Source organism: Dendropsophus ebraccatus, chromosome 13 (assembly GCF_027789765.1).
Source record: "Dendropsophus ebraccatus isolate aDenEbr1 chromosome 13, aDenEbr1.pat, whole genome shotgun sequence".
Taxonomy (NCBI): domain Eukaryota; kingdom Metazoa; phylum Chordata; class Amphibia; order Anura; family Hylidae; genus Dendropsophus; species Dendropsophus ebraccatus.
In genome coordinates, this window is record NC_091466.1 from 5,923,590 (window position 1) to 6,067,768 (window position 144,179).

The following is a 144,179-nucleotide window of genomic DNA, read 5'->3' on the forward strand; positions in this document are numbered from 1 at the left end:
CTGTATACTGTTTTCCTCTGTGTGTGTGTGTGTATATATATTTCTGGCCTGTATACTGTTTTCCTCTGTGTGTGTATATATATTTCTGGCCTGTATACTGTTTTCCTCTGTGTGTGTGTGTGTATATTTCTGGCCTATATACTGTTTTCCTCTGTGTGTATATATATTTCTGGCCTGTATACTGTTTTCCTGTGTGTGTGTGTGTGTGTATTTTATATTATGGTCTCAGGCTGGGAGTATTAGGCTATGTTCACACTACGTATATTTGAGGCTGTATATTTGAGGCTGTATAGCAACCAAAACCAGGAGTGGATTGAAAACACAGGCTCTGTTCACACAATGTTGAAATTGAGTGGATGGCCGTCATATAACAGTAAATAACTTCCATTATTTCAATACAACAGTCGTTGTTTTAAAATAACAGCAAATATTTGCCATTAAATGACGGCCATCCACTCAATTACAACATTATGTGAACAGAGCCTTTCTGTGTTTTCAATCCACTGCTGGTTTTGGTTGCTATACAGCCTCAAATATACAGCCTCAAATATACGTAGTGTGAACATAGCCTTATATTGTATATTGGGGCAGATGTATTACATGAGGCCACTGAATCATAGGCGGAGGATGCGCCATTGTTTTTGTAGTGCCACACACGCTGTGACGGATCTGGCGCCCCTCGGTGGACACATTACACTTGTCTTGGCACTCACTGTAGTGCAGCAATTTTGCGTCATAATATTTGCGCAGTTTAGCTCCACCCCTTTTATTGATGCACGTCACGATTCATATTCACATGTGGCGTTCAGAATGCGGTTATTTTCTGACTGACCAATCTTTGTTGAGTGGTATATAGGGCGCCCCCGGTGGCCATGTGATGAGGGCGGGCGCTGTCTGCAGGTGGAGGTGGGTAATATGTAGTGTTGAGCTGATCTGTCCAAAGTGTTTGATTGCATGCGGCCCTAGGGTGCCAGGAAAACATGGACATGGCCCTAGGTTGTATCCATGTTTTCCGGGCAGCCCTAGGGCGGCATGCAGTCTCTGCAGCTACCGGTAATCTAATGCTGAGTCTTTTAGTTGCCGACTCGATCACTTTTGACAGATCAGCTCAACACTGGTAATATGTGATATCGGAGCGGCCATCCTTCACCCGTCTGTAAGTCATTTTATTGTTGTATGTGCACAGGCTGGGGGGTGCGCAGTGTGGCCGCCATTATACTATGTCCCTGCACTGTACAGCATGGAAGTCATTGTAGCTCACTGCTCACACTCAGCCCATACCACCACACTGCTCACTCACACGTGTGTAGTGTGAGCAGTGTCATCAGTGTGTAGTGTGATCAGTGTGTAGTGTGATCAGTGTGTAGTGTGATCAGTGTGTAGTGTGATCAGTGTGTAGTGTGATCAGTGTGTAGTGTGATCAGTGTGTAGTGTGATCAGTGTGTAGTGTGATCAGTGTGTAGTGTAACCCGTGTGAGCAGTGTGTAGTGTGAGCAGTGTGTAGTGTGAGCAGTGTGTAGTGTGAGCAGTGTGTAGTGTAACCCGTGTGTAGTGTAACCCGTGTGTAGTGTAACCCGTGTGTAGTGTAACCCGTGTGTAGTGTAACCCGTGTGTAGTGTAACCCGTGTGTAGTGTAACCCGTGTGTAGTGTAACCCGTGTGTAGTGTGATCAGTGTGTAGTGTGATCAGTGTGTAGTGTAACCCGTGTGTAGTATGATCAGTGTGTAGTGTAACCCGTGTGTAGTGTGATCAGTGTGTAGTGTAACCCGTGTGTAGTGTGATCAGTGTGTAGTGTAACCCGTGTGATCAGTGTGTAGTGTGATCAGTGTGTAGTGTGATCAGTGTGTAGTGTGATCAGTGTGTAGTGTGATCAGTGTGTAGTGTGATCAGTGTGTAGTGTGAGCAGTGTGTAGTGTGAGCAGTGTGTAGTGTAACCCGTGTGAGCAGTGTGTAGTGTGAGCAGTGTGAGCAGTGTGTAGTGTGAGCAGTGTGTAGTGTGAGCAGTGTGTAGTGTGAGCAGTGTGTAGTGTGAGCAGTGTGTAGTGTGAGCAGTGTGTAGTGTGAGCAGTGTGTAGTGTGAGCAGTGTGTAGTGTGAGCAGTGTGTAGTGTGTGCAGTGTGTAGTGTGATCAGTGTGTAGTGTGTAGTGTAACCCGTGTGCAGTGTGTAGTGTAACCCGTGTGCAGTGTGAGCAGTGTGTAGTGTAACCCGTGTGTAGTGTAACCCGTGTGTAGTGTAACCCGTGTGTAGTGTGATCAGTGTGTAGTGTGATCAGTGTGTAGTGTGATCAGTGTGAGCAGTGTGTAGTGTAACCCGTGTGCAGTGTGTAGTGTGAGCAGTGTGTAGTGTGAGCAGTGTGTAGTGTGAGCAGTGTGTAGTGTGAGCAGTGTGTAGTGTGAGCAGTGTGTAGTGTGAGCAGTGTGTAGTGTGAGCAGTGTGTAGTGTGTAGTGTAACCCGTGTGTAGTGTAACCCGTGTGTAGTGTAACCCGTGTGTAGTGTAACCCGTGTGTAGTGTGAGCAGTGTGTAGTGTGAGCAGTGTGTAGTGTGATCAGTGTGTAGTGTAACCCGTGTGCAGTGTGAGTGTGGTGATCCGGGGGCAGCGGCTGGAGTCTGGGCTGGCTCTGTCTCCTCGGCTCCTCCCCGGGAATGTTATTAGAGTGTCTGAGAGTGAGACAGCCAGAAGGAGAGTCAGGAGAGCGCCGCACACATCCTCACCCTCTCTCCTTCATTCTGCACCAGCCAAAGCTGCAATGGAAACGCCAGGGAACCGGAGGACCACCAGGGGCCACTCATCCACCCCGCTGTCCCCCACCCGCATAACCCGGCTGCAGGAGAAGGAGGACCTGCAGGAGCTCAATGACCGGCTGGCCGTCTACATTGACAAGGTGCGCTCCCTGGAGTCCGAGAATGCCGGGCTGCGGCTGAGGATCACCGAGTCCGAGGAGGTTGTGAGCCGCGAGGTGTCCAGCATCAAGTCTGCGTATGAAACCGAGCTCGCCGACGCACGCAAGACCCTGGATTCTGTGGCCAAGGAGAGGGCGCGACTCCAGCTGGAACTGAGCAAGATCCGGGAGGAGCACAACGAGCTGAAGGCACGGTAAGGAGCCGGCGGCATGAACCCGACATACCGGGTGTATACAGGACGTACGGGCGATACCGGGGTATATACAGGACATACCGGGGTGTATACAGGACGTACGGGTGATACCGGGCTATATAAAGGGCATACCGGGGTGTATACAGGACGTACAGGAGATCCCAGAGTATATATACAGGACATACCGGGTATATACAGGACATACCGGGGTGTATACAGGACGTACGGGTGATACCGGGTATATACAGGACATACCGGGTGTATACAGGACGTACGGGCGATACCGGGTATATACAGGACATACCGGGGTGTATACAGGACGTACGGGTGATACCGGGCTATATAAAGGGCATACAGGGGTATACTCAGGACATACCGGGGTGTATACAGGACGTACAGGAGATCCCAGAGTATATATACAGGACATACCGGGGTATATACAGGAGATACTGGGGTATATACAGGACATACCAGGGTGTATACAAGATGTACAGGAGATACCAGAGTATATATATACAGGACATACCGGGGTATATACACGACATACGGGAGATACAGGGCATACTGGGGTATATACAGGAGATGTGGGACGTGCCGGGGTATATACAGGAGATGTGGGACGTGCCGGGGTATATACAGGAGATGTGGGACGTGCCGGGGTATATACAGGAGATGTGGGACGTGCCGGGGTATATACAGGAGATGCGGGACTTGCCGGGGTATATACAGGAGATGTGGGACGTGCCGGGATATGAATGGGGTAACGGTGCGCGGCTCCACTTTCACTTTCTCCGGGGGCAGATGAGGGGCGCTGCCATTCCATGAGATTCCCGTCCTCCCTGCTCTCCGATGTGACGGCCATTTATAGACTTTGCTGCAGACGTAAAGAATCTCCTGGGATTTCTTTTTTTGGGAATGACTCATAGTGTCAGTGTGCCCGCTGTGCCCAGTATTGTGCCGCCTACAGTGGGTGTTCACTATTATACCCCCCACATCTGCCTGGCATGAAGCCGCATACTTGCCGAAAGTCACAGTTATCTATTCAACTTTACTGGCTCCTCCAGTTCTGATCCTTGTGTTGTATTTGGAAGCACAGAGTATTTAAGCATCCCTCTGCACATGGTATCAGGCTCCTATCTGTCTGTCACTGTTTCAGGGGGCATGGAGACTGGCAGCTGCTTCGTTTGCAGCTGTCATCTTTATCTCCGGTTGAGCCTATTGTGCCCGCCTGCCCTGGCACTGACGTCCTCCAGGCTTAGCCTCTGCCAAGCTCTAGACGGTGAGGATGCCATGCCGTGTTCTCAGCCATGTGTTGTGTCTACGCTGATGTGGGCACACCCATCGCCAGAGAGAACCTGAGCAGTATGCAGGGCCGAGGGCGGGCGCACTCCGGGACCCTATAAGGCTTCACCACAAACGCCAGGGATGGTGTCCTGCCAACGTCCCACTCTGCTTCTCTAGACCGTCCTCCGCATTCCACCCAAAGCCCTTTATCCCTGCCGCGTTCTACCCCCCAATTACGTAAATATGTGGGTCCGGGGCGTCCGGGTGCTTGTCGGATTTTTCCATAGAACATCAGCGTCTTTAGTGATACAGGGAATCCATAAAAACATGGCCGCCCGCTCCACAGCTAATGAAGTGTGAGGAATCGTCGCTGCTCCCAGAACCGGTTGTATCAGAGAGTCGGGGAGGATCACAGGGAACGAGTGAGTCAGCGTAGCAGAGCCGAACCGCGCAACACGAGCCCTGCCTATAGGAGGCACCCCGCTCGGCTATATCGGGAACATCGCTCGCCCCAGATCCTCCACGTTACACCCAAAAATCTGGGAAATTCTCAGAAGATTTCAATCATTTTTTTTTGGTAAATTTTTAATTGTCGATAAAATTTGATTATTAACGATTCGGAGACGACTTCCCGCTCGTTAGTAATCCAATTTATCTCAATGAATTTAATTCAGTGCAGGAAGGAGGGTGGCGGATGGGCAGCAGCAGCAGGCGGGTGGCAGCGGCGGATGGGCAGCAGCAGCGGGCAGGTGGTAGCAGCGGATGGGTAAATGGGCAGCAGCAAGCAGGCGGGTGGCAGCAGCGAATGGCAGGTGGGCAGCAGGCGGGCGGCAGCAGCAGCGGACTGGTAAATGGGCGGCAGCAGCGAATGGCAGGTGGGCAGCAGCAGCGGACGGGCGGCTCTCCATAGAACCAGGGATCTGATCTCCCACAAGATGATATTGATGTAATATAATGTAGTAAAAATGTTTGGAGGCCATGTCAGGGTTACTATAAAAACATAAACTTTTTATTTTTTATATTAAAACAAAATTTGTATATTTGGTCTTATAATGTGATATAAATGGTCGGGTGCAGACGCCGCTCGGGATATAAAGGAGGGAATTAGCGCTCACCACAGAGGGGATAATGATGGGACTGATGTTCCCTCAGGGATGGTGACAACACAGGCAAGATGGCCGCCGCACTGTAGCTATAATTACCCTATTAAATATCTACACATTATGGATGTAATGAAGGGCGGGATGGGCCCACGTGGATAGTTACGAGCATCCCTCCTGAGTGAACACGTGGGAACCAATATGGCCGCCACACTGAGGTAAATTTGTCAGCAGTTTAGAAGAAGTTTCCCAGGGCTTCCCCGGCTGCTGACGTAACCTGCATAGCTCCGACACATCCCATAACATTGCCTACCTGCAGGGGATAATAATGGCCGCCTGTCAGCAGAGTCAATGGCCGTGTCAGGATTAGCCGCCACATGTGATCTGCACATTCCTATAGTGTACAGTGCCTCATCACCTCCGGGGGGGGCGTATGACTGAGATCTGTCACCCGTCCTCTGGGGGGCGTATGACTGAGATCTGTCACCCGTCCTCTGGGGGGCGTATGACTGGGATCTGTCACCCGTCCTCTGGGGGGCGTATGACTGAGATCTGTCACCCGTCCTCTGGGGGGCGTATGACTGAGGTCTGTCACCCTGCCTCTGGGGGGCGTATGACTGAGGTCTGTCACCCTGCCTCTGGGGGGCGTATGACTGAGATCTGTCACCCGGCCTCTGGGGGGCGTATGACTGAGATCTGTCACCCGGCCTCTGGGGGGCGTATGACTGAGATCTGTCACCCGTCCTCTGGGGGGCGTATGACTGAGATCTGTCACCCGGCCTCTGGGGGGCGTATGACTGAGATCTATCACCCGTCCTCTGGGGGGCGTATGACTGGGATCTGTCACCTGGCCACTGGAGGGCGTATGACTGAGATCTGTCACCCTTCCTCTGGGCGGCGTATGACTGGGATCTGTCACCTGGCCTCTGGGGGGCGTATGACTGAGATCTGTCACCTGGCCACCGGAGGGCGTATGACTTGGATCTGTCACCCTTCCTCTGGGCGGCGTATGACTGGGATCTGTCACCTGGCCTCTGGGGGGCGTATGACTGGGATCTGTCACCCTTCCTCTGGGCGGCGTATGACTGGGATCTATCACCCGTCCTCTGGGGGGCGTATGACTGGGATCTATCACCCGTCCTCTGGGGGGCGTATGACTGGGATCTGTCACCCGTCCTCTGGTGGGCGTATGACTGGGATCTGTCACCTGGCCTCTGGGGGGCGTATGACTGGGATCTGTCACCCTTCCTCTGGGCGGCGTATGACTGGGATCTATCACCCGTCCTCTGGGGGGCGTATGACTGGGATCTGTCACCTGGCCACTGGAGGGCGTATGACTGAGATCTGTCACCTGGCCTCTGGGGGGCGTATGACTGGGATCTGTCACCCGTCCTCTGGGGGGCGTATGACTGAGATCTGTCACCTGGCCACCTGAGGGCGTATGACTGAGATCTGTCACCCTTCCTCTGGGCGGCGTATGACTGGGATCTATCACCCGTCCTCTGGGGGGCGTATGACTGGGATCTGTCACCTGGCCACTGGAGGGCGTATGACTGAGATCTGTCACCCGGCCTCTGGGGGGCGTATGACTGGGATCTGTCACCCGTCCTCTGGGGGGCGTATGACTGGGATCTGTCACCCGTCCTCTGGGGGGCGTATGACTGGGATCTGTCACCTGGCCACCGGAGGGCGTATGACTGAGATCTGTCACCCGGCCTCTGGGGGGCGTATGACTGGGATCTGTCACCTGGCCACCGGAGGGCGTATGACTGAGATCTGTCACCCGGCCTCTGGGGGGCGTATGACTGGGATCTGTCACCTGGCCACCGGAGGGCGTATGACTGAGATCTGTCACCCGGCCTCTGGGGGGCGTATGACTGGGATCTGTCACCTGGCCACCGGAGGGCGTATGACTGAGATCTGTCACCCGGCCTCTGGGGGGCGTATGACTGGGATCTGTCACCCGGCCTCTGGGGGGCGTATGACTGGGATCTGTCACCTGGCCACCGGAGGGCGTATGACTGAGATATGTCACCCGGCCTCTGGGGGGCGTATGACTGGGATCTGTCACCCGGCCTCTGGGCGGCGTATGACTGAGATCTGTCACCCGGCCTCTGGGGGGCGTATGACTGGGATCTGTCACCCTTCCTCTGGGCGGCGTATGACTGGGATCTATCACCCGTCCTCTGGGGGGCGTATGACTGGGATCTGTCACCTGGCCACTGGAGGGCGTATGACTGAGATCTGTCACCCGGCCTCTGGGCGGCGTATGACTGAGATCTGTCACCCGGCCTCTGGGCGGCGTATGACTGAGATCTGTCACCCGGCCTCTGGGGGGCGTATGACTGGGATCTATCACCCGTTCTCTGGGCGGCGTATGACTGGGATCTGTCACCCGTCCTCTGGCCTACGCCCGCTCAGGATGTTTACCCGCGGTTTCCATGGTGACCCATAGGCTCATAACATAGCAATGTGTGGCTCATCTCTTGCACAATGCTCACTGGGTAAATGGTGTCGCACACCTGGGCAGCACCTTATGTCTCTGCCACACCCGTATCCTAATCACAGCTAATTGTGCTGGGGGAGGGGGGGATAAAGAACGCCATTGTGCTGGGACACATCTGGCAGAAGCAGACTAAACGGATGCCTGTCATCTGGTCAGCAGCACAGAGTATTTCAGGAGGGGTGTGCTGATGTTTTGGAAGGAGTGGGATCCCTCAGTAGCACAGAGTATTTCAGCAGGGGAGATGCCCTGGAATGGTCAATGTGAGTGCTCCACATCCTCCGGCGCCCTGCCAGCTGCGTCCTCCTCACCGGTGTCAGACGTCTGGGATTCCACATGTCGTTCACATTGCTCCTTCCGCAGCCGCTCCCATAACCTTGATAAAAGTCTCTTTGTCCACAAACAGCGAGGCTGCTGGATACTATGGCCGCCTGCCCCTCAGTCCTGTGCCCATTAACCAGCGCTGTGCCAACCGTACAAAAGAGCTAGTGACTGGCAAGGCCGGCGTGGGCGTCTCCAGGGAAAGGTCAGCAGTGTGGCGAGACACCAGTATTTTCACCAATGCTGGGGGCGGCCATATTACACTATACGGCTCCAGTGCTGGGGGGGGGCATATTACACTATACAGCTCCAGTGCTGGGGCGGCCATATTACACTATACAGCTCCAGTGCTGGGGGCAGCCATATTACACTATACGGCTCCAGTGCTGGGGGCGGCCATATTACACTATACGGCTCCAGTGCTGGGGGCGGCCATATTACACTATACAGCTCCAGTGCTGGGGGCGGCCATATTACACTATACAGCTCCAGTGCTGGGGGCAGCCATATTACACTATACGGCTCCAGTGCTGGGGACGGCCATATTACACTATACAGCTTCGGGGCTGGGGGGCGGCCATATTACACTATACAGCTCCAGTGCTGGGGGCGGCCATATTACACTATACAGCTTTGGTGCTGGGGGGCGGGCATGTTACACTATACAGCTCCAGTGCTGGGGACGGCCATATTACACTATACAGCTCCAGTGCTGGGGGCGGCCATATTACACTATACAGCTTCGGTGCTGGGGGGCGGCCATATTACACTATACAGCTCCGGTGCTGGGGGGCGGCCATATTACACTATACAGCTTCGGTGCTGGGGGGTGGGCATGTTACACTATACAGCTCCAGTGCTGGGGGCGGCCATATTACACTATACAGCTCCAGTGCTGGGGGGCGGCCATATTACACTATACGGCTCCAGTGCTGGGGGGGCGGCCATATTACACTATACAGCTTCGGTGCTGGGGGGCAGCCATATTACACTATACGGCTCCAGTGCTGGGGGGGCGGCCATATTACACTATACAGCTCCAGTGCTGGGGGGCGGCCATATTACACTATACAGCTCCAGTGCTGGGGGCGGCCATATTACACTATACAGCTTCGGTGCTGGGGGGCGGCCATGTTACACTATACAGCTTCGTGCTGGGGGGCGGGCATGTTACACTATACAGCTTCGGTGCTGGGGGGCGGCCATGTTACAACATACAGCTCGGGCTATCGCTGAGGTACTGTGGGGAATCCAGCTATAAATGTTTGTAGTTCAGTGCTATAGGAAACTACAACTCCCAGCCAGCCCTAGAGCAGACAGATCAGGCACTGACATTGCCCATAGCAACCAAAGTAAAGGTGGAATTTTTGCCTTAGCAACCAGTAATTTAGCAATTCTAAAGGAATAACAATGGAGTAAACATTTTAGCATAGGAACCAATGAGATCACTGCTTTCATTTTCTAATCTGTTGTAAAACCTGGTTACTAAGAGCAACTCCTCTTATTGGTTGCTATGTGAAACACATTTACAATCCCATTGATTGCTATAGGCGCCACCTCCGGTACGGTTCCGGCCCTCGTCCCTGGTCTGCGGCCGCTCCCTTCTGGACAAGGGTCACACATTTTCTTCCCCTCTCTGGAAATTCCTGACATTTTTTGTAAAGTGAAAGTAGTTTGTGTAGTAGTGAGTGAGGTGCGTGGTAAAATGGCGGCACAGCGGGGGAGGGAGAGATCCTCACACATAACATTGTCAGTGCTTGTTTCCTCAGGATTTAGTGGTCAGTGATTGGCTGTTGTGGTGGACCGGCGCCAGCCTCACGGTTATGGCGTTCCTCCAGAGCTGTGATTTATCGGGAGGCTCGGTGCTGTATTGCAGCCGCCCAGGGTCTTCACTTTACTTGTTAATGACCTATATATATCGCTGCCATCTTATATACTTCTATTACGATGTGACACGATCTTTGTGGCGTTTTTTTGGCAAACATTCCGCCATTTTAAAAAAGCATCATTACGAACGTATATCCCTTCCACGAATGGCGAGCTTATCACTCAGTCGCTCTGTTTTGCGTTTCCTTCTCTGTGGTCAGATCCCCCCATCATATTGTCGTGCAGATAACAGGACTGAGCAAATACAGGAACCGGCTCCCGGCCTCCAGCAAATACAGAAGGGCTATTGCTTCCTGAATTGTACCCTGGGCCCCTGGGGAGCACAGACACATGGCAGTGAAGAGGTTAATGGCTGTATAACATCACGTGCCCCCCCATAGTCTGATCCTGTCATTTATATTAGTGGTGTAGTTGAGCGCTGTTTCGGCACGCTTCCACTACTCCCCCCATTCTCATCCCGGGTGGGACAATCCTCTCACACACCAGCTCTATGAATGGAAAAAAGTTAAATAGAAATAAAATATAGTAAAAATCTTATTTTAGTTGTTTTGCAATGGCGTCCGTAGTGTTTATACTGCCATGCAGACCTCGCTAACAAAGAGCAGCTTGTGTGCAGACCGTGCGGCCCCTGAAATTTCTTTTTCCCTTTTTATTTTTTGTCATAAAGGGAGGGGGGGGGGATACGGGGAGAAGTTTCCACTGCGGTTATAATTATATTATTATTACGCTCTGGGTTGCCGCGCAGCTCATGACTCATCACCAGACAACATCTCCTCACGTCTCTGTTTGCGGTTTGTAGATCAGGAATTTTTTTGGGGGGGTAATTTCTAGAAAGCCTTTGTTCTTGTCACGGATCCTGGCGGTACTGTTTGGATTTTGCTGGTTTTGCTGGGATTGGTTTCTGCAGCGTTGGGCTCTCCCCACAGCTGCTGCGGCGCCTGCGCTGGATTCTGGGCAGATGTCTGGGGGGGTGACAGCCGCTGTCCCAGGGTACAGACCCTCAAAGATGACAGGTGGGAGAGATGTCTCAGCTGTCGTTTGTCTATACTGGGGGAGGCTTGTGTATACCGGGGAGGGATGGCAGGTGCTCTCTGACTCCCAGAATGCCATAGTCCAGTGTACTCTATAAGATGTGTGGACCCTTCCAGAACCCAACAGTATTGGGGGGGAGAAAATGCTATGTGGATGCTTGTATGGATGATTAGCATCACACTTCAGGACCATGTAATGCGTGAAGTGTCGCCCCACACCCTATATAATCAGGCTATAAAGGCCATAGTCTGGGATATAGACCGAATCTATTAGATAAATGACACGGACCGATAATTCCAGCCATGTTGATTAAACAGGAGACCTAATCTCCGCTCGTCTTCCAGGAGGCGGATGATGTGGGATACAATAACCTCTTGCTGTGGATGATGGCAGTAAGGATAGATGACATCCGGGTCTCACCCTGTACGCGGCAGACTTCCTTCCTACCCTAGGACTGAGTGACGAATCCTCCGCTCTTCTCCCCTCATCAGTGTAAACCCGTAGGGGCGGCTATGGGTCCTAGGACGGCTGCCAACCCCATGGCAGGTCCTAAAGAATATGTGACACGTAATGTAGCATTGTGATCGTGGGATGGCTTACCGCTTATTCCAGGTCATGTGACAATTTAACAGAAATGTTACACAGTCATTATGGTTACGGCGAATTCTGCTGAATTGTGAGTGTTCTGCCGCTGCGTGACGTGAAGTCACATTGAGTCTCTGGTCTGTGGAGTGACCCATTCCCCTAGCTGGGAAATCCTCCAAAGAGTCAGCTGGAAGCTCACTTCGGTTTAGTGAATGACCCCCACAATCACTACAGTAAAGATATCTGAACTTGTAGCTATAGATTAAGATGGTGTGGACTTTACCCAAATGCTACACAGAGAGCTTATCCTGAGGGATGGGCAGGGGGAGCAGTCCAGGGGCCTAGAGGACACCCTCCACTAGGGCTGGGCGATTAATCGAATTAATTCGATTAATCGCCCAGACAGTTAGAATCGATTTGATTTTTTGTGAAAATCGTAAATTCGATTTTCACAAAAAATCATTGCGGGCGGCGCGGTAAAGTGTCGGGTCCGGAGAGAGTTGCAGGACTGCGCGGTGAGGTGCAGGGCCGGCGGTCAGGAGAGATGTGGTACCGGCGGCTCCAGCCTCTTCACAGAGCCGCGGCTGACCTCTCCCGCCCCTTACACGTTAGTGCCGCGCTGAGCTGCGTCCCGCTCTCTTCCTGTCACACGTGCAGGTCCCGTTCTGTGGAGGAGGCGGCAGGGATCGCAGCAGAAGGAGAGAACGTCGCTGCCCGCTGTACAGCTCCAGGACCCGCAGCGACGTTCTCTCCTTCTGCTGCGATCCCTGCCGCCTCCTCCACAGAACAGGACCTGCACGTGTGACAGTAAGAGAGCGGGACGCAGCTCAGCGCGGCACTAACGTGTAAGGGGCGGGAGAGGTCAGCCGCGGCTCTGTGAAGAGGCTGGAGCCGCCGGTACCACATCTCTCCTGACTGCCGGCCCTGCACCTCACCGCGCAGTCCTGACACTTTACCACGCCTGCCTAGTCCCCCTCAGCTGCCCCATACCCCCTCAGTGTCCCCTCAGCTGCCCCATACCCCCTCAGTGTCCCCTCAGCTGCCCCATACCCCTGAGTGACCCCCAGCCGGCTTCATACCCCTCAGTGACCCCCAGCCTGCCCCATACCCCTCAGTGTCCCCTCAGCTGCCCCATACCCCTCAGTGACCCCCAGCCTGCCCCATACCCCTCAGTGACCCCCAGCCTGCCTCATACCCCTCAGTGACCCCCAGCCTGCCTCATACCCCTCAGTGACCCCCAGCCTGCCCCATACCCCTCAGTGACCCTTAGCCTGCCCCATACCCCTCAGTGACCCCCAGCCTGCCTCATACCCCTCAGTGACCCCCAGCCTGCCCCATACCCCTCAGTGACCCCCAGCCTGCCTCATACCCCTCAGTGACCCCCAGCCGGCCGCATACCCCACAGTGACCCCCAGCCTGCCCCATACCCCTCAGTGACCCTTAGCCTGCTTCATACCCCTCAGTGACCCCCAGCCTGCCTCATACCCCTCAGTGACCCCCAGCCTGCCCCATACCCACTCAGTGACCCCCAGTCCACCCCATACCCCCTCAGTAGTACTACTACACCCATCATCTATACCTGTACTACTACCACACTCCTCATCTTTACCTGTACTATTACACCCCTTATCCACTATACCCTCACTACTACTCCCTACCTAGATGAAGGCACAAAGAAGATCGCCTATACTATATGGGGGCACAGAGTACATAGGGCACATATTTGGGAAAACTACTTATATGGGGCACACAATGTGTTTGTCTACTACATGGGGGCACAGGAGGAGCACTGTTACACTGGGAAACAATATAGTTGTCTCAAACGTCAATAAAATCGTATCTGATGCTGCAGGGAGAAAAATGTCCTATTTATTTAGCAAAAACAAAAAAATCGAGATTTAAATCGAGAATCGTCCAAAAAATTTTAAAAATCGAGATTTTATTTTTTGGCCATATCGCCCAGCCCTACCCTCCACCCTCTCGTGTGTGTGTGTGTGTGTGTGTGTATCGTCATATGTCAGGGTGCTGGGGGACTCCTCGCCATGTTGCAGGCAGTCAAGACGTCTTTGGCAGCAGCTTCTACTATCAGCCATGCCATATGACTACGTGGTCATCTATGTTGGCACGGCTTTCTGCACGGCTCAGATAAATAATACGGGGTGGCCACGCCAGAGATGTTACATCATCCATTGCAGCACTCTGATAGTGTTTGCGTCTTAATCTGAGATGGCGGCCATTTTATATAATACATTATTTCAGGGACCAGTCTGGCTGCTCAGGTCTTAGGTTTCAGTTTCCATCCATGAGGACTAGATTCGGGTTGCTTCATTTTTAATTTAAGAAATTGCCGAAATTGACTTAAAACAAGCAAATTCTCTGAGGGACTTTGTGTAATATACTTTTTGCCTCGTGTGGTGGCCATCTTGTGTGTATTGACTGAAAACTGTGGACAATACGGTTTCTCTTTGGTAATGACTTTCCTCACCTAAGGCAGATTGGCGGCCATTTTGTATAATATAGCTGGAATATATTGGGCTAGTGACACCACTGAGGCACTGAGCGGGTATGGCGAGCAGTGGCATCACGTAGGTGATGCCCCCTACTCATGATGTCAGTGCGCCAGCTTGGGTACTGTACAGAGGTTGCCGCGTGCTTATCCGATAATCTCGGCCTCTGTTTGCGTACAGTAGGATCTCACAGGGAAAGTATTGGGAAACAGGGCGCGGTGCTATTGTGTCAACACGTACCAGACGCGCCTTCTGCCAAATACCAAAAATATTTTAATATGGGACAGTGGTGGCCGCCACCCGCTTCCTGCAGCAGAGCGCCTCTGCATCCTCCGACATGTCCGACTGCTGCACTGCACCTGGCATTTCCTGTGGCGGGCTCTGTTATGGGGGTCCCGTGGCGGGCTCTGTTATGGGGGTCCCGTGGCGGGCTCTGTTATGGGGGTCCCGTGGCGGGCTCTGTTATGGGGGTCCCGTGGCGGCCTCTGTTATGGGGGCAGTGTGTTATGGGGGCAGTGTGTTGGGATTTGGTGGGCTCTGTTATGGGGGCACTGTGGCGGGCTCTGTTATGGGGGCAGTGTGTTGGGATTTGGTGGGCTCTGTTATGGGGGCACTGTGTTGGGATGTGTTATGGGGCACTGTAATGGGCTCTGTTATAGAGGCACTGTGGTTGGATGTGGTTTGCACTGTTATAGAGACACTGTGTTTCAGGCGATGTGGTGAGCTCTGTTATCGGGCACTATGGTGGGATGTGGTGGGCTGTGTAATGGGGCACTGTGGTGGGATGTGGGCACTGTTACAGGGGCGATGTGGTGGGCTGTGTTACGGGGGCACTGTGGTAGGCTCTGTTATGGGGCACTGTGGTGAGATGTGGTGGGCTATGTTATGGGGGCACTGTGGCGGGCTCTGTTAAAGGGCACTGTGGTGGGATGTGTTTTGGGGCACTGTGGTGGGATGAGATGGGCTCTGTTATGGGGGCACTGTGGCGGGCTCTGTTAAAGGGCACTGTGGTGGGATGTGTTTTGGGGCACTGTGGTGGGATGAGATGGGCTCTGTTATGGGGGCACTGTGGCGGGCTCTGTTATGGGGGCACTGTGGCGGGCTCTGTTATGGGGGCACTGTGGCGGGCTCTGTTATGGGGGCACTGTGGCGGGCTCTGTTATGGGGGCACTGTGGTGGGCTCTGTTATGGGGGCACTGTGGCGGGCTCTGTTATGGGGGCACTGTGGCGGGCTCTGTTATGGGGGCACTGTGGCGGGCTCTGTTATGGGGCACTGTGGTGAGATGTGGTGGGCTCTGTTATAGGGCACTGTGGTGGGCTGTGTAATGGGGCACTGTGGTGGGATGTGGGCACTGTTACAGGGGCGATGTGGTGGGCTGTGTTACGGGGGCACTGTGGCAGGCTCTGTTATAGGGCACTGTGGTGGGATGTGTTTTGGGGCACTTTGGTGGGATGAGATGGGCTCTGTTATGGGGGCACTTTGGCAGGCTCTGTTATGGGGGCACTGTGGTGGGATGAGATGGGCTGTTATGGGGGCACTGTGGTGAGATGTGGCAGGCTCTGTTATAGGGCACTGTGGTGGGATGTGATGGGCTCTGTTATGGGGGCACTTTGGCAGGCTCTGTTATGGGGGCACTTTGGCAGGCTCTGTTATGGGGGCACTGTGGCAGGCTCTGTTATGGGGGCACTGTGGCAGGCTCTGTTATGGGGGCACTTTGGCGGGCTCTGTTATGGGGGCACTTTGGCGGGCTCTGTTATGGGGGCACTTTGGCGGGCTCTGTTATGGGGGCACTGGCGGGATGAGATGGGCTCTGTTATGGGGCATTGTGGTATGATGTGTTATGGGGCACTGTGGTGGGATGAGATGGGCTCTGTTATGGGGGCACTGTGGTGGGATGAGATGGGCTCTGTTATGGGGGCACTGTGGCAGGCTCTGTTATGGGGGCACTGTGGTATGATGTGTTATGGGGCACTGTGGTGGGATGAGATGGGCTCTGTTATGGGGGCACTGTGGCAGGCTCTGTTATGGGGCACTGTGGTGGGATGTGTTATGGGGCACTGTGGTGGGATGAGATGGGCTCTGTTATGGGGGCACTGTGACAGGCTCTGTTATGGGGCACTGTGGTGAGATGTGGTGGGCTATGTTACGGGGGCACTGTGGTGGGATGAGATGGGCTCTGTTATGGGGCACTGTGGTGGGATGTGGTGGGCTCTGTTATGGGGGCACTGTGGCAGTCTCTGTTTTAGGGCGATGTTGTGGGATGTGTTATGGGGCACTGTGCTGGGATGAGATGGGCTCTATTATGGGGCACTGTGACAGGCTCTGTTATGGGGCACTGTGGTGAGATGTGGTGGGCTATGTTACTGGGGCACTGTGGTGGGATGAGATGGGCTCTATTATGGGGCACTGTGGTGAGATGTGGTGGGCTCTGTTATGGGGGCACTGTGGTGGGATGAGATGGGCTCTATTATGGGGCACTGTGACAGGCTCTGTTATGGGGCACTGTGGTGAGATGCGGTGGGCTATGTTACTGGGGCACTGTGGTGGGATGAGATGGGCTCTATTATGGGGCACTGTGGTGAGATGTGGTGGGCTATGTTACTGGGGCACTGTGGTGGGATGAGATGGGCTCTGTTATGGGGCACTGTGGTGGGATGAGATGGGCTCTATTATGGGGCACTGTGGTGAGATGTGGTGGGCTATGTTACTGGGGCACTGTGGTGGGATGAGATGGGCTCTGTTATGGGGCACTGTGGTGAGATGTGGTGGGCTATGTTACGGGGGCACTGGTGGGATGAGATGGGCTCTATTATGGGGCACTGGTGGGATGTGGTGGGCTCTGTTATGGGGGCACTGTGGCAGTCTGTTTTAGGGCGATGTGGTGGGATGTGTTATGGGGCACTGTGGTGGGATGAGATGGGCTCTGTTATGGGGCACTGTGGTGAGATGTGGTGGGCTATGTTACGGGGGCACTGTGGTGGGATGAGATGGGCTCTGTTATGGGGCACTGTGGTGGGATGTGGTGGGCTCTGTTATGGGGGCACTGTGGCAGTCTCTGTTTTAGGGCGATGTGGTGGGATGTGTTATGGGGCACTGTGGTGGGATGAGATGGGCTCTGTTATGGGGGCACTGTGACAGGCTCTGTTATGGGGCACTGTGGTGAGATGTGGTGGGCTATGTTACGGGGGCATTGTGGTGGGATGAGATGGGCTCTGTTATGGGGCACTGTGGTGAGATGTGGTGGGCTATGTTACGGGGCATTGTGGTGGGATGAGATGGGCTCTGTTATGGGGCACTGTGGTAAGATATGGTGGGCTATGTTACGGGGCATTATGGTGGGATGAGATGGGCTTTATTATGGGGGCACTGTGACAGGCTCTATTACGGGGGCACTGTGGTGGGATGTGATGGGCTCTGTTATGGGGCATTGTGTTTCGCTCTGTTATGGGGGCATGGCGTTGCGTTTAGGGGCACTTGAGGACACAGGAGCGGCCACTGTCAGTCACATGGGGTCACATGCTTGTGGGGTTTCCAGAGATTTTGGGTGTAGTGTCCCTTTAAGCCCCTGAGCCATGTGACGCATACTCCGGGTGTCACATACGCTGCCCTGCCACCCTGTTACACCCGTCGCAGCCCTGTGTCTATTGTTTAGAGGAAATAACGGGACAGAACAGAGCCCCTGCCTGTTACCATAGTAACAGCGACACAAACTGTTCCCCCCCACCCCTCCCGCCCCTGTGTGTTTCCATATTGGTGACGGCTCCTGGAGCGATGACTCACGGGATGCGGCCGCAGCAGCTCAAGTGTCCGCCATTAACCCTGTCCACACCAGACTACAGGCACACTCCGCTGTCACATCTACATCTCTCCCCTCAGCATTAGCCATTCAGGACCACAGGAAAGTCCTGGAATTGTCTATGTGGCCATTTATTCTGCATCTGGGAGGTGACGTTATCGCCACTCATTGTCTCCCAGGTCTCCAGAAAAGCTGTGACGTACTGTAATGGCGGCCATGTTGGTTATCACTCAGCTTTCCCAGGATAAAACAGACCTGTCCCAAGTGGACAGTAGGGGTGGGGTGGTCCGGGGTGCTTAGACACGAGACGGCAGACGCGCTGCACATAGTCCTGTCCGCTCATCACCAAGGCGGAAATCTGGCTTGTAGGTAAATTAAATATTGGCGAATGTACAGTACGGAAGAAAGGGATGAAACAGGCGGCAACGTGGCAGCTCGTACTTCACATGTCAGCCCTCCCTTATAATGTGCCAAGTGTCTACACCCTGCGTCTGCACAGCCAGAGCGCACAGTGAGCTCTGCTCAGTGACTGAACTAGTGAAAGCTGCGAGGCGTGAGGCGCTGTGTGCCTCCCAGGTGTCGGCAGGTAATGACTCCTTTCACTAGCCCGCCCCGAGACCATGTCTTTTCCTGTCTGGTCTGACAAGTCCCGGCGTGGCCCCCGTGCTCCCCAGATCTGTTGCGCCCTCAGGCGACATTTGTCAGTATTTGTTACTTCTACCTGACACCTGGGCGTTCCCCTCATCTGGTAAAGCAAACAATGGCGGGCGGACGATGCCGGGGGGCGTCCTAGTTAGAGTCCAGACCTAGGATAACTCCACACACCACATTACACCTCGCACTGAGACATGGCGGTGCTATTCTGCCAGCTTTTCCCACTCAGGTCGGTTATAATCTAAAGCATCATGGGAAAAAACGGTATCTGAAATTAACAATTCTAATAAATTTTAAAATTGAGTAAGTTTTTTGGGTTCCCTCCCGGCAGCGCTGACGTCAGGCGCCTCCCCCGCCCGGGGCGTCCTGTATAAACACTGCACTCGGCTCCCATTAAGTAACTGGAAACTTGGAGCGATCGTCCGTGGAAGCGGCTGCTGCTCCTGGAGCGCCGCCATCAAGCGCATTACTGGAATCAACTTTTTTTTTTTTTTTTATTCTCCTGTGCTAAAAATACCAAGAATGTTCTGTAAAGACGACGTCCGCCCCCCTGCCCCCGGGATTGGGATTTATACAGAGACCCCGGTGTTTATAGTAGATTCTGCCAGAAGTTCGGCTGCTGTTTTGATCCGTATCTGGGAAAGCTGGGTGATGACCAGTATGGCTGCCATTGTTTATAACTAAGTGCGAGCGTGACCAATATGGCCACCAGGAAGGCGGATACCCAGCTTTCCCTGACTACTGAATGGCAATAAATGATGAGGTAACTAGGCTGCAGGAGCAGCAATGGCGGCCATGGTTGCGCCCAGATTCCCCATGAAAAGATATGACTTATGTGACTGGGAAACTGCAGCTCTTGACTGGGCATGCTGGGAGTTGTAGTTTCCCAGTCGTGGACAGCAGCAGGTTTGTTCCTTCTGCCTCATACAGATACATGGCTGACATTGTTACTGGTGGAGCGATCTTCTTTATACCCTGCACCTGTCCGGTGAACGCCATGCTGCCCCTGCTAAACTCATCAATGAAGTCTGCTCCGTCTGTGTTTGAGCAGCTGCCATGTTTACAGAGTCAATCACTTCCCACCCGGCAGCTGCCACTCCTACAGGACGTTATATAATCGTCCAGCGCCTTATCGGAGGTGTGAACCCTGCCCCGGTGGAGCGCGCCGCTTTACAACCTTATCAGACATCAGGGGTTGTCCTTCAGCTTTCCCAGAGTCCTGAATAGCAATAGGGGCCCTCTGGGGTAGGAAATGTGTCACTAGGCTAGCACTAGGGTGAGAGACTACAACTGTGGGAACCGTAATGGCAGCCATATTGATTGTCACAGATGACTCTCTATTCATTGACTGCTAGCAGTTTATAGTTGACTGGTTGTGTGTACTCCCTCCACAAGATGGCGCCACATCTAACCTTCTGTCAGCTAAGCTGAGACGTCTGGGTCCTTTTCTTCAGTGCAGGTTAGATCATGAAGATGAGCAGTGATTGGTTGTAGAGGAGGTGGCTGATAGGTCTCTAACACCCTGACATCCACCATTTTGATGCGTCAAGCCTCTGAATGAAGTTATAATTGGGGGGTCTTGGTGTTGTGCACATGATTGCAGCCCACAAGATGTCCGCCAGCGAGTCCTGACCCCATGTTGTGGTTTATTTTTCCAGAAACAAGAAGAAGGAGGCCGATCTACTGGCAGCTCAGTCTCGGCTGAAGGATTTGGAGGCGCTGCTGAACTCCAAGGATGCAGCGTTGTCCACCGCTCTGGGGGAGAAGAGGAACCTGGAGGCCGAATTGCGGGACCTCAAGGGCCAATTGGCCAAGGTGAGACATTGGCCAAGGTGAGACATCGACAATGGTGGCTGACAGTACTGATACTGTTATATAGCCTCATGGCGGCCATATTACTGAATACCAGGGCCAGAGCCTTAGGGCAGCTATTTTACTGTATACAGGGCCACAGGGTGGCCATATTGCTGTATACCAGGGCCACAGCCTCATGGTGGCCATATCACTGTGTATCAGGGCCACAGCCTCACAGAGGCCATATTGCTGTTCTGGGGCCACAGCCTCAGGACAGCCATTTTGCTGTATTCTGGGGCCACAGACTCAGGGCGGCCGTGTTACTGTATACCAAAGTACAGCCACAGAACGGCCATATTACTGTATACCAGGCCACAACCTTACCTGATCACTTTCTCTGCAGCTGGAGGGAAGCCTTGCCGACGCCAAGAAGCAGCTTCAGGATGAGATGCTTCGTCGTGTTGACGCCGAGAACCGTAACCAGACCCTTAGAGAAGAGCTGGAATTTCAGAAGAACATCTACAGCGAGGTTGGTGCATGACCACGGCTTACCTGTATACCAGCAGGATGTGTCGTCAAGATGGGGCCATTTTAGATTTGAATGTAACCGCGTGTTCATGCTTTGTACAGGAACTGCGAGAGACCAAGAGGCGTCACGAAACGCGTCTGGTGGAGATAGACAGTGGCCGCCAGCGTGAGTTTGAGAGTAAACTGGCCGATGCTCTGCAAGACCTGCGTGGCCAACATGAGGGGCAGATTTCCCTGTACAAAGAGGAGCTGGAGAAGACGTACAATGCTAAGGTAAGGTGGGCGACTGCCAGAGGGTCATAGCTGTCTTCTGTATTAAGGAAAGAAAAGAGTTAAAGGGGTAATCCAGGATTCGAAAGAAAACATGGCTGCTTGCATCCAAATAGAGCTCCTATCTTTTCCTCAGTTTGTGTCTGGTATTCCAGCTCAGTTGTCTTAAAATTAATAGAGATGAGATGTAATATCCAGCACAACCTGAGGTTTCCTACTATAATACTGACCCCCTATGTATAAGATTATAACTACTATAATACTGTCCCCTATATACAGGAATATAACTACTATAATAGTGTCCCCTATATACAAGAAGATACTACTATAATACTGCTCCTATATACAGGAATATAACTACTATAATACTGCTCCTATATACAGGAATATAACTACTATAATACTACCCCCTATATACAGGAATATAACTACTATAATACTGCTCCTATATACAGGAATATAACTACTATAATGCTGCCCCTATATACAGGAATATAACTACTATAATGCTGCTCCTATATACAGGAATATAACTACTATAATACTGCTCCTATATACAGGGATATAACTACTATAATACTGCTCCTATATACAGGAATATACTACTATAATACTGCTCCTATATACAGGAATATAACTACTATAATACTGCTCCTATATACAGGAATATACTACTATAATACTGCTCCTATATACAGGAATATTATTACTATAATACTGATCCTATATACAGGAATAATACTGCTCCTATATACAGGAATATAAGTGATATACTGCCCCCGGTGGAGCTGAATGTCGGTATAATGTTATGTTTGGTGTCTGTAGTTGGAGAATGCCAAGTTATCGGCAGAGCGGAATAGTTCGATGGTGGGTGAAGCCCATGAGGAGATCCAGCAGAGCCGGATCCGTATAGACAGCCTCAGCGCTCAGCTCAGTCAGCTGCAGAAGCAGGTGAGCGGTCATTCTGATGGGCCGGGTGGCGGTGGTATCAGGTGGTGAGGTTCAGCCTCTGGCATTGTGCTGTGTTTCCTGCAGCTGTCCGCTAAGGAGGCCAAGCTTCGGGACCTGGAGGAGGCCCTGAGCCGCGAGAGAGACTCCAACCGGCGGGCGCTGACGGAGAGGGACCGGGAGATGGCCGAGATGAGGGCTCGTATGCAGCAGCAGCTGGACGAGTACCAGGAGCTGCTGGACATCAAGCTGGCCCTGGACATGGAGATCCATGCCTACCGCAAGCTCCTGGAGGGCGAGGAGGAGAGGTGGGTGTTATACGGCCATAGAGATGCAGGGTATATATCTATATCTCACTGTATCCTGGGGGCATCCTCACCCAGCCTTACAACCAAGGCACCTTCTTACTGTAGTGGCGGCCATGTTTGCTGCCCCCTAAAGGCTGTGATGATTGAGAGGTCTTGTTCCCGCAGGCTTCGTCTGTCACCCAGCCCATCTGGGCAGAAGAGGGTCTCACGGACAGCACAGTCCGGGGCGCACGTCTCCTCTACATCCAAGAAGAGGAAGCTGGAGGGTGAAAGCCGCGTCACCAGCTACAACCAGCACGCCAGGACCAGTGGGAAAGTCGCCGTGGAGGAGGTCGACCTGGAGGGGAAGTTTGTTCGTCTGAAGAACAAGTCCAACGAGGTGAGGATGAGAGCGCCCCCTATATGGGAGGGACCCCTTTAAGATTTGGGGTCCGCTAGATGGTGATGTAGTGTGTCCTCCAGTGTGGTGTGTTGTCCTCCTATAGTACTCCGCAGGGTCCTAACGTCTCTCTCATCTCCTTTCAGGATCAGTCACTGGGGAACTGGCAGATTAAGCGTCAGATCGGAGAGGACAAACCCATAATCTACCGCTTCCCCCCCAGGACCCTGCTGAAGGCGGGACAGACGCTGACGGTGGGTAACGGGACTATACTGTGTAATGCTGGAGCTGTGCTGCTGTGTGGAGCGTCAGCGCCCCCTGCTGTCTAGACTGCAGAACTCCTGCTCAGCGCTGATGCACAGATGATTTACTGGGTATCCATCTTTTTTTGTCAGGTTTGGGCTTCCGGAGCCGGTGTTCCTCACAACCCCCCCACTGATTTTGTGCTGAAGTCGCACACCTCCTGGGGGACAGGGGACAGTATCCGCACCGCGCTCCTGACCTCCAGCAACGAGGTGAGTGCCCACAGGGGGGTGGGGGGGGGGGCATGTGAGTACAGGGGTTTGAGTGGAGTTTTATGGGGTAGAGTATGGTGCAGAAATTAGCACTACGGGGGGGGGGGGGGGCGGGGCGGGGCACTATCATGGGGGTGTATGAGGGCAGGAATTTGTGGGGGGCACTATTGGGGGGGGGCAGGATTTGGTGGGGGGCACTATTATGGGGGTGTGGATACAGGATTTGGTGGAGGCACTATTATGGGGGTGTGGATACAGGATTTGGTGGAGGCACTAATATGGGGGTGTGGATACAGGATTTGGTGGGGGCACTATTTTGGGGGGGCAGGATTTGGTGGGGGGCACTATCATAGGGGTCTACGGGTACAGGATTTTGTGGGAGCACTATCATAGGGGTGTGGTGGGACAGGATTTTGTGGGAGCACTATCATAGGGGTGTGGTGGGACAGGATATGGTGGGGGGCACTATCATAGATGTGTGCGGTCACAATATTTGGTGGGGGGGCACTATTAAAGGTGCACGGGTACAGAATTTTGTGGGGGCACTATTATAGGGGTGTACAGGATTTGGTGGGGGGTACTATTATAGGGGTGTACAGTCACAGGATTTGGTGGGGGGCAGAATTTGGTAGGAGGCACTTTTATAGGGGTTCTATCATGGGGGGGCACTATTATGGGGGTGTATGGGGCATTATTATGGGGGTGTTCTCACCTCGCATACTATCCTTACAGGAAGTGGCCATGCGTAAGCTAGTCCGGGCTGTAGTGAATGATGAGGATGAGGATGAAGATGACGAGGAGGGCGAGCACCATCACCATCACCACCACCACCATGTAAGTACATGTCTGATATACAGTGTACTATCTGCCGCATCCCCTATGGAGGACTGACCCCCCCCCCCCCCCTTCCCTATTCCTCCCTGCAGGATGGGCAGAACTCCACCGGAGACCCCAGTGAGTACAACCTGCGCTCCCGCAACATCACCTGCACCACCTGCGGGCAGCCGGCTGACAAGGGGCTCGGGGGCGGCGCAGGCACCTCCTCCTCCTCCAGCTCTTACACTACCGTCACCCGTACCTACCGCAGTACAGGGGGCACCGGCGGGGGCAGCTCCCTGGGCGAGAGCCTGACACCCCGATCCTTCATTGTGGGGAACAACCAGCGTACAAAGGTGAGAGGCCCCCCTGTTTACCCGCAGAAGCCTGCCGTAGACTCCGCCCACCATCTTCCTGACTCCGCCTCTTCTTCTCTCTCCTCACAGATGTCCCCGGAGAGCTGCGGGATCATGTAAGGACGCCACCGCCGCGCTCTTCATCCTCAGAAGACACATTGGATTTTCCTGTGGGATTTTTCATTTGTTACATTTGTTTTATTTTCTACATCAGGTGTTTTATATAGGAGATTTTTTTTTTTCTCTTAAGGCAGACTTTTTTTTTTTTTTTTATTGTTAAAATGAAACCAAAGCTGAATCCTCCGTAGACGCGCCATCGGCTCCCACCAGCACCGGGCCCCTGCTGAAGCTCCTCCTTCTTGTCGCAGATCCCCCAACGGTTCTAGGTTTTGTTATATTTTTGTTAACAATTAACCACAGTGATCTCACCAGGAGAACGGGTGACAAGATGGCGGCCACGTAACCGTAGTCATCCCTTCTCCTTACTCATACATATCTATGAGTACACAACGGGTGACAAGATGGCGGCCACGTAACCGTAGTCATCCCTTCTCCTTACTCATACATATCTATGAGTACACAACGGGTGACAAGATGGCGGCCACGTAACCGTAGTCATCCCTTCTCCTTACTCATACATATCTATGAGTACACAACGGGTCACAAGATGGCGGCCACGTAACCGCAGTGATCTCTTCTCCTTACTCATACATATCTATGGGTACATGGTGTGGTGCTCACATGGAGAACGGGTCACAAGATGGCGGCCATGTAACTGCAGTGATCTCTTCTCCTTACTCATACATATCTGTGAGTACACAACGTGGCGCTCACATGGAGAACAGGTGACAAGATAGCGGCTGCTTGACGGCAGTGATCTCTTCTCCTTGCTCACACATATCTATGGGTACACGGTGTGGTGCTCACATGGAGAATGGGTCACAAGATGGCCCCCTCCATAAATAACCAAAGAGAAGGCGCTTTGTGTAGTGCTGTGTTTACAATAGAGGGGAACCACTACGTGATAATTCTCACCCCTGCCTGTCCATTAATAATAATAATGTAGGCAGACGCCATTTTGTTGTAGTCTGCCCCCGGAATAATTGCACTCAGTCTACCATAGTACTGGTAGCGTTTAATGGGCGGAGCCTGTTTTTTATGCCAAATCTATTTTCAGCAAGCATGGGGGCGGTGCAGTTTTATAGGGAGGTGGGGGACCCCCACAGTTTAACACTATTACATTACTTTTTTTTTTTTTTCCTTGGGGTCCTAACTCAGGGGTCATGGTCAGGGGCCACTAGTTCTGCCTCATAGGATAGTAATGCGGAGAGCGTCTCTCCGACATCTTGCTTCTTTTTTTATACCGCTTGTATTCCACTTACCATGTAGCCGTATCCATAGCCATGCATGTCGCTCTATCTTTATATATTGTACGCTTACTTCGTTATTTTGGGGCGGCCTTGACATTATTTTTTTATTTACTCCATTTTTTTTCTTAAAAAAAACGAACCGCCAATTTACCGTAAAACCGTGTATATATATGAAGCTCCGCCCCGGTGGCCTTTTATAACCTGCTTTACCTGTTGCTTCATTTCCCTGAGGTCTCTTGTGTCCCGCTGAGGGGCCATAAAGCACAAGGGTGAAACGCGTGGGCAGCCATGACTGATGATATAGAATATATATATAGTGGTATAAGAAGAGTTACTCCCTGCTCTGGGGTATATAATGGAGCCCGTATGTAATTCTGGATTAGAGGGGGGCGCAGGTTTGGGATTTTGCCTCGATAAAACGTGTTGGAAATGGCGACATTGTATGTTGTGATCAGGAGACCTGGTGTTCCTCCAGCGCAGTAACACATGGACCAGAGAGTCCGCACACTGAGAATTATGTCCAGGTTGTTGTCCAAGTGCCTTATAAAAGCCCCCAAAGCTTGAAGTGCCTTCCCCCCCGTCCCTGCCTCCAGTTTCTGTGCAATTTTGAAATAAAAGTCAATGATCCAGATGTTTTTGAGTGTTTTGGTTTCTTTGAAAATCACGATTACATACTATTGTGATGACCACCAGAGGGCGATGCTGTACTGAATACCACCAGAGAATGATAGAGCTCTGAAGCCCAGATGGTCATACTATTCTGATATATAAGAGAAACATATCGCTGATATCAGGGAGACCAGCCAAACGATAACACTGCCGGCTGCTAGTGAAAGCGCTCAATGCAGTGAAATCCTAGGTGCATTGTCCCCTGGGAAACATTGAATATGCAAAAGAAGAGCCTGTGGAGCTCTATCGAAGAGTCTTAAAACACAGGACTAGCCAGATATCCCTCCGGGAAGGACCCAGCCAAGGAGCGGCTCCTGTAGGGAAACCACCATATTAAGTGGCCCTAGAAGTCAATGTAATGACAAGGGAAAAACCAAGGCCAGGTGTCCATCCACTGACAGCTGTTTCAGGGTGTTGCTCCTCATCAGTGTGTTCCTCCTCATCCCGTCCCTGCCTCCAGTTTCTGTGCAATTTTGAAACAAAAGTCAATGATCCAGATGTTTTTGAGTGTTTTGGTTTCTTTAAAAATAATGATTACATACTATTCTGATTACCACCAGAGGGCGCTGCTGTACTGAATACCAAGAGAAGATGACAGAGCTCTGAAGCCCAGATGGTCATACTATTCTGATGACCACCAGAGGGCGCTGCTGTACTGAATACCAAGAGAAGATGACAGAGCTCTGAAGCCCAGATGGTCATACTACTCTGATGACCACCAGAGGCCGCTGCTGTACTGAATACCAAGAGAAGATGACAGAGCTCTGAAGCCCAGATGGTCATACTATTCTGATGACCACCAGAGGGCGCTGCTGTACTGAATACCAAGAGAAGATGACAGAGCTCTGAAGCCCAGATGGTCATACTATTCTGATGACCACCAGAGGGCGCTGCTGTACTGAATACTATCAGAGGATGACCTTTTTACACCAGAAGGCACTATAGGGGGATACTGCTTCAGCAGCCACTAAAGGGCAATGTTACACTCTTGTTTCTCAATTGGTCATTGAGTAATTATTCTGAGATGTTAGAGGGTGGTGCTGCTTCGATGATCACCAGAGTGTCTAATGACCACTAGATGGCAATACTACTCGGAGTACCACTTGAGGGCAATATGGCTCTCTCAACTGCCAAAGGATGATGATTTTGATGACCACAAGGTGATGCTGCTCTGATGGCCTTCAGAGGGTGGTACTGCTCAGGGCAGTTTCTAGGTCATTTTGGCAAGAGGGCGAATCTTGATAAAAGTGCCCCCCTTTTATTAAGATTCGGGTTACTGGGAAGCCGTGTGAGAATTACGGCATAGAGCGGTGCAGCGTCCCTACCAAATAATGTTCTTCTGAATACAAAAACATCATTCAGTGACTCACAGGTGACGTCTTCTTTGATCTGAGGCGTCACTTTCCTTTTCCTCTCCATCCGGTCCAGGCTTCCATGACCTTTTCTTGCAGCTACAATTCATCTCTTCTGAACCTGCCAGACAAACATGTCAGGCTCCACACTTATCCAGCAACTTCCTTCCCCTTTCCCACCTATAAGGTCCCAAAATGTAGGAATTCTGCTGCTTGGTGCAGTAAAGTCTGCATGGTGTGACCTCCATTACTTTGACATACAGGATGCTGGGAAACCTGTGTGACCTCCATTATACACTGACATACAGGATGCTGGGAGAGCTGGGTGACCTCCATTATACACTGACATACAGGATACCGGGAGAGCTGTGTGACCTCCATTACACTGACATACAGGATGCTGGGTAAGCTGTGTGACCTCCATTACACTGCCATACAGGATCCTGGGAAAGCTGAGTCACCTCCATTACACTGCCATAGAGGATGCTGGGAAAGCTGAGTCACCTCCATTACACTGCCATACAGGATGCTGGGAAAGCTGGGTCACCTCCATTACACTACCATAGAGGATGCTGGGAAAGCTGGGTCACCTCCATTATACTGACATACAGGATGCTGAGAAATCTGGGTCACCTCCATTATACTGACATACAGGATGCTGGAAAAGCTGGGTGACCTGTGGCGCCGGGGGCGGGGCTTATCTGGACATATCGGGCTCCCTCTGGGCAGGATTCCTCCCACCTCCTCCTCATAAGCCCCCATCAGCAACTCACCCTGCTCTTCACCGCTCCTCTTCTTGGTGAGTCCGTCCTCTTCTGGCTTCCGGTGCAGGCAGCCACCCTGTAATACAGAGGCCGCCTGCACAGGAAGCTTCAATGTCTGTGCCCTGTTCCCTTTAGCAGTGCGTGCGTCTTAAAGACGAACGCACAGCTAAAGGTTTGCCAGGGGATCTGGAACTTAGATTCCAGATCCCCGGGCAAGCCCTGTTGTTGCCCTAGAAACGGCCCTGGTACTGCTCTATGACCACCAGAGGATGATGTTGCTGGACTGACCACCAGAAGGTGTCACACTTTGGCTCCTGGTTAGCCGTCTGCTCCTGGGTCCCTCTTTGGCCCATGGTTGGCTGTGTGCTCCTGGGTCCCTCTTTGGCCCATGGTTGGCTGTGTGCTCCTGGGTCCCTCTTCGGCCCCTGAATGGCCTTGTTCTCCTGAGTCAGTCTTTGGCCCCTGGTTAGCCGTACGCTCCTGGGTCAGTCTTTGGCCCCTGGTTAGCCGTACGCTCCTGGGTCAGTCTTTGGCCCCTGGTTGGCCATACGCTCCTGGGTGAGTCTTTGGCCCCTGGTTGGCCGTGTGCTCCTGGGTGAGTCTTTGGCCCCTGGTTGGCCTACGCTCCTGGGTCAGTCTTTGGCCCCTGGTTGGCCTACGCTCCTGGGTCAGTCTTTGGCCCCTGGTTGGCTGTACGCTCCTGGGTCAGTCTTTGGCCTCTGGTTGGCCGTACGCTCCTGGGTGAGTCTTTGGCCCCTGGTTGGCTGTACGCTCCTGGGTCACTCTTTGGCCCCTGGTTGGCTGTGTGCTCCTGGGTCACCCTTTGGCCCCTGGTTGGCCGTATGCTCCTGGGTGAGTCTTTGGCCCCTTGTTGGCCTATGCTCCTGGGTCACTCATTGGCCTCTGGTTGGCCGTACGCTCCTGGTTCAGTCTTTGGCCCCTGGTTGGCCGTGTGCTCCCGGGTCACTCTTTGGCCCTGGTTGGCTTTGTGCTCCTTGGTCACTCTTTGGCCCCTGGTTGGCTGTACGCTCCTGGGTCACTCTTTGGCCCCTGGTTGGCTGTGTGCTCCTGATTCAGTCTTTGGCCCTGGTTGGCCGAACACTCCTGGGTGAGTTGTTGGCCGTACACTCCTAGGTGAGTCTTTGGCCCCTGGTTGGCTGTGTGCTCCTTGGTCACTCTTTGGCCCCTGGTTGGCCGTGTGCTCCTGGGTCCCTCTTTGGCCCCTGGTTGGCCTTGTTCTCCTGAGTCAGTCTTTGGCCCCTGGTTAGCCGTACGCTCCTGTGTCAGTCTTTGGCCCTGGTTGGCCGTACGCTCCTGGGTCAGTCTTTGGCCCCTGGTTGGCCGTGTGCTCCTGGGTCCCTCTTTGGCCCATGGTTGGTCGTGTGCTCCTGGGTCACTCTTTGGCCCCTGGTTGGCTGTACGCTCCTGGGTCACTCTTTGGCCCCTGGTTGGCTGTGTGCTCCTGATTCAGTCTTTGGCCCTGGTTGGCCGGACACTCCTGGGTGAGTTGTTGGCCGTACACTCCTAGGTGAGTCTTTGGCCCCTGGTTAGCCGTACACTCCTGGGTGAGTCTTTGGCCCCTGGTTGGCTGTGTGCTCCTTGGTCACTCTTTGGCCCCTGGTTGGCCGTGTGCTCCTGGGTCCCTCTTTGGCCCCTGGTTGGCCTTGTTCTCCTGAGTCAGTCTTTGGCCCCTGGTTAGCCGTACGCTCCTGGGTCAGTCTTTGGCCCTGGTTGGCCGTACGCTCCTGGGTCAGTCTTTGGCCCCTGGTTGGCCGTGTGCTCCTGGGTCCCTCTTTGGCCCATGGTTGGTCGTGTGCTCCTGGGTCCCTCTTTGGCCCATGGTTGGCCGTGTGCTCCTGGGTCAGTCTTTGGCCCCTGGTTGGCCATACGCTCCTGGGTCAGTCTTTGGCCCCTTGTTGGCCGTGTGCTCCTGGGTCAGTCTTTGGCCCCTTGTTGGCCGTACACTCCTTGGTGAATCTTTGGCCCCTGGTTGGCCGTGTGCTCCTGGGTCCCTCTTTGGCCCATGGTTGGCTGTGTGCCCCTGGGTCAGTCTTTGGCCCCTGGTTGGCCGTACACTCCTTGGTGAATCTTTGGCCCCTGGTTGGCCGTGTGCTCCTGGGTCCCTCTTTGGCCCCTGGTCGGCCGTGTGCTCCTGGGTCATTCTTTGGCCCCTGGTCGGCCGTGTGCTCCTGGGTCATTCTTTGGCCCCTGGTTGGCCGTGTGCTCCTGGGTGAGTCTTTGGCCCATGGTTGGCCGTGTGCTCCTGGGTCCCTCTTTGGCCCATGGTTGGCTGTGTGCCCCTGGGTCAGTCTTTGGCCCCTGGTTGACTGTACGCTACTGGGTCAGTCTTTGGCCCTGGTTGGCCGTACACTCCTGGGTCAGTCTTTGGCCCCTGGTTGGCCGTGTGCTCCTAGGTCCCTCTTTGGCCCATGGTTGGCTGTGTGCTCCTGCTGCAGCCACTGCTCCAAGACACACACTCAGCGTGCACACCTGCATGGAGTGTATTACGGTTTTTGCTTGCCACTGCAGCAGCCGTTAAAGAGAACCAATCACCTAAAATTTACTATCCCTATTATCAAAGATTCTCTCTCCCTAAGTCTATCTATGAAGATACAGACTGCCTTTGCAGTCTGTATCTTATTCTTTACCTAATTCCTCTTCCTCTGTGCAGTAATGCTGGGCGCCGCCATCTTGATGACGTCACGCTGGAACGCACCGCTGGAACGCACGTGACGTCATCAAGATGGCGGCGGCCGGCATTAATGCACCGGAACAAAGGAGCAGGTAAAGTATAAGATACAGACTGCAAATGCAGTCTGTATCTTCATAAATAGACTTCAGAAAGATACAGACTGCCTTTACAGTCTGTATCTTATACTTTACCTGATCCTCTGGTCCGCTACAGCAAGGCCGGCGCTGCCATCTTGATTTTGCTACTTGCGTTCCACCGCTGGAACGCAAAGTGACGTATTCAAGATGGCGGCGCGCGGCCTTCCTGCACCGAACAAGAGGATCAGGTAAAGTATAAGATACAGACTGCAAAGGCAGTCTGTATCTTAATAAATAGACAGAATGAAGATACAGACTGCCTTTGCAGTCTGTATCTTATACTTTACCTGATCCTCTGGTCCGCTACAGCAAGACCGGCGCCGCCATCTTGATTTAGTCTTTTGCGTTCCAGCGGTGGAACGCAAGTGACGTCATCAAGATGGCGGCGCCCGGCCTTGCCGCTTTGCATGACGGGAGCTTCCTGTCTCGCGCCGGCTCTTTTGAAAAGAGCCGGCGCGAGATAGGAAAGTAAAAAGTAAATATTTTAAAAACAAAGCCAAAAAAGTAATAAATTATATTTACAAATATTAATAAAATAAGTAAATACATCTAATTAGGGAAAAAAAATTTTTTATTTTCATTGATGATTGGTTCTCTTTAAGCCCCAGCTATAACTATTCCCTGCATTGTACCTTGCCTCCTTGAGAAATCCGGCTATCTGGAGGAAACGCGTCGGAGTGTAAGGGACCAGCGTTACTGCTTTTAGGGCATAACAGGGTGTTGATTCACCAAGGGGTAGACCAGGGTAGGGGTCGCCCTTGTTAGGGCGAGTGCCCCGTTCCCCCCTGTGCGAGTAGGGGTAGTATCTACATACCACTCGGTTAGGGCATAATAGAGTTATATGGTTCCTACTCCGAGTGTATCCTTCTACCCTGGTGTTATTAGTAACCTATGACCATGGCTGAAGCAGCACACTGAGACAACAGTTTATGGTTCTAGGTGTATACTATTGAGAACAGTGATTGCAGATTTACCTTTTGTTTCGTGTTGTGTGTTGGTCCGTTTACGTGGGGTATAATTTTATTTGTATTTAATAAACGTTAGGTTTTATATATTATTTGTGCACCCCCTTCTGTGAATTCTACGATATAATAATGGGGTGCAGCTGAACACACTCCCCGAGTGGATACGTGTACTGTGTTTGTGCTCCTGAGTCAGTCTTTGGCCCCTGGTTGGCTGTGCGCTCCTGGGTCATTTTGGCCCCTGGTTGGCCGTGTGCTCCTGGGTGAGTCTTTGGCCCCTGGTTGGCCGTGTGCTCCTGGGTCACTCTTTGGCCCCTGGTTGGCTGTACACTCCTGGGTGAGTCTTTGGCCCCTGGTTGGCTGTACACTCCTGGGTGAGTCTTTGGCCCCTGGTTGGCCGTGTGCTCCTGGGTCACTCTTTGGCCCCTGGTTGACCGTGTGCTCCTGGGTCACTCTTTGGCCCCTGGTTGGCCGTGTGCTCCTGGGTCACTCTTTGGCCCCTGGTTGGCCGTGTGCTCCTGGGTCACTCTTTGGCCCCTGGTTGGCCTTGTGCTCCTGGGTCACTCTTTGGCCCCTGGTTGGCCGTGTGCTCCTGGGTCACTCTTTGGCCCCTGGTTGGCCGTACACTCCTGGGTGAGTCTTTGGCCCCTGGTTGGCGGTACACTCCTGGGGGAGTCTTTGGCCCCCGGTTGGCCGTGTGCTCCTGGGTCACTCTTTGGCCCCTGGTTGGCTGTACACTCCTGGGTGAGTCTTTGGCCCCTGGTTGGCTGTACACTCCTGGGTGAGTCTTTGGCCCCCGGTTGGCCGTGTGCTCCTGGGTCACTCTTTGGCCCCTGGTTGGCCGTACACTCCTGGGTGAGTCTTTGGCCCCTGGTTGGCCGTGCACTCCTGGGTGAGTCTTTGGCCCCTGGTTGGCTGTACACTCCTGGGTGAGTCTTTGGCCCCTGGTTGGCTGTGTGCTCCTGGGGCCGGGGCTGATAGGGTTACTGCAGAGGGTGGAGTGAGAAGCTGCGTCTTAAATCTCCTGTAATCTGCTTTCCTGGAGCTCTCGGTAACCCTGACACCAGCTGAGCACAGCCGCTGCTGAGGGACACGGAGATGCCAGCTAGCCACAGGGCCACCCCGGCCGGGCACAGTAAGTCTGATAGCTGTCAGGGGGGCTGCAGCCTTGTGTTATGGGGGTAACACTTTCATGCTGTTAAGCTGCTCTTTACAACTTGACCAGAGTGTGGGGTCCTTGTCTGTTCCATCCGCTTCTGGAAAAGCTGGGTGACAACCAATATGACATGACACAATAGCCCCATCCTAGAGGTCACCATCCCAGGGTCCTGACTGGCTGGAAGTGCAACGATTTTGACATGATTGTCATGTGATCAACATGTGACCTGGATCCTGGCCAAGCTGGGTGACACCCACTGGTCTCAGGAGCGGAAAAAAACATGAATTGACTATAATGGTCCAGATGGTTGTCACCTAGATCAGTGATTTTCAACCAGTGTGCCGCGACACATGGTCGGGTGTGCCGCAGGGAAAGTTCCCCAAACTATGGTGCCCCTGTGTTCTGTTCCCCGGCAATGCGCAGCGATCAGTGGCGGATTATAATGTGGGCGGTTGCGTGGTGCGCTGCGGAGGGCCGTGATGCACACATCCAATCAACGTGTGCACTACGGCCCGCCGCAGCGCACCACGCTTTTGGTGAGAGAAACAGTGGAGAGAAGCAGGGGGGAGAGAAGTTTGGTGGAGAGAAGTATGGGGGAGAGAAGCACAGGAGAGAAGTTTGGTGGAGAGAAGCATGGTGGAGAGAAGCAGGGGGGAGAAGCACAGGAGAGAAGCAAGGGGGAGAAGTATGGTGGAGAGAAGCACAGGGGAGAGAAGCACAGGAGAGAAGCAGGGGGGAGAGAAGCAGGGGGGAGAGAAGCACAGGAGAGAAGCAGGGGGGGGAGAAGTATGGTGGAGAGAAGCACAGGGGAGAAGTATGGTGGAGAGAAGCATGGGGCAGAGAAGCAAGGGGGAGAAGTATGGTGGAGAGAAGCAGGGGGGAGAAGCATGGGGGAGAGAAGCACAGGAGAGTAGCAGGGGGGAGAAGTATGGTGGAGAGAAGCACAGGAGAGAAGCATGGGGGGGAGAGAAGCACAGGAGAAAAGCATGGGGGGGAGAGAAGCACAGGAGAAAAGCATGGGGGGGAGAGAAGCACAGGAGAAAAGCATGGGGGGGAGAGAAGCACAGGAGAAAAGCATGGGGGGGAGAGAAGCACAGGAGAAAAGCATGGGGGGGAGAGAAGCACAGGAGAAAAGCATGGGGGGGAGAGAAGCACAGGAGAAAAGCATGGGGGGGAGAGAAGCACAGGAGAAAAGCATGGGGGGGAGAGAAGCACAGGAGAAAAGCATGGGGGGGAGAGAAGCACAGGAGAAAAGCATGGGGGGGAGAGAAGCACAGGAGAAAAGCATGGGGGGGAGAGAAGCACAGGAGAAAAGCATGGGGGGGAGAGAAGCACAGGAGAAAAGCATGGGGGGGAGAGAAGCACAGGAGAAAAGCATGGGGGGGAGAGAAGCACAGGAGAAAAGCATGGGGGGGAGAGAAGCACAGGAGAAAAAGCATGGGGGGGAGAGAAGCACAGGAGAAAAGCATGGGGGGGAGAGAAGCACAGGAGAAAAGCATGGGGGGGAGAGAAGCACAGGAGAAAAGCATGGGGGGAGAGAAGCACAGGAGAAAAGCATGGGGGGGAGAGAAGCACAGGAGAAAAGCATGGGGGGGAGAGAAGCACAGGAGAAAAGCATGGGGGGGAGAGAAGCACAGGAGAAAAGCATGGGGGGGAGAGAAGCACAGGAGAAAAGCATGGGGGGGAGAGAAGCACAGGAGAAAAGCATGGGGGGGAGAGAAGCACAGGAGAAAAGCATGGGGGGGGAGAGAAGCACAGGAGAAAAGCATGGGGGGGAGAGAAGCACAGGAGAAAAGCATGGGGGGGAGAGAAGCACAGGAGAAAAGCATGGGGGGGAGAGAAGCACAGGAGAAAAGCATGGGGGGGAGAGAAGCACAGGAGAAAAGCATGGGGGGGAGAGAAGCACAGGAGAAAAGCATGGGGGGGAGAGAAGCACAGGAGAAAAGCATGGGGGGGAGAGAAGCACAGGAGAAAAGCATGGGGGGGAGAGAAGCACAGGAGAAAAGCATGGGGGGGAGAGAAGCACAGGAGAGAAGCAGGGGGAGAAGTATGGTGGAGAGAAGCACAACAGAGAAGCTGGGGGGAGAAGTACGGTGGAGAGAAGCACGGGGAAAGAAGCACAGGAGAGAAGCATGAGGGAGAGAAGCACAGGAGAAAAGCATGGGGGGGGAGAGAAGCACAGGAGAAAAGCATGGGGGGGGGAGAGAAGCACAGGAGAAAAGCATGGGGGGGGGGGAGAGAAGCACAGGAGAAAAGCATGGGGGGGGGGAGAGAAGCACAGGAGAAAAGCATGGGGGGGGGGAGAGAAGCACAGGAGAAAAGCAGGGGGGGGGGGGAGAGAAGCACAGGAGAAAAGCATGGGGGGGGGGGAGAGAAGCACAGGAGAAAAGCATGGGGGGGGGAGAGAAGCACAGGAGAAAAGCATGGGGGGGGAGAGAAGCACAGGAGAGAAGCAGGGGGAGAAGTATGGTGGAGAGAAGCACAACAGAGAAGCTGGGGGGAGAAGTATGGTGGAGAGAAGCACGGGGAAAGAAGCACAGGAGAGAAGCATGAGGGAGAGAAGCACAGGAGAGAAGCATGGGGGAGAGAAGCACAGGAGAGAAGCATGGGGGAGAGAGAAGCACAGGAGAGAAGCATGGGGGAGAGAAGCACAGAAGAGAAGCACAGGGGGGAGAAGAAAACAGGCCCAGGTTTCACACTGAGTGAGTATAAATACATTTAGAATCTATATTATTAACTATATGTATAATATGTACTGTTTTAGTGTCATTTTGGTTGGTGGTGTGCCCCGGGATTTTTTTAAGTATAAAAAGTGTGCCGCGGCTCAAAAAAGGTTGAAAATCACTGACCTAGATAACATAGAGACCTCCCAGCTTTCTTACCCCCCTGAATGCCAAAGCTACTTTAGGGGTGAACTGTCCCTTTAAGAGTCAGCTTGGTTGACAATGGTTACTATCCTAGCTTTTGAGGGTCTAAGTGTCCCAGAGGAATTTGGAGAATGAGAGTTTAAAGGATTTCCTAATAGATCCGGGCGCCCGGCCGGCCGAGGAAACACATTTCTCACAGATTCTGTGGCCTGGGGCGATCCTTAGTGTAAGGGCCTGTCCCGACCTGAAGACAATCACAGGGCAGAAAGAGGAGAGCCAATCAGAACTCGCCATTCACAGAGGAGGCGTGGCCAGTACTCATCATGGCTGCCCCCACACAGGACAGAGGTACAAGGTGTGTTACCTGTAACCTTATCCGTTCCCAGCATCAGCAACAGTCAGGGATGCCAAGAGGGTATGAGCAGGATTGGTCACCTCAGTTATAGATTAAAGGGGATCTCCACTCAAATTACAGAATACACTGACGTCACTGATATAATAGTAATAAAATGATGTGATCAGATGTCTACGCACCCTATACTACAGGAACAGCTACTCATCTATTACTGCTGACACCAGCCAGTATATCCTGTGTATAGAGAGGTAGTCACAGCCCCGCCCCCTGTATATCATGTGTATAGAGAGGTAGTCACAGCCCCCCCCCCCCTGTATATAGAGAGGTGGTCAAAACCCCGCCCCTTGTATATCATGTGTATAGAGAGGTAGTCACAGCCCCCCCCCTGTATACCATGTATATAGAGAGGTAGTCACAGCCCCGCCCCCTGTATATCATGTGTATAGAGGTAGTCACAGCCCCGCCCCCTGTATATCATGTGTATAGAGAGGGAGTCACAGCCCGCCCCCTGTATATAGAGGTAGTCACAGCCCCGCCCCCTGTATATCATGTAGATAGAGTAGTCACAGCCCCACCCCCTGTATATCATGTGTATAGAGAGGTAGTCACAGCCCCCCCCTGTATACCATGTATATAGAGAGGTAGTCACAGCCCCGCCCCCTGTATATCATGTGTATAGAGGTAGTCACAGCCCCGCCCCCTGTATATCATGTGTATAGAGAGGGAGTCACAGCCCGCCCCCTGTATATAGAGGTAGTCACAGCCCCGCCCCCTGTATATCATGTAGATAGAGTAGTCACAGCCCCACCCCCTGTATATCATGTGTATAGAGAGGTAGTCACAGCCCCCCCCCTGTATACCATGTATATAGAGAGGTAGTCACAGCCCCGCCCCCTGTATATCATGTGTATAGAGAGGTAGTCACAGCCCCGCCCCCTGTATATCATGTGTATAGAGAGGGAGTCACAGCCCGCCCCCTGTATATCCTGTATATAGAGGTAGTCACAGCCCCGCCCCCTGTATATCATGTAGATAGAGAAGTAGTCACAGCCCCACCTCCTGTATATCATGTGTATAGAGAGGTAGTCACAGCCCCGCCCCCTGTATATCATGTGTATAGAGAGGTAGTCACAGCCCCACCCCTGTATATTATGTGTGTATAGAGGTAGTCACAGCCCCGCCCCCTGTATATCATGTGTATAGAGAGGTAGTCACAGCCCCGCCCCCTGTATATCCTGTGTATAGAGAGGTAGTCACAGCCCCGCCCCCTGGATGACATCACTAACTATAGTGTTAACTAATTGCAATCATGTTCTCGGAGAGCAGGGGGCCCAGACAGACGCAAAATGCTATCGGCCAATGATATTAGGATGATGCAGTGAATGGCTCTTTAAGATGCGACCCCCAAAGGGTCATTAGTGAGTTAAAAATAAAAAGCCTAAATTGGGGGTGATTTCCTGGCCCTGACTACAAAGCCTCTTTCATTGTGTAGATGATTCCCCCTCCCCCGGCCGCGCAGCTTCCTGTGTGACATACGTGTGTCTAGTATGTACGCAATCACATAGAACATGAGGAAATGGCTCTGGCCTCAGCGCAAGAGGAAGCAGTAACTCTATAGAGCCCTACCGCAAGATTGTCTCAAATCCTCTATTTAAAGGGGAACTCCACCCGGGGCCTAAGTGCACATTCTGGGTCTAGTCATCCCTGATCTCCACTAAGTTTTATCATACTGGGGGCCATATCCCTGGGATTACCTCACACCTCAATAGACTGATCACAGCTTTTATATGCTCCACCCCCAATTAGACTAGGCCACGCCCCCAGAGTGGAGGTCAGCGTTGGGGATTTATAAATGTGATCATAGCAACCAATCACTGCTCAGCTTTCACTTTGAATGCCGTGAACACTGGGGTCTGATCGGTTGCTATGGGCAACAAGGACAGCTCTATTAGTGCTCAGAACTCGGCCTCATTGGGCAGCAGCATGTGGAGCTGGAGGCGGGGCTTCTGGCACTTATTACCGCGACGTTACCATAGTCACCAGGTAGGAGGCTGCCGCCTGTGTGATGTCATCACCATAAAATATTCAGTATTTACTGTCCACACCTGGAGGCCACAGTCTCCATAACGACAGAAACGTCGCCCACAGCAAACACCATGTGACAACCCTCACCGGCGACCATATATGGGAGAAGGGGCGGAGCACAAATAACACCTGATCATAATAGCACTCCTGAGGGGAGTATCACACATGGGAGGCTTAGATACAGCAGAAAAACAACTGGAGGCATAGGCAGAGATATATCCTGCAGATTATTACACCCCTGACCCCTCTACAGATCTGCAGAACATCGCTCTGTCCTCTGCTCCTGATACATAGTGATATATCCTGCAGATTATTACACCCCTGACCTCTCTACAGATCTGCAGAACATCACTCTGTCCTCTCCTCCTGATACACAGTGATATATCCTGCAAATTATTACACCCCTGACCTCTCTGCAGAACATTGCTCTGTCCTCTCCTCCTGATACACAGTGATATATCCTGCAGATTATTACACCCCTGACCTCTTTACAGATCTGCAGAACATCGCTCTGTCCTCTCCTCCTGATACATAGTGATATATCCTGGAGATTATTACACCCCTGACCTCTCTACAGATCTGCAGAACATCGCTCTCTCCTCTCTCCTCCTGATACATAGTGATATATCCTGCAGATTATTACACCTCCTACAGATCTGCAGAATATCGCTCTGTCCTCTCCTCCTGATAAATATTGATACATCCTGCAGATTATTACACCCCTGACCCCTCTACAGATCTGCAGAACATCGCTCTGTCCTCTCCTCCTGATACATAGTGATATATCCTGCAGATTATTACACCCCTGACCTCTTTACAGATCTGCAGAACATCGCTGTCCTCTCCTCCTGATACATAGTGATATATCCTGCAGATTATTACACCCCTGACCTCTCTACAGATCTGCAGAACATCGCTCTCTCCTCTCTCCTCCTGATACATAGTGATATATCCTGCAGATTATTACACCTCCTACAGATCTGCAGAATATCGCTCTGTCCTCTCCTCCTGATAAATAGTGATATATCCTGCAGATTATTACACCCCTGTCCTCCCTACAGATCTGCAGAATATCGCTCTGTCCTCTCCTCCTGATACATAGTGATATATCCTGCAGATTATTACACCCCTGTCCTCCCTACAGATCTGCAGAATATCGCTCTGTCCTCTCCTCCTGATACATAGCGATATATCCTGCAGATTATTACACCCCTGACCTCTCTGAAGAACATCGCTCTGTCCTCTCTCTCTCTCCTGACACATAGTGATATATCCTGCAGATTATTACACCCCTGACCTCCCTACAGATCTGCAGAACATCGCTCTGTCCTCTCCTCCTGATACACAGTGATATATCCTGCAAATACACCCCTGACCTCTCTGCAGAACATCGCTCTGTCCTCTCCTCCTGATACACAGTGATATATCCTGCAAATACACCCCTGACCTCTCTGCAGAACATTGCTCTGTCCTCTCCTCCTGATACACAGTGATATATCCTGCAAATACACCCCTGACCTCTCTGCAGAACATCGCTCTGTCCTCTCCTCCTGATACACAGTGATATATCCTGCAAATACACCCCTGACCTCTCTGCAGAACATTGCTCTGTCCTCTCCTCCTGATACACAGTGATATATCCTGCAGATTATTACACCCCAGTAGTATACTCTGCAGTGGTGCCATCCCAGTCCCTATAAGGCTCTGCAGAGCGTTGCTCCCTGGTGGGGAGGGGTCGGGCACAGCTGTCATCCTCGCACACACAATAGGTGGGATCTCCTCGCCCTCCCGGCCCCTTCCTCTCCGTCTTTCATGTGAACATCTGGAGGTTCCCTCCTCCCCCTCCTCCTCCTCCTCCTCCTCCTCCTCCTCTCTCTTACAACCACAGGACCACCGCCCGCCCCGGGGATTAAATGGTGTGAGGTTGCCATGGTAACCGCGGGATGTGGCATCCACCGTTAACGACTCTTTTCAGTGAGTGACAATAGCCGGTTGGCGCACAGCGGGCTCACCGTACAGGAGACCCTCAGGCGGTACCCGTGCCTAGACTGCCCCCCACCCACAGGTAAGTGCCCCGCTGCATGTACCCAGTGATGTAATAGTAAGAGGCTCCGCCCACCGCCAGGCTTCTTCCCATGTCAGGTGACCATGCTCACCCCCTCACCCTGCAGACCACCACCCCTTTATATCACTACTATATGGCGTCTCCACACAGGTGAGGACCCCCAGCACCTGCAGACCACCACCCCTTTATATCACTACTATATGGCGTCTCCACACAGGTGAGGACCCCCAGCACCTTGCAGACCACCACCTCTTTATATCACTACTATATGGCGTCACACAAGTGAGGACCCCCTCACCCTGCAGACCACCACCCCTTTATATCACTACTATATGGCGTCTCCACACAGGTGAGGACCCCCAGCACCTGCAGACCACCACCCCTTTATATCACTACTATATGGCGTCTCCACACAGGTGAGGACCCCCAGCACCTGCAGACCACCACCCCTTTATATCACTACTATATGGCGTCACACAGGTGAGGACCCCCAGCACCTGCAGACCACCACCCCTTTATATCACTACTATATGGCGTCACACAGGTGAGGACCCCCAGCACCTGCAGACCACCACCCCTTTATATCACTACTATATGGCGTCACACAGGTGAGGACCCCCAGCACCTGCAGACCACCACCCCTTTATATCACTACTATATGGCGTCTCCACACAGGTGAGGACCCCAGCACCTGCAGGACCACCACCCCTTTATATCACTACTATATGGCGTCTCCACACAGGTGAGGACCCCCAGCACCTGCAGACCACCACCCCTTTATATCACTACTATATGGCGTCTCCACACAGGTGAGGACCCCCAGCACCTGCAGACCACCACCCCTTTATATCACTACTATATGGCGTCACACAGGTGAGGACCCCCAGCACCTGCAGACCACCACCCCTTTATATCACTACTATATGGCGTCTCCACACAGGTGAGGACCCCCAGCACCTGCAGACCACCACCCCTTTATATCACTACTATATGGCGTCTCCACACAGGTGAGGACACCCTCACCCCGCAGACCACCACCCTTTATATCACTACTATATGGCGTCACACAGGTGAGGACCCCCAGCACCTGCAGACCACCACCCCTTTATATCACTACCATATGGCGTCACACAGGTGAGGACCCCCAGCACCTGCAGACCACCACCCCTTTATATCACTACTATATGGTGTCACACAGGTGAGGACCCCCAGCATTGCCTGACCTAATCAATAATCATTATACATGGAGGGCGGTGAGGAACCATAACTCCCAGCATCTTCATTCTAAAGACATACACTGGTTGTTGTTTATATTGTTATACATCAAGAGTAAGACAAGTCTGTGTAATATAGAGAGACAGTCTCCTATACAGCATGAGAAAAAGTCTGTGTAATATAGAGGCAGTCTCCTATACAGCACAGGAACAAGTCTGTGTAATATAGAGAGACAGTCTCCTATACAGCACAGGAACAAGTCTGTGTAATATAGAGAGACAGTCTCCTATACAGCACAGGAACAAGTCTGTGTAATATATAGAGAGACAGTCTCCTATACAGCACAGGAACAAGTCTGTGTAATATAGAGAGACAGTCTCCTATACAGCATGAGAAAAAGTCTGTGTAATATAGAGAGACAGTCTCCTATACAGCATGAGAAAAAGTCTGTGTAATATAGAGAGACAGTCTCCTATACAACATGAGAGAGAAAAAGTCTGTGTAATATAGAGAGACAGTCTCCTATACAGCACAGGAACAAGTCTGTGTAATATAGAGACAGTCTCCTATACAGCACTGGAACAAGTCTGTGTAATATAGAGACAGTCTCCTATACAGCATGAGAAAAAGTCTGTGTAATATAGAGAGACAGTCTCCTATACAGCATGAGAAAAAGTCTGTGTAATATAGAGAGACAGTCTCCTATACAACATGAGAGAGAAAAAGTCTGTGTAATATAGAGAGACAGTCTCCTATACAGCACAGGAACAAGTCTGTGTAATATAGAGACAGTCTCCTATACAGCATGAGAAAAAGTCTGTGTAATATAGAGACAGTCTCCTATACAGCACAGGAACAAGTCTGTGTAATATAGAGACAGTCTCCTATACAGCATGAGAAAAAGTCTGTGTAATATAGAGAGACAGTCTCCTATACAACATGAGAGAGAAAAAGTCTGTGTAATATAGAGAGACAGTCTCCTATACAGCATGAGAAAAAGTCTGTGTAATATAGAGACAGTCTCCTATACAGCATGAGAAAAAGTCTGTGTAATATAGAGAGACAGTCTCCTATACAACATGAGAGAGAAAAAGTCTGTGTAATATAGAGAGACAGTCTCCTATACAGCATGAGAAAAAGTCTGTGTAATATAGAGAGACAGTCTCCTATACAGCACAGGAACAAGTCTGTGTAATATAGAGAGACAGTCTCCTACACAGCATGAGAAAAAGTCTGTGTAATATAGAGAGACAGTCTCCTATACAGCATGAGAAAAAGTCTGTGTAATATAGAGAGACAGTCTCCTATACAGCATGAGAAAAAGTCTGTGTAATATAGAGACAGTCTCCTATACAGCATGAGAAAAAGTCTGTGTAATATAGAGAGACAGTCTCCTATACAGCATGAGAAAAAGTCTGTGTAATATAGAGGCAGTCTCCTATACAGCATGAGAGAGAAAAAGTCTGTGTAATATAGAGAGACAGTCTCCTATACAGCACAGGAACAAGTCTGTGTAATATAGAGAGACAGTCTCCTATACAGCATGAGAAAAAGTCTGTGTAATATAGAGAGACAGTCTCCTATACAGCATGAGAAAAAGTCTGTGTAATATAGAGAGACAGTCTCCTATACAGCACAGGAACAAGTCTGTGTAATATAGAGAGACAGTCTCCTACACAGCATGAGAAAAAGTCTGTGTAATATAGAGACAGTCTCCTATACAGCACAGGAACAAGTCTGTGTAATATAGAGACAGTCTCCTATACAGCACTAGAACCAGTCTGTGTAATATAGAGACAGTCTCCTATACAGTATGAGAAAAAGTCTGTGTAATATAGAGGCAGTCTCCTATACAGCATGAGAAAAAGTCTGTGTAATATAGAGAGACAGTCTCCTATACAACATGAGAGAGAAAAAGTCTGTGTAATATAGAGAGACAGTCTCCTATATAGCATGAGAAAAAGTCTGTGTAATATAGAGAGACAGTCTCCTATACAGCACTAGAACCAGTCTGTGTAATATAGAGACAGTCTCCTATACAGCACTAGAACCAGTCTGTGTAATATAGAGACAGTCTCCTATACAGCATGAGAAAAAGTCTGTGTAATATAGAGAGACAGTCTCCTATACAGCATAAGAAAAAGTCTGTGTAATATAGAGAGACAGTCTCCTATACAGCATAAGAAAAAGTCTGTGTAATATAGAGACAGTCTCCTATACAGCACGAGAGAGAAAAAGTCTGTGTAATATAGAGACAGTCTCCTATACAGCACAGGAACAAGTCTGTGTAATATAGAGACAGTCTCCTATACAGCACGAGAGAGAAAAAGTCTGTGTAATATAGAGACAGTCTCCTATACAGCACTAGAACCAGTCTGTGTAATATAGAGAGACAGTCTCCTATACAGCATGAGAAAAAGTCTGTGTAATATAGAGACAGTCTCCTATACAGCATGAGAAAAAGTCTGTGTAATATAGAGACAGTCTCCTATACAGCATGAGAAAAAGTCTGTGTAATATAGAGAGACAGTCTCCTATACAACATGAGAGAGAAAAAGTCTGTGTAATATAGAGAGACAGTCTCCTATACAGCACTAGAACCAGTCTGTAAGATGTGGAGGCAGTCTTCTATACAACATGAAAGCCAGTATATATAATATAGAGAGACAGTCTTCTATACAACATGAAAGCCAGTATATATAATATAGAGAGGCAGTCTTCTATACAACATGAAAGCCAGTATATATAATATAGAGAGGCAGTCTTCTATACAACATGAAAGCCAGTATATATAATATAGATAAAGTCCCCTATACAGCATGAGAAAAGAGTCAAAATAATGTAGAAAGATGGCGTCCTATACAGCAAAAGAACAATTCTATGAAATACAGAGACAGTCCCTTATACAGCACATCGAAAAATTCTTTTGGTTATCCAGCGCTCCAAAAACATGGCCACTCTCCCCTACTGTTGTCTCCAGTTTGGGTGCAGGTTGTGAAACTCCGTTCCATTGAAGTAAATGGAGCTTAATTGCAAACTGCACCTGAACTGGAGACAACAGTAGGAGGAAAAGCGGCCATGTTTTTGGAGTGCTGGAGAACCCCTTTAAAATTAACTGGTGCAAGAAAGTGCCAGAGATGTGTAATTTACTTCTATGCTGCTCCTATCTATGCTCCAGTATTATAGTATAGTATAGTAGTTACTTCTATGCTGCTCCTATCTATGTTCCAGTATTATAGTATAGTATAGTAGTTACTTCTATGCTGCTCCTATCTATGCTCCAGTATTATAGTATAGTATAGTATAGTAGTTACTTCTATGCTGCTCCTATCTATGCTCCAGTATTATAGTATAGTATAGTAGTTACTTCTATGCTGCTCCTATCTATGCTCCAGTATTATAGTATAGTATAGTATAGTAGTTACTTCTATGCTGCTCCTATCTATGCTCCAGTATTATAGTATAGTATAATAGTTACTTCTATGCTGCTCCTATCTATGCTCCAGTATTATAGTATAGTATAATAGTTACTTCTAAGCTGCTCCTATCTATGCTCCAGTATTATAGTATAGTATAGTAGTTACTTCTATGCTGCTCCTATCTATGCTCCAGTATTATAGTATAGTATAGTATAGTAGTTACTTCTATGCTGCTCCTATCTATGCTCCAGTATTATAGTATAGTATAGTATAGTAGTTACTTCTATGCTGCTCCTATCTATGCTCCTGTATTATAGTATAGTATAGTATAGTAGTTACTTCTATGCTGCTCCTATCTATGCTCCAGTATTATAGTATAGTATAGTAGTTACTTCTATGCTGCTCCTATCTATGCTCCTGTATTATAGTATAGTATAGTAGTTACTTCTATGCTGCTCCTATCTATGCTCCTGTATTATAGTATAGTATAGTATAATAGTTACTTCTATGCTGCTCCTATCTATGCTCCAGTATTATAGTATAGTATAATAGTTACTTCTAAGCTGCTCCTATCTATGCTCCAGTATTATAGTATAGTATAGTAGTTACTTCTATGCTGCTCCTATCTATGCTCCAGTATTATAGTATAGTATAGTATAGTAGTTACTTCTATGCTGCTCCTATCTATGCTCCAGTATTATAGTATAGTATAGTAGTTACTTCTATGCTGCTCCTATCTATGCTCCTGTATTATAGTATAGTATAGTATAGTAGTTACTTCTATGCTGCTCCTATCTATGCTCCAGTATTATAGTATAGTATAGTAGTTACTTCTATGCTGCTCCTATCTATGCTCCAGTATTATAGTATAGTATAGTATATTAGTTACTTCTATGCTGCTCCTATCTATGCTCCAGTATTATAGTATAGTATAGTATATTAGTTACTTCTATGCTGCTCCTATCTATGCTCCAGTATTATAGTATAGTATAGTATAGTAGTTACTTCTATGCTGCTCCTATCTATGCTCCAGTATTATAGTATAGTATAGTAGTTACTTCTATGCTGCTCCTATCTATGCTCCAGTATTATAGTATAGTATAATAGTTACTTCTATGCTGCTCCTATCTATGCTCCTGTATTATAGTATAGTATAGTAGTTACTTCTATGCTGCTCCTATCTATGCTCCAGTATTATAGTATAGTATAGTATAGTAGTTACTTCTATGCTGCTCCTATCTATGCTCCTGTATTATAGTATAGTATAGTAGTTACTTCTATGCTGCTCCTATCTATGCTCCAGTATTATAGTATAGTATAGTATAATAGTTACTTCTATGCTGCTCCTATCTATGTTCCAGTATTATAGTACAGTATAGTAGTTACTTCTATGCTGCTCCTATCTATGCTCCTGTATTATAGTATAGTATAGTATATTAGTTACTTCTATGCTGCTCCTATCTATGCTCCAGTATTATAGTATAGTATAGTATAATAGTTACTTCTATGCTGCTCCTATCTATGTTCCAGTATTATAGTATAGTATAATAGTTACTTCTATGCTGCTCCTATCTATGCTCCAGTTTTATAGTATAGTATAGTATAATAGTTACTTCTATGCTGCTCCTATCTATGCTCCAGTATTATAGTATAGTATAGTAGTTACTTCTATGCTGCTCCTATCTATGCTCCAGTATTATAGTATAGTATAGTAGTTACTTCTATGCTGCTCCTATCTATGCTCCTGTATTATAGTATAGTATAGTAGTTACTTCTATGCTGCTCCTATCTATGCTCCAGTATTATAGTATAGTATAGTATAATAGTTACTTCTATGCTGCTCCTATCTATGCTCCAGTATTATAGTATAGTATAGTAGTTACTTCTATGCTGCTCCTATCTATGCTCCAGTATTATAGTATAGTATAATAGTTACTTCTATGCTGCTCCTATCTATGCTCCAGTATTATAGTATAGTATAGTAGTTACTTCTATGCTGCTCCTATCTATGCTCCAGTATTATAGTATAGTATAATAGTTACTTCTATGCTGCTCCTATCTATGCTCCTGTATTATAGTATAGTATAATAGTTACTTCTATGCTGCTCCTATCTATGCTCCTGTATTATAGTATAGTATAGTAGTTACTTCTATGCTGCTCCTATCTATGTTCCAGTATTATAGTATAGTATAGTAGTTACTTCTTTGCTGCTCCTATCTATGTTCCAGTATTATAGTATAGTAGTTACTTCTATGCTGCTCCTATCTATGTTCCAGTATTATAGTATAGTATAGTAGTTACTTCTATGCTGCTCCTATCTATGTTCCAGTATTATAGTATAGTATAGTGTAGTAGTTACTTCTATGCTGCTCCTATCTATGCTCCTGTATTATAGTACAGTATAGTAGTTACTTCTATGCTGCTCCTATCTATGTTCCAGTATTATAGTATAGTATAGTAGTTACTTCTATGCTGCTCCTATCTATGTTCCAGTATTATAGTATAGTATAGTAGTTACTTCTATGCTGCTCCTATCTATGCTCCTGTATTATAGTATAGTAGTTACTTCTATGCTGCTCCTATCTATGCTCCAGTATTATAGTATAGTATAGTAGTTACTTCTATGCTGCTCCTATCTATGTTCCAGTATTATAGTATAGTATAGTATAGTAGTTACTTCTATGCTGCTCCTATCTATGCTCCAGTATTATAGTATAGTATAGTAGTTACTTCTATGCTGCTCCTATCTATGCTCCTGTATTATAGTATAGTATAGTATAGTAGTTACTTCTATGCTGCTCCTATCTATGTTCCAGTATTATAGTATAGTATAGTATAGTAGTTACTTCTATGCTGCTCCTATCTATGTTCCAGTATTATAGTATAGTATAGTATAGTAGTTACTTCTATGCTGCTCCTATCTATGCTCCAGTATTATAGTATAGTATAGTATAGTAGTTACTTCTATGCTGCTCCTATCTATGCTCCAGTATTATAGTATAGTATAGTATAGTAGTTACTTCTATGCTGCTCCTATCTATGCTCCAGTATTATAGTATAGTATAGTAGTTACTTCTATGCTGCTCCTATCTATGCTCCAGTATTATAGTATAGTATAGTATAGTAGTTACTTCTATGCTGCTCCTATCTATGTTCCAGTATTATAGTATAGTAGAGTAGTTACTTCTATGCTGCTCCTATCTATGTTCCAGTATTATAGTATAGTATAGTAGTTACTTCTATGCTGCTCCTATCTATGTTCCAGTATTATACTATAGTATAGTAGTTACTTCTATGCTGCTCCTATCTATGTTCCAGTATTATAGTATAGTATAGTAGTTACTTCTATGCTGCTCCTATCTATGCTCCAGTATTATAGTATAGTATAATAGTTACTTCTATGCTGCTCCTATCTATGCTCCAGTATTATAGTATAGTATAGTAGTTACTTCTATGCTGCTACTATCTATGCTCCAGTATTATAGTATAGTATAATAGTTACTTCTATGCTGCTCCTATCTATGCTCCAGTATTATAGTATAGTATAGTATAGTAGTTACTTCTATGCTGCTCCTATCTATGCTCCAGTATTATAGTATAATAGTTACTTCTATGCTGCTCCTATCTATGCTCCAGTATTATAGTATAGTATAGTAGTTACTTCTATGCTGCTCCTATCTATGCTCCAGTATTATAGTATAGTATAGTAGTTACTTCTATGCTGCTCCTATCTATGCTCCAGTATTATAGTATAGTATAGTAGTTACTTCTATGCTGCTCCTATCAATGTTCCAGTATTATAGTATAGTATAGTATAGTAGTTACTTCTATGCTGCTCCTATCTATGTTCCAGTATTATAGTATAGTATAGTATAATAGTTACTTCTATGCTGCTCCTATCTATGCTCCAGTATTATAGTATAGTATAGTAGTTACTTCTATGCTGCTCCTATCTATGCTCCAGTATTATAGTATAGTATAGTATAGTAGTTACTTCTATGCTGCTCCTATTAATGCTCCAGTATTATAGTATAGTATAGTATAGTAGTTACTTCTATGCTGCTCCTATCTATGCTCCTGTATTATAGTATAGTATAGTAGTTACTTCTATGCTGCTCCTATCTATGCTCCTGTATTATAGTATAGTATAGTAGTTACTTCTATGCTGCTCCTATCTATGTTCCAGTATTATAGTATAGTATAGTATAATAGTTACTTCTATGCTGCTCCTATCTATGATCCAGTATTATAGTATAGTATAGTAGTTACTTCTATGCTGCTCCTATCTATGCTCCTGTATTATAGTATAGTATAGTAGTTACTTCTATGCTGCTCCTATCTATGCTCCAGTATTATAGTATAGTATAGTAGTTACTTCTATGCTGCTACTATCTATGCTCCAGTATTATAGTATAGTATAATAGTTACTTCTATGCTGCTCCTATCTATGCTCCAGTATTATAGTATAGTATAGTAGTTACTTCTATGCTGCTACTATCTATGCTCCAGTATTATAGTATAGTATAATAGTTACTTCTATGCTGCTCCTATCTATGCTCCAGTATTATAGTATAGTATAGTATAGTAGTTACTTCTATGCTGCTCCTATCTATGCTCCAGTATTATAGTATACTAGTTACTTCTATGCTGCTCCTATCTATGCTCCAGTATTATAGTATAGTATAGTAGTTACTTCTATGCTGCTCTATCTATGCTCCAGTATTATAGTATAGTATAATAGTTACTTCTAGCTGCTCCTATCTATGCTCCAGTATTATAGTATAGGATAGTAGTTACTTCTATGCTGCTCCTATCTATGCTCCAGTATTATAGTATAGTATAGTAGTTACTTCTATGCTGCTGCCTATCTATGCTCCAGTATTTAGTATAGTAGTATAAGTAGTTACTTCTATGCTGCTCCTATCTATGCTCCAGTATTATAGTATAGTATAGTAGTTACTTCTATGCTGCTCCTATCAATGTTCCAGTATTATAGTATAGTATAGTATAGTAGTTACTTCTATGCTGCTCCTATCTATGTTCCATATTAAGTATAGTATAGTATAATAGTTACTTCTATGCTGCTCCTATCTATGCTCCAGTATTATAGTATAGTATAGTAGTTACTTCTATGCTGCTCCTATCTATGCTCCAGTATTATAGTATAGTATAGTATAGTAGTTACTTCTATGCTGCTCCTATTAATGCTCCAGTATTATAGTATAGTATAGTAGTTACTTCTATGCTGCTCCTATCTATGCTCCTGTATTATAGTATAGTATAGTAGTTACTTCTATGCTGCTCCTATCTATGTTCCAGTATTATAGTATAGTATAGTATAGTAGTTACTTCTATGCTGCTCCTATCTATGCTCCAGTATTATAGTATAGTATAGTATAGTAGTTACTTCTATGCTGCTCCTATCTATGCTCCTGTATTATAGTATAGTATAGTATAGTAGTTACTTCTATGCTGCTCCTATCTATGTTCCAGTATTATAGTATAGTATAGTATAGTAGTTACTTCTATGCTGCTCCTATCTATGTTCCAGTATTATAGTATAGTATAGTATAGTAGTTACTTCTATGCTGCTCCTATCTATGCTCCAGTATTATAGTATAGTATAGTATAGTAGTTACTTCTATGCTGCTCCTATCTATGCTCCAGTATTATAGTATAGTATAGTATAGTAGTTACTTCTATGCTGCTCCTATCTATGCTCCAGTATTATAGTATAGTATAGTAGTTACTTCTATGCTGCTCCTATCTATGCTCCAGTATTATAGTATTAGTATAGTAGTTACTTCTATGCTGCTCCTATCTATGTTCCAGTATTATAGTATAGTATAGTAGTTACTTCTATGCTGCTCCTATCTATGTTCCAGTATTATAGTATAGTATAGTAGTTACTTCTATGCTGCTCCTATCTAGTTCCAGTATTATACTATAGTATAGTAGTTACTTCTATGCTGCTCCTATCTATGTTCCAGTATTATAGTATAGTATAGTAGTTACTTCTATGCTGCTCCTATCTATGCTCCAGTATTATAGTATAGTATAATAGTTACTTCTATGCTGCTCCTATCTATGCTCCAGTATTATAGTATAGTATAGTAGTTACTTCTATGCTGCTACTATCTATGCTCCAGTATTATAGTATAGTATACTAGTTACTTCTATGCTGCTCCTATCTATGCTCCAGTATTATAGTATAGTATAGTATAGTAGTTACTTCTATGCTGCTCCTATCTATGCTCCAGTATTATAGTATAATAGTTACTTCTATGCTGCTCCTATCTATGCTCCGTATTATAGTATAGTATAGTAGTTACTTCTATGCTGCTCCTATCTATGCTCCAGTATTATAGTATAGTATAGTAGTTACTTCTATGGCTGCTCCTATCTATGCTCCAGTATTATAGTATAGTATAGTAGTTACTTCTATGCTGCTCCTATCTAATGTTCCAGTATTATAGTATAGTATAGTATAGTAGTTACTTCTATGCTGCTCCTATCTATGTTCCAGTATTATAGTATAGTATAAGTATAATAGTTACTTCTATGCTGCTCCTATCTATGCTCCAGTATTATAGTATAGTATAGTAGTTACTTCTATGCTGCTCCTATCTATGCTCCAGTATTATAGTATAGTATAGTATAGTAGTTACTTCTATGCTGCTCCTATTAATGCTCCAGTATTATAGTATAGTATAGTATAGTAGTTACTTCTATGCTGCTCCTATCTATGCTCCTGTATTATAGTATAGTATAGTAGTTACTTCTATGCTGCTCCTATCTATGTTCCAGTATTATAGTACAGTATAGTAGTTACTTCTATGCTGCTCCTATCTATGTTCCAGTATTATAGTATAGTATAGTATAATAGTTACTTCTATGCTGCTCCTATCTATGATCCAGTATTATAGTATAGTATAGTAGTTACTTCTATGCTGCTCCTATCTATGCTCCTGTATTATAGTATAGTATAGTAGTTACTTCTATGCTGCTCCTATCTATGCTCCAGTATTATAGTATAGTATAGTAGTTACTTCTATGCTGCTACTATCTATGCTCCAGTATTATAGTATAGTATAATAGTTACTTCTATGCTGCTCCTATCTATGCTCCAGTATTATAGTATAGTATAGTATAGTAGTTACTTCTATGCTGCTCCTATCTATGCTCCAGTATTATAGTATAATAGTTACTTCTATGCTGCTCCTATCTATGCTCCAGTATTATAGTATAGTATAGTAGTTACTTCTATGCTGCTCCTATCTATGCTCCAGTATTATAGTATAGTATAATAGTTACTTCTATGCTGCTCCTATCTATGCTCCAGTATTATAGTATAGTATAGTAGTTACTTCTATGCTGCTCCTATCTATGCTCCAGTATTATAGTATAGTATAGTAGTTACTTCTATGCTGCTCCTATCTATGCTCCAGTATTATAGTATAGTATAGTAGTTACTTCTATGCTGCTCCTATCAATGTTCCAGTATTATAGTATAGTATAGTATAGTAGTTACTTCTATGCTGCTCCTATCTATGTTCCAGTATTATAGTATAGTATAGTATAATAGTTACTTCTATGCTGCTCCTATCTATGCTCCAGTATTATAGTATAGTATAGTAGTTACTTCTATGCTGCTCCTATCTATGCTCCAGTATTATAGTATAGTATAGTATAGTAGTTACTTCTATGCTGCTCCTATTAATGCTCCAGTATTATAGTATAGTATAGTAGTTACTTCTATGCTGCTCCTATCTATGCTCCTGTATTATAGTATAGTATAGTAGTTACTTCTATGCTGCTCCTATCTATGTTCCAGTATTATAGTATAGTATAGTATAATAGTTACTTCTATGCTGCTCCTATCTATGATCCAGTATTATAGTATAGTATAGTAGTTACTTCTATGCTGCTCCTATCTATGCTCCAGTATTATAGTATAGTATAGTATAATAGTTACTTCTATGCTGCTCCTATCTATGTTCCAGTATTATAGTATAGTATAGTAGTTACTTCTATGCTGCTCCTATCTATGCTCCAGTATTATAGTATAGTATAGTAGTTACTTCTATGCTGCTCCTATCTATGCTCCAGTATTATAGTATAGTATAGTATAATAGTTACTTCTATGCTGCTCCTATCTATGCTCCTGTATTATAGTATAGTATAGTATAGTAGTTACTTCTATGCTGCTCCTATCTATGCTCCAGTATTATAGTATAGTATAGTAGTTACTTCTATGTTGCTCCTATCTATGCTCCAGTATTATAGTATAGTATAGTAGTTACTTCTATGCTGCTCCTATCTATGCTCCAGTATTATAGTATAGTATAGTAGTTACTTCTATGCTGCTACTATCTATGCTCCAGTATTATAGTATAGTATAGTATAGTAGTTACTTCTATGCTGCTCCTATCAATGTTCCAGTATTATAGTATAGTATAGTAGTTACTTCTATGCTGCTCCTATGTTCCAGTATTATAGTATAGTATAGTATAATAGTTACTTCTATGCTGCTCCTATCTATGCTCCAGTATTATAGTATAGTATAGTATAGTAGTTACTTCTATGCTGCTCCTATCTATGCTCCAGTATTATAGTATAGTATAGTAGTTACTTCTATGCTGCTCCTATCTATGCTCCAGTATTATAGTATAGTATAGTAGTTACTTCTATGCTGCTCCTATCTATGCTCCAGTATTATAGTATAGTATAGTATAGTAGTTACTTCTATGCTGCTCCTATGTTCCAGTATTATAGTATAGTATAGTATAATAGTTACTTCTATGCTGCTCCTATCTATGCTCCAGTATTATAGTATAGTATAGTAGTTACTTCTATGCTGCTCCTATGTTCCAGTATTATAGTATAGTATAGTATAGTAGTTACTTCTATGCTGCTCCTATGTTCCAGTATTATAGTATAGTATAGTATAATAGTTACTTCTATGCTGCTCCTATCTATGCTCCAGTATTATAGTATAGTATAGTATAGTAGTTACTTCTATGCTGCTCCTATGTTCCAGTATTATAGTATAGTATAGTATAGTAGTTACTTCTATGCTGCTCCTATGTTCCAGTATTATAGTATAGTATAGTATAATAGTTACTTCTATGCTGCTCCTATCTATGCTCCTGTATTATAGTATAGTATAGTAGTTACTTCTATGCTGCTCCTATGTTCCAGTATTATAGTATAGTATAGTATAATAGTTACTTCTATGCTGCTCCTATCTATGTTCCAGTATTATAGTATAGTATAGTAGTTACTTCTATGCTGCTCCTATCTATGCTCCAGTATTATAGTATAGTATAGTAGTTACTTCTATGCTGCTCCTATCTATGCTCCTGTATTATAGTATAGTATAGTAGTTACTTCTATGCTGCTCCTATCTATGCTCCTGTATTATAGTATAGTATAGTATAGTAGTTACTTTTATGCTGCTCCTTTCTATGCTCCTGTATTATAGTCGTTCTATCAGAACACCTAACACCTTAAAATATAAACAAACTTTTAAATTGAATTAAATATCCGTTATTAATGCATTATCCAAAGTTAAAATACACCCATAGAAACCCAATAAGATGAGCAGGGTATATGTCCCGTAATACACGTAGTGTCAGGAGAATAAAGAATATATAACAACAGAAATAACAGGATTCTAGGCAATAATATGAACTGAACACTAATATATCTCATAAATAATACTAATATAGGAAATTGTCTTGAGTATTTATGTGTATTGTGGGTAACTGGCCTAGGGTTGTTATATCATCTATCCTGGCTATCCTGGAGCGGCACTGGATCCGGCCAGGGATAGTGCGCATGCGCCAACCATAAATAGTATGGCAGGCCTAGAAGCGGCTGCAGCATTTAGGCGGACTCCAGTATGATGCCCGGGTAATGTAGGTTGCGCTGCTGCACTCGCAGGGTTACTGATATAACTTTGAGTTGCTTTATTGTGCAATCGATTTACTATTATAGTATTGTATTACGGTCTGCACATGCACGTTAGCGACCTGTGTATTCCTGCCCCACACCCTATACTGATTTCCTATATTAGTATTATTTATGAGATATATTAGTGTTCAGTTCATATTATTGCCTAGAATCCTGTTATTTCTATTGTTATATATTCTTCATTCTCCTGACTCTACGTGTATTATGGGACATATACCCTGCTCATCTTATTGTGCCCCCCCCCCATGTTTTTACGGGTGTATTTTAGTATTAGCAGTATTATAGTAGTTATATTCCTGTATATAGAAGGCAGTATTATAGTAGTTATATTCTTGTATATAGGAGCAGTATTATAGTAGTTATATTCTTGTATATAGGTAGCAGTATTATAGTAGTTATATTCCTGTATATAGGAGCAGTATTATAGTAGTTATATTCTTGTATATAGGAGCAGTGTTATAGTAGTTATATTCTTGTATAGAGGAGCAGTATTATAGTAGTTATATTCCTGTATATAGGGGCAGTATTATAGTAGTTATATTCCTGTATATAGGAGCAGTATTATAGTAGTTATATTCCTGTATATAGGGGCAGTATTATAGTAGTTATATTCCTGTATATAGGGGGCATTATTATAGTAGTTATATTCCTGTATATAGGAGCAGTATTATAGTAGTTATATTCCTGTATATAGGAGCAGTATTATAGAGCAGTATTATAGTAGTTATATTCCTGTATATAGGAGCAGTATTATAGTAGTTATATTCCTGTATATAGGAGCAGTATTATAGTAGTTATATTCTTGTATATAGGAGCAGTATTATAGTAGTTATATTCCTGTATTTAGAAGGCAGTATTATAGTAGTTATATTCCTGTATATAGGGAGCAGTATTATAGTAGTTATATTCCTGTATATAGGAGCAGTATTATAGTAGTTATATTCCTGTATATAGGGAGCAGTATTATAGTAGTTATATTCCTGTATATAGGAGCAGTATTATAGTAGTTATATTCCTGTATAGAGGAGCAGTATTATAGTAGTTATATTCCTGTATATAGGGGGCAGTATTATAGTAGTTATATTCCTGTATATAGGGGGCAGTATTATAGTAGTTATAATATGGGTGAGAGCGATTAGCCGGCACCAGCCGATGACAACACTGGTATTGGACCGAGGGCTGGGAAATATACAGCAAAATTCAGTGCAGGTAAACCAAAAATGATCCGGGTGCAGGAAACAAATGAGACAAATGGGATATGCAGTGGAGAAAAAGGAATCCGCACTCACCGGTCAGCAGAAAGAGGGGTTTATTGATCCATACACTGGAGGCTGGAGCTGGGAGGGGGAAGATGTTAAGCAGGTGTGCTCTTAGCAGCATTATAGTAGTTATATTCTTGTATATAGGTAGCAGTATTATAGTAGTTATATTCCTGTATATAGGAGCAGTATTATAGAGCAGTATTATAGTAGTTATATTTCTGTATATAGGAGCAGTATTAATAGTAGTTATATTTCTGTATATAGGAGCAGTATTATAGTAGTTATATTCTTGTATATAGGAGCAGTATTATAGTAGTTATATTCCTGTATATAGGGGCAGTATTATAGTAGTTATATTCCTGTATATATGAGATTCAGCCTGTGCACCACATTTACTACTCCTTTATAGTCCGCACTTACTATCATGTTGTTCTGGAATCTGTAGTCCTTCACAAGCTGGAGAACTGTGTGATATGGTGTTGTTAGTTTAAATACAGCAGACAGTCGGCAGACAGTATCACACATGAACAGTGACGTAACTAGGGCTGGGCCTTATTGCAAACTTTTGATTCCCTGTCCCCCGCTGTAGGTAATCCTCCTATTTGTTAGCCCCTCCACCCAGTTGATAGCATATGTTATGCATTTCCCCTGGTACCTCCCCCCCAGTAATAAGTGCCACCCATGGTAGACATCTCCCCTATATTCTCCCATGGTAGGCATCTCCCCTAGTGTCCTCCATGGTTGGCATCTCTCCTAGTGTCCTCCGTGGTAGGCATCTTCCCTAGTGTCCTCCGTGGTAAGCATCTCCCCTAGTGTCCCCCTTGGTAGGCATCTCCCCTAGTGTCCTCCGTGGTAGGCATCTCCCTTAGTGTCCTCCGTGGCAGGCATCTCCCCTAGTGTCCTCCGTGGCTGGCATCTCCCCTAGTGTCCTCTGTGGTTGGCATCTCCCCTAGTTTCCCTCATGGTAGGCATCTCCCCTAGTGTCCCCCTTGGTAGGCATCTCCCCTAGTGTCCTCCGTGGCAGGCATCTCCCCTAGTGTCCTCCGTGGCAGGCATCTCCCCTAGTGTCCTCCGTGGTTGGCATCTCCCCTAGTGTCCTCCATGGTTGGCATCTCCCCTAGTGTCCTCCGTGGTTGGCATCTCCCCTAGTGTCCTCTGTGGTTGGCATCTCCCCTAGTGTCCTCTGTGGTAGGCATCTCCCCTAGTGTCCTCTGTGGTAGGCATCTCCCCTAGTGTCCTCTGTGGTAGGCATCTCCCCTAGTGTCCTCTGTGGTAGGCATCTCCCCTAGTGTCCTCTGTGGTAGGCATCTCCCCTAGTGTCCTCTGTGGTTGGCATCTCCCCTAGTGTCCTCTGTGGTAGGCATCTCCCCTAGTGTCCTCTGTGGTAGGCATCTCCCCTAGTGTCCTCTGTGGTTGGCATCTCCCCTAGTGTCCTCTGTGGTAGGCATCTCCTCTAGTGTCCTCTGTGGTAGGCATCTCCCCTAGTGTCCTCTGTGGTTGGCATCTCCCCTAGTGTCCTCCGTGGTTGGCATCTCCCCTAGTGTCCTCTGTGGTTGGCATCTCCCCTAGTGTCCCCCTTGGTAGGCATCTCCCCTAGTGTCCTCTGTGGTAGGCATCTCCCCTAGTGTCCTCTGTGGTAGGCATCTCCCCTAGTGTCCTCTGTGGTTGGCATCTCCCCTAGTGTCCTCTGTGGTTGGCATCTCCCCTAGTGTCCTCCGTGGTTGGCATCTCCCCTAGTGTCCTCTGTGGTAGGCATCTCCCCTAGTGTCCTCTGTGGTTGGCATCTCCCCTAGTGTCCTCTGTGGTTGGCATCTCCCCTAGTGTCCTCTGTGGTTGGCATCTCCCCTAGTGTCCCCCTTGGTAGGCATCTCCCCTAGTGTCCTCTGTGGTAGGCATCTCCCCTAGTGTCCTCTGTGGTAGGCATCTCCCCTAGTGTCCTCTGTGGTTGGCATCTCCCCTAGTGTCCTCTGTGGTTGGCATCTCCCCTAGTGTCCCCCATGGTAGGCATCTCCCCTAGTGTCCTCCGTGGTTGGCATCTCCCCTAGTGTCCTCTGTGGTTGGCATCTCCCCTAGTGTCCTCTGTGGTTGGCATCTCCCCTAGTGTCCTCTGTGGTTGGCATCTCCCCTAGTGTCCTCTGTGGTTGGCATCTCCCCTAGTGTCCTCTGTGGTAGGCATCTCCCCTAGTGTCCTCTGTGGTAGGCATCTCCCCTAGTGTCTTCTGTGGTAGGCATCTCCCCTAGTGTCCTCTGTGGTAAGCATCTATCTTAGTAGTACGATGACGGCTCAGGAGGCTTAGTGAATTGCAGGGATGGGCCCCATGATGTGGTGGGCCCTATAGCGGCCACTATGGCTGCTACACTGGTAGTTACACCCCACACATGAAAGGCTTAGATACAACAGTCTTGCAGACAGTTTCACACAATATTAGCATTTTATAATGTGGCTCAGCATAGTGTCACACATGCTAGGCTTAGAATATCCCACATGATAGCTGTAGCTGAGCGGACTGTATCACACAAAATGGGATTAGATACAGTAGCAGACAACACACTAATCCCCTCAGTGAAGGAGTAGCAGATGCTGGGGGTTATAATCTCCTCATATATAATGGGATTCATAAATCACGACCTCGCTGTCCTTGTGCTTAATACCCGGGATTACCCCTCTGATGACCCCTGTATTCTTGGGGTGGTTTAGTTTCGAGGTGTTGTGGCTTTGGGGGTTGTTTGGCTTTAGGGTGGTTTGGGGCGGTTTAGTTTTGGGGTGGTTTGGCTTTGGGGTGGTTTGGCCTTGGGGATGGTTTGGCTTTGGGGTGGTTTAGTATTGGTGTGGTTTGGCTTTGGGGTGGTTTGGCTTTGGGGTGGTTTGGCCTTGGGGATGGTTTGGCTTTGGGGTGGTTTAGTATTGGGGTGGTTTGGCTTTGGGGTGGTTTGGCCTTGGGGTGGTTTGGCCTTGGGGGTGGTTTAGTATTGGTGTGGTTTGGCTTTGGGGTGGTCTGGCCTTGGGGGTGGTTTGGCTTTGGGGTGGTTTAGTATTGGTGTTTTTTGGCTTTGGGGTGGTTTGGCCTTGGGGTGGATTGAGAAGGACCTCACATACAGGTGATGAGGGCTGCACGCTGCCTCTGACCTCATCCGGCGCTCACTTCCCGCACCGTCATCTGTGAGGTCGCGTTCGTCATTGTGAAAGTCGCACAAACAGGTTATTTTTACACAATGTGACCACCTTCCAGGAAGCTGAGCGTGCGTCACACTGGAGAAGGCACACAATCAAACCCCAGGTATAACACAATGAAGAACCTGGGTGATGAGATGTAGCCAGCACCACATGACAAATCATAAAATAAATCCATTAGAGACTGATGTCAGTGACTAATTCCACATTGGTGACTGGTTCTCTGTCGGTGACTAGTTCTGTGTTAGTGACTGGTTCTGTGTCGGACGCTGGGATGTCCGGGGATCAGACACCAGGGCGCGCCCATGCTGGGATGTCCGGGGATCAGACACCAGGGGGCGGCCACGCTGGGATGTTTGAGGATCAGACACCAGGGGGTGGCCACGCTGGGATGTCCAGGGATCAGACACCAGGGGGCGGTCAGGCTGGGATGTCCGGGGATCAGACACCAGGGCGCGCCCATGCTGGGATGTCCGGGGATTAGACACCAGGGGGCGGCCACGCTGGGATGTCCGGGGATCAGACACCAGGGGGCGGCCACGCTTGGATGTCCGGGGATCATACACCAGGGGGCGGCCACGCTGGGATGTCCAGGGATCAGACACCAGGGGGCGGTCAGGCTGGGATGTCCGGGGATCAGACACCAGGGCGCGCCAATGCTGGGATGTCCGGGATCAGATACCAGGGGGCGGTCACGCTGGGATGTCAGTCCTGGCATCATCCAGCTATCCCTGTATTATAGGGATGGGCGGAGGGGGGGGGGGGTTCCTCTGAAGATCATCATTCATCTCATCATCCATTTATCTCATCATCCATTCATCTCATCATCCATTCAGTCACCAGACCTTTAGCTATGAAAAATTCATGAAAAATTCCTGGAGTCCCGGAAACTCCTCAACCATAATAGCCGTGAGTTATCAGCCGGAGGGTTAACTCCTCGTGTACTGGAGCAGCCATATCTAATCTAATCCTATCCTGTGTGATACTGTCTGCTGAGCTGCTGTATCTAATCCTATCCTGTGTGATACTGTCTGCTGAGCTGCTGTATCTAATCCTATCCTGTGTGATACTGTCTGCTGAGCTGCTGTATCTAATCCTACCATGTGTGTTACTGTCTGCTGAGTAGCTGTATCTAAACCTGCCACTTGTACAGTATGTAAGTGTGCAGAGTGCTAGCTCTTGTGGTGGTACCTGGCTCTGGGGCCCATCACTATGATGTCTGCGGTTTGTAGGGCAGTCAGGGGCCCAGGGAACATTCTGTGCTGAGAACATTCCGCCACATCACAGACCCTCTTTTCTTAAGCAGATGGCGCCGACCCAGCGAGAACAATAAGGATCATTAAACTCTGGAGAGACGCACTTGTCACGCTACATCCAGGGCACAATGACCCCCCACCTTATCTATCTATCTCCTATCTATCCATCCATCCATCTATCTCCTATCTATCTATCTATCTATCTATCTATCTAATTCAAAAAAGCTTTATTGGCAGGTCCAACATTTAGCATTGCCAAAGCAAAGAGTATAATATACATAGGGGGTGGAGGAGAGGGGGTTTCATGTAAGGAGGAAGGTGGATATGGGGTAGGGGGCATGATTGGGGTATAATAGGGTGTATATTTGTGTTGTCCCACTGTGGGTGTTGCTATTCTTTACACCCCTCGCAAAAGTCTGTACTTATCTGTGATTTTTACTATGGCTGTTGTGTTACTACTGATGACCACTAGATGTCGCTATAGTGTGTAACTAAAGTCTAGAAGCTGCACGGCTGAAGTATACTAAAGGGTTACTGTTTGTCTATGCACCAGATTCTGTTGTCCAGTGGGATTTCTCCTTTCTTCTGATCTATTCTCTCTTTTATATCCTATTGCACCCTTTCCACCCAACCACAAGACACGCTAGACAGGAAGGGGAGGAGCCTCCAAGTCACAAGTTAGTTCTTAGTCAATACCCCGCATGGTAAATACCTGAAAAAGGTTGTTTACCGAAACGTGCGTTGGGGTGGGGGCAACTGTCCGGCTGGCACATCACGTCCATTTGGGTAAGGTAACACATTTTGTAGGGCCAATTTGTTGATAGAGCTGGTTTAGGGTTTGCTTTATGGTATTATACCCATGAATTGTATTTTGTCCCTTATCATCTCTCCACACATAGCCTGATAGTAGCATCCCTCATTTGTATGTTTTTCTGTTGGTTTTAATGTTTTTTCTCAGTCGCAGTTCACTGTGTATTATGATTTCTTTCAAATGTATGTGTTTTTTATGAAATAAAGTATTCTTTGTATGTTAACTAGTTATGGAGGTTCAGTTGGTTGTAACTAGAACCCAGTGACACTATACTAACACTATATCCCCTTCTCACGGAATAACACATATAGGTTGTAGTGCAGGGGAGATCTGCTATATCTCTTTTTGTATGTATAAATACCCCGCATGGGTAGAATGCAGAGCAGAGCCTTTTTACAAACTTCTTTCTAGAGGCACCACACAAGCTGTTTGATGCACTGTTAAAACCTTCAGGAGAGGAGTAGCCTACAGATTACCTCAACCCACGCCGAGGAATAGGAGTCAGTACAGTGCAGGACAGTCTCCTCAGAAAAGCCAAAGAGCTAGGAACTGATCCAGGTGGAGCAAAGTTACTAAGAAAGTGGATGAACCCCATCTCACAGCACGGGTGTATTTAGGAACTCTAACCATTCCGCTCATCCCAGGTAACGGTGTCTGGGGCCTGTGTCACCCATCAGTATGGTTCAACCAAAGCTAGTGGGCAGAAGGCGGAGTGAAGACTATAGACAAGGTCAAAATGCAGGCACAGGTTGTTTCTTCTTCTTCCTCTTATTCTACAAGTATTCTTCTATGCCCTCCATCTCCCGTCAGAGCGCATTACTAATTGGGTTGAGACTCTCACAGCATCCTCCTCTCTACTACCTCAGTACCACTTTATCAACTCTACTACATCTTGCTCAGCACTTATCCCACAGATCTGTTGGTTCTCTATATATGTATTTATTGGAACTGTATCATGTGTACTTGAAGATTTGTTGTATTCCCTGCTGCACATTTACAAAGAGTAAAGCAAGTCAACCTTATTACTTAGTCTGCGATTACTGGCTACCACCTGCACAGCACTACACCACAACCTTGGGACATTTCCCATGTCTGTGGGAGGTGGGTCCTACCAATATTCGGGAGGGTTACTACACACATCTGACCACCTGTGGCATAATCTCAAGGGACCCTGCAGCAACTCGACAGGACATCGACCACAGGGGAGAAGGATACAGCCGGCCTTTCACTACAAAAGCAGGTGCCCCATCATACCTGTGTACCTGCCAAGTAGCGGCGTCACACTTCCATCTAGCAAGTGACCGGCCGTCCCACCGCTATAACATCATCCAGGGGCTCACCACATATCAGTCCATGGTGTCTTATGATCCTCTCAGCTGTTGGCAGGCGGAGACATACTGGGCAGTTACTTCCAGGGTGGCCTCCTCTTCCCCCAGCAGAATCTGGAGTTTTCTCTGCTCATCTATGGCGGCGAAGTCCGGGATGATGGTGGAGAGTCTCTGGAAGTAGGTGACCCTGGTGGATAATGATGGAGAGTCTCTGGAAGTAGGTGACCCTGGTGGATGATGGTGGAGAGTCTCTGGAAGTAGGTGACCCTGGTGGATGAGTATTTGCTGCAGTGTAGCAAGAAGTGGGCCTCATCCTCTACGGCCCCCTGCTCACAGTGCCCGCTCATTTGTCTCTCCCGCGGCTTGTATGTCTGTCTGTGCCGCCCCCGCTCTATCTCTAGGCTGTGGGCGCTCAGTCTATAGAGGCTTAGGGTTTGCCTGGGTTTGGGGTGGTGCAGCCTTTCCAGGTATGGCGCTATGGTGTAGTCTCTCTGCAGTGACTGGTGGATGGTGAGTTTCTGCGAGTTACTTATTTCTCTCCTCCATTCCTTTGTATATTGCCCCTGGTAGCTCTCTATCACCCCCTTTTTAGGCTTTTGTCAGGGCATGTTGTGGGTTTTGGCTGGACTGATGGTGGATGCCCTGTTGGAGGGCACATTGGGCTCAGGGAGGCTTTGTGGTGATAGGAGTCTGGGCTGCTTCTCTGTATGTGCGCCCAGAATGAGAGCGCCCTCTTCTGCACCTGGAACCATAGTGGGAACCTGCCCAGCTCTGCCCGACACGCCATGTTGGAGGTACTGCGATGAACCTGGAGGAGGTACTTGCAGAAATCCAGATGAAAGGTCTCTGTTGGGGACAACAGCAGGAGGTAATCAGCGTACAGCAGGAACTTCACCTCACGGTGATGCAGGAGGAGGCCGGGTGCTGAGGAGTCCTCCAGAGCTGCAGCCAGTTCATTGATTTAGATGTTGAAGAGCGTTGGGCTCAGGCTGCAGCCCTGTCTGTCTCCTCAGGCCTGCTGGAAATTTGCCGTCCTCTTGCCGTTCACCTTCACGCTGCATTGGTTCCCAGTGTATGAGCTCTTGATGACATCATATGTCCTCCCTCCTATCCCACTCTGCAGGAGTTTCAGGAATAGGCCCGGGTGCCACACTGAGTCAAACGCCTTCCTAAAGTCTACAAAACAGAAAAAGATCTTGCCCCGTTTGGTGTTGTGGACGTGGGTCTTTATGAGGCTGTGCAGGGTGTAGATGTGGTCGGTGGTTCGGCATGAAACCGGCTTGACTTTTACTGAGGACCTGATGCTGCGTGAGGAAGGTGAGGACTCTTCTGTTGATGCCGCTGAATAGCTTCCCCAGAGTGCTGCTCACTCAGATCCCACGGTAATTTGCTGGGTCATATTTGTCCTAACTTTTATGGATGGGGGTTATGATGCCTCGGTTCCAGTCTTGTGGGAAGTGTCCGGAGCTCAGGATGAGGGTAAACAGTCCTGGAGGAAGTCCTCAAGGTGTTGGATCTTGTGGGAGAGGTAGCTTTGTTTTTTCTCTCTGAGGGTGCGCTTGTATTTTCTCTGTAAGGTGTCATAGGCTTCCCTTGCAGTCTTGTCGTTGGGGTCTCAGTGCTTCTTGCTTGAAGCTGTCCTTAGGGAGTGACGTAGGGCCTTACATTCCTTGCCAAACCATTTCTGAAACTCTTTATTAGAGGGTCTCTTGAAAGTGGTTTGTTCGAGGTCTGCTAGTTCTGCCATTGTGTACAGGATCTTGTTAAAGTCCCTCACTTTGTCAGTTTGGCTGATAGGGGTTGCTATGAAAGTTTTCGAGCATTCCTTTGATCTCTACTCGATTGGTCGAATTGGTATATTTTGTGGCAGATTGTCTGCGCCACTTGAAGGACGGACTTGTGTGGACGATCTCTTGGTGGATCTCATATACAGCAGGATCTGGTTATAGTCTGAGAGGTGTGTGTCCGGAGTGACTATGAAGGCGTTGATGTTTTTGGGGTCTGCATCTGTGATGGCATAGTCCACCACACTGTTGCCCACGTGGGGGTTTACGGTGAATCGCCCTAAGCTGTTGCCCCGATACGCCCCGGCATCGATTCAGCATTTTTTCCAGCTCTTGTTAACAGTCCTGTCATAGCTATTCCGTACTGTCTGTGTAGTAGGGGTCACCTCCTAGGATGATTGTGTTGCCATCGGAGGTAACATTGCCCTTTTCCATACCTGTCCTGGCGTTGAGGTCTCCGCAGATCAGCACCTGGCCCTGGCACTGGAATTGGGCAGCCTCATTTTGTAGGACCTCATAGATATCTGGGTTGTGGTAGGGGGACTCGGCTAGGGGGATGTATATAGCACACAGGTAGATGTATACTGTGAGGCGAGAATGGAGCTGTTTATTTCAATCCAGATGTGGTTGTCCCCCCCCCCCGGTTTGACTGCTCTCAAGTGATCTTTCAGCTCCTCCTTGTACCAGATCACTATGCCCCCTGAGCGGCGACCCTGTTTGATAGGTTTTTTTTTTCTGGGCAGGGACAGAGAATTCCTTGTAGCCCATGGGTGCCAGGGACTCATCCTCTGCCTGGGTCCATGTCTCCAAGAGGATTGGTATGTCGACTGTTTTTAGTCTTTCTTTAAAGTCTTGATCACTGTTTTTGGATCCAAAGGCTGAAGAAGTTAATCCTTGGATATTCCAGCTACTCATAATAAGGGACGTCATTGTCAGTCGCTATACCTTCTAATGAGTTAGTTTTTTTCAGCTTGTGTTAGAGGGGTCACATTAGTTTCTTACATGGTGTGCTGAGCAGGATTTTTATCTCTGCCATGCTGCTGCCCTCTGTTGTGGAGTGCTGCCATTGTGGGACCCTGTTTTCCTTCACCTCTGCCATCGCTGTGGACTGCGTCTGGGGTAGTTGCCTTCTGTGTTTCGGTGTCTGTTTGCTGGACTTTGGCTTGGTTGGGGTCTCTCTAGTACCATGTCCTTAAGTTCTTTTGCCAGTTTGCTTACTTTTTGTTTGTCCAGGTGTTTGTCGTCATACAGGTGTTGGGGTGTGATATCCCGGTGTACAGCCAGTTTAGTGTTTGGTACGGAGGAGACACTGGCGGCCAGCTCTGCATTGATCTGCTCCATTACACCGTGGGATACGTCTTGTCTTGGGAGCAGGGCAGACAGGATTATTTTTGACCTGGGGAATCTTTATTGGGTGGCTTTGGCTAGTTGTGTAAGGGCCCTATTCCACAGTAATGATAATCGGCCGGATCGGCCCCATTTGGCCCGATTCGGCCGATTATCGTGCGGTGAAATAGAGAAAACGATCATCCGATGATCGTGTCATCGGCTGATCGTTCATTTAGGGCCAGACCTAAAATCATCGTTCCCCCACCGTGCAGCGCTACGGTTGAATAGCGGTGTGCGGCGGGCGACCGACGATTTGACAGCAGCAGCAGCATCATACATTACCTGCAGGTCTTCTCCGCGCTGTCTTCATCCCCGGGTCCCGCGTGCTCTATCTTCTGAATGGCCGGTCAGCTGACGGAGCGCTCAGCCAATCACAGGCCGGGACAGCCGCGGCCTGTGATTGGCTGAGTGTGGCCTGTCAGCTGACCGGCCATTCAGAAGATAGAGCGCGCGGGACCCTGGGATGAAGACAGCGCGGAGAAGACCTGCAAGTAATGTATTACTGCTGCTGCAAGGACATCGGTAACGATGTCCTTGCAGCCCTCGCTCAACGATCATTGGACCGTGGAATATGCCCAGTAAACGAGCGGCGATCTAGCAGATCGCCGCTCGTTTACATCGTTAATCGGGCCCTCCTCGGCCCGTGGAATAGTACCCTAAGTCTTTCTGCAGTCTTCTCCTGCTGCAGGTCATTTGTGACGGTGTGTAGGATGAGGTGTTTGGGGTTAGTAAAATATGGGTTATCGATCACTTCTGCTGCTTGTGCTATTGTTGAGCAGCGGATTTTTGTGACCAGTTTTACTGGGAAGAGTCTCTGTGTGTTGAGGTACTTCCCTTTGGAGTCTATGATTAGCACGATGTCCGGACCTGGTGGTTTATTGATGTCAGGTGTTCTCTGTATCCAGGGGGTTTCTGGGGTGTCAGCTGGGTTGTTCTCCTGTGTTAGGGAGGTTCTTTGAATTTCGTCACTGTTATTTGGGGTGGGGTCCTATCTATCTACCTATTTATTTATCTCCTATCTATCTCTCTTATCAGGGCCGTTTTAATACATTGGTGGGCCCAGTGCACAGCCCTCAAGAGTGGGCCCCCCCCCTTCCCTTTGGGCACATTGTATAATGTACTGAATTTGCCCCCACACTGTATGAAGAGCCCCAATACATACAGTAGTTACCTTATAACACTATTTCCACCATACAGTGATTACATATTACATAAAAACTGCACTGAACAAAACAGAAAGATATCACCAATGATACCATAACATAATACCGCCACATCATGACCCCTAACACTACAACCCTATAACAGAGTGCAGTTACATCCAGTGACTCACCGGAGGCGTCTTCTCTGATCAGAGTCTGTCACCTTTTCTTTTTCTCTCCATCCAGCCTGGGCCACCTTGAAGTCTTCTCCTGGCTGTGAATCTTCTCTCCAAAATCTGCCAGACAAATATTTTAGGCTCCAACACATACAGTAGTTAGGTCCCTTGTACCCCTATACAGTAGTTACACCCCTCTGTACCCCTATACAGTAGTTACACCCCTCTGTGCCTCCATAGTTTTAAGGTGTCCCTGTAGTATATAGCCCCTCATGTGCTCCTCCAGTTATATACAGCCCTCCTGTGCGCTCCCCCATTAGTATATAGCCCCCCTGTGCACTCTCCCCAGTAGTATATAGCCCCCCCTGTGCTCTTCCACAATAGTATATAGCCCCCCTGTGCTCTCCCACAATAGTATATAGCCCCCCTGTGCTCTCCCCCAATAGTATATAGCCCCCCCTGTGCTCTCCCACAATAGTATATAGCCCCCCTGTGCTCTCCCACAATAGTATATAGCCCCCCGTGCTCTCCACCAATAGTATATAGCCCCCCTGTGCTCTCCAATAGTATATAGACCCCTATGCTCTCCCACAATAGTATATAGCCCCCCTGTGCTCTCCCCCAATAGTATATAGCCCCCCTGTGCTCCCCCCAAATAGTATATAGCCCCCTGTGCTCTCCCCAATAGTATATAGCCCCCCTGTGCTCTCCATAATATATAGCCCCCCTGTGCTCTCCCCCATAGTATATAGACCCCTGTGCTACTCAATAGTATATAGCTCCCTGTGCTCCCCAATAGTATATAGCTCCCCTGTGCTCCCCAATAGTATATAGCCCCCTGTGCTCCCCAATAGTATATAGCTCCCCTGTGCTCCCCCATAGTATATAGCCCCTGTGCTCCCCCATAGTATATAGCCCCCTGTGCTCCCCCATAGTATATAGCCCCATGTGCTCCCCAGTAGTATATATCCCCCTGTGCTCCCCAGTAGTATATAGCCCCCTGTGCTCCCCAGTAGTATATAGCTCCCCTGTGCTCCCCAGTAGTATATAGCTCCCCTGTGCTCCCCAGTAGTATATAGCTCCCCTGTGCTCCCCCATAGTATATAGCTTCCCTGTGCTCCCCATAGTATATAGACCCCTGTGCTCCCCAGTAGTATATAGTCCCCTGTGCTCCCCCATAGTATATAGCTCCCCTGTGCTCCCCCATAGTATATAGCTCCTCTGTGCTCCCCCATAGTATATAGACCCCTGTGCTCCCCAATAGTATATAGCCCCCTGTGCTCCCCCATAGTATATAGCTCCCCTGTGCTCCCCCATAGTATATAGCTCCCCCATAGTATATAGCTCCCCTGTGCTCCCCCATAGTATATAGCTCCCCTGTGCTCCCCCATAGTATATAGCCCCCTGTGCTCCCCCATAGTATATAGCCCCCTGTGCTCCCCCATTGTATATAGCCCCCCTGTGCTCCCCAGTAGTATATAGCCCCCTGTGCTCCCCCATAGTATATAGCCCCCTGTGCCCCCCCCCATAGTATATAGCTCCCTGTGCTCCCCCATAGTATATAGCCCCCTGTGCTCCCCAGTAGTATATAGCCCCCTGTGCTCCCCCATAGTATATAGCCCCCTGTGCTCCCCCATAGTATATAGCCCCCTGTGCTCCCCCATAGTATATAGCCCCCTGTGCTCCCCCATAGTATATAGCCCCCTGTCCTCCCCCATAGTATATAGCCCCCTGTCCTCCCCCATAGTATATTGCCCCCTGTCCTCCCCCATAGTATATAGCCCCCTGTGCCCCCCATAGTATATAGAACCCTGTGCCCCCCCCATAGTATATAGCTCCCCTGTGCTCCCCCATAGTATATAGCTCCCCCTCCCATATAACATTGAAAAAAACAAACACTTACTCACCTAGGTCCACGCGTTCCTCTTCTCTTCCCTCTTGTGGCCGCACTTCCTGCGGTCACAAGAGGCTGCACTCCCCTTACCCTCGCGCCGACGCTCCAGTGACGTCGGGCGCTAGAGGGAGAGTGCGGCCTCTTGTGACCGCAGGAAGTGCGGCCACAAGAGTGACTGACAGGGAGGGAGCCAATGGCTCTCTCTCTGTCAGTGTCGCTGCTGCTGCAGCGCTGAAGCGCCGCAGCAGCAGCGGTCGGGGGCAGCGGCGCCATGGAGGGGTAAGTAGATTACCCATCCATGGCGCTCCCTCCTGACAGGCTGGTGGCCGCAGCCCTGTGCGACCGCATTGGTCGCACATAGCAACGGCCGGCCTGCTCGGGGGGGCCCCTTTAACCAGTGGGCCCGGTGCACGTGCACCATGTGCCCTCTGGTTAAAGCGGCCCTGTCTCTTATCTCTCTATCTATCTACAAAACGAAGTTCCGCAGCACACCAGCATTAGGTGAAAAAAGTTGATATTTATTGCATGTGGCAAAAAATAACAGAGAGGATGCTGCGGCCTTTCTCCTGTCTCTATCTATCTCCTATCTATCTATCTATCTATCTATCTATTATCTATCGTGGCTCTCGGTGCCCCGGGTGTCTGGGCACAGTTCCCGGTGAGTGTGACCGCTCGGTATGTGCCCGGTGAGTGTGAGAGCGGGTGTGTGCCGCATGTTTACAGGATTACACAGCGTTTATAACTCCGGCCTTGATCCACCTGGGTGTAACCTTTTCCCTGCAGTCCCTAGTTACACCCCAGGTGGTCAAACCCATAGAGACAGCTGCCTGGGGCTTCCTGCAGGTACAACCACCCCCACCATGTGACCCCCCACTGCTGATAGTAATACAACTACCCCCACCATGTGACCCCCCCCCTACTGCTGATAGTAATACAACTACCCCCACCATGTGACACCCCCCCCCACACACACACACACACTGCTGATGGTAATACAACTACCCCCACCATGTGACATCTCCCACTGCTGATAGTGATACAACTACCCCCACCATGTGACCCTTCACTCCTGATAGTTATACAATTACCCCCACCATGTGACCCCTCCCACTCCTGATAGTTATGCAACCACCCCCACCATGTGACCCCCCCTACTGCTGATAGTAATACAACTATCCCCACCATGTGACCCCCCCCCTACTGCTGATAGTAATACAACCACCCCCACCATGTGACCCCACACACACACACACACTGCTGATGGTAATACAACTACCCCCACCATGTGACATCTCCCACTGCTGATAGTTATACAATTACCCCCACCATGTGACCCCTCCCACTCCTGATAGTGATACAACTACCCCCACCATGTGATCCCCCCACTGCTGATAGTGATACAACTACCCCCACATGTGACCCATCCCCCTCTCACTGCTGATAGTGAAACAACTACCCCCACATGTGACCCATCCCCCTCTCACTGCTGATAGTGATACAACTACCCCCACATGTGACCCATCCCCCTCTCACTGCTGATAGTGATACAACTACCCCCACATGTGACCCATCCCCCTCTCACTGCTGATAGTGAAACAACTACCCCCACATGTGACCCATCCCCCTCTCACTGCTGATAGTGATACAACTACCCCCACATGTGACCCATCCCCCTCTCACTGCTGATAGTGATACAACTACCATCACCATGTGACATCTTCCACTGCTGATAGTGATACAAGTACCCCCACCATGTGACACCCCCCACACACTGCTGATAGTGATACAAGTACCCCCACCATGTGACACCCCCCACACACTGCTGATAGTCGTACAACTACCCCCACCTCTCACACTGCTGATAGTGGTACAACTACCCCCACCATGTGACCCCCCCCCCCCCCCCACACACACACACACACACACACACTTCTGATAGTGGTAAAACTACCCTCACCATGTGACACCTCCCCCCCCCCACACACTGCAGATAGTGACCCATCCCCTCCTCCCACTGCTGATAGTGATACAACTACCCCCATCATGTGACACCCCCCCAACACACTGCTGATAGTTGTACAACTACCCCCACCATGTGACACCCCCCAACACACTGCTGATAGTCGTACACACACACACACTGCTGATAGTGGTACTACTACCCTCACCATGTGACACCTCCCCCCCTCCCACTTCTGATAGTGGTACGACTACCCCCACCATGTGACCGCCCCACATCTGATAGTAGTACAACTACCCATCCAATGTAACCCCCCCCCCACACACACACACACATGCTGTATACAGGTATAGGGGGTGTAGGTGTATGCTGTATACAGGTATAGGGGGTGGAGGTCTATTCTGTATAAAGGTAGAGGGGGTGTAGGTGTATGCTGTATACAGGTATAGGGGCAAGGGCGTATGCTGTATACAGGTATAGGGGGTGGAGGTGTATGCTGTATACAGGTATAGGGGGTGGAGGTGTATGCTGTATACAGGTATAGGGGGTGTAGGTGTATGCTGTATACAGGTATAGAGGCGGGGCGGGGGCGTATGCTGTATACAGGTATAAGGGTGGAGGTGTATGCTGTATACAGGTATAGAGGCGGGGCGGGGGCGTATGCTGTATACAGGTATAGGGGGTGGAGGTGTATGCTGTATACAGGTATAGGGGCGAGGCGTATGCTGTATACAGTTATGGGGCGGGGCGTATGCTGTATACAGGTATAGGGGGTGGAGGTGTATGCTGTATAAAGGTATAGGGGGTGTAGGCGTATGCTGTATACAGGTATAGGGGGTGTAGGTGTGTGCTGTATACAGGTATAGGGGGTGGAGGTGTATGCTGTATACAGGTATAGGGGCGGGGCGGGGGCGTATGCTGTATACAGGTATAGGGGCGGGGCGGGGCATATGCTGTATACAGGTATAGGGGGTGTAGGTGTATGCTGTATACAGGTATAGGGGGTGGAGGTGTATGCTGTATACAGGTATAGGGGGTGTAGATGTATGCTGTATACAGGTATAGGGGGTGGAGGTGTATGCTGTATACAGTTATGGGGCGGGGCGGGGCGTATGCTGTATACAGGTATAGGGGGTGGAGGTGTATGCTGTATACAGTTATAGGGGGTGGAGGTGTTAATGTGTACAGGTATAGGGGCGGAGCAGGGGCGTATGCTGTATACAGGTACAGGAGGTGTATAGGGGGCGGGGCCGCCCTGTGGGTGTCACATTCCTGCTGGGTGATGCGGTGACGTAGAGCGGCTCCCGGATGGTTTCCTGTGTGATCATCAATGTGACTCAATAAGGGAAGGAGCCGCCAGTGCCAGGTTGAGGAGGGAGACACTGCTGAGGAGGGGGACACTGCTGAGGTGAGTGCCAGGCTGAGGAGGGGGAAACTGCTGAGGAGAGGGACACTGCTGAGGTGAGTGCCAGGCTGAGGAGGGGGAAACTGCTGAGGAGAGGGACACTGCTGAGGTGAGTGCCAGGCTGAGGAGGGGGAAACTGCTGAGGAGGGGGACACTGCTGAGGAGAGGGACACTTCTGAGGTGAGTGCCAGGCTGAGGAGGGGGAAACTGCTGAGGTGAGTGCCAGGCTGAGGAGGGGGACACTGCTGAGGGGGGGGACACTGCTGAGGTGAGTGCCAGGCTGAGGAGGGGGACACTGCTGAGGAGGGGGACACTGCTGAGGTGAGTGCCAGGCTGAGGAGGGGGACACTGCTGAGGAGGGGGACACTGCTGAGGTGAGTGCCAGGCTGAGGAGGGGGACACTGCTGAGGAGGGGGACACTGCTGAGGTGAGTGCCAGGCTGAGGAGGGGGACACTGCTGAGGAGGGGGACACTGCTGAGGTGAGTGCCAGGCTGAGGAGGGGGACACTGCTGAGGAGGGGGACACTGCTGAGGTGAGTGCCAGGCTGAGGAGGGGGACACTGCTGAGGTGAGTGCCAGGCTGAGGAGGGGGAAACTGCTGAGGTGAGTGCCAGGCTGAGGAGGGGGACACTGCTGAGGTGAGTGCCAGGCTGAGGAGGGGGAAACTGCTGAGGTGAGTGCCAGGCTGAGGAGGGGGAAACTGCTGAGGTGAGTGCCAGGCTGAGGAGGGGGACACTGCTGAGGTGAGTGCCAGGCTGAGGAGGGGGAAACTGCTGAGGTGAGTGCCAGGCTGAGGAGGGGGAAACTGCTGAGGTGAGTGCCAGGCTGAGGAAGGGGAAACTGCTGAGGTGAGTGCCAGGCTGAGGAGGGGGACACTGCTGAGGTGAGTGCCAGGCTGAGGAGGACACTGCTGAGGTGAGTGCCAGGCTGAGGAGGGGGACACTGCTGAGGAGGGGGGACACTGCTGGGGTGTCAGGCTGAGGAGGGGGGACACTGCTGGGGTGTCAGGCTGAGGAGGGGGGACACTGCTGAGGAGGGGGACACTGCTGAGGTGAGTGCCAGGTTGAGGAGGGGGACACTGCTGAGGAGGGGGGACACTGCTGGGGTGTCAGGCTGAGGAGGGGGGACACTGCTGGGGTGTCAGGCTAAGGAGAGAGGACACTGCTGAGGTGAGTGCCAGGCTGAGGAGGGGGACACTGCTGAGGAGGAGGGAGACACTGCTGAGGAGGAGGGAGACACTGCTGAGGAGGGGGGGGGACACTGCTGAGGAGGGGGGGGGGACACTGCTGAGGTGTCAGGCTGAGGTGGGGGCACTGCTGAGGTGTCAGGCTGAGGAGGGGGCACTGCTGAGGTGTCAGGCTGAGGAGGGGGCACTGCTGAGGAGGGGGGCACTGCTGAGGTGTCAGGCTAAGGTGGGGGCACTGCTGAGGTGTCAGGCTGAGGAGGGGGCACTGCTGAGGTGTAAGGCTGAGGAGGGGACACTGCTGAGGTGTCAGGCTGAGGAGGGGACACTGCTGAGGTGTCAGGCTGAGGAGGGGACACTGCTGAGGTGTCAGGCTGAGGAGGGGACACTGCTGAGGTGTCAGGCTGAGGTGGGGGGCACTGCTGAGGTGTCAGGCTGAGGTGGGGGGCACTGCTGAGGTGTCAGGCTGAGGTGGGGGCACTGCTGAGGTGTCAGGCTGAGGAGGGGGCACTGCTGAGGTGTCAGGCTGAGGTGGGGGCACTGCTGAGGTGTCAGGCTGAGGTGGGGGGCACTGCTGAGGTGTCAGGCTGAGGTGGGGGGCACTGCTGAGGTGTCAGGCTGAGGTGGAGGCACTGCTGAGGTGTCAGGCTGAGGTGGGGGGCACTGCTGAGGTGTCAGGCTGAGGAGGGGGCACTGCTGAGGTGGGGCACTGCTGAGGTGTCAGGCTGAGGAGGGGGCACTGCTGAGGTGTGAGGCTGAGGAGGGGGCACTGCTGAGGAGGGGGCACTGCTGAGGTGTCAGGCTGAGGTGGGGGCACTGCTGAGGTGTCAGGCTGAGGAGGGGGCACTACTGAGGTGTCAGGCTGAGGAGGGGACACTGCTGAGGTGTCAGGCTGAGGAGGGGGACACTGCTGAGGAGGAGGGAGACACTGCTGAGGAGGAGGGAGACACTGCTGAGGAGGGGGGGGGACACTGCTGAGGAGGGGGGGGGGGACACTGCTGAGGTGTCAGGCTGAGGTGGGGGCACTGCTGAGGTGTCAGGCTGAGGAGGGGGCACTGCTGAGGTGTCAGGCTGAGGAGGGGGCACTGCTGAGGAGGGGGGCACTGCTGAGGTGTCAGGCTAAGGTGGGGGCACTGCTGAGGTGTCAGGCTGAGGAGGGGGCACTGCTGAGGTGTCAGGCTGAGGAGGGGACACTGCTGAGGTGTCAGGCTGAGGAGGGGACACTGCTGAGGTGTCAGGCTGAGGAGGGGACACTGCTGAGGTGTCAGGCTGAGGTGGGGGGCACTGCTGAGGTGTCAGGCTGAGGTGGGGGGCACTGCTGAGGTGTCAGGCTGAGGTGGGGGGCACTGCTGAGGTGTCAGGCTGAGGTGGGGGCACTGCTGAGGTGTCAGGCTGAGGTGGGGGCACTGCTGAGGTGTCAGGCTGAGGTGGGGGCACTGCTGAGGTGTCAGGCTGAGGTGGGGGGCACTGCTGAGGTGTCAGGCTGAGGTGGGGGGCACTGCTGAGGTGTCAGGCTGAGGTGGAGGCACTGCTGAGGTGTCAGGCTGAGGTGGGGGGCACTGCTGAGGTGTCAGGCTGAGGAGGGGGCACTGCTGAGGTGTCAGGCTGAGGTGGAGGCACTGCTGAGGTGTCAGGCTGAGGTGGGGGGCACTGCTGAGGTGTCAGGCTGAGGAGGGGGCACTGCTGAGGTGTCAGGCTGAGGAGGGGGCACTGCTGAGGTGTGAGGCTGAGGAGGGGGCACTGCTGAGGAGGGGGCACTGCTGAGGTGTCAGGCTGAGGTGGGGGCACTGCTGAGGTGTCAGGCTGAGGTGGGGGCACTGCTGAGGTGTCAGGCTGAGGAGGGGGCACTGCTGAGGTGTCAGGCTGAGGAGGGGGCACTGCTGAGGTGTCAGGCTGAGGTGGGGGCACTGCTGAGGTGTCAGGCTGAGGTGGGGGCACTGCTGAGGTGTCAGGCTGAGGAGGGGACACTGCTGAGGTGTCAGGCTGAGGAGGGGGCACTGCTGAGGTGTCAGGCTGAGGAGGGGACACTGCTGAGGTGTCAGGCTGAGGAGGGGGCACTGCTGAGGTGTCAGGCTGAGGAGGGGACACTGCTGAGGTGTCAGGCTGAGGAGGGGGCACTGCTGAGGTGTCAGGCTGAGGTGGGGGCACTGCTGAGGTGTTAGGCTGAGGAGGAGGGGGACACTGCTGAGGTGTCAGGCTGAGGTGGGGGCACTGCTGAGGTGTCAGGCTGAGGTGGGGACACTGCTGGGGTGTCAGGCTCAGGTGGGGACACTGCTGAGGTGTGAGGCTGAGGAGGGGGACTCCCTCTGACTACCCCCCTATACCGGGCTCCTCATGTATAGGTCCCTGTAAGTCTTGCTGTTTCCGCCGGGTGGCTCCGCCCCTGTAAATAGTGCGGGTTTACCACAAGTGGCTGACCTGTCCGTGTTGCCCGAGGTGACCAATCAGAGCTCAGCTTTCATTTTCCTAATGCAGGAGCTGAGCTATGATTGGTTGCTACGGGCAACAGACCTTTTTAATGTATTCCTGTCCCTTTGGATCCTCTGGGGTAGATTCATCAGGCCTGGCGCAGTTACCATAGCATCCAATCAGGTTGCTGCTTTCATAAACCTTGTCTTAAATAATAGAAGCTGTGATGTGATTGGTTGCTGCCCCCTGTGTGTGGTATCGGGCGCTCAGGGGGTTGCTCCGTGCTGGGTGCTGTTTGGCTGCGGTCCCTTTAAGAATCACAGCTCAGAGGCAGAGCTGTCGGGACTTGCAGCACATCGCGCTTCCTCATTCCTCCTCAGTCACACGGAGCGGCAGAAGAGGGTGAGTACCGCGGGTGTACCCCAGCCCGACTGCCGGCCACAGCGCCCCCTGCGGGCCTGACCCCTGCACCCCCACACTACCGGAGCATGATGGGAGGTAACCCGGCACTAACCCTGCAGACTATTACACCTCCCCAGATCTGCAGAACATCGCTCTGTCCTCTCCTCCTGATACATAGTGATATATTCTGCAGATTATTACACCCCTAATACATAGTGATATATTCTGCAGAGTATTATACACCTGACCTCCCCAGATCTGCAGAACATTGCTCTGTCCTCTCCTCCTGTAACATAGTGATATATTCTGCAGAGTATTACACCTGACCTCTCTACAGATCTGCAGAACATCGCTCTGTCCTCTCCTCCTGATACATAGTGATATATCCTGCAGATTATTACACCCCTGACCTCTCTACAGATCTGCAGAACATCGCTCTGTCCTCTGTTCCTGATACATAGTGATATATTCTGCAGATTATTACACCCGATACATAATGATATATTCTGCAGAGTATTACACCTGACCTCTCTACAGAACATCGCTCTGTCCTCTGTACCTCCTGATACATAGTGATATATCATGCAGATTATTACACCCCTGACCTGCAGAACATCGCTCTGTCCTCTCCTCCTGATACATAGTGATATATCCTGCAGATTATTACACCCCTGACCTCTCTACAGATCTGCAGAACATCGCTCTGTCCTCTCCTCCTCCTGATACATAGTGATATATCCTGCAGATTATTACACCCCTGACCTCTCTACAGATCTGCAGAACATCGCTCTGTCCTCTCCTCCTGATACATAGTGATATATCCTGCAGATTATTACACCCCTGACCTCTCTACAGATCTGCAGAACATCGCTCTGTCCTCTGTTCCTGATACATAGTGATATATTCTGCAGATTATTACACCCGATACATAATGATATATTCTGCAGAGTATTACACCTGACCTCTCTACAGAACATCGCTCTGTCCTCTGTACCTCCTGATACATAGTGATATATCATGCAGATTATTACACCCCTGACCTGCAGAACATCGCTCTGTCCTCTCCTCCTGATACATAGTGATATATCCTGCAGATTATTACACCCCTGACCTCTCTACAGATCTGCAGAACATCGCTCTGTCCTCTCCTCCTCCTGATACATAGTGATATATCCTGCAGATTATTACACCCCTGACCTCTCTACAGATCTGCAGAACATGGCTCTGTCCTCTCCTCCTGTTACATAGTGATATATCCTGCAGATTATTACACCCCTGACCTCTCTACAGATATGCAGAACATCGCTCTCTCCTCTCCTCCTGATACATAGTGATATATCCTGCAGATTATTACCCCCCCCTGACCTTTCTACAGACCTGCAGAACATGGCTCTGTCCTCTCCTCCTGTTACATAGTGATATATCCTGCAGATTATTACACCCCTGACCTCTCTACAGATATGCAGAACATCGCTCTCTCCTCTCCTCCTGATACATAGTGATATATCCTGCAGATTATTACCCCACTGACCTCTCTACAGATCTGCAGAACATCGCTCTGTCCTCTCCTCCTCATACATAGTGATATATCCTGCAGAGTATTACACCCCTGACCTCTACAGACCTGCAGAACATTGCTCTGTCCTCTCCTCCTGATACATAGTGATATATCCTGCAGATTATTACCCCCCTGACCTCTCTACAGATCTGCAGAACATTGCTCTGTCCTCTCCTCCTGATACATAGTGATATATCCTGCAGATTATTACACTCCTGACCTGTAGAACATTGCTCTGTCCTCACTACCTCCTGATACATAGTGATATATCCTGCAGATTATTACACCCCTGACCTCTCTACAGATCTGCAGAACATCACTCTGTCCTCTCTTCTTGACAGATACATAGTGATATATCCTGCAGATTATTACACCGGTGACCTGCAGAACATCGCTCTGTCCTCTTATCCTGCCAGATACATAGCAATCTGCAGAGCATTGCTCCCCATGTGTCCGTCTCCCTGACCTTCATGCTGTTATCTATAGATCAGTCTCCTCTGATGTCTCTGACTCCCAGGACGTTGTGTGATCTCAAGGTTCTCTGTCCCTCTGTGCAGTGATATATGGGAAAGCCGAGTGACCTGTATATAGTGATGGTAGTGACCTGTATATAGTGATGGTAGTGACCTGTATATAGTGATATGTGACCTGTATATAGTGATGGTAGTGCCCTGTATATAGTGATATGTGACCTGTATATAGTGATGGTAGTGACCTGTATATAATAGTGATGGTAGTGACCTGTATATAGTGATGATAGTGACCTGTATATAGTGATGGTAGTGACCTGTATATAGTGATATGTGACCTGTATATAGTGACCTGTATATAGTGATGGTAGTGACCTGTATATAGTGATGGTAGTGACCTGTATATAGTGATATGTGACCTGTATATAGTGATATGTGACCTGTATATAGTGACCTGTATATAGTGATGATAGTGACCTGTATATAGTGATGGTAGTGACCTGTATATAGTGATGGTAGTGACCTGTATATAGTGATGATAGTGACCTGTATATAGTGACCTGTATATAGTGATGGTAGTGACCTGTATATAGTGATATGTGACCTGTATATAGTGATGGTAGTGACCTGTATATAGTGATGGTAGTGACCTGTATATAGTGATGGTAGTGACCTGTATATAGTGATGATAGTGACCTGTATATAGTGATGGTAGTGACCTGTATATAGTGATATGTGACCTGTATATAGTGATGGTAGTGACCTGTATATAGTGACCTGTATATAGTGATGGTAGTGACCTGTATATAATAGTGATGGTAGTGACCTGTATATAGTGATGGTAGTGACCTGTATATAGTAGTGACCTGTATATAGTGATGGTAGTGACCTGTATATAGTGATGGTAGTGACCTGTATATAGTGATGGTAGTGACCTGTATATAGTGATGATAGTGACCTGTATATAGTGATGGTAGTGACCTGTATATAGTGATGATAGTGACCTGTATATAGTGATGGTAGTGACCTGTATATAGTGATATGTGACCTGTATATAGTGATGGTAGTGACCTGTATATAGTGACCTGTATATAGTGATGGTAGTGACCTGTATATAATAGTGATGGTAGTGACCTGTATATAGTGATGGTAGTGACCTGTATATAGTGATGGTAGTGACCTGTATATAGTGATGATAGTGACCTGTATATAGTGATGGTAGTGACCTGTATATAGTGATGATAGTGACCTGTATATAGTGATGGTAGTGACCTGTATATAGTGGTGGTAGTGACCTGTATATAATAGTGACCTGTATATAGTGATGATAGTGACCTGTATATAGTGATGGTAGTGACCTGTATATAGTGATGGTAGTGACCTGTATATAGTGATGATAGTGACCTGTATATAGTGATGATAGTGACCTGTATATAGTGATGATAGTGACCTGTATATAGTGACCTGTATATAGTGATGATAGTGACCTGTATATAGTGATGATAGTGACCTGTATATAGTGATGGTAGTGACCTGTATATAGTGACCTGTATATAGAGATGATAGTGACCTGTATATAGTGACCTGTATATAGTGATACTAGTGACCTATATATTATAGTGACCTCTATATAGTGATGATAGTGACCTGTATATAGTGATTGTAGTGACCTGTATATAGTGACCTGTATATAGTGACCTGTATATAATAGTGACCTGTATATAGTGATGGTAGTGACCTGTATATAGTAATGGTAGTGACCTGTATATAGTGATGGTAGTGACCTGTATATAGTAATGGTAGTGACCTGTATATAGTGATGGTAGTGACCTGTATATTGTGATGGTAGTGACCTGTATATAATAGTGACCTGTATATAGTGATGGTAGTGACCTGTATATAGTGATGATAGTGCCCTGTATATAGTGATGGTAGTGACCTGTATATAGTGATGATAGTGCCCTGTATATAGTGATGATAGTGACCTGTATATAGTGATGATAGTGACCTGTATATAGTGATGGTAGTGACCTGTATATAGTGATGGTAGTGACCTGTATATAATAGTGACCTGTATATAGTGATGGTAGTGACCTGTATATAGTAGTGACCTGTATATAGTGATGGTAGTGACCTGTATATAGTGATGATAGTGACCTGTATATAGTGATGATAGTGACCTGTATATAGTGATGGTAGTGACCTGTATATAGTGATGATAGTGCCCTGTATATAGTGATGATAGTGACCTGTATATAGCGATGATAGTGACCTGTATATAGTGATGGTAGTGACCTGTATATAATAGTGATGGTAGTGACCTGTATATAGTGATGGTAGTGACCTGTATATAATAGTGACCTGTATATAGTGATGGTAGTGACCTGTATATAATAGTGACCTGTATATAGTGATGGTAGTGACCTGTATATAGTGATGATAGTGACCTGTATATAGTGATGGTAGTGACCTGTATATAGTGATGATAGTGACCTGTATATAGTGATGGTAGTGACCTGTATATAGTGATGGTAGTGACCTGTATATAGTGATGATAGTGACCTGTATATAGTGATGGTAGTGACCTGTATATAGTAGTGACCTGTATATAGTGATGGTAGTGACCTGTATATAGTGATGGTAGTGACCTGTATATAGTGATGATAGTGACCTGTATATAGTGATGGTAGTGACCTGTATATAATAGTGACCTGTATATAGTGATGGTAGTGACCTGTATATAGTAGTGACCTGTATATAGTGATACAAGTGACTTTTATATAATAGTGACCTATATAGACTCTGCACACAGTACTCCTTCTCCAGTCCTGTATGTATAGACTCTGCACAGTACTCCTTCTCCAGTCCTATATGTATAGACTCTGCACAGTACTCCTTCTCTAGTCCTGTATGTATAGACTCTGCACAGTACTCCTTCTCTAGTCCTGTATGTATAGACTCTGCACAGTACTCCTTCTCCAGTCCTGTATGTATAGACTCTGCACAGTACACCTTCTCCAGTCCTGTATGTATAGACTCTGCACAGTACTCCTTCTCCAGTCCTGTATGTATAGACTCTGCACAGTACTCCTTCTCCAGTCCTGTATGTATAGACTCTGCACAGTACTCCTTCTCTAGTCCTGTATGTATAGACTCTGCACAGTACTCCTTCTCCAGTCCTGTATGTATAGACTCTGCACAGTACTCCTTCTCCAGTCCTGAATGTATAGACTCTGCACAGTACTCCTTCTCCAGTCCTATATGTATAGACTCTGCACAGTACTCCTTCTCCAGTCCTGTATGTATAGACTCTGCACAGTACTCCTTCTCCAGTCCTGTATGTATAGACTCTGCACAGTACTCCTTCTCCAGTCCTGTATGTATAAACTCTGCACAGTACTCCTTCTCTAGTCCTGTATGTATAGACTCTGCACAGTACTCCTTCTCCAGTCCTGTATGTATAAACTCTGCACAGTACTCCTTCTCTAGTCCTGAATGTATAAACTATGCACAGTACCACTTCTGTACTCGGTAACAATCCTCCCTTTGTCTTACACAACTCCCGACCTCATTTACACAACCAAAATTTGTTGGCACACACAGGGGGCGACAGTGAGCGCATAGGAGGCTCCCCTGAGGGTTGTAAGGAATGACAGGTGCAGAGGCGGGGATACTGTGCGTGCTCACTACTACCTCCTGCACACAACACCTGGGATATTTGTATTATTTGAAAGGCAAATATTTATATTGTGTCCGACTCCTGAGCGACAAAGAGACCGATGAAAAACACTGAGCGCCAACGGCACCGATCCACCAACCCTGGCCACACTGCACAGTACCACTGCCTGTCATCTGTATGGACAATGCACAGTACTACTTCTCCCATCCTGTATGCTGCGTGTAATCCTCAGTATATATACACAGTGCACAGTACCACTTCTCCTGTCCTGTATACTGGGTATAATCCTCGGTATATATACACAATGCACAGTACCACTTCTCCTGTCCTGTATACTGGGTATAATCCTCGGTATATATACACAATGCACAGTACCACTTCTCCTGTCCTGTATGCTGGGTGTAATCCTCAGTATATATATATATATATGTATATATATATATATATATATACACACAGTGCCACTTCTCCTGTATTATGGATTCTCCTTGGTTCATCACTCTGTATACTTCCGGCCTGTCATTTCTCCTGTGTGGTGCTCATGTGGACAGGGGGCTATCACTATGGGGGGTGCAGTGTATGGACTGGGGGCTATCACTATGGGGGGTGCAGTGTATGGTGGACAGGGGGCTATCACTATGGGGGGTGCAGTGTATGGACTGGGGGCTATCACTATGGGGGGTGCAGTGTATGGTGGACAGGGGGCTATCACTATGGGGGGTGCAGTGTATGGACAGGTGGCTATCACTATGGGGGGTGCAGTGTATGGTGGACAGGTGGCTATCACTATGGGGGGTGCAGTGTATGGACAGGGGGCTATCACTATGGGGGGTGCAGTGTATGGACAGGGGGCTATCACTATGGGGGGTGCAGTGTATGGACAGGTGGCTATCACTATGGGGGGTGCAGTGTATGGACAGGGGGCTATCACTATGGGGGGTGCAGTGTATGGACAGGTGGCTATCACTATGGGGGGTGCAGTGTATGGACAGGTGGCTATCACTATGGGGGGTGCAGTGTATGGACAGGGGGCTATCACTATGGGGGGCAGTACATGGGGTGGTATGATATGGAGTATTATGTGGCAGTATATGGGGTGGTATGATATGGAGTATTATGTGGCAGTATATGGGGTGGTATGATATGGAGTATTATGTGGCAGTATATGGGGTGGTATGATATGGAGTATTATGTGGCAGTATATGGGGTGGTATGATATGATGTTTTATGTGGCAGTATATGGGGTGGGATTATATGGAGTATTATGTGGCAGTATATGGGGTGGTATGATATGGAGTATTATGTGGCAGTATATGGGGTGGTATGATATGGTGTATTATGTGGCAGTATATGGGGTGGTATGATATGGTGTATTATGTGGCAGTATATGGGGTGGTATGATATGGAGTATTATGTGGTATTACATGGGGTGGTATTATATGGTGTATTATGTGGCAGTATATGGGGTGGTATGATATGGAGTATTATGTGGCAGTATATGGGGTGGTATGATATGGAGTATTATGTGGCAGTATATGGGGTGGTATGATATGGTGTATTATGTGGCAGTATATGGGGTGATATGATATGGAGTATTATGTGGCAGTATATGGGGTGGTATGATATGGAGTATTATGTGGCAGTATATGGGGTGGTATGATATGGTGTGGTATGATATGGAGTATTATGTGGTATTACATGGGGTGGTATTATATGGTGTATTATGTGGCAGTATATGGGGTGGTATGATATGGAGTATTATGTGGCAATACATGGGGTGGTATGATATGGAGTATTATGTGGCAGTATATGGGGTGGTATGATATGGTGTATTATGTGGCAGTATATGGGGTGATATGATATGGAGTATTATGTGGCAGTATATGGGGTGGTATGATATGGAGTATTATGTGGCACTATATGGGGTGGTATGATATGGTGTATTATGTGGCAGTATATGGGGTGGTATGATATGGAGTATTATGTGGTATTACATGGGGTGGTATGATATGGAGTATTATGTGGCAGTATATGGGGTGGTATGATATGGTGTATTATGTGGCAGTATATGGGGTGGTATGATATGGAGTATTATGTGGCAGTATATGGGGTGGTATGATATGGAGTATTATGTGGCAGTATATGGGGTGGTATGATATGGAGTATTATGTGGCAGTATATGGGGTGGTATGATATGGTGTATTATGTGGCAGTATATGGGGTGGTATGATATGGAGTATTATGTGGCAGTATATGGGGTGGTATGATATGGTGTATTATGTGGCAGTATATGGGGTGGTATGATATGGTGTATTATGTGGCAGTATATGGGGTGGTATGATATGGAGTATTATGTGGCAGTATATGGGGTGGTATGATATGGAGTATTATGTGGCAGTATATGGGGTGGTATGATATGGTGTTTTATGTGGCAGTATATGGGGTGGGATTATATGGAGTATTATGTGACAGTATATGGGGTAGTATGATATGGAGTATTATGTGGCAGTATATGGGGTGGTATGATATGGAGTATTATGTGGCAGTACATGGGGTGGAATGATATGGAGTATTATGTGGCAGTATATGGGGTGGTATGATATGGTGTATTATGTGGCAGTATATGGGGTGGTATGATATGGGGTATTATTTGGCAGTATATGGGGTGGTATGATATGGTGTATTATGTGGCAGTATATGGGGTGGTATGATATGGAGTATTATGTGGCAGTATATGGGGTGGTATGATATGGAGTATTATGTGGCAGTATATGGGGTGGTATGATATGGAGTATTATGTGGGTGCTGTTGTTCGCCCCCTCAGTTTCGCTTTTCCATCAGGCCTCCCCCTCCCCCTACAGATTCTACTTCCTTATAGAAACCACAGCAGCCGCGGTGACATCACTGATATGTGATTGTAAGACGCCAGAAGCCGGGTACTCGCAGTCTGGCCCTGGGCACCCGTCAGTCATGTGACCCCTGCCCGTTGTTAGGGAAGTTGTCGCCAAATTCAGACGTGATTTCTGTTTGAATCTAAAATGAGACTGTAGAAATCATGATGGTGTCGCCATTATGGTGCCAGTCACCCTTCAGTGCAGTATAATCATGTGACATGTCGCCCCCTACCTGTGCAGTATAATCATGTGACATGTCGCCCCCCACCTTTGCAGTATAATCATGTGACATGGCGCCCCCTACCTGTGCAGTATACCCATGTGACATGCCGCCCCCTACCTGTGCAGTATAATCATGTGACATGGTGCCCCCTACCTGTGCAGTATAATCATGTGACATGGTGCCCCCTACCTGTGCAGTATAATCATGTGACATGGCGCCCCCTACCTGTGCAGTATACCCATGTGACATGCCGCCCCCTACCTGTGCAGTATAGTCATGTGACATGGCGCCCCCTACCTGTGCAGTATAATCATGTGACATGGCGCCCCCTACCTGTGCAGTATAATCATGTGACATGCCGCCCCCTACCTGTGCAGTATAATCATGTGACATAGTGCCTCCTACCTGTGCAGTATAGTCATGTGACATGGCGCCCCCTACCTGTGCAGTATACCCATGTGACATGCTGCCCCCTACCTGTGCAGTATAATCATGTGACATGGCGCTCCCTACCTGTGCAGTATAATCATGTGACATGGCGCTCCCTACCTGTGCAGTATAGTCATGTGACATGGCGCCCCCTACCTGTGCAGTATAATTATGTGACATGGCGCCCCCTACCTGTGCAGTATAATCATGTGACATGGCGCCTCCTACCTGTGCAGTATAATCATGTGACATGGCGCCCCCTACCTGTGCAGTATAATCATGTGACATGGCGCTCCCTACCTGTGCAGTATAATCATGTGACATGGCGCCCCCTACCTGTGCAGTATAATCATGTGACATGGCGCCCCCTACCTGTGCAGTATAATCATGTGACATGGCGCCCCCTACCTGTGCAGTATACCCATGTGACATGGCGCCCCCTACCTGTGCAGTATAGTCATGTGACATGGCGCCCCCTACCTGTGCAGTATAATCATGTGACATGGCGCTCCCTACCTGTGCAGTATACCCATGTGACATGCTGCCCCCTACCTGTGCAGTATAATCATGTGACATGGCGCCCCCTACCTGTGCAGTATAATCATGTGACATGGCGCCCCCTACCTGTGCAGTATAATCATGTGACATGGCGCCCCCTACCTGTGCAGTATACCCATGTGACATGCCGCCCCCTACCTGTGCAGTATAGTCATGTGACATGGCGCCCCCTACCTGTGCAGTATAATCATGTGACATGGTGCCCCCTACCTGTGCAGTATAATCATGTGACATGGTGCCCCCTACCTGTGCAGTATACCCATGTGACATGGCGCCCCCTACCTGTGCAGTATAATCATGTGACATGGCGCCTCCTACCTGTGCAGTATAGTCATGTGACATGGCGCCCCCTACCTGTGCAGTATAATCATGTGACATGCCGCCCCCTACCTGTGCAGTATAATCATGTGACATGGCGCCCCCTACCTGTGCAGTATAATCATTTGACATGGCGCCCCCTACCTGTGCAGTATAATCATGTGACATGGCGCCCCCTACCTGTGCAGTATAATCATGTGACATGGCGCCCCCTACCTGTGCAGTATAATCATGTGACATGGCGCCCCCTACCTGTGCAGTATACCCATGTGACATGGCGCCCCCTACCTGTGCAGTATAATCATGTGACATGGCGCCCCCTACCTGTGCAGTATAATCATGTGACATGGCGCCCCCTACCTGTGCAGTATAGTCATGTGACATGGCGCCCCCTACCTGTGCAGTATAATCATGTCACATGGCGCCCCCTACCTGTGCAGTATAATCATGTGACATGGCGCCCCCTACCTGTGCAGTATAATCATGTGACATGGCGCCTCCTACCTGTGCAGTATAATCATGTGACATGGTGCCCCCTACCTGTGCAGTATAATCATGTGACATGGTGCCCCCTACCTGTGCAGTATAATCATGTGACATGGTGCCCCCTACCTGTGCAGTATACCCATGTAACATGGTGCCCCCTACCTGTGCAGTATAATCATGTGACATGGCGCCCCCTACCTGTGCAGTATAATCATGTGACATGGCGCCTCCTACCTGTGCAGTATAATCATGTGACATGGCGCCCCCTACCTGTGCAGTATAATCATGTGACATGGCGCCCCCTACCTGTGCAGTATAATCATGTGACATGGCGCCTCCTACCTGTGCAGTATAATCATGTCACATGGCGCCCCCTACCTGTGCAGTATAATCATGTGACATGGTGCCCCCTACCTGTGCAGTATAGTCATGTGACATGGCGCCTCCTACCTGTGCAGTATAATCATGTCACATGGCGCCCCCTACCTGTGCAGTATAATCATGTGACATGGCGCCCCCTACCTGTGCAGTATAATCATGTGACATGGCGCCTCCTACCTGTGCAGTATAATCATGTCACATGGCGCCCCCTACCTGTGCAGTATAATCATGTGACATGGTGCCCCCTACCTGTGCAGTATAATCATGTCACATGGCGCCCCCTACCTGTGCAGTATACCCATGTGACATGCCGCCCCCTACCTGTGCAGTATAGTCATGTGACATGGCGCCCCCTACCTGTGCAGTATACCCATGTGACATGCCGCCCCCTACCTGTGCAGTATAGTCATGTGACATGGCGCCCCCTACCTGTGCAGTATAATCATGTGACATGTGAAAGTGAAACACAGAAGTGCGGTATCTGCCCCCTGAGAAGCCCCCAACATCCTCCTAACCAAAAAGAGGAATCTGTGTGCACTTCCCTCCTCTACAGCCTGCAGAGCATCGCGCCCTACTGCCGTCCTGCAGAGTATCGCACCCTCCTGCTGTCCTGCAGAACATCGTGCCCTCCAGCCGTCCTGCAGAGCATTGTGCCCTCCCGCCGTCCTGCAGAGCATCACGCCCTCCCCCCATCCTGCAGAGCATCACGCCCTCCTGCTGTCCTGCAGAGCATCGCGCCCTCCTGCTGTCCTGCAGAGCATCGTGCCGTCCTGCAGAGCATCGTGCCGTTCTGCAGAGCATTGCGCCCTCCTGCTGTCCTTCAGAGCCTTGCGTCCTCCCGCATTCATGCAGAGCATCACACCCTCTCGCAATCCTGCAGAGCATCTCCCCACTGTGAATCCTCTGCTCTCTCCACAGATCGGGGACAGAAGTAAGGCTGTGGGCTGTCACCCCTCTGGCCATCATGCCCCCCTGGGTGTTGGCACTGGTGATGCTGGCGTGTGCCGGAGCCGAGCCGCTGCCCAGGATTACGTTCCAGCGTGGTAAGTCACGTGTCTGACCCCTGGGAAAGCTGAGTAACGACCAGTACGGCCTCCACCCAGCAGCGAGCGGGCGCCATATTGGTTGTCACTTTCCTCTCCAGTCATCACCACAGAAAGTCCCTGGAGAACTGGCAGAACAGGTTGTGCCACATGCGTCAGGTGACATCTTAGAGAGAGCCCATGTGACCCAGCCTGGCCACGCCCACTCCCGGGACCACCACAGGCGGGGGGATAACTCTGCCGTCTGTCTCTCAGGTGACCCCTCCAGGGCAGTGACCGTCTTCAGCAGAGGAGACATCCAGCACTATGACCGCCTGCTGCTCTCCAAGGACAAAGAGACCCTGTATGCCGGTGCCCGAGACCACATCCTCGCCTTCAGCCTCAGAGACCCCCCAAAGCTCCAGCTGAGCCGAGAGGTGAGACCCCCAACACACCTGCCCCGAGGAGGTGTCTCTGGAGGAGCCATTCTCTGAGGACCTCCCCCCTCTCTTTGAGGACCTCCCCCTCTCTCTGAGGACCTTCCCCTCTCTCTCTCTGAGGACCCCCCCTCTCTCTGAGGACCCCCCTCTCTCTGAGGACCTCCCCCCTCTTTCTGAGGACCTCCCCCCTCTCTCTGAGGAACTCCCCCTTCTCTCTGAGGACCTCCCCCTCTCTCTGAGGACCTTCCCCTCTCTCTCTCTGAGGACCCCCCCTCTCTCTGAGGACCCCCCTCTCTCTGAGGACCTCCCCCCTCTCTCTGAGGACCTCCCCCCTCTCTCTGAGGAACTCCCCCTTCTCTCTGAGGACCTCCCCCTCTCTCTGAGGACCCCTCTCTCTTTGAGGACCTTCCCCTCTCTCTCTGAGGACCTTCCCCTCTCTCTCTGAGGACCTCCCCCTCTCTCTGAGGACCTCCCCCTCTCTCTGAGCACCCCCCCAGAAGGACCTCCCCCTCTCTCTGAGGACCCCCCCCCTCTCTCTGAGGACCTCTTTCTCTGGGGACCTCCCCCTCTCTCTGAGGGCCCCCCCTCTCTCTGAGGACCTCCCTTTCTCTGAGGACCCCGCCCCTCTCTCTGATAACCTCCCCCTCTCTCTGAGGATCCCCTCTTTCTGAGGACCTCTCTCTCTCTCTCTCTCTCTCTCTCTCTCTCTGAGAACCGTCTCTCTCTCTGAGGACCTCCCCCTCTGAGGACCTCTCTCTCTCTCTCTGAGGTCCTCCCCCTCTCTCTGAGGATCCCCTCTTTCTGAGGACCTCTCTCTCTCTCTCTGAGGACCCCCCCTCTCTCTCTGAGGACCTCCCCCTCTGAGGACCTCTCTCTCTCTCTCTGAGGTCCTCCCCCTCTCTCTGAGGACCTCCCCTTCTCTGAAGACCCCGCCCCTCTCTCTGAGGACCTCTCTCTCTCTCTGAGGACTTCCCCCTCTCTCTCTGAGGACCTCACCCTCTTTCTGAGGACCTCACCCTCTCTCTGAGCACCCCCCTAAGCACCTCCCCCTCTCTCTCAGGACCCCACTCTCTCTAAGGACATCCCCCTCTCTCTCTCTAAGGACCTCTCTCTCTCTCTCTCTGAGGACCTCCCCCTCTCTCTGAGGACCTCCCCCTCTCTCTGAGGACCTCCCCTTCTCTGAGGACCACACCCCTCTCTCTGAGGACCTCCCCCTCTTTCTGAGGACCCCCCCCTCTCTGAGGACCTCTCTCTCTCTGAGGCCCTCCTCCTCTCTCTGAGGACCCCCCCCCCTCTTGGAGGACTTCTCCCTCTCTCTGAGGACCTCTCTCTCTCTCTGAGGACCTCCCCCTATCTCTGAGCACTCCCCCCCTAAGGACCTCCCCTCTCTCTCAGGACCCCCCCTCTCTCTAAGGACCTCCCTCTCTAAAGACCTCCCCCTCTCTCTGAGGACCTCTCTCTCTCTCTCTGAGGACCTCCCCCTCTCTCTGAGGACCTCCCCCTCTCTCTGAGGACCCCCCTCTCTCTGAGGTCCTCCCCTTCTCTGAGGACCCCACCCCTCTCTCTGATGACCTCTCTCTCTCTGAGAACCTCCCCCTCTCTCTGAGGACCTCTTTCTCTCTCTCTCTGAGGACCCCCCCCCTCTCTCTGAGGACCCCCCCCTCTCTGAGGACCCCTCCTCTCTCTGAGGCCCTCCCCCTCTCTCTAAGGCCCTCCCCCTCTCTCTGAGGACCCCTCTCTCTCTCTCTCTGGAGGACCTCCCCCTCCCTCTCTGGAGGACCTCTCCCCACCCCAACCCCCTCTCTCCCCCCGGAGGACCCCCCCCCTCTCCCTCTCCCCCCTGAGGATACCCCCCCTCTCTGGAGGACCCCCCCCCCCCCTCTTTGGAGGACTTTCCCCCTCCCCCCTCTCTCACTCTGGAGGACCTCCCCCCCCCCTTTCTCTCTCTCTGGAGGATCTCTCCCCCCCCCCCTCTCGGACTGTACAGGTGGGCAGGGACATACGGGTTGTATTCAGTCCGGTCACTTTCTCACTTTCTTTCTCTTCAGATTTCCTGGCCGTCCAAACCCGATCAGATTGAAAACTGTAAATCCAAAGCGCGGAAAGAGGTAAGAGGGCGCTATAGGGGTGGGGAGCCCCCCAATACTAACAAGCTCCAGTACAGCTCCCACATTGTCACAGACAACAGCGACACCTAGAGGTCACAGGAATAACTGAGGATGTCAGACACAACAGCACCACCTAGAGGTCACAGGAATAACTGAGGATGTCAGACACAACAGCGACACCTAGAGGTCACAGGGATAACTGAGGATGTCAGACACAACAGTGACACCTAGAGGTCACAGGAACAATTCAGGATGTCAGACACAACAGCGACACCTAGAGGTCACAGGAATAACTGAGGATGTCAGACACAACAGTGACACCTAGAGGTCACAGGAAAAACTGAGGATGTCAAACACAACAGCGACGCCTAGAGGTCCCAGGAATAACTGAGGATGTCAGACACAACAGCGACACCTAGAGGTCACAGGAATAATTCAGGATGTCAGACACAACAGCGACACCTAGAGGTCACAGGAATAATTCAGGATGTCAGACACAACAGCGACACCTAGAGGTCACAGGAATAATTCAGGATGTCAGACACAATAGCGACACCTAGAGGTCACAGGAATAATTCACGATATCAGACACAACAGCGACACCTAGAGGTCACAGGAATAATTCACGAAATCAGACACAACAGCGACACCTAGAGGTCACGGGAATAACTGAGGATGTCAGACACAACAGCGACACCTAGAGGTCACAGGGATAACTGAGGATGTCAGACACAACAGCGACACCTAGAGGTCCCAGGAATAACTGAGGATGTCAGACACAACAGCGACACCTACAGGTCACAGGAATAACTGAGGATGTCAGGCACAACAGCGACACCTACAGGTCACAGAAATAACTGAGGATGTCAGACACAACAGCGACACCTACAGGTCACAGGAATAACTGAGGATGTCAGACACAACAGCGACACCTAGAGGTCACAGGAATAACTGAGGATGTTAGACACAACAGCGACACCTACAGGTCACAGGAATAACTGAGGATGTCAGACACAACAGCGACACCTAGAGGTTACAGGAATATCTGAGGATGTCAGACACAACAGCACCACCTAGAGGTCACAGGAATAACTGAGGATGTCAGACACAACAGCGACACCTAGAGGTCACAGGAATATCTGAGGATGTCAGACACAACAGCGACACCTAGAGGTCACAGGAATAACTGAGGATGTCAGACACAACAGCGACACCTAGAGGTCACAGGAATAACTGAGGATGTCAAACATAACAGCGACGCCTAGAGGTCACAGGAATAACTGAGGATGTCAGACACAACAGCGACACCTAGAGGTCACAGGAATAACTGAGGATGTCAGACACAACAGCGACACCTAGAGGTCACAGGAATAACTGAGGATGTCAGACACAACAGCGACACCTAGAGGTCCCAGGAATAATTCAGGATGTCAGACACAACAGCGACACCTAGAGGTCACAGGAATAACTGAGGATGTCAGACACAACAGCGACACCTAGAGGTCACAGGAATAATTCAGGATGTCAGACACAACAGCGACACCTAGAGGTCACAGGAATAACTGAGGATGTCAGACACAACAGCGACACCTAGAGGTCACAGGAATAACTGAGGATGCCAGACACAACAGCGACACCTGTAGGTCACAGGAATAATTCACGATATCAGACACAACAGCGACACCTAGAGGTCACAGGAATAATTCAGGATGTGAGACACAACAGCGACACCTAGAGGTCACAGGAATAACTGAGGATGTCAGACACAACAGCGACGCCTAGAGGTCCCAGGAATAACTGAGGATGTCAGACACAACAGCGGCACCTAGAGGTCACAGGGATAACTGAGGATGTCAGACACAACAGCGACACCTAGAGGTCACAGGAATAACTGAGGATGTCAGACACAACAGCGACACCTAGAGGTCACAGGGATAACTGAGGATGTCAGACACAACAGCGACACCTAGAGGTCACAGGAATAACTGAGGATGTCAGACACAACAGCGACACCTAGAGGTCACAGGAATAATTCAGGATGTCAGACACAACAGCGACACCTAGAGGTCACAGGAATAACTGAGGATGTCAGACACAACAGCGACACCTAGAGGTCACAGGAATAATTCAGGATGTCAGACACAACAGCGACACCTAGAGGTCACAGGAATAACTGAGGATGTCAGACACAACAGCGACACCTGTAGGTCACAGGAATAATTCACGATATCAGACACAACAGCGACACCTAGAGGTCACAGGAATAATTCAGGATGTCAGACACAACAGCGACACCTAGAGGTCACAGGAATAATTCAGGATGTCAGACACAACAGCGACACCTAGAGGTCACAGGAATAATTCAGGATGTCAGACACAACAGCGACACCTAGAGGTCAGAGGAATAACTGAGGATGTCAGACACAACAGCGACACCTAGAGGTCACAGGAATAATTCAGGATGTCAGACACAACAGCGACACCTAGAGGTCACAGGAATAATTCAGGATGTCAGACACAACAGCGACACCTAGAGGTCACAGGAATAATTCAGGATGTCAGACACAACAGCGACACCTAGAGGTCACAGGAATAATTCAGGATGTCAGACACAACAGCGACACCTAGAGGTCACAGGAATAACTGAGGTCATAATAGGAAATCAAATAATTCCCCATAAATCCTGACAAGTCTTTCTCTTTTTTCTCAGGCTGAATGCTTGAATTTCATCCGTATTTTGCTCTATTTTAATGACACCCACCTATACACCTGCGGGACCAACGCCTTCAGCCCAAACTGCACCTATGTGGTAAGTCCGGGCCTCATGTGGGAGGGGGCAGGAAGGGGCACAATGCTGACCTTAAAGGGGGGCTACACTCAGCTCTGGGAAGGGGCCCGACTTCCCTTTGTTATGGATTGCTGTCCTATTAGTGTTAGTGGCTGATAACAGAGGAAAACAGTAGATGTGAGCACGCTATAAGAGAGGCAGTGATGACAGAGCCGGAGCGCGGCCGCACTTCCTCACATGTGACACGGCTCCTATAATTACACGGGAGGGCGGCTAATGAGTAAATTACGGCTCAGCCGCCTAAGTCACCGCGTGGGGATGAAAACCATCCTCATATGATGGCGGGGGAGAGCTATTACACAGCAAGATGAAAGAAGCGGCTGTCACAGTGTAACGTGACCTCAGCAGTGACCCAGGGAGCCCTTACACTACCTCATCTATATACCTGTATATATAGTATAGTATATACAATCGATTTGTTGGTTTCAGGACTTGAACACCTTTTCTTTGCTGGTCAATCAGAAGAATGAGACGGTAACTGTGGATGGGAAGGGTCAGTCGCCCTTTGACCCTCAGCACACACACACCGGGGTCATGGTGGGTAAGTAGGCATCAGGTGGAGGTGCGTGCTGGGATGGCAGGGTGTCACAGCCATTCAGGCAGCAGGAAAGCTGGGTGACCACCCATGTTCATCTCACACATTCAGGCTTCTTCTCTTCTTGTAGATGGCGAGCTGTATACCGGCACCATGAACAACTTCATGGGTAATGAGCCCATCATCCTGAGGAGCCTGGGGGCCCAACCGTCCTTGAAGACTGATGCCTCTCTGGGCTGGCTGCACTGTAAGACCTATATATATATGGGACCCCTAACCTCACTGTGTGTGTATGATGGGGAGCGGCTGCACTGTAAGACCTATATATATAGGGGACACCTAACCTTACTGTGTGTGTATTAAAGGGGCGGGGGGCTTCACTGGAACAGTTATAATATATACATATATATGTGTGTGTGTGTGTGAAGGGGGGCTGCACTGCAAGACCTATATATGTGTGTATATATATATATATAGAGAGAGAGAGAGAGAGACCCCCTAACCTTACTGTGTATGATGGTTTTTTTTACTGTAACATATATATATATATATATATATATATATATATATATATATATATATATGGGACCCCTAACCTCACTGTGTGTGATGGGGGGCACTGTTAGTCATATATAGGAGACCCCTAATCTCACTGTGTGTGTGATGGGGGGCTGCACTGTAAGTTATATATATACACACACACACACATATATAAGGGACCCCTAACCTTACTGTGTGTGATGGGGGCTGCACTGTTACAGTTATATATATAGGGGACCCCTAACCTTACTGTGTGTGATGGGAGCTGCACTGTTACAGTTATATATACATTGAATACATTGTTTACACTGTTGTATATATTGTTTACATATGATAATCAAGATGATGTCACTAATGATGGGATGTGCAATGGGAGGGGCTTCTATGTTAAATACTGAGCATTGCCACTCTGATATTATTGCTTGAAAAAGATCTCAAAGAGAGATTGAAACGTTGCTTACTAATGGGTGAATAAAAAACACTTTTTTATCACTTATACTGGAGTGCCGCCTCATTCAACTACTATATATACTATATATATATATAGGGGCCCCCTAACCTTACTGTGTGTGATGGGGGCTGCACTGTTATAGTTATATATACTCTATATATAGGGGCCCCCTAACCTTACTGTGTGTTATGGGGGCTGCACTGTTACAGTATATATATAGGGGCCCCCTAACCTTACTGTGTGTGATGGGGGCTGCACTGTTATAGTTATATATACTCTATATATAGGGGCCCCCTAACCTTACTGTGTGTGATGGCAGCTGCACTGTTACAGTATATATATAGGGGTCCCCTAACCTTACTGTGTGTGATGGGGGCTGCACTGTTACAGTTATATATAGGGGCCCCCTAACCTTACTGTGTGTGATGGGGCCCCCACACTCACGGTCATCCCCTCTCTGGCAGCGGACGCCTCCTTTGCGGGCTCCTTCTACATCCAGGACCCGGACGGGATGGGCAGAGTCTTCTTCTTCTTTGAGGAGACCGGGAAGGAGTTTGACTTCTTTGACAAAGTGACGGTGTCCCGAGTGGCCCGAGTGTGCAAGGTGAGTATGGGGGGTCCTGTATGGCATCCAAGATGGCGGGGGCCTCCCACATAGACGCCTCACTTATCTTTCCTTACTCTTCCAGGATGATGTCGGCGGAGATAAGGTCCTCCAGAAGAAATGGACGACCTTCCTGAAGGCGCAGTTAGTCTGCAACCACATGGACAACTTCCCCTTCAATGTCATCCGGCACGTGGCGCCACTCACCCCAGACGACCCGCACAACACCGTATTCTATGGAGTCTTCAGCTCCCAGTGGTGAGGCCACATAGTACAGCAGTTATACATCATGTGACTTGTGGATGATGGCGCCTCTAGTGGTGAGGGCCACATAGTACAGCAGTTATACATCATGTGACTCGGGGATGATGGCGCCCCTAGTGGTGAGGGCCACATAGTACAGCAGTTATATATCATGTGACTCGGGGATGATGGCGCCTCTAGTGGTGAGGGCCACATAGTACAGCAGTTATACATCATGTGACTCGGGGATGATGGCGCCCCTAGTGGTGAGGGCCACATAGTACAGCAGTTATACATCATGTGACTCGGGGATGATGGCGCCCCTAGTGGTGAGGGCCACATAGTACAGCAGTTATACATCATGTGACTCGGGGATGATGGCGCCCCTAGTGGTGAGGCCACATAGTACAGCAGTTATACATCATGTGACTCGGGGATGATGGCGCCCCTAGTGGTGAGGCCACATAGTACAGCAGGTATACATCATGTGACTGGGAGATGATTGCGCCCCTAGTGGAGAGGCCACATAGTACAGCAGTTATACATCATGTGACTGGGAGATGATGGCGCCCCTAGTGGTGAGGCCACATAGTACAGCAGTTATATATTATGTGACTGGGAGATGATGGCACCCTAGTGGAGAGGCCACATAGTACAGCAGTTATACATCATGGGACTGGGAGATGATGGCGCCCCTAGTGGTGAGGCCACATAGTACAGCAGTTATACATCATGTGACTGGGAGATGATGGCGCCCCTAGTGGTGAGGCCACATAGTACAGCAGGTATACATCATGTGACTGGGAGATGATGGCACCCTAGTGGTGAGGGCCACATAGTACAGCAGTTATATATCATGTGACTCGGGGATGATGGTGCCCCTAGTGGTGAGGGCCACATAGTACAGCAGTTATACATCATGTGACTCGGGGATGATGGCGCCCCTAGTGGTGAGGCCACATAGTACAGCAGGTATACATCATGTGACTGGGAGATGATTGCGCCCCTAGTGGTGGGGGCCACATAGTACAGCAGGTATACATCATGTGACTGGGAGATGATGGTGCCCCTAGTGGTGAGGCCACATAGTACAGCAGGTATACATCATGTGACTGAGAGATGATGGCGCCCCTAGTGGTGAGGCCACATAGTACAGCAGTTATACATCATGTGACTGGGAGATGATGGTGCCCCTAGTGGTGAGGCCACATAGTACAGCAGGTATACATCATGTGACTGAGAGATGATGGCGCCCCTAGTGGTGAGGCCACATAGTACAGCAGGTATACATCATGTGACTGGGAAATGATTGCGCCCCTAGTGGTAAGGCCACATAGTACAGCAGGTATACATCATGTGACTGGGAGATGATTGCGCCCCTAGTGGTAAGGCCACATAGTACAGCAGGTATACATCATGTGACTGGGAGATTATGGCGCCCCTAGTGGTGGTTGGCTTTGTCTCTCCAGGTTTGTTCAGAGTTGTAGTTTTGCATCTTCTCCGCTATCAGTGTTGTGTTCTCAGGATTCCTCCCCCCAATTCTGTTCATTCCACTTCAGGTCTATAGAGAGATTTACAGAAATCCAATGTGAATGGCGCCCTCGCCCCCCCACCAGTCGATAATCATGTGTCGGCTCGGCTAATGGCGGCCATATTTTCTGCCCAGTGACACGTCTGATCAATGTAACTGCCTAGAATGAACTGCACTGTGTATCTAAGTCTGTAGTATGATACAGTCTGATGTATTGGTGTACCTAAGCCTGTGTGATACCCCCCAGCTGTCCATCCTGCACTGTGTATCTGAGTCTGTAGTATGATACAGTCTGATGTATTGGTGTACCTAAGCCTATGTGATACCCCCCAGCTGTCCATCCTGCACTGTGTATCTGAGTCTGTAGTATGATACAGTCTGATGTATTGGTGTACCTAAGCCTGTGTGATACCCCCCAGCTGTCCATCCTGCACAGTGTATCTAAGTCTGTAGTATGATACAGTCTGATGTATTGTGTACCTAAGCCTGTGTGATACCCCCAGCTGTCCATCCTGCACAGTGTATCTAAGTCTGTAGTATGATACAGTCTGATGTATTGGTGTATCTAAGCCTGTGTGATACCCCCCCAGCTGTACATCCTGCACAGTGTATATAAGTCTGTAGTATGATACAGTCTGATGTATTGGTGTATCTAAGCCTGCGTGATACCCCCCAGCTGTAGTCTGTAGTACAGTCTGATGTATTGGTGTATCTAAGCCTGTGTGATACCCCTCAGCTGTACATCCTACATGTTGTATCTAAGTCTGTAGTATGATACAGACTGATGTATTGGTGTATCTAAGCCTGTGTGATACCCCCCAGCTGTAGTCTGTAGTACAGTCTGATGTATTGGTGTATCTAAGCCTGTGTGATACCCCTCAGCTGTAGTCTGTAGTACAGTCTGATGTATTGGTGTATCTAAGCCTGTGTGATACCCCCAGCTGTAGTCTGTAGTACAGTCTGATGTATGATACCCCCCGGCTACATCCTGCACAGTGTATATAAGTCTGTAGTACAGTCTGATGTATTGGTGTATCTAAGCCTGTGTGATACCCCATGGCTGTACATCCTGCACATTGTATATAAGTCTGTAGTACAGTCTGATGTATTGGTGTATCTAAGCCTGCGTGATACCCCCCACCTGTAGTCTGTAGTACAGTCTGACGTATTGGTGTATCTAAGCCTATGTGATACATACCCCCCAGCTGTAGTCTGCAGTACAGTCTGATGTATTGGTGTATCTAAGCCTGTGTGATACCCCATGGCTGTACATCCTGCACGTTGTATATAAGTCTGTAGTACAGTCTGATGTATTGGTGTATCTAAGCCTGCGTGATACCCCCCACCTGTAGTCTGTAGTACAGTCTGATGTATTGGTGTATCTAAACCTGTGTGATACCCCCAGCTTTAGTCTGTAGTACAGTCTGACGTATTGGTGTATCTAAGCCTGTGTGATACCCCCCCAGCTGTGCATCCTGCACGTTGTATATATGTCTGTAGTATTATACAGACTGATGTATTGGTGTATCTAAGCCTGTGTGATACCCCCAGCTGTAGTCTGTAGTACAGTCTGACGTATTGGTGTATCTAAGCCTGTGTGATACTCCCCGGCTGTAGTCTGTAGTACAGTCTGATAGGCTTAGATACACCAATACATCAGTCTGTATAATACTACAGACATATATACAACGTGCAGGATGCACAGCTGGGGGGGTATCACACAGGCTTAGATACACCAATACGTGTGATACCCTCAGCTGTAGTCTGTAGTACAGTCTGACGTATTGGTGTATCTAAGCCTGTGTGATACCCCCCACCTGTAGTCTGTAGTACAGTCTGACGTATTGGTGTATCTAAGCCTGTGTGATACCCCCCGGCTGTAGTCTGTAGTACAGTCTGATGTATTGGTGTATCTAAGCCTGTATGATACCCTCAGCTGTAGTCTGTAGTACAGTCTGACGTATTGGTGTATCTAAGCCTGTGTGATACCCCCACCTGTAGTCTGTAGTACAGTCTGACGTATTTGTGTATCTAAGCCTGTGTGATACCCCCGGCTGTACATCCTGCACAGTGTATATGTCTGTAGTACAGTCTGACGTATTGGTGTATCTAAGCCTGTGTGATACCCCCCAGCTGTACATCCTGCACAGTGTATATGTCTGTAGTACAGTCTGATGTATTGGTGTATCTAAGCCTGTGTGATACCCCCCAGCTGTAGTCTGTAGTACAGTCTGACGTATTGGTGTATCTAAGCCTGTGTGATACCCCCAGCTGTAGTCTGTAGTACAGTCTGATGTATTGATGTATCTAAGCCTGTGTGGTATCCCCCGGCTGTATATCCTGCACGTTGTATGTATGTTTGTAGTATGATACAGTCTGATGTATTGGTGTATCTAAGCCTGTGTGATACTCTCCAGCTGTAGTCTGTATTACACTCTGATGTATTGGTGTATCTAAGCCTGTGTGATACCCCCTGGCTGTACTTGCTGCACAGTGTATATATGTCTGTAGTACAGTCTGATGTATTGGTGTATCTAAGCCTGTGTGATACTCCCCAGCTGTAGTCTGTAGTACAGTCGGATGTATTGGTGTATCTAAGCCTGTGTGATACCCCCTGGCTGTACTTGCTGCACAGTGTATATATGTCTGTAGTACAGTCTGACGTATTGGTGTATCTAAGCCTGTGTGATACCCCCTGGCTGTACTTGCTGCACAGTGTATATATGTCTGTAGTACAGTCTGACGTATTGGTGTATCTAAGCCTGTGTGATACCCCATGGCTGTACTTGCTGCACAGTGTATATATGTCTGTAGTACAGTCTGATTTATTGGTGTATCTAAGCCTGTGTGATACTCCCCAGCTGTAGTCTGTAGTACAGTCGGATGTATTGGTGTATCTAAGCCTGTGTGATACCCCCTGGCTGTACTTGCTGCACAGTGTATATATGTCTGTAGTACAGTCGGATGTATTGGTGTATCTAAGCCTGTGTGATACCCCCTGGCTGTACTTGCTGCACAGTGTATATATGTCTGTAGTACAGTCTGATGTATTGGTGTATCTAAGACTGTGTGATACTCCCCAGCTGTAGTCTGTAGTACAGTCGGATGTATTGGTGTATCTAAGCCTGTGTGATACCCCTCAGCTGTAGTCTGTAGTACAGTCTGATGTATTGGTGTATCTAAGCCTGTGTGATACCCCCAGCTGTAGTCTGTAGTACAGTCTGATGTATGATACCCCCCGGCTGTACATCCTGCACGTTGTATAAGTCTGTAGTACAGTCTGATGTATTGGTGTATCTAAGCCTGTGTGATACCCCATGGCTGTACATCCTGCACGTTGTATATAAGTCTGTAGTACAGTCTGACGTATTGGTGTATCTAAGCCTGTGATACCCCCTGGCTGTACTTGCTGCACAGTGTATATATGTCTGTAATACAGTCTGACGTATTGGTGTATCTAAGCCTGTGATACCTCTCTCTCTCCCTCTGGCAGGCAGGTGGGGGGCTCCAGCAGCTCGGCCGTCTGCTCGTTCACACTGAAGGACATTGAGGCGGCTTTCAATGGACACTACAAGGAGCAGAACAAGGAGAGCTCCAAGTGGACGCGGTATACGGGGGCGGTGTCCAGTCCGCGGCCGGGGAGTGTGAGTATCTCTAGGGGCGGCCCCCCCAGACCAGTCACGGCCCCCCATAGCGCAGGCTCTAATCCTCTGTGCTGCTGTGCCCCTCAGTGCTCGGCAGGGAAGTTCTCGGACACAGACCTGAACTTCATGAAGGATCACTTCCTGATGGACGACAAGGTCTCCCCGGTCACCAAGCGGCCCGTCCTGATCCAGCAGACCACCGGCTACAGCCGCATCGCCATCCATTCAGTCCGGGCCTTGTCAGGAGTCCTGTACACAGTCATGTACCTGGGCACAGGTGAGTGCTCCTGTACTGCAGCAGCGCCTCCTGCTGGTAGAGCTCAGGACTGCGCCCTCACTACCTCTGTTTTGCAGATGGCGGCTCGGTGCATAAGGCGGTCCTGGTAAAAGACGGCACAGAGTCGCACCTCATCGAGGAGCTGAAGCTTCTGCCCCCATCGGAGCCTGTGGAGACCCTTCTACTGGAACCCAAGAAGGTGAGAGCTGATCATCCCCATACACACTGCTGCTCTCTGCTATCAGCCAGCCGCTGCCCACATGATGGACAGGGAGGCTCCGCCCCTAAATGTGACATCATATCAAATATCTTGCAGAGAATGTTATATGTCGGCTCCAAGGACGGGATCCTGCAGGTCCCCCTGGCAAACTGCAGCGTCTATAGGACATGCTTCGAGTGCATACTGGCAAGAGACCCGTACTGTGCCTGGAACATGGCCGTCCAAGAGTGCCAGATGATGTCACCAACCCCGGAGAGCCGGTAAGGGAAGCCCAAACTCATCCCCCAAAAACACCCCCGTCCATGCCGGCTGAACTAATACACCTCCACCCTCCACAGCGACCCCTGGCTGCAGGATATAGAAGGAGGAAACCCAAATAACACCTGTCTGAGCCCCACAGCCAAGGGGAGGAGCCCCCGACCCGGGCACAACACCGACAGAGCGCCAATCACAGGTGAGCGAGGGGCATATACCAGGATCCGACACCGCTGATCTCTAGTGATGGATAGGCTGTATTCTCAGTGATGTCACTGATCTCTAGTGATGGATAGGCTGTATTCTCAGTGATGTCACTGCTGATCTCTAGTGATGGATAGGCTGTATTCTCAGTGATGTCACCGCTGATCTCTAGTGATGGATAGGCTGTATTCTCAGTGATGTCACTGATCCCTAGTGATGGATAGGCTGTATTCTCAGTGATGTCACTGATCCCTAGTGATGGATAGGCTGTATTCTCAGTGATGTCACTGACCTCTAGTGATGGATAGGCTGTATTCTCAGTGATGTCACTGATCCCTAGTGATGGATAGGCTGTATTCTCAGTGATGTCACTGCTGATCTCTAGTGATGGATAGGCTGTATTCTCAGTGATGTCACTGATCTCTAGTGATGGATAGGCTGTATTCTCAGTGATGTCACCGCTGATCTCTAGTGATGGATAGGCTGTATTCTCAGTGATGTCACTGCTGATCTCTAGTGATGGATAGGCTGTATTCTCAGTGATGTCACCGCTGATCTCTAGTGATGGATAGGCTGTATTCTCAGTGATGTCACTGATCTCTAGTGATGGATAGGCTGTATTCTCAGTGATGTCACTGTTGACCTCTAGTGATGGATAGGCTGTATTCTCAGTGATGTCACCGCTGATCTCTAGTGATGGATAGGCTGTATTCTCAGTGATGTCACTGCTGATCTCTAGTAATGGATAGGCTGTATTCTCAGTGATGTCACCGCTGATCTCTAGTGATGGATAGGCTGTATTCTCAGTGATGTCACCGCTGATCTCTAGTGATGGACAGGCTGTATTCTCAGTGATGTCACTGATCTCTAGTGATGGATAGGCTGTATTCTCAGTGATGTCACTGCTGACCTCTAGTGATGGATAGGCTGTATTCTCAGTGATGTCACTGATCTCTAGTGATGGATAGGCTGTATTCTCAGTGATGTCACCGCTGATCTCTAGTGATGGATAGGCTGTATTCTCAGTGATGTCACTGCAGATCTCTAGTGATGGATAGGCTGTATTCTCAGTGATGTCACTGGTCTCTAGTGATGGATAGGCTGTATTCTCAGTGATGTCACCGCTGATCTCTTGATGGATAGGCTGTATTCTCAGTGATGTCACCGCTGATCTCTAGTGATGGATAGGCTGTATTCTCAGTGATGTCACTGATCTCTAGTGATGGATAGGCTGTATTCTCAGTGATTTCACCGCTGATCTCTAGTGATGGATAGGCTGTATTCTCAGTGATGTCACTGATCTCTAGTGATGGATAGGCTGTATTCTCAGTGATGTCACTGCTGATCTCTAGTGATGGATAGGCTGTATTCTCAGTGATGTCACTGATCTCTAGCGATGGATAGGCTGTATTCTCAGTGATGTCACTCATCTCTAGTGATGGATAGGCTGTATTCTCAGTGATGTCACCGCTGATCTCTAGTGATGGATAGGCTGTATTCTCAGTGATGTCACCGCTGATCTCTAGTGATGGATAGGCTGTATTCTCAGTGATGTCACTGCTGATCTCTAGTTATGGATAGGCTGTATTCTCAGTGATGTCACTGCTGATCTCTAGTGATGGATAGGCTGTATTCTCAGTGATGTCACTGCTGATCTCTAGTGATGGATAGGCTGTATTCTCAGTGATGTCACTGATCTCTAGTGATGGATAGGCTGTATTCTCAGTGATGTCACCGCTGATCTCTAGTGATGGATAGGCTGTATTCTCAGTGATGTCACCGCTGATCTCTAGTGATGGATAGGCTGTATTCTCTGTGATGTCACTGCTGATCTCTAGTGATGGATAGGCTGTATTCTCAGTGATGTCACTGATCTCTAGTGATGGATAGTCTGTATTCTCAGTGATGTCACTGATCTCTAGTGATGGATAGGCTGTATTCTCAGTGATGTCACTTCGCTCACACAACATTTCCACCTTTTTTTATTCCAGTTGGTAACTACAGCCGGGCTTATAACACCTTCATTGAGCTGCCTTGCCCTCAACTTTCATCTAGCGCCACCTACAGCTGGAAACATCTTGGACAGTCTGTGGAGAAGCCGGTGGTCACCCCAGCGGGCAGTCTGGTTGTCATCGTGAAGAGCGACACCCTGGGTCCATACGAGTGCTGGGCCAATGAGAATGGTTTTAGCTATAAGGCGGCTCAGTACTGGATCAAGGACCTGAGCGGGGTGGGCATCAGCCATCGCGGGGCCTATAACCGTGACAGTAACATGGCCTTCGAGGACGGCATCTCCTTCATCAGCGACCAACATAGCTACTACAGGCCGTTTGTGGCGGTGACTGTGCTGCTGACGCTGGCGCTGCTCGGGTGCGTGATTCTGGCGGTTTATACCTGGCGAGATCAAATTAAAGCAAAGAGTAAGATCCAGGGCTGCAGCACGCCCGAATCGGAGAAACTGTCCGGCTCCAAGCACCAGGAGAAGACCCCGCTCAATGGATTCTGCCAGTACGGCCGCAACATCGCCAAACCGTGCTGTGTCCCCTGCAGGGCCGGCGGCAAGATGGACGTAGACAACAACAGCGTCAACCTAACGCCCAATGGGGACACGACAGAAGCAGCGTCTGATGTCTGAGCTGCCATGGCATGCGCCACACTATCGCCCGTCTTCTCCTCCGCCACATTCCGTACCAGCGGACAGACTGCCAACTTTTTTATCTATGGGGGTTCATGGCGGATATTCCGGCGTGACTATGGCGGCCGTTTGCCTCTCAGAGAACCACTTACAGAGCGCCACCTCACAGGACCAAATAGGACTTACTGAACCATAAGCCAAGTTGGCTGCCGGACACAAGGGTCCTGGGCGGATGGACGACTGTTAGCCCTTTTATAATGTGAACCCACTTGTACATAGAGACAGATGTGACCACTGCCACGTAATGGGGCCGGCTCCGGGGGGGAGCACCGCTACGTAATGGGGCTGCCTGCAGGGGTGACCACTGCCACATAATGGGGCAGCCTGCAGGGGTAACCACTGCCACATAATGGGGCGTCTGCGGGGGTGACCACTGCCACATAATGGGGCGGCCTGCAGGGGTAACCACTGCCACATAATGGGGCCGATGCTGGAGTGACCACTGCCACATAATGGGGCGGACTGCAGGGGTGACCACTGCCACATAATGGGGCGGCCTGCAGGGGTGACCACTGCCACATAATGGGGCCGTCTGCGGGGGTGACCACTGCCACATAATGGGGCGGCCTGCAGGGGTGACCTCAGCCACGTAATGGGGCGTCTGCGGGGGTGACCACTGCCACATAATGGGGCGGCCTGCAGGGGTGACCTCAGCCACGTAATGGGGCGTCTGCGGGGGTGACCACTGCCACATAATGGGGCGGCCTGCAGGGGTAACCACTGCCACATAATGGGGCCGTCTGCGGGGGTGACCACTGCCACATAATGGGGCGGCCTGCAGGGGTGACCACTGCCACATAATGGGGCGGCCTGCAGGGGTGACCTCAGCCACGTAATGGGGCCGTCTGCGGGGGTGACCACTGCCACATAATGGGGCGGCCTGCAGGGGTGACCTCAGCCACGTAATGGGGCGGCCTGCAGGGGTGACCACTGCCACATAATGGGGCCGTCTGCGGGGGTGACCACTGCCACATAATGGGGCGGCCTGCAGGGGTGACCTCAGCCACGTAATGGGGCGTCTGCGGGGGTGACCACTGCCACATAATGGGGCGGCCTGCAGGGGTGACCTCAGCCACGTTATGGGGCCGTCTGCAGTTGTGATCACTGCCACGTAATGACTACCGCCACCATAATGGGGCCAGCTAACGGGGTAACCACTGCCTCATAATGGGGCCGGCTCCGGGGGGACCACCGCCTCGTAATGGGGCCAGCTCCGGGGGGACCACCGTCTCTGTTACCGCCAAGACGGGCTTAGTGCAACCGTGTAAGACGTGTGACCAAAGCTCAGAGTGTGACTGTGCAAATGTGTCTGTGTGTGTCTGTGCGTCCAATGGGGGGGGGGGGATAATTTGTCGGGGGTCCATGTCTTCTGTTGTCGCAGTACCATATCAGTATTATAGGGGGAGCCGTGTGCATGACCACTCACTGCCGCTGTGGACTTGTGGATTATTGTTTTATATAAAAGACAAAACCAGTCAGTTCTTGTGTCATCATTTCATGGCTGCCAGATCTGCAGAACATTGCACCCTATCCACTCCACATTGTAAGTTACATCCTGCAGATTAATACACCCCTGAACTCTCTACAGATCTGCAGAGCATTGCTCTGTCCTCTCCTGATACATAGTGATATATCCTGCAGACTATTACACCTCTGAACTCTCTACAGATCTGCAGAACATCGCTGTTCTCTCTACCTCCTGATACATAGTGATATATCCTGCAGACTATTACACCTCTCAATTTTCTACAGATCTGCAGAACATCTCTCTGTCCTCTCTACCTCCTGATACATAGTGATATATCCTGCAGATTATTACACCCCTGACCTCTCTTCAGTCTGCAGAACATCGCTCTGTCCTCTCTACCTCCTGATACATAGTGATATATCCTGCAGATTATTACACCCCTGACCTCTCTTCAGTCTGCAGAACATTGCTTTTTACTCTTTGCCTCCTGATACATAGTGATATATTTTGCAGATTATTACACCCCTAGTCTGCAGAACATCGCTGTCCTCTCTACCTCCTCATACATAGTGATATATCCTGCAGATTATTACACCCCTGACCTCTCTACAGATCTGCAGAATATCGCTCTGTCCTCTCTACCTCCTAATACATAGCGATATATCCTGCAGATTATTACACCCCTGACCTCTCTACAGATCTGCAGAACATCGCTCTGTCCTCTCCTCCTGATACATAGTGATATATCCTGCAGATTATTACACCCCTGACCTCTCTACAGATCTGCAGAACATCGCTGTCCTCTCTACCTCCTCATACATAGTGATATATCCTGCAGATTATTACACCCCTGACCTCTCTACAGATCTGCAGAATATCGCTCTGTCCTCTCTACCTCCTAATACATAGCGATATATCCTGCAGATTATTACACCCCTGACCTCTCTACAGATCTGCAGAACATCGCTCTGTCCTCTCCTCCTGATACATAGTGATATATCCTGCAGATTATTACACCCCTGACCTCTCTACAGATCTGCAGAACATGGCTCTGTCCTCTCCTCCTGTTACATAGTGATATATCCTGCAGATTATTACACCCCTGACCTCTCTACAGATCTGCAGAACATTGCTCTGTCCTCTCCTTTTGATACATAGTGATATATCCTGCAGATTATTACACCCCTGACCTCTCTACAGATCTGCAGAACATCGCTCTGTCCTCTCCTCCTGATTCATAGTGATATATCCTGCAGATTATTACATCCCTGACCTCTCTACAGATCTGCAGAACATGGCTCTGTCCTCTCCTCCTGATACAAAGTGATATATCCTGCAGATTATTACACCCCTGACCTCTCTACAGATCTGCAGAACATTGCTCTGTCCTCTCCTCCTGTTACATAGTGATATATCCTGCAGATTATTACACCCCTGACCTCTCTACAGATCTGCAGAACATTGCTCTGTCCTCTCCTCCTGATACATAGTGATATATCCTGCAGACAATTACACCCCTGTCTTTCCCTGTAACTGGAAAACTGCATTATCCACAGTGACCACCAGATGGCGCTGCACATAGAAATAGAGCAATGTAGTAACACTGGGTAGAAGGCTAGACTTAGATACAGCAGCTCAGCACACAGTATCACAAATAATAGCTTTAGATACAACAGCTTAGAAAATAGTACAAGATCTCCATATGGCTAGATACAGAATCTCTACATGATAGGCTTAGATACAGCACTTAGAAACACAGCTCAGTATCATACACGATAAGCTTAGATACAGCAACCCAGAAAACAGCATGACAACAGGATTACGCACATTCATTTATCCAAAAGTATAACCCATGTTAGGATTAGATACATCAGCTCAGGACACAGTATGACACGTGATAAGATTAGATACAGTACCCACCCACCCCAAATACAGTACCGTATCACACATGATAGGATTAGATACAGCAGCTGAACAGATATCACAATAGGATTACAAACATCACTTACACAGTATCACCCAAGATGGATTTAGATACATTAAAATAGCAGACAGTATCACATGTGACAGCTTAGATACGGTTAAGCAGTTCCATCTATACCGGCTGGCAATGAATAGTGATCAGCTCTAGATGGGGCCGGCTGCTCTGGCACCACCGTGTGGAGGATGGAGGTTACTGCAATATTATCATTATTATTTATAGAGCGCCATTAATACCAGAGCGCTATACAATAGACGGGAGGTAACAGACAGGAACAATACAGGATCAAAACACATTACATGGAGGCAAATGGCCGACTGGTACATGGGGGAAAAGGAGCCTGCCCACAAGGGCTTACATAGGGAAGAGGAGCCTGCCCGCGAGGGCTTACATAGGGAGAGAGGAGCCTGCCCGCGAGGGCTTACATAGGGAAAAGGAGCCTGCCCACGAGGGCTTACATAGGGAAGAGGAGCCTGCCCGCGAGGGCTTACATAGGGAAGAGGAGCCTGCCCGCGAGGGCTTACTTAGGGAAGAGGAGCCTGCCCACGAGGGCTTACATAGGGAAGAGGAGCCTGCCCGCAAGGGCTTACATAGGGAAGAGGAGCCTGCCCGCGAGGGCTTACATAGGGAAGAGGTGCCTGCCCGCGAGGGCTTACATAGGGAAGAGGAGCCTGCCCGCGAGGGCTTACATAGGGAAGAGGTGCCTGCCTGCCAGGGCTTACATAGGGAAGAGGAGCCTGCCCGCGAGGGCTTACATAGGGAGAGAGGAGCCTGCCCGCGAGGGCTTACATAGGGAAGAGGTGCCTGCCCGCGAGGGCTTACATAGGGAAGAGGAGCCTGCCCGCCAGGGCTTACATAGGGGGAGAGGAGCCTGCCCGCGAGGGCTTACATAGGGAAGAGGAGCCTGCCCGCGAGGGCTTACATAGGGAAGAGGTGCCTGCCCGCGAGGGCTTACATAAGGAAGAGGAGCCTGCCCGCGAGGGCTTACATAGGGAAGAGGAGCCTGCCCGTGAGGGCTTACATAGGGAAGAGGTGCTGCCCGCGAGGGCTTACATAGGGAAGAGGAGCCTGCCCGCGAGGGCTTACATAGGGAAGAGGTGCCTGCCCGCGAGGGCTTACATAGGGAGAGAGGAGCCTGCCCGCGAGGGCTTACATAGGGAAGAGGTGCCTGCCAGCCAGGGCTTACATAGGGGAAGAGGAGCCTGCCCGCGAGGGCTTACATAGGGAAGAGGAGCCTGTCCGCGAGGGCTTACATAGGGGGAGAGGAGCCTGCCCGGGAGGGCTTACATAGGGAAGAGGAGCCTGCCCGCGAGGGCTTACATAGGGAAGAGGTGCCTGCCCGCGAGGGCTTACATAGGGAAGAGGAGCCTGCCCGCGAGGGCTTACATAGGGAAGAGGAGCCTGCCCGCGAGGGATTACATAGGGAAGAGGAGCCAGCCCGCGAGGGCTTACATAGGGAAGAGGTGCCCGCCCGCGAGGGCTTACATAAGGAAGAGGAGCCTGCCCGCGAGGGCTTACATAGGGAAGAGGAGCCTGCCCGCGAGGGCTTACATAGGGGGAGAGGAGCCTGCCCGCGAGGGCTTACATAGGGAAGAGGAGCCTGCCCGCCAGGGCTTACATAGGGGGAGAGGAGCCTGCCCGCGAGGGCTTACATAGGGAGAGAGGAGCCTGCCCGCGAGGGCTTACATAGGGAAGAGGAGCCTGCCCGCCAGGGCTTACATAGGGGGAGAGGAGCCTGCCCGCGAGGGCTTACATAGGGAAGAGGAGCCTGCCCGGGAGGTCTTACATAGGGAGAGAGGAGCCTGCCCGCGAGGGCTTACATAGGGAAGAGGTGCTGCCCGCGAGGGCTTACATAGGGGAGAGGAGCCTGCCCGGGAGGGCTTACATAGGGGGAGAGGAGCCCGCCCGCCAGGGCTTACATAGGGAGAGAGGAGCCTGCCTGGGAGGGCTTACATAGGGGAAGAGAACCCTGCCCGCGAGGGCTTACATAGGGAAGAGGAGCCTGTCCGCGAGGGCTTACATAGGGGGAGAGGAGCCTGCCCGCGAGGGCTTACATAGGGAGAGAGGAGCCTGCCCGCGAGGGCTTACATAGGGAAGAGGTGCCTGCCAGCCAGGGCTTACATAGGGGAAGAGGAGCCTGCCCGCGAGGGCTTACATAGGGAAGAGGAGCCTGTCCGCGAGGGCTTACATAGGGGGAGAGGAGCCTGCCCGGGAGGGCTTACATAGGGAAGAGGAGCCTGCCCGCGAGGGCTTACATAGGGAAGAGGTGCCTGCCCGCGAGGGCTTACATAGGGAAGAGGAGCCTGCCCGCGAGGGCTTACATAGGGAAGAGGAGCCTGCCCGCGAGGGATTACATAGGGAAGAGGAGCCAGCCCGCGAGGGCTTACATAGGGAAGAGGTGCCCGCCCGCGAGGGCTTACATAAGGAAGAGGAGCCTGCCCGCGAGGGCTTACATAGGGAAGAGGAGCCTGCCCGCGAGGGCTTACATAGGGGGAGAGGAGCCTGCCCGTGAGGGCTTACATAGGGAAGAGGAGCCTGCCCGCCAGGGCTTACATAGGGGGAGAGGAGCCTGCCCGCGAGGGCTTACATAGGGAGAGAGGAGCCTGCCCGCGAGGGCTTACATAGGGAAGAGGAGCCTGCCCGCCAGGGCTTACATAGGGGGAGAGGAGCCTGCCCGCGAGGGCTTACATAGGGAAGAGGAGCCTGCCCGGGAGGTCTTACATAGGGAGAGAGGAGCCTGCCCGCGAGGGCTTACATAGGGAAGAGGTGCTGCCCGCGAGGGCTTACATAGGGGAGAGGAGCCTGCCCGGGAGGGCTTACATAGGGGGAGAGGAGCCCGCCCGCCAGGGCTTACATAGGGAGAGAGGAGCCTGCCCGGGAGGGCTTACATAGGGGAAGAGAACCCTGCCCGCGAGGGCTTACATAGGGAGAGAGGACCCTGCCCGCCAGGGCTTACATAGGGGGAGAGGAGCCTGTCTGGGAGGGCTTACATAGGGAGAGAGGAGCCTCCCGGGAGGGCTTACATAGGGAAGAGGAGCCTGTCCGCGAGGGCTTACATAGGGGGAGAGGAGCCTGCCCGGGAGGGCTTACATAGGGAAGAGGAGCCTGCCCGGGAGGGCTTACATAGGGAAGAGGTGCCTGCCCGCGAGGGCTTACATAGGGAAGAGGAGCCTGCCCGCGAGGGCTTACATAGGGAAGAGGAGCCTGCCCGCGAGGGCTTACATAGGGAAGAGGAGCCTGCCCGCGAGGGCTTACATAGGGAAGAGGTGCCCGCCCGCGAGGGCTTACATAAGGAAGAGGAGCCTGCCCGCGAGGGCTTACATAGGGAAGAGGAGCCTGCCCGCGAGGGCTTACATAGGGGGAGAGGAGCCTGCCCGTGAGGGCTTACATAGGGAAGAGGAGCCTGCCCGCCAGGGCTTACATAGGGGGAGAGGAGCCTGCCCGCGAGGGCTTACATAGGGAGAGAGGAGCCTGCCCGCGAGGGCTTACATAGGGAAGAGGAGCCTGCCCGCCAGGGCTTACATAGGGGGAGAGGAGCCTGCCCGCGAGGGCTTACATAGGGAAGAGGAGCCTGCCCGGGAGGTCTTACGTAGGGAGAGAGGAGCCTGCCCGCGAGGGCTTACATAGGGAAGAGGTGCTGCCCGCGAGGGCTTACATAGGGGAGAGGAGCCTGCCCGGGAGGGCTTACATAGGGAAGAGGAGCCTGCCCGGGAGGGCTTACATAGGGGGAGAGGAGCCCGCCCGCCAGGGCTTACATAGGGAGAGAGGAGCCTGCCCGGGAGGGCTTACATAGGGGAAGAGAACCCTGCCCGCGAGGGCTTACATAGGGAGAGAGGACCCTGCCCGCCAGGGCTTACATAGGGGGAGAGGAGCCTGTCTGGGAGGGCTTACATAGGGAGAGAGGAGCCTCCCGGGAGGGCTTACATAGGGAAGAGGAGCCTGCCCGCGAGGGCTTACATAGGGGGAGAGGAGCCTGCCCGGGAGGGCTTACATAGGGAGAGAGGACCCTGCCCGCCAGGTATTACATAGGGAGAGAGGAGCCTGCCCGCCAGGGCTTACATAGGGAAGAGGAGCCTGCCCGCGAGGGCTTACATAGGGGGAGAGGAGCCTGCCCGGGAGGGCTTACATAGGGAGAGAGGAGCCTGCCCGCCAGGTATTACACAGGGAGAGAGGAGCCTGCCCACGAGGGCTTACATAGGGGGAGAGGAGCCTGCCCGCGAGGGATTACATCGTGAGAGAGGACCCTGCCCGCGAGGGATTACATAGTGAGAGAGGACCCTGCCCGCGAGGGATTACATAGGGGGAGAGGACCCTGCTCGCGATGGATTACATAGGGAGAGAGGAGCCTGCCCGCCAGGTATTACATGGGGAAGAGGAGCCTGCCCACGAGGGCTTACAGTCTATAAATGGGGGGGGGGGGATATCCGCCAAACCGCATCTACCTCTGTGGGGGACGGGGATGGGGATGTACGATGGGGGGGGTTCACTTAGGGTGATTGGGGGGGGCATGTACCTCTGGGATGATTATGGGGGGGGGGCATGTACCTCTGGGGTGATTATGGGGGGGCATGCACCTCTGGGGTTATTATGGGGGGGGGGTGTTCACCTCTGGGGTGATTATGGGGGGGGGGAGCATGTACCTCTGGGGTGATTGGGGGGCATGTACCTCTGGGGTGATTATGGGGGGCATGTACCTCTGTGTTGATTATGTGTGGGGGCTTGTACCTCTGGGGTGATTATGGGGGGGCATGTACCTCTGGGGTGATTGGGGGGGGGCATTTACCTCTGGGGTGATTATGGGGGGGTGTTCACCTCTGGGGTGATTGTGGTGGGGAGCATATACCTCTGGGGTTATTATGGGGAGCATATACCTCTGGGGTAATTATGGGGGGGGCTTGTACCTCTGGGGTAATTATAGGGGGCATGTACCTCTGGGGTGATTATGGGGAGGGGCATGTACCTCTGGGGTGATTATGGGGGGGGGGCATGTACCTCTGGGGTGATTATGGGGGGGCATGTATCTCTGGGGTGATTATGGGGGGGGGGGGGCGTTCGCCTCTGGGGTGATTATGGGGGGGGCTTGTACCTCTGGGGTGATTATGGGGGGGGCTTGTACCTCTGGGGTGATTATGGGGGGGCATGTACCTCTGGGGTGATTATGGGGGGGGCATGTACCTCTGGGGTAATTATGGGGAGGGGCATGTACCTCTGGGGTGATTATGGGGGGGGCATGTACCTCTGGGGTGATTATGGGGGGGCATGTACCTCTGGGGTGATTATGGGGGGGAGCATGTACCTCTGGGGTAATTATGGGGGGCATGTACCTTTTGGGTTGATTATGGGGGGGAGCATGTACCTCTGGGGTAATTATGGGGGGCATGTACCTTTTGGGTTGATTATAGGGGGGGCATGTACCTCTGGGGTAATTATGGGGGGGCTTGTACCTCTGGGGATGATTATGGGGGGCATGTACCTCTGGGGTGATTATGGGGGGCATGTACCTCTGGGGTAGTTATGGGGGGGCTTGTACCTCTGGGGTGATTATGGGGGGCATGTACCTCTGGGGTGATTATGGGGTGGGCTTGTACCTCTGGGGTGATTATGGGGACATGTACCTCTGGGGTGATTATGGGGGGCATGTACTTCTGGGGTGATTATGGGGGGCATGTACCTCTGGGGTGATTATGGGGTGGGGTTGTACCTCTGGGGTGAGGCGTTCACTTCTCCCATGCTCATGCCCTCTCTGTGTGGCCCCGGGGCTCCTCCATTCTCCCCCCCCCCCCCCCCCCCCCCCCCGCGGTGTAATCTCTGTAAGGCGATTACTCTGGACAGTGTGACCTTCACCGCTGATGATATAATTACTTTATAGATATGATTATGCAAATTAGATAGTGTGGAATGATGGGAAAAAGAAAGGTGGACACTGCGGTGTAGATTTGGGGCCCACCGCTATAGTCCCTGTAAAGGTGACTGGCCCTTTAAGAAGGTCACTCGGTGGCGCCTCCATTTGGCGCAGTGGTGGCGAGGGACGATTATACTGTGCATTGGTGTACAATGTATAGAGAGAGTGGGGGCCTGCACTACCAAACCATGAAAAGAATGGGGTGCTTCCTAAGACAAACCAAAAAGCATAAACTACAGAAGAAAACAGAGATATGTCATATATAGGAGCACACCAACAAATATAGAGAAAATACAAAAGAGAAGTTTATTGATTTAAACCAGACAATGACAGAAAACATGGCAAAGGAAAAAACAAATCCCTGCACATTAAAAACACTTAAAAACCCCAAAAGGGAAAAACACGGTGGGACCCACACAGTACGGGGGACCCCCAGGCCAGCATACAGTCATCTAATGTAGCTCCATAACCCTCAAAGAGATGAAAAATAGGTGAACACCATGAACAATGAACAAAAAATGTCTAAATCAGAACCAACAGTGTACAAGTGTAATATAGGGCGAGTAAAACATGAAATAATGAACAGTGAATCACAATGCTTATCACCCAACACAGAGGGAGAGGAGCGACTCGTTGCGGCCCATGATGCCCCTACGCGTTACGTTCCACCGGAACCTCGTCAGGGAGACAGAGTGACATGCAGAGATCCTATTTATCTACATTACTAGCTAAGGGAGCACCTGTTACATATACATAGTTACAATTGATCAAACAACCAACCTGTAAACGAAACTCCATGTCCCAAAGTGTGTGTGAGCGGAGCAAGATGGCGCCCGCGGCGTGCCGGTCCCCAAACTGCGCGTGCGCAGGTGAGGTACTGGCAAAAGATAAAACCGGAAATTGTTTCAAAAGGGCAAGCTAAATGCCGCAATGTGCTAACAAAGTATACATAGCACAACACTACTAGTACATACCGATACATGGCGGCGCATGCGCATCGAACCGCTGGCAAAAGGAACTCCCAGCAAACACACCCGGGCAGTGCAAAGTGATTCCCTGTTCAAAAATGGCGTCAGCTATCACCGAATCACCCAACTGCGCCTGTGTGTGAACGCCGTAATGGCAAATAAATTGTAAAGGGCGAAAGTTGTAGCCAATACACAGAGAGTACAAAATGGTTCACAATAGTGCACAAATTATAACTGGTAGGCAGGCGGCGTGTAATAGCTGGCAGTGTACCAAAGTACATAACATATATATTGCAGTACTAGAGACATAAAACAATAAGTATATCTAATGGCGATATTAGATTGCAGTCGCCAGAATAGAATGATAGTACACAGTTGCCAATCAAATCATTTTCTGTCATTTTTCTCCTTTCTCCCAGGGTGTGTGTGATGGGGCATTTATATCATGGCGCCCAGTGTTAGCTGTAATCTTTTTGTTCGTACTGGTATGCATATAACTCGCCGTGGCAATGGATTTCCAACAGTACTAGCTGTCATATTCCTTCGCATTCGCATGTATATAACTCGTCAACAGGAGTAGTCTTGTAATATGCGTCACTTTATTGATATAGTCAATTTGCATTCATTCTGCCTACATACGTGTTATCCTGATATATCCAACATTGAATGTTTAGGTTATTGGATATACAGTTATTGGCGCTTGTATCTCAATTCCCTCTCTTTAATAAATATTTTTCTATTTTTATTTTTGGTTTTTGGGATTGCAATTTTGATTGGCAACTGTGTACTAACATTCTATTCTGGCGACTGCAATCTAATATCGGCATTAGATATACTTATTGTTTTATGTCTCTAGTACTGCAATATATATGTTATGTACTTTGGTACACTGCCAGCTATTACACGCCGCCTGCCTACCAGTTATAATTTGTGCACTATTGTGAACCATTTTGTACTCTCTGTGTATTGGCTACAACTTTCGCCCTTTACAATTTATTTGCCATTACGGCGTTCACACACAGGCACAGTTGGGTGATTCGGTGATAGCTGACGCCAGGAGGGGGGGGGCACACCCGGCTATAGTAATACAGATACCCCCATATACCCCAGGATAGAGGAGGGGGGGCAGACCTGGCTATAGTAATACAGATACCCCCATACACCCCAGGATAGAGGAGGGGGGGCAGACCTGGCTATAGTAATACAGATCCCCCCATATACCCCAGGATAAAGGAGGGGGGGCAGACCTGGCTATAGTAATACAGATACCCCCATATACCCCAGGATAGTGGAGGGGGGGGGGGGGGGGGGGCAGACCCGGCTATAGTAATACAGATACCCCCATATACCCCAGGATAGTGGAGGGGGGGGGGCCGACCCGGCTATAGTAATACAGATACCCCCATATACCCCAGGATAAAGGAGGGGGGGCAGACCTGGCTATAGTAATACAGATACCCCCATATACCCCAGGATAAAGGAGGGGGGGGGGCAGACCCGGCTATAGTAATACAGATACCCCCATATACCCCAGGATAGAGGAGGGGGGGGGGCAGACCCGGCTATAGTAATACAGATACCCCCATATACCCCAGGATAAAGGAGGGGGGGGGGCAGACCCAGCTATAGTAATACAGATGCCCCCATATACCCCAGGATAGAGGAGGGGGGGGGCAGACCCGGCTATAGTAATACAGATACCCCCATATACCCCAGGATAGAGGAGGGGGGGGGGGGGCAGACCCGGCTATAGTAATACAGATACCCCCATATACCCCAGGATAAAGGAGGGGGGGGGGCAGACCCAGCTATAGTAATACAGATGCCCCCATATACCCCAGGATAGAGGAGGGGGGGGCAGACCCGGCTATAGTAATACAGATACCCCCATATACCCCAGGATAAAGGAGGGGGGGGGGGCAGACCCGGCTATAGTAATACAGATACCCCCATATACCCCAGGATAAAGGAGGGGGGGGGGGCAGACCCAGCAATAGTAATACAGATGCCCCCATATACCCCAGGATAGAGGAGGGGGGGGCAGACCCGGCTATAGTAATACAGATACCCCCATATACCTCAGGATAGAGGAGGGGGGGGGGCAGACCCAGCTATAGTAATACAGATGCCCCCATATACCCCAGGATAGAGGAGGGGGGGGCAGACCCGGCTATAGTAATACAGATACCCCCATATACCCCAGGATAAAGGAGGGGGGGGCAGACCCGGCTATAGTAATACAGATACCCCCATATACCCCAGGATAGAGGAGGGGGGGCAGACCCGGCTATAGTAATACAGATACCCCCATATACCCCAGGATAAAGGAGGGGGGGCAGACCCGGCTATAGTAATACAGATACCCCCATATACCCCAGGATAGAGGAGGGGGGGGGGCAGACCCGCCTATAGTAATACAGATACCCCCATATACCCCAGGATAAAGGAGGGGGGGGGGCAGACCCAGCTATAGTAATACAGATGCCCCCATATACCCCAGGATAAAGGAGGGGGGGGGGGGGGGCAGACCCGGCTATAGTAATACAGATGCCCCCATATACCCCAGGATAAAGGAGGGGGGGGGGGGCAGACCCAGCTATAGTAATACAGATGCCCCCATATACCCCAGGATAAAGGAGGGGGGGGCATGGACCCGGCTATAGTAATACAGATACCCCCATATACCCCAGGATAGAGGAGGGGGGGGGGCAGACCCGCCTATAGTAATACAGATACCCCCATATACCCCAGGATAGAGGAGGGGGGGCACACCCGGCTATATTAATACAGATACCCCCATATACCCCAGGATAAAGGAGGGGGGGCAGACCCGGCTATAGTAATACAGATACCCCCATATATCCCAGGATAGAGGAGGGGGGGCAGACCCGGCTATATTAATACAGATACCCCCATATACCCCAGGATAAAGGAGGGGGGGCAGACCCGGCTATAGTAATAAAGATACCCCCATATACCCCAGGATAGAGGAGGGGGGGCAGACCCGGCTATAGTAATACAGATACCCCCATATACCCCAGGATAGAGGAGGGGGGGGGGGCAGACCCGCCTATAGTAATACAGATACCCCCATATACCCCAGGATAGAGGAGGGGGGGCACACCCGGCTATATTAATACAGATACCCCCATATACCCCAGGATAAAGGAGGGGGGGCAGACCCGGCTATAGTAATACAGATACCCCCATATATCCCAGGATAGAGGAGGGGGGGCAGACCCGGCTATATTAATACAGATACCCCCATATACCCCAGGATAAAGGAGGGGGGGCAGACCCGGCTATAGTAATAAAGATACCCCCATATACCCCAGGATAGAGGAGGGGGGGCAGACCCGGCTATAGTAATACAGATGCCCCCATATACCCCAGTATAGTATTACATATACCCCACTATAGGGGGGTGGGGGGTGAGCTGACTAGGCTATATTGATACAGATACCCTGGGGGGGCAGGCCTTAGACTCTCCTGCACACAGCATATGCTAAGCCCCGCCCCCATTTCCTGTGCTTTGTCCTGCCAGGAAGTAGACAGCAGGCTGCAGGCAATGGGGACACCTAGTGGCCAAGACGTTGCAGCTGTTCTAGGGTAAGAAGCCATTTTCTGCAAATGAAGTAATCTAGAAATATATTAGAAGTCACCAAGGCTACTGTAAGGACCTGCCAGTGAGATGGCGGCTGGCCAGGCAGGTGGGACAGGAGGGTCAGCGCCCTTCAGTGTAGCTGCCTGGAGCAGATCCAGCAGGAGGTGATGCAGCAGAGCCAGTAGTATAAGGAATAGCAGAGCTGGATGAATGTAGGATGAGTCCACAGCGTACGGTATAGAAGAGCTGCTATAGCCAGTAAGTGGAGGAGTAGCTGAGCTGAGTGGGTATAGCCAGTAAGTGGAGGAGTAGCAGAGGGGGTGATATATACAGTGTGTATATATATATATCCTGGGGTGATGACACAGATGGGGCTGATATTACTGACCGTTTTATATCCCTTTAAGAACTAATTATTTGATAACATTCTCTATATAATAAGGGGCAGACCTGGCGTTGCAGCTAATGTTATAAGGCAGAGGAGTAGTAGGGATGATGACTGGGTGGCAGGGGGAGATGGTATGACTATTACCTGTGAACACACACAGCGCACACGCTTCCCATCATGCTCTGTATCACACATCTGCTAACACCTCTGTCCTGATAATTTATGGTAATGGCTGCTAGTGCCCGGCGTGTTTCTGCTATCACCAGGGGGCGACTATCCTTCCTGTGTATTCCTGGTGTCTGTGCAGCCAAACTTAGTGCAGCCGCCATGCTTTCCTCTGCCAGTCCTCTCCATCTTATTACAGACTCCCTGTATAACACCAGTCCTCTCCATCTTATTACAGAGACTCCCTGTATAACACCAGTCCTCTCCATCTTATTACAGAGACTCCCTGTATAACACCAGTCCTCTCCATCTTATTACAGACTCCCTGTATAACACCAGTCCTCTCCATCTTATTACAGACTCCCTGTATAACACCAGTCCTCTCCATCTTATTACAGAGACTCCCTGTATAACACCAGTCCTCTCCATCTTATTACAGAGACTCCCTGTATAACACCAGTCCTCTCCATCTTATTACAGAGACTCCCTGTATAACACCAGTCCTCTCCATCTTATTACAGACTCCCTGTATAACACCAGTCCTCTCCATCTTATTACAGAGACTCCCTGTATAACACCAGTCCTCTCCATCTCCTTATTACAGACTCCCTGTATAACACCAGTCCTCTCCATCTCCTTATTACAGAGACTCCCTGTATAACACCAGTCCTCTCCATCTCCTTATTACAGAGACTCCCTGTATAACACCAGTCCTCTCCATCTCCTTATTACAGACTCCCTGTATAACACCAGTCCTCTCCATCTCCTTATTACAGAGACTCCCTGTATAACACCAGTCCTCTCCATCTCCTTATTACAGACTCCCTGTATAACACCAGTCCTCTCCATCTTATTACAGACTCCCTGTATAACACCAGTCCTCTCCATCTTATTACAGACTCCCTGTATAACACCAGTCCTCTCCATCTCCTTATTACAGACTCCCTGTATAACACCAGTCCTCTCCATCTCCCTATTACAGAGACTCCCTGTATAACACCAGTCCTCTCCATCTTATTACAGAGACTCCCTGTATAACACCAGTCCTCTCCATCTTATTACAGACTCCCTGTATAACACCAGTCCTCTCCATCTTATTACAGACTCCCTGTATAACACCAGTCCTCTCCATCTTATTACAGAGACTCCCTGTATAACACCAGTCCTCTCCATCTCCTTATTACAGACTCCCTGTATAACACCAGTCCTCTCCATCTCCTTATTACAGAGACTCCCTGTATAACACCAGTCCTCTCCATCTTATTACAGACTCCCTGTATAACACCAGTCCTCTCCATCTTATTACAGAGACTCCCTGTATAACACCAGTCCTCTCCATCTTATTACAGACTCCCTGTATAACACCAGTCCTCTCCATCTTATTACAGACTCCCTGTATAACACCAGTCCTCTCCATCTTATTACAGACTCCCTGTATAACACCAGTCCTCTCCATCTTATTACAGAGACCCTGTATAACACCGGTCCTCTCCATCTTATTACAGACTCCCTGTATAACACCAGTCCTCTCCATCTTATTACAGAGACTCCCTGTATAACACCAGTCCTCTCCATCTTATTACAGAGACTCCCTGTATAACACCAGTCCTCTCCATCTTATTACAGAGACTCCCTGTATAACACCAGTCCTCTCCATCTCCTTATTACAGACTCCCTGTATAACACCAGTCCTCTCCATCTTATTACAGACTCCCTGTATAACACCAGTCCTCTCCATCTTATTACAGAGACTCCCTGTATAACACCAGTCCTCTCCATCTCCTTATTACAGACTCCCTGTATAACACCAGTCCTCTCCATCTTATTACAGACTCCCTGTATAACACCAGTCCTCTCCATCTTATTACAGACTCCCTGTATAACACCAGTCCTCTCCATCTTATTACAGAGACTCCCTGTATAACACCAGTCCTCTCCATCTTATTACAGACTCCCTGTATAACACCAGTCCTCTCCATCTGATTACAGACTCCCTGTATACCACCAGTCCTCTCCATCTTATTACAGACTCCCTGTATAACACCAGTCCTCTCCATCTCCTTATTACAGACTCCCTGTATAACACCAGTCCTCTCCATCTCCTTATTACAGAGACTCCCTGTATAACACCAGTCCTCTCCATCTCCTTATTACAGAGACTCCCTGTATAACACCAGTCCTCTCCATCTCCTTATTACAGACTCCCTGTATAACACCAGTCCTCTCCATCTCCCTATTACAGAGACTCCCTGTATAACACCAGTCCTCTCCATCTTATTACAGAGACTCCCTGTATAACACCAGTCCTCTCCATCTCCTTATTACAGACTCTCTGTATAACACCAGTCCTCTCCATCTTATTACAGACTCCCTGTATAACACCAGTCCTCTCCATCTTATTACAGAGACTCCCTGTATAACACCACTCCTCTCCATCTTATTACAGAGACTCCCTGTATAACACCAGTCCTCTCCATCTTATTACAGAGACTCCCTGTATAACACCAGTCCTCTCCATCTTATTACAGAGACTCCCTGTATAACACCAGTCCTCTCCATCTTATTACAGACTCCCTGTATAACACCAGTCCTCTCCATCTTATTACAGACTCCCTGTATAACACCAGTCCTCTCCATCTTATTACAGAGACTCCCTGTATAACACCAGTCCTCTCCATCTTATTACAGACTCCCTGTATAACACCCAGTCCTCTCCATCTTATTACAGACTCCCTGTATAACACCCGTCCTCTCCATCTTATTACAGACTCCCTGTATAACACCAGTCCTCTCCATCTTATTACAGGACTCCCTGTATAACACCAGTCCTCTCCATCTCCTTATTACAGACTCCCTGTATAACACCAGTCCTCTCCATCTCTATTACAGACTCCCTGTATAACACCAGTCCTCTCCATCTTATTACAGGACTCCCTGTATAACACCAGTCCCTCTCCATCTTATTACAGACTCCCTGTATAACACCAGTCCATCTCCATCTCCTTATTACAGAGACTCCCTGTATAACACCAGTCCTCTCCATCATTATTACAGAGACTCCCTGTATAACACCAGTCCTCTCCATCTATTACAGACTCCCTGTATAACACCAGTCTCTCCATCTCCTTATTACAGACTCCCCTGTATAATCACCAGTCCTCTCCATCTCCTTATTACAGAGACTCCCTGTATAACACCCAGTCCTCTCCATCTCCTTATTACAGACTCCCTGTATAAACCAGTCCTCTCCATCTCCTATTACAGAGACTCCCTGTATCACACCAGTTCCCTCTCCATCTTCATTACAGAGACTCCCTGTATCACACCAGTCCTCTCTATCTCCTTATACAGGACTCCTGTATAACACCAGTCCTTCTCCATCTCCTTATTACAGAGACTCCCTGTATAACACCAGTCCTCTCCATCTCCCTATTACAGAGACTCCTTGTATAACACCAGTCCTCTCCATCTTATTACAGAACCACCTGTATAACACCAGTCCTCTCCATATCTCATTATTACAGAGACTCCCTGCTATACACACCAGTCCTCTCCATTCCTTATTACAGACTTCCCTTGTATAACCCAGTACCCTCTCCATATTTTACAAGACTCCCTGTATAACACCAGTCCTCTCCAGCTCTCTTATTACAGAGACTCCCTGTATAACCACCAGTCCTCTCCATCTCCTTATTACAGACTCCCTGTATAACACCAGTCCTCTCCATCTGATTAACGGACTCCCTGTATAACACCCAGTCCTCTCCCATCTTATTACAGACGTCCCTGTTATAACAACCAGTCCTCTTCCATCTCCTTGTATTACAGGACTCCCTGTATATAACACCAGTCCTTCTCCATCTCCCTTATTACAGAGACTCCCCTGTATAACACCATTCCTCTCCATCTTATTACAGACTCCCTGTATAACACCAGTCCTCTCCATCTTATTACAGAGACTCCCTGTATAAACACCAGTCCTCTCCCATCTCCTTATTACAGGACTCCCTGTATAACACCAGTCCTCTCCATCTTATTACAGACTCCCTGTATAACACCAGTCCTCTCCATCTTATTACAGACTCCCTGTATAACACCAGTCCTCTCCATCTCCTTATTACAGACTCCCTGTATAACACCAGTCCTCTCCATCTCCCTATTACAGAGACTCCCTGTATAACACCAGTCCTCTCCATCTTATTACAGACTCCCTGTATAACACCAGTCCTCTCCATCTTATTACAGAGACTCCCTGTATAACACCAGTCCTCTCCATCTCCTTATTACAGACTCCCTGTATAACACCAGTCCTCTCCATCTTATTACAGAGACTCCCTGTATAACACCAGTCCTCTCCATCTCCTTATTACAGAGACTCCCTGTATAACACCAGTCCTCTCCATCTCCTTATTACAGACTCCCTGTATAACACCAGTCCTCTCCATCTTATTACAGACTCCCTGTATAACACCAGTCCTCTCCATCTTATTACAGACTCCCTGTATAACACCAGTCCTCTCCATCTTATTACAGACTCCCTGTATAACACCAGTCCTCTCCATCTTATTACAGAGACTCCCTGTATAACACCAGTCCTCTCCATCTCTTATTACAGACTCCCTGTATACACCAGTCCTCTCCATCTTATTACAGACTCCCTGTATTACACCAGTCCTTCATTTATTACAGACTCCCTGTATAAACACCAGTCCTCTCCATCCTTATTACAGAGACTCCCTGTATAACACCAGTCCTCTCCATCTCCTTATTACAGACTCCCTGTATAACACCAGTCCTCTCCATCTCCTTATTACAGAGACTCCCTGTATAACACCAGTCCTCTCCATCTCCTATTACAGGACTCCCTGTATAACACCAGTCCTCTCCATCTCCTTATTACAGACTCCCTGTATAACACCAGTCCTCTCCCCTCTCCTATTACAGAGACTCCCCTGTATAACACCAGTCCTCTCCATATCCTTATTACAGGACTCCCTGTATAACACCAGTCCTCTCCATCTTATTACAGACTCCCTGTATACACCAGTCCTCTCCATCTTATACAGACTCCCTGTATAACACCAGTCCTCTCCATCATCTATTACAGACTCCCCTGTATACACCAGTCCTCTCCATCTCCTATTACAGACCTCACTGTATAACCCAGGTCCTCTCCATCTTACTTACAGAGACTCCCTGTATAACACCAGTCCTCTCCATCTTATTACAGAGACTCCCTGATAACACCAGTCCTCTCCATTTCTTATTACAGACTCCTGTATAACACCAGTCCTCTCCATCTCTATTACAGGAGGACTCCCTGTATAACACCAGTCCTCTCCATCTTATTACAGACTCCCTGTATAACACCAGTCTCTCCATTCTTATTACAGACTTCCCTGTATAACACCAGTCCTCTCCATCTTATTACAGACTCCCTGTATAACACCAGTCCTTCTCCATCTTATTAAGAGACTCCCTGTATAACACCAGTCCTCTCATCTACCTATTACAGAGACTCCCTGTATAACACCAGTCCTCTCCATCTTATTACAGACTCCCTGTATAACACCAGTCCTCTCCATCTTATTACAGACTCCCTGTATAACACCAGTCCTCTCCATCTCCTTATTACAGAGACTCCCTGTATAACACCAGTCCTCTCCATCTTATTACAGAGACTCCCTGTATAACACCAGTCCTCTCCATCTTATTACAGAGACTCCCTGTATAACACCAGTCCTCTCCATCTCCTTATTACAGAGACTCCCTGTATAACACCAGTCCTCTCCATCTCCTTATTACAGAGACTCCCTGTATAACACCAGTCCTCTCCATCTTATTACAGAGACTCCCTGTATAACACCAGTCCTCTCCATCTTATTACAGAGGCTCCCTGTATAACACCAGTCCTCTCCATCTTATTACAGAGACTCCCTGTATAACACCAGTCCTCTCCATCTCCCTATTACAGAGACTCCCTGTATAACACCAGTCCTCTCCATCTTATTACAGACTCCCTGTATAACACCAGTCCTCTTCATCTTATTACAGACTCCCTGTATAACACCAGTCCTCTCCATCTTATTACAGACTCCCTGTATAACACCAGTCCTCTCCATCTCCTTATTAAGAGACTCCCGGTATTAACCACCAGTCCTCTCTCATCTCCTTATTACAGAGGACCTCCCTGTATAACGAACCAGTCTCCATTCCGATCCTTATTACAGACGTCCCTGTATAACACCAGTCCTCTCCCATCTTTCTTACAGACTCCCTGTATAACACCAGTCCCTCCTCCATCTCTTAGTGACAGACGTCCCTGTATAAAACCCAGTCCTCTCCATCTCCCTATTACAAGACTCCCTGTATACACACCAGTCCCTCCATCTCACTTATTACACAGAGACGCCCTGTATAACCCCCAGTCCTCTCCATCTTATTACAGACTCCCTGTATAACACCAGTCCCTCTCCATCTTATTACCAGGAGACTCACTGTATACACCAGTCCTCTCCATCCCTTATTACAGACTCCCTGTATAACACCAGTCCTCTCCATCCCTTATTACAGACTCCCTGTATAACACCAGTCCTCTCCATCTCCTTATTACAGAGACTCCTGTATAACACCAGTCCTCTCCATTCCTTATTACAGACTCCCTGTATAACACCAGTCCTCTCCATCTCCTTATTACAGGACTCCCTGTATAACACCAGTCCTCTCCATTCTTATTACAGAGACTCCCTGTATAACACCAGTTCCTCTCCATCTTATTACAGACTCCCTGTATACACCAGTCCTCTCCATCTCCTTATTACGACTCCTGTATAACACCAGTCCTCATCCTCTTATTACAGACTCCCTGTATAACACCAGTCCTCTCCATCTTATTACAGACTCCCTGTATAACACCAGTCCTCTCCATCTTATTACAGAGACTCCCTGTATAACCACCAGTCCTCTCCATCTTATTACAAGACTCCCTGTATAACACCAGTCCTCTCCATCTTATTACAGAGACTCCCTGTATAACACCAGTCTCTCCATCTTATTACAGACTCCCTGTATAACACCAGTCCTCTCATCTCCTTATTACAGACTCCCTGTATAACACCAGTCCTCTCCATCTCTATTACAGAGACTCCCTGTATAACACCAGTCCTCTCCATCTTATTACAGACTCCCTGTATAACACCAGTCCTCTCCATCTTATTACAGACTCCCTGTATAACACCAGTCCTCTCCATCTCCTTATTACAGAGACTCCCTGTATAACACCAGTCCTCTCCATCTCCTTATTACAGACTCCCTGTATAACACCAGTCCTCTCCATCTTATTACAGACTCCCTGTATAACACCAGTCCTCTCCATCTCCTTATTACAGAGACTCCCTGTATAACACCAGTCCTCTCCATCTCCTTATTACAGACTCCCTGTATAACACCAGTCCTCTCCATCTTATTACAGAGACTCCCTGTATAACACCAGTCCTCTCCATCTTATTACAGAGACTCCCTGTATAACACCAGTCCTCTCCATCTTATTACAGACTCCCTGTATAACACCAGTCCTCTCCATCTTATTACAGAGACTCCCTGTATAACACCAGTCCTCTCCATCTTATTACAGACTCCCTGTATAACACCAGTCCTCTCCATCTCCTTATTACAGAGACTCCCTCTATAACACCAGTCCTCTCCATCTTATTACAGAGACTCCCTGTATAACACCAGTCCTCTACATCTCCTTATTACAGACTCCCTGTATAACACCAGTCCTCTCCATCTCCTTATTACAGACTCCCTGTATAACACCAGTCCTCTCCATCTTATTACAGACTCCCTGTATAACACCAGTCCTCTCCAACTTATTACAGAGACTCCCTGTATAACACCAGTCCTCTCCATCTCCTTATTACAGAGACTCCCTGTATAACACCAGTCCTCTCCATCTCCTTATTACAGAGACTCCCTGTATAACACCAGTCCTCTCCATCTTATTACAGAGACTCCCTGTATAACACCAGTCCTCTCCATCCTTATTACAGAGACTCCCTGTATAACACCAGTCCTCTCCATCTTATTACAGAGACTCCCTGTATAACACCAGTCCTCTCCATCTCCTTATTACAGAGACTCCCTGTATAACACCAGTCCTCTCCATCTCCCTATTACAGAGACTCCCTGTATAACACCAGTCCTCTCCATCTTATTACAGACTCCCTGTATAACACCAGTCCTCTCCATCTTATTACAGACTCCCTGTATAACACCAGTCCTCTCCATCTTATTACAGAGACTCCCTGTATAACACCAGTCCTCTCCATCTTATTACAGAGACTCCCTGTATAACACCAGTCCTCTCCATCTTATTACAGACTCCCTGTATAACACCAGTCCTCTCCATCTTATTACAGACTCCCTGTATAACACCAGTCCTCTCCATCTTATTACAGACTCCCTGTATAACACCAGTCCTCTCCATCTTATTACAGACTCCCTGTATAACACCAGTCCTCTCCATCTCCTTATTACAGAGACTCCCTGTATAACACCAGTCCTCTCCATCTCCTTATTACAGAGACTCCCTGTATAACACCAGTCCTCTCCATCTGCTTATTACAGACTCTCTGTATAACACCAGTCCTCTCCATCTCCTTATTACAGAGACTCCCTGTATAACACCAGTCCTCTCCATCTTATTACAGAGACTCCCTGTATAACACCAGTCCTCTCCATCTCCTTATTACAGAGACTCCCTGTATAACACCAGTCCTCTCCATCTTATTACAGACTCCCTGTATAACACCAGTCCTCTCCATCTTATTACAGACTCCCTGTATAACACCAGTCCTCTCCATCTCCTTATTACAGAGACTCCCTGTATAACACCAGTCCTCTCCATCTTATTACAGAGACTCCCTGTATAACACCAGTCCTCTCCATCTTATTACAGACTCCCTGTATAACACCAGTCCTCTCCATCTCCTTATTACAGACTCCCTGTATAACACCAGTCCTCTCCATCTTATTACAGACTCCCTGTATAACACCAGTCCTCTCCATCTTATTACAGAGAGTCCCTGTATAACACCAGTCCTCTCCATCTTATTACAGAGAGTCCCTGTATAACACCAGTCCTCTCCATCTTATTACAGAGACTCCCTGTATAACACCAGTCCTCTCCATCTTATTACAGAGACTCCCTGTATAACACCAGTCCTCTCCATCTTATTACAGACTCCCTGTATAACACCAGTCCTCTCCATCTTATTACAGAGACTCCCTGTATAACACCAGTCCTCTCCATCTTATTACAGACTCCCTGTATAACACCAGTCCTCTCCATATTATTACAGAGACTCCCTGTATAACACCAGTCCTCTCCATCTTATTACAGACTCCCTGTATAACACCAGTCCTCTCCATCTTATTACAGAGACTCCCTGTATAACACCAGTCCTCTCCATCTTATTACAGACTCCCTGTATAACACCAGTCCTCTCCATCTTATTACAGACTCCCTGTATAACACCAGTCCTCTCCATCTTATTACAGACTCCCTGTATAACACCAGTCCTCTCCATCTTATTACAGAGACTCCCTGTATAACACCAGTCCTCTCCATCTTATTACAGACTCCCTGTATAACACCAGTCCTCTCCATCTTATTACAGAGACTCCCTGTATAACACCAGTCCTCTCCATCTCCTTATTACAGACTCCCTGTATAACACCAGTCCTCTCCATCTTATTACAGACTCCCTGTATAACACCAGTCCTCTCCATCTCCTTATTACAGACTCCCTGTATAACACCAGTCCTCTCCATCTTATTACAGACTCCCTGTATAACACCAGTCCTCTCCATCTTATTACAGAGACTCCCTGTATAACACCAGTCCTCTACATTTCCTTATTACAGACTCCCTGTATAACACCAGTCCTCTCCATCTTATTACAGAGACTCCCTGTATAACACCAGTCCTCTACATCTCCTTATTACAGACTCCCTGTATAACACCAGTCCTCTCCATCTCCTTATTACAGAGACTCCCTGTATAACACCAGTCCTCTCCATCTTATTACAGAGACTCCCTGTATAACACCAGTCCTCTCCATCTTATTACAGACTCCCTGTATAACACCAGTCCTCTCCATCTCCTTATTACAGAGACTCCCTGTATAACACCAGTCCTCTACATCTCCTTATTACAGAGACTCCCTGTATAACACCAGTCCTCTCCATCTTATTACAGACTCCCTGTATAACACCAGTCCTCTCCATCTTATTACAGACTCCCTGTATAACACCAGTCCTCTCCATCTCCTTATTACAGAGACTCCCTGTATAACACCAGTCCTCTACATCTCCTTATTACAGACTCCCTGTATAACACCAGTCCTCTCCATCTTATTACAGACTCCCTGTATAACACCAGTCCTCTCCATCTCCTTATTACAGAGACTCCCTGTATAACACCAGTCCTCTACATCTTATTACAGAGACTCCCTGTATAACACCAGTCCTCTCCATCTTATTACAGAGACTCCCTGTATAACACCAGTCCTCTCCATCTCCTTATTACAGAGACTCCCTGTATAACACCAGTCCTCTCCATCTTATTACAGACTCCCTGTATAACACCAGTCCTCTACATCTCCTTATTACAGACTCCCTGTATAACACCAGTCCTCTCCATCTCCTTATTACAGAGACTCCCTGTATAACACCAGTCCTCTCCATCTGCTTATTACAGAGACTGGAAGTCAATCTGTACCATCTTAGGCCTGAGGGAAGATGGTGAAGCCAGGAAGCCCCTAAGCAAGCAATTTTTCCAGTCCTGGACAAAGACATGAAGACAATGAGATGATGATGGGTCCTGCAGCGTGGACTGGTAACATCACCGGTAGTCGCACTTCTCAGCTGTATAGTTGGCAGGAACTTTACTCATTGGAACCAGAGATGAGGCTCCTACTCTCATTGACCACCATAGATGTTACAGGGGGGCTTCCCTTTGGTGGAGAGAGGCCTGAGGTAACTCAGAAACTGATTCCGAGAGATGGCGAGACACATGGAGCACTGTGATAGGTTTAGAAGAGGGTGGTGACCAGACTGACTGTCTCTCAGGCACATTCTCAGCGCATGCTTACAGTCAGTGAGTGAAATATCATAATAATACCCCAACATAGTACAGACCTGACTAGAGTGCACAATGGCCGTTGTACAATATCCCGCACACTCTACAGCCACCAGGGAGACCCTGAATATGAGTAAGGTCACAGGTCACAGAGTGTGCTGGTGCCTCCTCTGGTGGCCCTTGGAGGTATGACATGACACCTGCTGAGCCATCTGTTCTGGAGGGACGACCTTGAGGAAGATCATCCGTGAATCCTCCCGCCTGCTGTTTCATCATTAATAAAGATAGTGGGAAAAAAGCAGCTTAGAGGGTGGGGGAGGGGCGGCCATTGATCTGCAGTAAGGGAAGGGTTAATAGAGGTGCGAGGAGCGGTGGCGGGGTGCGCGGCTGCCTTTAGCCTATTGGCTGACGTCCTGATCTCACTGGCCAGCTCTGACCTCCAGCCAGGACACTGCGGGATGGAACATAATTAGATTGAAAGCTCTTGGGACCAGAGACTGGTATCTCCTCTCCGCTCAATATTTGTTTAGCTTCCTCCATAAATCCCTGCGGATCCGGCGGGAAATGTAAGTAAACAGAAAAGGGGAAGATGGCGAGCGCCTCTGCGAGTCAGGACGGGATCCATAGCGGGGTCAGCACCTCCAATTAATCCAATCTCACCTGAACACTGTAGCGTCATGGACGGGGTGGACGCCAGCGGCTTTCCTCCGCTGGGACAAGTTTAGGTTGAGACCTCCAGATGAGATTTAAAGTAATTCTCCATCAAAAAGGAAACTTTTAGATATTCAGGAATATTCAGGTACAGAAATAATGCTGATATTATTGGTAGAGTTTTACTTTCTTCCTTGTTACCTTCGTACAGGTAAGGACCAGCTAAAGATCATCAAGGGGCGGATGGTGTCATCAAGGGGGAGGAGCTGTGACTACCTCTCTACACACGATATACAGAGGGCGGGGCTGTGACTTCCTCTCTATACACATGATATACAGGGGGAGGGGCTGTGACTACCTCTATACACATGATATACAGGGGGCGGGGCTGTGACTACCTCTCTATACACATGATATACAGGGGGCGGGGCTGTGACTACCTCTCTATACACATGATATACAGGGGGCAGGGCTGTGACTACCTCTATACACAGGATATACAGGGGGCGGGGCTGTGACTACCTCTATACACAGGATATACAGGGGGAGGGTCTGTAACTACCTCTTTATACACATGATATACAGGGGGCGCGGCTGTGACTACCTCTCTATATACATGGTATACAGGGGGCGGGGCTGTGACTACCTCTCTATACACAGGATATACAGGGGGCGGGGCTGTGACTACCTCTCTATACACATGATATACAGGGGGCGGGGCTGTGACTACCTATCTATACACAAGATATACAGGGGGCGGGGCTGTGACTACCTCTATACACATAATATACAGGGGGCGGGGCTGTGACTACCTCTATACACATAATATACAGGGGGCGGGGCAGTGACTACCTCGCTATACACATGATATACAGGGGGGGGCTGTGACTACTTCTCTATACACATGATATACAGGGGGCGGGCCTGTGACTACCTCTCTATACACAGGATATACAGGGGGCGGGGCTGTGACTACCTCTCTATACACATGATATACAGGAAGCGGGGCTGTGACTACCTCTCTATACACATGATATACAGGAAGCGGGGCTGTGACTACCTCTCTATACACGATATACAGGGGACGGGGCTTTGACTACCTCTCTATACACATGATATACAGGGGGCGGGGCTGTGACTACCTCTCTATACACATGATATACAAGGGGCGGGGCGGGGACTACCTCTCTATACACATGATATACAGGCGGCGGGGCTGTGACTACCTCTCTATACACATGATATACAGGGGGCAGGGCTGTGACTACCTCTCTATACACATGATATACAGGGGGCGGGGCTGTGACTACCTCTCTATACACATGATGTACAGGGGGCGGGGCTGTGACTATCTCTCTATAAACATGATATACAGGGGGCGGGGCTGTGACTACCTCTCTATACACAGGATATACAGGGGGCGGGGCTGTGACTACCTTTATACACAGGATATACAGGGGGCGGGGCTGTAACTACCTCTCTATACACATGGTATACAGGGGGCGGGGCTGTGACTACCTCTCTATATACATGGTATACAGGGGGCGGAGCTGTGACTACCTCTCTATACACAGGATATACAGGGGACGGGGCTGTGACTACCTCTCTATACACAGGATATAGAGGGGAGGGGGCTGTGACTACCTCTCTATATACGATATACAGGGGACGGGGCTTTGACTACCTCTCTATACACATGATATACAGGGGGCGGGGCTGTGACTACCTCTCTATACACATGATATACAAGGGGCGGGGCTGTGACTTCCTCTCTATACACATGATATACAGGGGGCGGGGCTGTGACTACCTCCCTATACACAAGATATACAGGGGGCCGGGCTGTGACTACCTCTATACACATAATATACAGGGGGCGGGGCTGTGACTACCTCTCTATATACATGGTATACAGGGGGCGGGGCTGTGACTACCTCTCTATACACAGGATATACAGGGGGCGGGGCTGTGACTACCTCTCTATACACAAGATATACAGGGGGCGGGGCTGTGACTACCTCTATACACATAATATACAGGGGGCGGGGCTGTGACTTCCTCTCTATACACAGGATATACAGGGGGCGGGCTGTGACTCCCTCTCTATACACAGGATATACAGGGGGCGAGGCTGTGACTACCCCTCTATAAACAGCTTATACAGGGGGCGGGGCTGTGACTACCTCTATACAGATGATATACAGGGGGTGGGGCTGTGACTACCTCTCTATACACATGATATACAGGGGGCGGAGCTGTGACTACCTCTCTATACACAGAATATACAGGGGGCGGGGCTGTGACTTCCTCTCTATATACATGATATACAGGGGGCGGGGCTGTGACTACCTCCCTATACACATGATATACAGGGGGCGGGGCTGTGACTCCCTCTATACACATGATATACAGGGGGCGGGGCTGTGACTACCTCTCTATACACATGATATACAGGGAGCGGGGCTGTGACTACCTCTCTATACACAGATTATACAGAGGGCGGGGCTGTGACTACCTCTATACAGATGATATACAGGGGGCGGGGCTGTGACTTCCTCGCTATACACATAATATACAGTGGGTGCGGCTGTGACTACCTCTCTATACACATGATATACAGGGGGCGGGGCTGTGACTACCTCTCTTTACACATGATATACAGGGGGTGGGGCTGTGACTACCTCTATATACACATTATATACAGGGGGCGGGGCTGTGACTACCTCTCTATACACACGATATACATGGGACGGAGCTGTGACTACCGCTCTATACACATCACATGATATACAGGGGGTGGGGCTGTGACTACCTCTCTATACACAGGATATACAGGGGGCGGGGCTGTGACTACCTCTCTATACACATGATAAACAGGGGGCGGGGCTGTGACTACCTCTCTATACACATGGTATACAGGGGGCGCGGCTGTGACTACCTCTCTATACACATGGTATACAGGGGGCAGGGCTGTGACTCCCTCTCTATACACAAGATATACAGGGGGCGAGGCTGTGACTACCCCTCTATACACAGATTATACAGGGGGCGGGGCTGTGACTACCTATATACAGAAGATATACAGGGGGCGGGGCTGTGACTACCTCTCTATACACATGATATACAGGGGGCGGGGCTGTGACTACCTCTCTATACACAGGATATACAGGGGGCGGGGCTGTCACTAGATATACACAGGATATACAGGGGGGCGGGGCTGTGACTACCTCTCTATACACATGATATACAGGGAGCGGGGCTGTGACTACCTCTCTATACACAGATTATACAGGGGGCGGGGCTGTGACTACCTCTATACAGATGATATACAGGGGGCGGGGCTGTGACTTCCTCGCTATACACATAATATACAGTGGGTGCGGCTGTGACTACCTCTCTATACACATGATATACAGGGGGCGGGGCTGTGACTACCTCTCTTTACACATGATATACAGGGGGCGGGGCTGTGACTACCTCTATATACACATGATATACAGGGGGCGGGGCTGTGACTGCTTCTCTATACACATGATATACAGGGGTGGGGCTGTGACTACCTCTCTATACACATGATATACAGTGGGCGGAGCTGTGACTACCTCTCCATATACACATATACAGGGGGTGGGGCTGTGACTACCTCTCTATACACTTGATATACAGGGGGCGGGGCTGTGACTACCTCTCTATATACACATATACAGGGGGCGGGCTGTGACTACCTCTCTATACACATGATATACAGGGGGCGGGGCTGTGACTACCTCTCTATACACATGATATACAGGGGGCGGGGCTGTGACTACCTCTCCATATACACATATACAGGGGGCGGGGCTGTGACTACCTCTCTATACACATGATATACAGGGGGCGGGGCTGTGACTACCTCTCTATATACACATATACAGGGGGCGGGGCTGTGACTACCTCTCTATACACATGATATACAGGGGGCGGGGCTGTGACTACCTCTCTATACACATTATATACAGGCTGGTGTCAGTAGTAATAGATTAATAGCTGTTCCTGTAGTATAAGGTGTCTGGGTCTGATCACATGTCATTATAGGAGGTAATGTCATCCAGGTGTATGCGCTGTCATTATTAGAGGTGATGTCATCCAGGTGTATGCGCTGTCATTATAAGAGGTGATGTCATCCAGGTGTATGCGCTGTCATTATAAGAGGTGATGTCATCCAGGTGTATGTGCTGTCATTATATCAGTGATGTCATCCAGGTGTATGTGCTGTCTTTATAGGAGGTGATGTCATCCAGGTGTATGTGTTGTGATTATATCAGTGATGTCATCCAGGTGTATGTGCTGTCATTATAGGAGGTGATGTCATCCAGGTGTATGCGCTGTCATTATATCAGTGATGTCATCCAGGTGTATGTGCTGTCATTATATCAGTAATGTCATCCAGGTGTATGTGCTGTCATTATAGGAGGTGATGTCATCCAGGTGTATGTGCTGTCATTATATCAGTGATGTCATCCAGGTGTATGTGCTGTCATTATATCAGTAATGTCATCCAGGTGTATGCGCTGTCATTATAGGAGGTGATGTCATCCAGGTGTATGTGCTGTGATTATAAAAGGTTATGTCATCCAGGTGTATGTGCTGTCATTATAGGATGTGATGTCATCCAGGTGTATGTGCTGTCATTATAGGAGGTGATGTCATCCAGGTGTATGTGCTGTCATTATAGGAGGTGATGTCATAAAGGTGTATGTGCTGTCATTATATCAGTGATGTCATCCAGGTGTATGTGCTGTCATTATAGGAGGTGATGTCATAAAGGTGTATGTGCTGTCATTATATCAGTGATGTCATCCAGGTGTATGTGCTGTCATTATAGGAGGTGATGTCATCCAGGTGTATGTGCTGTCATTATAGGAGGTGATGTCATCCAGGTGTATGTGCTGTCATTATAGGAGGTGATGTCATCCAGGTGTATGTGCTGTCATTATAGGAGGTGATGACATCCAGGTGTATGCGCTGTCATTATAGGAGGTGATGTCATCCAGGTGTATGTGCTGTCATTATAGGAGGTGATGACATCCAGGTGTATGTGCTGTCATTATAGGAGGTGATGTCATCCAGGTGTATGTGCTGTCATTATAGGAGGTGATGACATCCAGGTGTATGCGCTGTCATTATAGGAGGTGATGTCATCCAGGTGTATGCGCTGTCATTGTAGGCTATAATAAATATGCTGATGATTATAGGAATTATAATGGCCAGGCAGCGCCCCCCATGATCCTGGATCCTCCCTCACATTCATCCAGGGAGGGGGAGGTACATTGTAAGCTGACACTCTATTCCTGGGCTGAGATGACACCTTCTCACAATCTCTTGTCTTCTTACACCTCTGTGATTATCACACATTGTGCGCTTACAATTACGTAGGAGCTCAGCGAGGAAGTGCACCCGGGGGCAGCGGGATAACACCGGGCGTGCGGTGAGGGAGGGGGACACCGATCAGAGGGAACCCCCGCCTGAGGAGATACCTGATCAACAGCACAAACACAGGAGCCACACAAGATGCTTACCCCTAGGGGGCAGTATTATAGTAGGTATAACCGGAGAGAAAGTCAAAGGGCTGGCACTACTAATGATATAACCAAGTGAGGAGTGTGGCTGCGGTCAGCTGTATCCTGGATCGTAAGGTGTATACAGCTAGTGGAGGTGCTCAACGCTAAACATACAGTCCATCATAGGTAAATGTAGAAAAACGACAGCGGACACACACCACTGTATCGCCATTGAATGCTTTATTGATCCGGGTGGACACACAGCTTGGAAGGGGGAAGGTGGAGGAGCTGGTGCAATCAGACATTATAGTAGTTATATTCCTGTATATAGGAGCAGTATTATAGTAGTTATATTCCTGTATATAGGAGCAGTATTATAGTAGTTATATCCCTGTATATAGGAGCAGTATTATAGTAGTTATATCCCTGTATATAGGAGCAGTATTATAGTAGTTATATTCCTGTATATAGGAGCAGTATTATAGTAGTTATATTCCTGTATATAGGGGGCAGTATTATAGTAGTTATATTCCTGTATATAGGAGCAGTATTATAGTAGTTATATTCCTGTATATAGGAGCAGTATTATAGTAGTTATATTCCTGTATATAGGAGCAGTATTATAGTAGTTATATTCTTGTATATAGGAGCAGTATTATAGTAGTTATATTTCTGTATATAGGAGCAGTATTATAGTAGTATATTCTTGTATATAGGAGCAGTATTATAGTAGTTATATTCCTGTATATAGGAGCAGTATTATAGTAGTTATATTTCTGTATGTAGGGAGCAGTATTATAGTAGTTATATTCCTGTATATAGGGGCAGTATTATAGTAGTTATATCCCTGTATATAGGAGCAGTATTATAGTAGTTATATTCCTGTATATAGGAGCAGTATTATAGTAGTTATATTTCTGTATGTAGGGAGCAGTATTATAGTAGTTATATTCCTGTATATAGGGGCAGTATTATAGTAGTTATATCCCTGTATATAGGAGCAGTATTATAGTAGTTATATCCCTGTATATAGGAGCAGTATTATAGTAGTTATATTTCTGTATATAGGGAGCGGTATTATAGTAGTTATATTCCTGTATATAGGAGCAGTATTACAGTAGTTATATTCCTGTATATAGGAGCAGTATTATAGTAGTTATATTCTTGTATATAGGGGCAGTATTATAGTAGTTATATTCCTGTATATAGGGAGCAGTATTATAGTAGTATATTCCTGTATATAGGGAGCTGTATTATAGTAGTTATATTCCTGTATATAGGAGCTGTATTATAGTAGTTATATTCCTGTATATAGGGGCAGTATTATAGTAGTTATATTCCTGTATATAGGGAGCAGTATTATAGTAGTTATATCCCTGTATATAGGAGCAGTATTATAGTAGTTATATCCCTGTATATAGGAGCAGTATTATAGTAGTATATTCCTGTATATAGGGAGCTGTATTATAGTAGTTATATTCCTGTATATAGGAGCTGTATTATAGTAGTTATATTCCTGTATATAGGAGCAGTATTATAGTAGTATATTCCTGTATATAGGGGGCAGTATTATAGTAGTTATATTCCTGTATATAGGGGGCAGTATTATAGTAGTTATATTCCTGTATAATAGGGGGCAGTATTATAGTAGTTATATTCCTGTATATAGGAGCAGTATTATAGTAGTTATGGCTCAAGGAAGAGAAAGAGTGCTGCACCTCACACCTATGGCTGATACTAGTGCCCCTAGGCTAAATAAAAAACACATCAGAATTTTGTGTATGAATTGATCAAGCCATACTGCCCCATGTACCTCGTGCCGGTATTATAGTAGTTATATTCCTGTATATAGGAGCAGTATTATAGTAGTTATATTCTTGTAAATAGGGGGCAGTATTATAGTAGTTATATTCCTGTATATAGGAGCAGTATTATAGTAGTTATGAACTGGAGAGAATGGAACCGCTGCACATCCCATCTATGGCTGATACTAATGCCGCTAGGCCTACATTAAAAATCAACACCAGAGTGTCTGTATATGAATTGATCAAGCCATATTGCCCTGTGTACCACCGCGCAGGTCCTCTGGTCCACACGGGTCCCTACGCTAACTCCACACCGTGTCGGTCAGCGACCGCCAACCCCGCAAAGCGTGCACGTGCAGGGAAGGGAGGCCATGGAACGGCCCTGCAACCCCAATGTCACAGGACCAGACCCAAAAAGCCCCACCAAAACCCAGCCAGCACCACCGGCGGGGAAGGCTGCCCCCAAACGACACAAGTATGGATATGGTATTACACTTACCATTGCTGCTCTCACAGAATGGGGAAGACATAGGGTCCAGACATGTGAGCACAGGCATATCCTGCTAATTTTGGTCATGTGGGTCTTATAAAGGAGTGCGAGCTGTTCAGAGAGGGAGAATTGCAAAACACGAACTGGAGAGAATGGAACGGCTGCACATCCCATCTATGGCTGATACTAATGCCGCTAGGCCTACATTAAAGCAGTATTATAGTAGTTATATTGTTGTATATAGGGGGCAGTATTATAATAGTTATATCCCTGTATATAGGGGCAGTATTATAGTAGTTATATTCTTGTATATAGGAGCTGTATTATAGTAGTTATATTCCTGTATATAGGAGCAGTATTATAGTAGTTATATTCCTGTATATAGGAGCAGTATTATAGTAGATATATTCCTGTATATAGGAGCAGTATTATAGTAGTTATATTCCTGTATATAGGGAGCAGTATTATAGTAGTTATATTCCTGTATATAGGAGCAGTATTATAGTAGATATATTCCTGTATATAGGAGCAGTATTATAGTAGTTATATTCCTGTATATAGGGAGCAGTATTATAGTAGTTATATTCTTGTATATAGGAGCAGTATTATAGTAGTTATAATCAGTTCTCCCCAGACTACTGTATGTCACTGTCTTGCACGCTGGGAGATGTGGCTGTCAGATCACTGTACAGTTGTAAATTTCTCACATGACTTTCATTCCATCAGTCGGATTCCTCTGTTCTCCGCTCACCCGGCTGTGACCTGTGTGTATTGTGGGATTTGTAGTTCCCCTGCTAACATCATCTGGGAGTCACTTTCCCTCATTACCTGGAGGTGAGGGGGCAGGGGAGGAGATACCACCTATCTGACAAATATAGACGTGTGACTTTCCCTCCCCCTTAATAACATGTAAAAGGAAAAACCCGTCAGTGTCCATAGCAACAGTCCCCAGTAAGAAGCACCGAGCCGGAGATCTCAAACTTTCCTCCCTCGGATAGACGGATGGATGAATCGTATCATCATGTCTCACTGGGGACAATACAAATATAATATTCTTGAAGACGGCCTATGATATTTCTGAGGCATAAGGTATACAGTGCCTCATGTATTGGATTTTATTGAATTCATAGACTCCTTACATCACAGTCCATGCCTCAAGGAAGCAACAAGTATTATCCATCCATCAAACTGACTTCACACCACTCTGTGCCCTATCGCTCTCTGTGCCCCCCCCTCTGTGCCCCATGCCCCTCTGTGCCCCATGCCTCTCTGTGCCCCATGCCCCTCTGTGCCCCATGCCCCTCTGTGCCCCATGCCTCTCTGTGCCCCATGCCCCTCTGTGCCCCATGCCCCTCTGTGCCCCATGCCTCTCTGTGCCCCATGCCTCTCTGTGCCCCATGCCCCTCTGTGCCCCATGCCCCTCTGTGCCCCATGCCTCTCTGTGCCCCATGCCCCTCTGTGCCCCATGCCCCTCGCCTCTCTGTGCCCCATGCCTCTCTGTGCCCCATGCCTCTCTGTTCCCCATGCCTTTCTGTGCCCCATCCCTCTCTGTGCCTCATCCCTCTCTGTGCCCCATGCCTCTCTGTGCCCCATGCCTCTCTGTTCCCCATGCCTCTCTGTGCCTCATCCTTCTCTGTGCCTCATCCCTCTCTGTGCCCCATGCCTCTCTGTGCCCCATGCCTCTCTGTGCCCCATCCCTCTCTGTGCCCCATGCCTCTCTGTGCCCCATGCCTCTCTGTTCCCCATGCCTTTCTGTGCCCCATGCCTCTCTGTGCCTCATCCTTCTCTGTGCCTCATCCCTCTCTGTGCCCCATGCCTCTCTGTGCCCCATGCCTCTCTGTGCCCCATCCCTCTCTGTGCCCCATGCCTCTCTGTGCCTCATCCTTCTCTGTGCCTCATCCCTCTCTGTGCCCCATGCCTCTCTGTGCCCCATGCCTCTCTGTGCCCCATCCCTCTCTGTGCCCCATGCCTCTCTGTGCCCCATGCCTCTCTGTTCCCCATGCCTTTCTGTGCCCCATGCCTCTCTGTGCCTCATCCTTCTCTGTGCCTCATCCCTCTCTGTGCCCCATGCTTCTCTGTGCCCCACCCTTCTCTGTGCCCCATGCCTCTCTGTGCCCCGTCCCTCTCTGTGCCTCATCCTTCTCTGTGCCTCATCCTCTCTGTGCCTCATCCTTCTCTGTGCCTCATCCCTCTCTGTGCCCCATGCCTCTCTGTGCCCCATGCCTCTCTGTGCCTCATGCCTCTCTGTGCCCCATGCCTCTCTGTTCCCCATGCTTCTCTGTGCCCCACCCTTCTCTGTGCCCATGCCTCTCTGTTCCTTATCCCTCTCTGTGCCCCATGCCTCTCTGTGACCCATGCCTCTCTGTGCCCCATCCCTCTCTGTGCCTCATGCCTCTCTGTGCCCCATGCCTCTCTGTGCCCCATGCCTCTCTGTGCCCCATCCCTCTCTGTGCCCCATGCCTCTCTGTGCCTCATCCTTCTCTGTGCCTCATCCTTCTCTGTGCCCCATGCCTCTCTGTGCCCCATGCTTCTCTGTGCCTCATGCCTCTCTGTGCCCCATGCTTCTCTGTGCCCCACCCTTCTCTGTGCCCATGCCTCTCTGTTCCTTATCCCTCTCTATGCCCCATGCCTCTCTGTGACCCATGCCTCTCTGTGCCCCATCCCTCTCTGTGCCTCATGCCTCTCTGTGCCCCATGCCTCTCTGTGCCCCATGCCTCTCTGTGCCCCATCCCTCTCTGTGCCTCATCCTTCTCTGTGCCTCATCCTTCTCTGTGCCCCATGCCTCTCTGTGCCCCATGCCTCTCTGTGCCCCATGCTTCTCTGTGCCCCATGCCTCTCTGTGCCCCATCCCTCTCTGTGCCCCATGCCTCTCTGTGCCTCATGCCTCTCTGTGCCCCATGCCTCTCTGTGCCTCATGCCTCTCTGTGCCCCATGCCTCTCTGTGCCCCATGCCTCTCTGTGCCTCATGCCTCTCTGTGCTTCATCCCTCTCTGTGCCCCATGCCTCTCTGTGCCCCACGCTTCTCTGTGCCCCACCCTTCTCTGCGCCCCATGCCTCTCTGTGCCCCATGCCTCTCTGTGCCTCATCCCTCTCTGTGCCCCATGCTTCTCTGTGCCCCATGCCTCTCTGTGCCCCATCCCTCTCTGTGCCCCATGCCTCTCTGTGCCTCATGCCTCTCTGTGCCCCATGCCTCTCTGTGCCTCATGCCTCTCTGTGCCCCATGCCTCTCTGTGCCCCATGCCTCTCTGTGCCTCATGCCTCTCTGTGCTTCATCCCTCTCTGTGCCCCATGCCTCTCTGTGCCCCACGCTTCTCTGTGCCCCACCCTTCTCTGTGCCCCATGCCTCTCTGTGCCCCATGCCTCTCTGTGCCTCATCCCTCTCTGTGCCCCATGCCTCTCTGTGCCCCATGCCTCTCTGTGCCCCATCCCTCTCTGTGCCTCATGCCTCTCTGTGCCTCATCCCTTTCTGTGCCCCATGCCTCTCTGTGCCTCATCCCTTTCTGTGCCCCATGCCTCTCTGTGCCCCATGCCTCTCTGTGCCCCATGCCTCTCTGTTCCCCATGCATCTCTGTGTCCCATGCCTTTCTGTGCCCCATGCCTCTCTGTGCTTCATCCCTCTCTGTGCCCCATGCCTCTCTGAGCCCCATGCCTCTCTGTGCCCCATGCCTCTCTGTGTCTCATCCTTCTCTGTGCCTCATCCCTCTCTGTGCCTCATGCCTCTCTGTGCCTCATCCCTCTCTGTGTCCCATGCTTCTCTGTGCTTCATCCCTCTCTGTGCCCCGTCCCTCTCTGTGCCCCACCCCTCTCTGTGCCCTATCCCTCTCTGTGCCCCATACCTCTCTGTGCCCCATGCCTCTCTGTGCCTCATCCCTCTCTGTGCCCCATGCCTCTCTGTGCTTCATCCCTCTCTGTGCCTCATCCCTCTCTGTGCCCCATCCCTCTCTGTGCCTCATCCCTCTCTGTGCTCCATGCCTCTCTGTGCCCTATCCCGCTCTGTGCCTCATTCCTCTCTGTGCCCCATGCCTCTCTGTGCCCCATGCTTCTCTGTGCCTCATCCCTCTCTGTGCCCCATGCCTCTCTGTGCCCCATGCTTCTCTGTGCCCCATGCCTCTCTGTGCC

General features: G+C 49.4%; 2 protein-coding genes across 11 annotated transcripts; both read left to right on the plus strand.

Moving 5' to 3' along the window:
• Positions 1-2,673: 2,673 nt before the first annotated feature.
• LMNA (lamin A/C) lies at positions 2,674-26,683 on the plus strand. The gene is made up of 12 exons (XM_069951341.1): positions 2,674-3,098; positions 20,427-20,583; positions 20,966-21,091; positions 21,193-21,363; positions 22,186-22,311; positions 22,396-22,616; positions 22,782-22,995; positions 23,142-23,249; positions 23,391-23,510; positions 24,243-24,344; positions 24,437-24,682; positions 24,773-26,683. Exons 1-12 carry the CDS (start codon positions 2,752-2,754, stop codon positions 24,800-24,802), a joined length of 1,968 nt encoding a protein of 655 aa, XP_069807442.1. The 5' UTR covers positions 2,674-2,751; the 3' UTR covers positions 24,803-26,683.
• Positions 26,684-40,886: 14,203 nt separating this feature from the next.
• SEMA4A (semaphorin 4A) lies at positions 40,887-107,416 on the plus strand. 10 transcript variants are annotated; one of them, XM_069950020.1, is made up of 15 exons: positions 40,887-41,159; positions 89,257-89,381; positions 89,637-89,797; positions 91,849-91,908; positions 94,619-94,717; positions 95,186-95,297; positions 95,422-95,538; positions 96,747-96,886; positions 96,972-97,144; positions 102,154-102,304; positions 102,392-102,581; positions 102,659-102,780; positions 102,898-103,061; positions 103,140-103,255; positions 105,252-107,415. In XM_069950020.1, the coding sequence occupies exons 2-15, from the start codon at positions 89,303-89,305 to the stop codon at positions 105,893-105,895; spliced, it is 2,328 nt and encodes a 775-aa protein (XP_069806121.1). In that variant the 5' UTR covers positions 40,887-41,159; positions 89,257-89,302; the 3' UTR covers positions 105,896-107,415. The 10 variants fall into 10 exon arrangements, with proteins under 10 accessions (XP_069806121.1, XP_069806120.1, XP_069806124.1 ...); XM_069950019.1 differs by lacking the exon at positions 40,887-41,159 and adding an exon at positions 42,135-42,166; XM_069950023.1 differs by lacking the exon at positions 40,887-41,159 and adding an exon at positions 64,834-64,915.
• The last annotated feature ends 36,763 nt before the right edge of the window (positions 107,417-144,179 follow it).

Bases quoted from the DNA above. Each gene is read 5' to 3' on its own strand.
- LMNA (XM_069951341.1), top strand. From the start codon at position 2,752: ATGGAAACGCCAGGGAACCGGAGGACCACCAGGGGCCACTCATCCACC. The intron at 3,099-20,426 runs GTAAGGAGCCGG...TTATTTTTCCAG, and splicing joins CACAACGAGCTGAAGGCACG to AAACAAGAAGAAGGAGGCCG. The intron at 23,250-23,390 runs GTGGGTAACGGG...TTTTTTTGTCAG, and splicing joins AGGCGGGACAGACGCTGACG to GTTTGGGCTTCCGGAGCCGG.
- SEMA4A (XM_069950019.1), top strand. The intron at 89,382-89,636 runs GTAAGTCACGTG...TCTGTCTCTCAG, and splicing joins CAGGATTACGTTCCAGCGTG to GTGACCCCTCCAGGGCAGTG. The intron at 103,256-105,251 runs GTGAGCGAGGGG...TTTTTATTCCAG, and splicing joins CGACAGAGCGCCAATCACAG to TTGGTAACTACAGCCGGGCT.